We start from the raw sequence: 144179 nt of genomic DNA on the forward strand, positions 1-144179 counted from the left end.
GGGGAGAAAGAGAGGATAGGGGGAGAGGAGAGGGAGAAGGGGGAGAGAGAGGAGGAGGAGAGAGATTGTGTCAACGCAGGCTTTCAAGTTCACATTTCTCTCTGTATTTGATATCCTCCTTGTTGTCACAGCAATTTCCCCAGTTGTTCATCAGACTTAAATGTTTCTCTCATTTCCATTATGATAATCTTGCCCAATCCTCACCTGAGCACCTCACTGAACATGAGGAATACATTTAGTTTCCTCTCAAGTACAGTATGTTCAATAAAAAGAGGCAAAAGAAGAAACATTCTCCTGGTGCTATATATTATATTAAACACTGTACAATACGTTATATAAATGTTATTTTCTGAAAGATAACAAGACAACGTTCTAACACTGTGTAATGGTTGTAGACGACGTGTCTAGTTTGTTCGCTGTGAACACATATGCTTCAATTAAGCTTACAGCTGAAGTTATAATTAGGTTGGAAATACAGTAGAGCTCGTGTTAGATTTGAAACAGCCTTTTTAAAGCTTCACATCTGGTGCGACTAGCCAGTGATTCCAGGCCTCAGGTCCCTGCTAGCTAATTACTGCTAACACCTAACAGCTTATTACCCTGTATTATGATTCAACTGTATCTGGACTGGACCAGGAACCACTCCTGAAGCAGAGAGGCTGTGAGGTAGAGAGGATCATTGCTAGATTAGGATGACTACTTGCAGTTAAACACTTCAAATCCAGTAATGTATAGGGGGACATATTATAGTAGATTTGTAGTAGGTCATAAAGTGGAATAGTAGTGGAACAAAAGAGAATCATCCACATTGTGTCCCTATTTTGAAATAACTTTAGAAATTACAGAATGTGGCTTTAATGTGTTTTATATTATTTGATGCATCCAGTTGCTCTGCTGTTTGAATATTATGGTACAGTGGTATAGTTTATTACATAGTTCATGTCCTCTAACCTTCTCTTCCTGTATCTCTCTGTGTTTCCTCTGTAGGTGTGGTGCAGGAAGGTCCAGCTGCAATTCCCAGAGACAGAGCTGATAGAGTGGGGGGAGGGGGTCCATGAGGAGAAGTTCTCCCCCAGCGGAGCCGGAGCCAGTCCCAGAGTCTTCAACCCCCTGAGGCTGTTCGCTAGGGGGGTCCCTGGAGCCCCTGGGGCCGTCAGGGCCCCCAGCCTTAAACACAACCCCATCAGGGATATGACATACCTAGAGAACATGGAGGACTTCTGGGATTGGTTATCCAACCAGACAGATGTTCAGGCCAGCCAGGCCAGAACCAAGCGACGACCCATCGTCAAGACGGGCAAGTTCAAGAAGATGTTTGGTTGGGGAGACTTCCACTCCAACATCAAGACTGTCAAGCTCAACCTGCTGATCACCGGGAAGATCGTAGACCACGGTAACGGAACGTTCAGCGTCTACTTCCGCCATAACTCCACTGGCCTGGGGAACGTGTCGGTGAGTCTGGTGCCACCGTCTAAAGTGGTGGAGTTTGAGATGGCTCAGCAGTCCACACTGGAGACCAAAGACTCTAAAGCTTTCAACTGTCGTATCGAGTATGAGAAGACGGACCGAAACAAGAAGACGGCTCTGTGCAGCTTCGACTCCTCCAAGGTGTGTTACCAGGAACAGACACAGAGCCACGTCTCCTGGCTCTGCTCCAAGCCCTTTAAAGTAATCTGCATCTACATCGCCTTCTACAGCGTGGACTACAAACTGGTGCAGAAGGTCTGCCCGGACTACAACTACCATAGTGACACTCCCTACTCCTCCACTGGCTGAAGGTCTGCTCAGACTCCAACTACCATAGTAACACTCCCTACTCCTCTACTGGCTGAAGGTCTGCCCAGACTCCAACTACCATAGTGACACTCCCTACTCCTCTACTGGCTGAAGGTCTGCTCAGACTACAACTACCATAGTAACACTCCCTACTCCTCTACTGGCTGAAGGTCTGCCCAGACTCCAACTACCATAATGACACTCCCTACTCCTCCACTGGCTGAAGGTCTGCTCAGACTCCAACTACCATAGTAACACTCCCTACTCCTCCACTGGCTGAAGATCTGCTCAGACTCCAACTACCATAGTAACACTCCCTACTCCTCCACTGGCTGAAGGTCAGCCCAGACTCCAACTACCATAGTGACACTCCCTACTCCTCCACTGGCTGAAAGTCTGCCCAGACTCCAACTACCATAATGACACTCCCTACTCCTCTACTGGCTGAAGGTCTGCCCAGACTCCAACTACCATAGTAACACTCCCTACTCCTCTACTGGCTGAAGGTCTGCCCAGACTCCAACTACCATAGTAACACTCCCTACTCCTCTACTGGCTGAAGGTCTGCTCAGACTCCAACTACCATAGTAACACTCCCTACTCCTCCACTGGCTGAAGATCTGCTCAGACTCCAACTACCATAGTAACACTCCCTACTCCTCCACTGGCTGAAGGTCAGCCCAGACTCCAACTACCATAGTGACACTCCCTACTCCTCCACTGGCTGAAAGTCTGCCCAGACTCCAACTACCATAATGACACTCCCTACTCCTCTACTGGCTGAAGGTCTGCCCAGACTCCAACTACCATAGTAACACTCCCTACTCCTCTACTGGCTGAAGGTCTGCCTGGACTACAACTACCATAGTAACACTCCCTACTCCTCTACTGGCTGAAGGTCTGCCCAGACTCCAACTACCATAGTAACACTCCCTACTCCTCCACTGGCTGAAGGTCTGCCCAGACTCCAACTACCATAGTAACACTCCCTACTCCTCTACTGGCTGAAGGTCTGCTCGGACTACAACTACCATAGTGACACTCCCTACTCCTCCACTGGCTGAAGGTCTGTCCAGACTCCAACTACCATAATGACACTCCCTACTCCTCTACTGGCTGAAGGTCTCTCCAGACTACAACTACCATAGTAACACTCCCTACTCCTCTACTGGCTGAAGGTCAGCCCAGACTCCAACTACCATAGTAACACTCCCTACTCCTCTACTGGCTGAAGGTCTGCCCAGACTCCAACTACCATAGTAACACTCCCTACTCCTCTACTGGCTGAAGGTCTGCCCAGACTCCAACTACCATAGTAAAAATTCCTACTCCTCCACTGGCTGAAGGTCTGCCCAGACTCCAACTACCATAGTAGCACTCCCTACTCCTCTACTGGCTGAAAGTCTGCTCAGACTACAACTACCATAGTAACACTCCCTACTCCTCCACTGGCTGAAGGTCTGCCCAGACTCCAACTACCATAGTAACACTCCCTACTCCTCTACTGGCTGAAGGTCTGCCCAGACTCCAACTACCATAGTAACACTCCCTACTCCTCCACTGGCTGAAGGTCTGCCTGGACTACAACTACCATAGTAACACTCCCTACTCCTCTACTGGCTGAAGGTCTGCCCAGACTCCAACTACCATAGTAACACTCCCTACTCCTCCACTGGCTGAAGGTCTGCCCAGACTCCAACTACCATAGTAACACTCCCTACTCCTCTACTGGCTGAAGGTCTGTCCAGACTACAACTACCATAGTAACACTCCCTTGTCCTCTACTGGCTGAAGGTCTGCCTGGACTACAACTACCATAGTAACACTCCCTACTCCTCCACTGGCTGAAGGTCTGCCCAGACTCCAACTACCATAGTAACACTCCCTACTCCTCTACTGGCTGAAGGTCTGCCTGGACTACAACTACCATAGTAACACTCCCTACTCCTCCACTGGCTGAAGGTCTGCCCAGACTCCAACTACCATAGTAACACTCCCTACTCCTCTACTGGCTGAAGGTCTGTCCAGACTCCAACTACCATAGTAAAAATTCATACTCCTCCACTGGCTGAAGGTCTGCCCAGACTCCAACTACCATAGTAACACTCCCTACTCCTCTACTGGCTGAAGGTCTGCCCAGATTCCAACTACCATAGTAACACTCCCTACTCCTCTACTGGCTGAAAGTCTGCTCAGACTACAACTACCATAGTAACACTCCCTACTCCTCTACTGGCTGAAGGTCAGCCCAGACTCCAACTACCATAGTAACACTCCCTACTCCTCTACTGGCTGAAGGTCTGCCCAGACTCCAACTACCATAGTAACACTCCCTACTCCTCTACTGGCTGAAGGTCTGCCCAGACTCCAACTACCATAGTAACACTCCCTACTCCTCTACTGGCTGAAGGTCTGCTCGGACTACAACTACCATAGTGACACTCCCTACTCCTCCACTGGCTGAAGGTCTGTCCAGACTACAACTACCATAATGACACTCCCTACTCCTCCACTGGCTGAAGGTCTGTCCAGACTCCAACTACCATAATGACACTCCCTACTCCTCCACTGGCTGAAGGTCTCTCCAGACTACAACTACCATAGTAACACTCCCTACTCCTCTACTGGCTGAAGGTCTGCCTGGACTACAACTACCATAGTAACACTCCCTACTCCTCTACTGGCTGAAGGTCAGCCCAGACTCCAACTACCATAGTAACACTCCCTACTCCTCCACTGGCTGAAGGTCTGCCCGGACTACAACTACCATAGTGACACTCCCTACTCCTCCACTGGCTGAAGGTCTGCTCAGACTCCAACTACCATAGTAACACTCCCTACTCCTCTACTGGCTGAAGGTCTGCCCAGACTCCAACTACCATAGTGACACTCCCTACTCCTCTACTGGCTGAAGGTCTGCCCAGACTCCAACTACCATAGTAACACTCCCTACTCCTCTACTGGCTGAAGGTCAGCCCAGACTCCAACTACCATAGTAACACTCCCTACTCCTCCACTGGCTGAAGGTCTGCTCAGACTCCAACTACCATAGTAACACTCCCTACTCCTCTACTGGCTGAAGGTCTGCCCAGACTCCAACTACCATAGTGACACTCCCTACTCCTCTACTGGCTGAAGGTCTGCCCAGACTCCAACTACCATAGTAACACTCCCTACTCCTCTACTGGCTGAAGGTCAGCCCAGACTCCAACTACCATAGTGACACTCCCTACTCCTCTACTGGCTGAAGGTCTCTCCAGACTCCAACTACCATAGTAACACTCCCTACTCCTCTACTGGCTGAAAGTCTGCTCAGACTACAACTACCATAGTAACACTCCCTACTCCTCCACTGGCTGAAGGTCTGCCTGGACTCCAACTACCATAGTAACACTCCCTACTCCTCCACTGGCTGAAGGTCTGCCTGGACTACAACTACCATAGTGACACTCCCTACTCCTCTACTGGCTGAAGGTCTGCCCAGACTCCAACTACCATAGTAACACTCCCTACTCCTCTACTGGCTGAAGGTCTGCCCGGACTACAACTACCATAGTGACACTCCCTACTCCTCTACTGGCCGAAGGTCTGCCTGGACTACAACTACCATAGTAACACTCCCTACTCCTCTACTGGCTGAAGGTCTGCCTGGACTACAACTACCATAGTAACACTCCCTACTCCTCCACTGGCTGAAGTTCTGCCCGGACTCCAACTACCATAGTAACACTCCCTACTCCTCCACTGGCTGAAGGTCTCTCCGGACTACAACTACCATAGTAACACTCCCTACTCCTCTACTGGCTGAAGGTCTGCCCAGACTCCAACTACCATAGTAACACTCCCTACTCCTCTACTGGCTGAAGGTCTGCCCAGACTCCAACTACCATAGTAACACTCCCTACTCCTCCACTGGCTGAAGGTCTGCCCAGACTCCAACTACCATAGTAACACTCCCTACTCCTCTACTGGCTGAAAGTCTGCTCAGACTCCAACTACCATAGTAACACTCCCTACTCCTCTACTGGCTGAAGGTCTGCCTGGACTACAACTACCATAGTGACACTCACTACTCCTCTACTTGCTGAAGGTCTGCCCAGACTCCAACTACCATAGTAACACTCCCTACTCCTCTACTGGCTGAAGGTCTGTCCAGACTCCAACTACCATAGTGACACTCCCTACTCCTCTACTGGCTGAAGGTCTGCCCAGACTCCAACTACCATAGTAACACTCCCTACTCCTCTACTGGCTGAAGGTCTGTCCAGACTCCAACTACCATTGTAACACTCCCTACTCCTCCACTGGCTGAAGGTCTGCCCAGACTCCAACTACCATAGTGACACTCCCTACTCCTCTACTGGCTGAAGGTCTGCCTGGACTCCAACTACCATAGTGACACTCCCTACTCCTCCACTGGCTGAAGGTCTGCCCAGACTCCAACTACCATAGTAACACTCCCTACTCCTCCACTGGCTGAAAGTCTCCCTGGACTACAACTACCATAGTAACACTCCCTACTCCTCTACTGGCTGAAGGTCTGCCTGGACTCCAACTACCATAGTAACACTCCCTACTCCTCTACTGGCTGAAGGTCTGCCCAGACTCCAACTACCATAGTAACACTCCCTACTCCTCCACTGGCTGAAGGTCTGCTCAGACTCCAACTACCATAGTAACACTCCCTACTCCTCCACTGGCTGAAGGTCTGCCTGGACTACAACTACCATAGTGACACTCCCTACTCCTCCACTGGCTGAAGGTCTGCCTGGACTACAATTACCATAGTGACACTCCCTACTCCTCTACTGGCTGAAGGTCTGCCTGGACTACAACTACCATAGTGACACTCCCTACTCCTCTACTGGCTGAAGGTCTGCCCAGACTCCAACTACCATAGTGACACTCCCTACTCCTCTTATGGCTGAAGGTCTGCCTGGACTACAACTACCATAGTGACACTCCCTACTCCTCTACTGGCTGAAGGTCTGCTCAGACTCCAACTACCATAGTAACACTCCCTACTCCTCTACTGGCTGAAGGTCTGCTCAGACTACAACTACCATAGTAACACTCCCTACTCCTCCACTGGCTGAAGGTCTCTCCGGACTACAACTACCATAGTAACACTCCCTACTCCTCTACTGGCTGAAGGTCTGCCCAGACTCCAACTACCATAGTAACACTCCCTACTCCTCCACTGGCTGATCCAGTCTAAGCATGTACCTGGATCTCCCATAGAGTTAGTAGGATCACAATATCACTAGCCCTGGTTACAATATCACTAACCCTGGTTACAACATTACCAACCCTGGTTACAATATCACTAACCCTGGTTACAATATCACTAACCCTGGTTACAATATCACTAGCCCTGGTTACAATATCACTAACCCTGGTTACAATATCACCAACCCTGGTTACAACATTACCAACCCTGGTTACAATATCACTAACCCTGGTTACAATATCACTAACCCTGGTTACAACATCACTAGCCCTGGTTACAATATCACCAACCTTGGTTCAACCCTGGTTGACCATTCTGTTAGTATGACCACAATATGACCAACCCTTGTTCAATTCTGGTTCAACCCTGGTTCTGTTAGTATGACCACAATATGATCAAATCTTGTTCAACCTTGGTTCAACCCTGGTTCTGTTAATATGACCAACTCTTGTTCAACCTTGTGCAACTTGGTTCAACCCTGGTTCTGTTAGTATGACCACAATATGACCCAACTCTGGTTAAACTGCTCTGTTATGATGACCACAATATGACCCAACTCTGGTTAAACTGCTCTGTAATGATGACCCCTCTGTTCCTCCTGTAATGATGACCCCTCTGTTCCTCCTGTAATGATGACCCCTCTGTTCCTCCTGTAATGATGACCCCTCTGTTCCTCCTGTAATGATGACCCCTCTGTTCCTCCTGTAATGATGACCCCTCTGTTCCTCCTCCTCATCACATCCTTGTGTTCTCAGTAAATCCCAGCCAATTAGAGCAGTCCAGATGTGTGGTATTAGGATAGACTATAGGCTCTCACTACCCCATGACACCCTGCAGACCTGTACAACAATGTTAACATCAAATCACTTCCTAGGCTTGTTAAATATCAACATATTATATCATCTCCTAGGCATTTAAAAAAAGGGAATCTTGATTCTCTAAAGAGAATTTCAAGTTCAAGCAAACATTTGCTAGTTTTTTGTTCCTATTTCTTCCTTTAATACAACATGCTACAATTATACTGTTGTATCAATCCAGGACATGTGCCTGATAACAGTAGAAGGCACAGGACAGATACAGTGAGCTCCAAAAGTGTTGGGACAGTGATGTTGTTTTGGCTCTGTACTCCAGCACTTTGGATTTGAAATGATACAATGACTATGATGTTAAAGTACAGACTGTCAGCGTTAATTTGAGGGTATTTCCATCCATATTGCGGCAAATCCTTTAGAAATTACAGCACTTTTTGTACATAGTCCCCCCATTTTAGGCGACCAAAAGTATTGGGACAAATTCACTTTTATGTGTATTAAAGTAGTAAAAAGTTAAATATTTGGTACATCAACTTTGTGACTCTACACATTTGTTGGATGCATTTGCTGTTTGTTTTGGGTGTGTTTCAGATTATTTTGTGCCCAATAGTAATGAATGGTAAATAATGTATTGTGTCATTTTGGAGTCACTTTTATTTTAAATAAGAATAGAATATGTTTCTAAACACTTGACAATGATGAGTGAGAAAGTTACAGAGGCATAAATATCATAAATATCAGACCCCCCCAACATGCTAACCTCCCTGTTATTGTAATGGTGAGAAGTTAGCATGTCTTGGGGGTATGATATAAAAAGCTAACCTCCCTGTTATTGTAATGCTGAGAGGTTAGCATGTCTTGGGGGTATGATATAAAAAGCTAACCTCCCTGTTATTGTAATGCTGAGAGGTTAGCATATCACGGGGGTATGATATAAAAAGCTAACCTCCCTGTTATTGTAATGGTGAGAAGTTAGCATGTCTTGGGGGTATGATATAAAAAGCTAACCTCCCTGTTATTGTAATGCTGAGAGGTTAGCATATCACGGGGGTATGATATAAAAAGCTAACCTCCCTGTTATTGTAATGCTGAGAGGTTAGCATGTCTTGGGGATATGATATATGTGCGTCTGTAACTTTCTCACTCATCATTATTCACGATTCTATCAGGACTATCGTAATCATGGTAGCATCCACATTAATGTGTAAGTGTTTAGAAACATATTCTATTCTTCTTTACAATAAAAGTGACTCCAAAATAACACAATACATAATTTACCATTCATTTCTACAGTCTGCACTTTAACCTCACAGTCATTGTATCATTTCAAAACCAAAGTGCTGGAGTACAGAGCCAAAACAACAAAACATGTCACTGTCCCAATACTATCGGAGATCGCTGTAGATAAGAACATGAGTTAGAGGAGAGGTGTCTGATCACAATAGAAGGTACAGGACATAGAGATAGAGGAGAGGTGTCTGATTACAATAGAAGGTACAGGACAGAGAGATAACAACAGGAGTTAGAGGAGAGGTGCCTGATTACAATAGAAGGTACAGGACATAGAGATAACAACATGAGTTAGAGGAGAGGTGTCTGATTACAATAGAAGGTACAGGACAGAGAGATAACAACATGAGTTAGAGGAGAGGTGTCTGATTACAATAGAAGGTACAGGACAGAGAGATAACAACATGAGTTAGAGGAGAGGTGCCTGATTACAATAGAAGGTACAGGACAGAGAGATAACAGCAGGAGTTAGAGGAGAGGTGTCTGATTACAATAGAAGGTACAGGACAGAGAGATAACAACAGGAGTTAGAGGAGAGGTGTCTGATTACAATAGAAGGTACAGGACATAGAGATAACAACATGAGTTAGAGGAGAGGTGTCTGATTACAATAGAAGGTACAGGACATAGAGATAACAACATGAGTTAGAGGAGAGGTGCCTGATTACAATAGAAGGTACAGGACAGAGAGATAACAACATGAGTTAGAGGAGAGGTGCCTGATTACAATAGAAGGTACAGGACATAGAGATAACAACATGAGTTAGAGGAGAGGTGTCTGATCACAATAGAAGGTACAGGACATATAGATAACAGCAGGAGTTAGAGGAGAGGTGCCTGATTACAATAGAAGGTACAGGACAGAGAGATAACAACATGAGTTAGAGGAGAGGTGTCTGATCACAATAGAAGGTACAGGACATAGAGATAACAGCAGGAGTTAGAGGAGAGGGGTCTGATTACAATAGAAGGTACAGGACATAGAGATAACAGCAGGAGTTAGAGGAGAGGTGTCTGATTACAATAGAAGGTACAGGACATAGAGATAACAACATGAGTTAGAGGAGAGGGGTCTGATTACAATAGAAGGTACAGGACAGAGAGATAACAACATGAGTTAGAGGAGAGAGTCTGATTACAATAGAAGGTACAGGACATAGAGATAACAACAGGAGTTAGAGGAGAGGTGCCTGATTACAATAGAAGGTACAGGACAGAGAGATAACAACATGAGTTAGAGGAGAGGTGTCTGATTACAATAGAAGGTACAGGACATAGAGATAACAGCAGGAGTTAGAGGAGAGGTGTCTGATTACAATAGAAGGTACAGGACAGAGAGATAACAGCAGGAGTTAGAGGAGAGGTGTCTGATTACAATAGAAGGTACAGGACATAGAGATAACAACATGAGTTAGAGGAGAGGGGTCTGATTACAATAGAAGGTACAGGACAGAGAGATAACAACATGAGTTAGAGGAGAGAGTCTGATTACAATAGAAGGTACAGGACAGAGAGATAACAGCAGGAGTTAGAGGAGAGGTGTCTGATTACAATAGAAGGTACAGGACATAGAGATAACAACATGAGTTAGAGGAGAGGGGTCTGATTACAATAGAAGGTACAGGACAGAGAGATAACAACATGAGTTAGAGGAGAGAGTCTGATTACAATAGAAGGTACAGGACATAGAGATAACAACAGGAGTTAGAGGAGAGGTGCCTGATTACAATAGAAGGTACAGGACAGAGAGATAACAGCAGGAGTTAGAGGAGAGGTGTCTGATTACAATAGAAGGTACAGGACATAGAGATAACAACATGAGTTAGAGGAGAGGGGTCTGATTACAATAGAAGGTACAGGACAGAGAGATAACAACATGAGTTAGAGGAGAGAGTCTGATTACAATAGAAGGTACAGGACATAGAGATAACAACAGGAGTTAGAGGAGAGGTGCCTGATTACAATAGAAGGTACAGGACAGAGAGATAACAACATGAGTTAGAGGAGAGGTGTCTGATTACAATAGAAGGTACAGGACATAGAGATAACAGCAGGAGTTAGAGGAGAGGTGTCTGATTACAATAGAAGGTACAGGACATAGAGATAACAACATGAGTTAGAGGAGAGGGGTCTGATTACAATAGAAGGTACAGGACAGAGAGATAACAACATGAGTTAGAGGAGAGAGTCTGATTACAATAGAAGGTACAGGACATAGAGATAACAGCAGGAGTTAGAGGAGAGGTGTCTGATTACAATAGAAGGTACAGGACAGAGAGATAACAGCAGGAGTTAGAGGAGAGGTGTCTGATTACAATAGAAGGTACAGGACATATAGATAACAACAGGAGTTAGAGGAGAGAGTCTGATTACAATAGAAGGTACAGGACAGAGAGATAACAGCAGGAGTTAGAGGAGAGAGTCTGATCACAATAGAAGGTACAGGACAGAGAGATAACAACATGAGTTAGAGGAGAGGTGTCTGATTACAATAGAAGGTACAGGACATATAGATAACAGCAGGAGTTAGAGGAGAGGGGTCTGATTACAATAGAAGGTACAGGACATAGAGATAACAGCAGGAGTTAGAGGAGAGAGTCTGATTACAATAGAAGGTACAGGACATAGAGATAACAGCAGGAGTTAGAGGAGAGGTGCCTGATTACAATAGAAGGTACAGGACATAGAGATAGAGGAGAGGTGTCTGATTACAATAGAAGGTACAGGACAGAGAGATAACAACATGAGTTAGAGGAGAGAGTCTGATTACAATAGAAGGTACAGGACATAGAGATAACAACAGGAGTTAGAGGAGAGGTGTCTGATTACAATAGAAGGTACAGGACAGAGAGATAACAGCAGGAGTTAGAGGAGAGAGTCTGATTACAATAGAAGGTACAGGACATAGAGATAACAGCAGGAGTTAGAGGAGAGGTGTCTGATTACAATAGAAGGTACAGGACATAGAGATAACAGCAGGAGTTAGAGGAGAGAGTCTGATTACAATAGAAGGTACAGGACATAGAGATAACAACATGAGTTAGAGGAGAGAGTCTGATTACAATAGAAGGTACAGGACATAGAGATAGAGGAGAGGTGTCTGATTACAATAGAAGGTACAGGACAGAGAGATAACAACAGGAGTTAGAGGAGAGAGTCTGATTACAATAGAAGGTACAGGACAGAGAGATAACAACATGAGTTAGAGGAGAGGTGTCTGATTACAATAGAAGGTACAGGACAGAGAGATAGAGGAGAGGTGTCTGATTACAATAGAAGGTACAGGACAGAGAGATAACAACATGAGTTAGAGGAGAGGTGTCTGATTACAATAGAAGGTACAGGACAGAGAGATAACAACAGGAGTTAGAGGAGAGAGTCTGATTACAATAGAAGGTACAGGACAGAGAGATAACAACATGAGTTAGAGGAGAGGGGTCTGATTACAATAGAAGGTACAGGACATAGAGATAACAACATGAGTTAGAGGAGAGGTGTCTGATTACAATAGAAGGTACAGGACAGAGAGATAACAACAGGAGTTAGAGGAGAGAGTCTGATTACAATAGAAGGTACAGGACAGAGAGATAACAGCAGGAGTTAGAGGAGAGGTGTCTGATTACAATAGAAGGTACAGGACATAGAGATAACAGCAGGAGTTAGAGGAGAGGTGTCTGATTACAATAGAAGGTACAGGACAGAGAGATAACAACATGAGTTAGAGGAGAGGGGTCTGATTACAATAGAAGGTACAGGACAGAGAGATAACAACAGGAGTTAGAGGAGAGAGTCTGATTACAATAGAAGGTACAGGACAGAGAGATAACAACATGAGTTAGAGGAGAGGTGTCTGATCACAATAGAAGGTACAGGACATAGAGATAGAGGAGAGGTGTCTGATTACAATAGAAGGTACAGGACAGAGAGATAACAACATGAGTTAGAGGAGAGGTGTCTGATCACAATAGAAGGTACAGGACATAGAGATAACAACAGGAGTTAGAGGAGAGGTGTCTGATTACAATAGAAGGTACAGGACAGAGAGATAACAACATGAGTTAGAGGAGAGAGTCTGATTACAATAGAAGGTACAGGACATAGAGATAACAACAGGAGTTAGAGGAGAGGTGTCTGATTACAATAGAAGGTACAGGACAGAGAGATAACAACAGGAGTTAGAGGAGAGAGTCTGATTACAATAGAAGGTACAGGACATAGAGATAACAGCAGGAGTTAGAGGAGAGGTGTCTGATTACAATAGAAGGTACAGGACATAGAGATAACAACATGAGTTAGAGGAGAGGGGTCTGATTACAATAGAAGGTACAGGACAGAGAGATAACAACATGAGTTAGAGGAGAGGGGTCTGATTACAATAGAAGGTACAGGACAGAGAGATAACAGCAGGAGTTAGAGGAGAGGTGTCTGATTACAATAGAAGGTACAGGACATAGAGATAACAGCAGGAGTTAGAGGAGAGGTGTCTGATTACAATAGAAGGTACAGGACATAGAGATAACAGCAGGAGTTAGAGGAGAGGTGTCTGATTACAATAGAAGGTACAGGACATAGAGATAACAGCAGGAGTTAGAGGAGAGAGTCTGATTACAATAGAAGGTACAGGACAGAGAGATAACAACATGAGTTAGAGGAGAGGTGTCTGATTACAATAGAAGGTACAGGACATAGAGATAACAACATGAGTTAGAGGAGAGGTGTCTGATTACAATAGAAGGTACAGGACATAGAGATAACAACATGAGTTAGAGGAGAGGTGTCTGATTACAATAGAAGGTACAGGACATAGAGATAACAACATGAGTGTTTAGTGAAGATGGCAGGCTGTTAACATCACTTTGTCACGGTCCTGGCTCTTCCTGACTCCTCCTGCCACTCAGCCTGACTCTTCATGGCTTCCATTAACATTCATTAGAGGGGGGAATTGTCATTTACTATGTGACGGAGGAAACTAAAATGCTCAAAGTTACTATTCTCCTCTTCTGGAATGATAACATGCCAGTAATCATGGAGCAGAGATAAAGATATTACAGGAGCTGTGTGGGGGAATTCTGATGTTAAACTGCTGCTCTTCAGGACACACATGCACTTGAGAGTTAATTCTCCAAACACTGAAAATAATAGAAAAGACTCTCTCTCTCTCTCTCTCTCTCTCTACCCTCTCTCCCTCTCTCTCTCTCCTCTCTCTCTTTCTCTCCCCTCTCTCTGTCTCTCTCTCTGTCTCTCTCTCTCTGTCTCTCTCTCTCTCTCTCCCCTCTCTCCCTCTCTCTCTTTCTCTCTCCCCTCTCTCTCTTTCGCTCTCTCGCTCTCTTTCGCTCTCTCTCTCTTTCCTCTCTCTCTGCTCTCTCTCTCTCTCTCTCTCTCTCTCTCTCTCTCTCTCTAATATTTGGCCAACAATTCTTTTTTTTTTTTATTTATGGATGTTTAGAACATTTTGAAAGTTTAGAATGTTTAGGGGTCATTCCACCAATTGGGTTCCTTTTGAGTAGTGTAGTAGTAGTGTAGTAGTAGTGTAGTAGTAGTGTAGTAGTAGTGTAGTAGTGTAGTAGTAGTGTAGTAGTAGTGTAGTAGTAGTGTAGTGTTTGTTTCACCTAATTTTAACATTCTGTTAATAAAACAACATGTTTTCCCATCTCAAGAGGTTAAAGAAAAAAAATACTAAGCTAACAAATGGAATTGTTTTGATACCCCTTTAGGTATCAAAATAAAACCTTTACTACTATAGCCCACAGAAACCCATTGAATAACACATTCATAAATGGCAAAAAAGACAGTCCAAAATTAAATAATAAGGAATAATGTTTTGAAGTGTCTGTCTATATAAGACAGATCAGGACATATTTAACCCCTTACTTTTGTTGGCACAAAACTACCTCCATGCTTCCATTCGTTTGTATGAGTGACCTTCAGAGTCTCCCATTTCCATAGATGGGTCATAATAGTTTGTAGGCCAAACCGTTCGGACGCTACAGACGTTTTCATGACAAAACTAATTTTCGGGATGTCTCATGGTGTGACAAACACAGCTGTAGCTCAGCCACCTTCCACCGCAGATGGGGACGGTCAACATAGGCGGATGGGGTCGGTCAACATAGGCGGATGGGGACGGTCAACATAGGCGGATGGGGACGGTCAACATCGGCGGATGGGGACGGTCAACATAGGCGGATGGGGACGGTCAACATAGGCGGATGGGGACGGTCAACATAGGCGGATGGGGACGGTCAACATAGGCGGATGGGGACGGTCAACAAAGGCGGATGGGGACGGTCAACAAAGGCGGATGCGGTGGACTGAGATGCAGTCCATGCAAAAACCTGATATCTCTAGCTTAAATTGACAGATTTTGATGTGGATTTTTAAATTATGTTACTTAGATTGACGCACGGGTGTGTCAATAGACTCTTAAAATGTTTTACATTTTAGTCATTTAGCAGATGCTCTTATCCAGAGCGACTTACAGTTAGTGAGCTACACGGGACTAAGGATTAAAACAAGAGTTCAGTTCACGTAACAGGGTTGACCTTAAAATGAGGGACAGTTATTATCATTGTTTTCTTGAAATGAATCACATTAAATAAAAAAGAATCAGCTGAAATTACTTTGTCAAAGCAACATAACAACATAACTAGGGCTTTACAATGATGCAAAACATTTTGAGAAATGTTGGGGTTAGTGGGTTAAAATCTTCCTAGAAGTCACAGAAGGCGCACAGAGGGACATGTCAAAATGCGGAATTCTGGCACTTTAGCAAGCCTTTATTCATATAAAAAAAATAGGATTTATTGAATTTACACATGGTCTCCCACCGGGTACACACAGGTTGAATCAACGTTCTTTCCACATCATTTCAGTGAAATTACGTTCAACCAATGTGGGCTTTATTAAAAGGCACTTCATTTAATATAACAGGCCTTTAAAATTCAATATTTTGCACGATTTCTACTTAAAATTTCAATGGGCACTCATTTCGTGGAACGACCCATAGACTGGTTAGAATGGGTTGTTATCAATAAGGTGCAGAGTATTCGATTTGCCTGTTGGGTTGTAATATCATCATCTCTTGAAGAACACAGAACTACAGATGTCAGATTATTCCACATTTAGCTCTATCATCAGAGTAACTGCATGCGGTTCATGATCAGTAAACAACAACATGAGGGTAGCCTGACGATATCTCTCAATATTGCCCACCATTGATTGGATATTTGAGTGATATAAAATAAAAGTTAACTTTACTTGACAAGTATGAGTGGTTTAGGTTCATTTCTTATCCTTTGTGGGCTCTTCCTGTCAAGCAGCAGAAGGGCGCATTTTACCGATGTACTGTTAGCTGATAATATTTACAAGCTACCGGTAGAAACTTTGTACAGGCTAAACACAGTGGTAAGTAAACCTAATATACTTTTTTCTCCAACCAACGTGAAGTTAGACATGATAGCTTGGCTTCATTGATTGATGGACCATGTCAAATTGGCTAGCTAGCTAATATCAGATCACGTCAATATGGCTTGTTAACAAGCTAACTTTCAGGGGATAAACTTGAACTTGATTTGCTTGCCATCTATAGTGGTGATGACAGAAGTCCGACTGACAACTTTACCAGGACAAGGACCTGCTGATGTCAATCTAAATGAAATATGTTGTTTGCTTAATTAGCTAGCTACATGCCAAATGGATAGGCTACCCTCAAGTCTCTGAAATTACATGATCATTTGATGTTTACTGTTCATGAAAAGCGTGCAGTTATTTTCTGTATAACTCTGATAGAGCTAAATGTGGAATAATCAGAAATGTGTAGTTCTGACTTTTCTCTTCAAGGTGTTGATATTAAAACCAAATAGTTAACGTTTATTTAACAATCCCTTGAAAACGGCACGCAGTTGTCAATGGTTTTAGCGGAGCTGCCCCCCAGCAGCCAAATCAAATGATCTGCTCCGTATTGTGACGTTTTATTGATAACAACCTATGGGGACAAACATATGGAACAGATCATTAGGATTCTCAGGTTCCAAATATATGAAATGTCTCCAGTCATGTTGGCTCATACATATCCAGAGGCTGCTAGGGCCTCATGTAATGTATGTCAATCACTGGAGCCAAAGAGATGTTGGATGAGTTGGTAAGAAAGCTTTGTTTTATGTTTCTGATGTCCTTCTTAAAAACTGTAAAATTTTAATCTAATATTATACAAATGACAAAAACTGTAATATAATGAGCGAACTGAATCTAACTTAATGTTTTAGTTCTAATCCTTTGTTCAATATGTGTCTGTTTCAGCAAAGATAAAACTATATGGCTTAAAAATAAATGATGTCAATTTCTTTCTATTTTCCATAAATGTATTAATATAGATATGAATTGTTCCTTAGTATTGGTGTTTGCCAGTAATATCAAGTAGATGTAGCAACATTGCTATTTATCGCAGAGATTAAATTAGACTATTGTTTATTTTCTGCTAGCTTTATCTTGTTTCTAGTTATTGTTCTGTAAGATAGAAATAAGTGATCTGTTATGTGCATTGTGTAAGTAAAATGTTCATTTAAAACTATTTACTTTAATAGGGATTTGTTTTATTAAAATTAAATGTAAAAAATTGTTTGTAAAATCTATTTAGGTTTTTATGACATTAAACATGATTTGAACTTGGCACACAGAATGCGGTGGAATTGGTTCTGCTTACTATAAACTATGAAGATTTGTATAAATGGTATACAGTGCCTTACAAAAGTATTCATCCCCGTTGGCGTTTTTCCTATTTTGTTGCATTACAACCTGTAATTTCAATGGATTTTTATTTGGATTTAATGTAATGGACATACACAAAATAGTCCAAATTGGTGAAGTGAAATTAAACAAATAACTTGTTTAAAAAAATACTAAAAAATAAATAACAGAAAAGTGGTGCGTGCATATGTATTCACCCCCTTTGCTATGAAGCCCCTAAATAAGATCTGGTGCAACCAATTACCTTCAGAAGTCACATAATTAGTTAAATAAAGTCCACCTGTGTGCAATTTAACTGTCACATGATCTCAATATATATACACCTGTTCTGAAAGGCCCCAGAGTCTGCAACACCACTAAGCAAGGGGCACCACCAAGCAAGCGGCACCATGGAGAACAAGGAGCTCTCCAAACAGGTCAGGAACAAAGTTGTGGAGAAGGACAGATCAGGGTTGGGTTATAAAAAAATATCAGAAACTTTGAACATCCCACGGAGCACCATTAAATCCATTATTAAAAAATTGAAAGAATATGGCACCACAACAAACCTGCCAAGAGAGGGCCGCCCACCAAAACTCACAGACCAGTCAAGGAGGGCATTAATCAGAGAGGCAACAAAGAGACCAAAGATAACCCTGAAGGAGCTGCAAAGCTCCACAGCGGAGATTGGAGGATCTGTCCATAAGACCACTTTAGGCCGTACACTCCACAGAGCTGGGCTTTATGGAAGAGTGGCCAGAAAAAAGCCATTGCTTAAAGAAAATAATAAGCAAACACGTTTGGTGTTCGCCAAAAGGCATGTGGGAGACACCCCAAACATATGGAAGAAGGTACTCTGGTCAGATGAGACTACAATTGAGCTTTTTGGCCATCAAGGAAATCTCTATGTCTGGCGCAAACCCAACACCTCTCATCACCCCGAGAACACCATCCCCACAGTGAAGCATGGTGGTTGCAGCATCATGCTGTGGGGATGTTTTTCATCGGCAGGGACTGGGAAACTAGTCAGAATTGAAGGAATGATGGATGGCGCTAAATACAGGGAAATTCTTGAGGGAAACCTGTTTCAGTCTTCCAGAGATTTGAGACTGTGACGGAGGTTCACCTTCCAGCAGGACAATGATCCTAAGCATACTGCTAAAGCAACACTCGAGTGGTTTAAGGGGAAACATTTAAATGTCTTGGAATGGCCTAGTCAAAGCCCAGACCTCAATCCAATTGAGAACCTGTGGTATGACTTAAAGATTGCTGTACACCAGCGGAACCCATCCAACTTGAAGGAGCTGGAGCAGTTTTGCCTTGAAGAATGGGCAAAAATCCCAGTGGCTAGATGTGCCAAGCTTATAGAGACATACCCCAAGAGACTTGCAGCTGTAATTGCTGCAAAAGGTGGCTCTACAAAGTATTGACTTTGGGGGGGTGAATAGTTATGCATGCACAAGTTTTCCGTTTTTTTGTCTTATTTCTTGTTTGTTTCACAAGAACAAATATTTTGCTATTTTAATTCGAGGTTGTAAGGCAAGAAAATAGGAAAAATGACAAAGGGGGTGAATACTTTCGCAAGCCACTGTATATGTTTTTAAAGTATACATTTCTATGATGTATTTTATTTGCATATATTTGCATATTAGATATGTGTCCAGAAGAGAGGTGATAGCCTCCTACATTGTTTCTCCCCTGCAGGGAACCTCTCTATGCTACCATGTTCTGTTCTGTTCTACTCATCAGCAACACTCTCTACACTACCAAGATCTGTTCTGCAAATCAGGAACCCTCTCTACACTGCAATGTTCTGTTCTACCCATCAGGAACCCTCTCTACACTGCAATGTTCTGTTCTACCCATCAGGAACCCTCTCTACACTGCAATGTTCTGTTCTACCCATCAGGAACCCTCTATACACTGCAATGTTCTGTTCTACCCATCAGGAACCCTCTATACACTGCAATGTTCTGTTCTACCCATCAGGAACCCTCTCTACACTGCAATGTTATATTCTGACCACCAGGAACCCTCTCTACACTGCAATGTTATATTCTGACCACCAGGAACCCTCTCTACACTGCAATGTTATATTCTGACCACCAGGAACCCTCTCTACACTGCAATGTTATATTCTGACCACCAGGAACCCTCTCTACACTGCAATGTTATATTCTGACCACCAGGAACCCTCTCTACACTGCAATGTTATATTCTGACCACCAGGAACCCTCTCTACACTAGTACTGTAATGTAATCAGGTAAATAAAGTAAATGAATGTAATCAGTTAAATCGAGTAGCGTAATCAGGTTTTGAAAATGTTACGTTGTGTAATCAGGTGAATAAAGTTCTGTAATGTAATCAAATAAATAAAGTAATGTAATCGGGTAAATAAAGGGAATGAGTATAATCAGGTAAATGAAGTAGTGTAAACAGGTAAATAAAGTAAAGTAGTGTAATCAGGTAAATAAAGTAAAGTAATCAGGTAAATAAAGTTGTCTAATCGGGTAAATAATGTAAAGTAATCTACCCAGGTAAATACAGTGCTATGAAAAAGTATTTGCCCCCTTTCTAATTTTCTCTACTTTTGCATATTTGTGATACTGAATGTTATCAGATCTTCAACCAAAACCTAATATTAGATAAAGGGAACATAAATGGACAAATAACACAACAATTACATATTTATTTCATAAACAAAGTCATTCAACACCCAATTCCCCTTTGTGAAAAAGTAATTGCCCCCTTACACTCAATAACTGGTTGTGCCACCTTTAGCTGCAATGACTCCAACCAAATGCTTCCTGTAGTTGTTGATCAGTCTCTCACGTCGCTGTGGAGGAATTTTGGCCACTCTTCCATACAGAACTGCTTTAACTCAGTGACGTGTGGGTTTTCAAGCATGAACTGCTCGTTTCAAGTCCTTCCACAACATCTCAATTGGGATTAGGTCTGGACTTTGACTAGGCCATTCCAAAATTTCCAATTTGTTGCTTTTTAGCAATTTTCATGTAGACTTGATTGTGTGTTTTGGATCATTGTCTTGCTGCATGACCCAGCTGCGCTTCAGCTTCAGCTCACAGACGGATGGTCTGACATTCTCCTGTAGAATTGTCTGATACAGAGCAGAATTCATGGGGGCAATTACTTTTTCACACAGGGGAATTGGGTGTTGCATAACTTTGTTTATGAAATAAATGAAATAAATATGTAATTGTTGTGTTATTTGTCCACTTATGTTCCCTTTATCTAATATTAGGTTTTGGTTGAAGATCTGATAACATTCAGTATCACAAATATGCAAAAGTAGAGAAAATTAGAAAGGGGACAAATACTTTTTCATAGCACTGTATGTCAAGTAGTGTAATCAGGTAAATAAAGTAAAGTAGTGTGCTCGTAAATACATTTGTGTACTCAGTAAATAAAGTAAAGTAGTGCACTTTGGTAAATAAAGTAGTGACCACAGGTAAAGTTGTGTATTCAGGTAAATAAAATAAAGTAGTGTGATCAGGTAAATAAGTAAAGTAGTGTTGTCAGGTAAATAAAGTACCAACTGCTGTAAAACATATTTAATGGGTTAATGCAGGCAACAATCTTTTTTCAACATCGCAAACGAACACAGAAGGACTGAGTAATTCCATGTAAAAAGGATGCTGCTTTCAGTATTTCACAAAATTCTCCACATAGGCATTTCTGTCATACTATAAAATAACAGCAGCTATGTCACTTAACAGCCAACCAACATGTGACCCATCCATACAACACATCATGGCTGTATGACCAACATAATTTTTTCCATTGATGAATTGAATCAGTTTCAGGTCCTGACTGGTTAGAATGTGAAGCTGGCCTGACTCCTATAACATACTGTAATAATGCAGCCGATACAGCTCCATATCCAATACTGTTGGAGCTTGATTCATTTAAATCCTTTACAGATACTTTTAGATAATTGCACAAACAAAAGAAAATGGTTAATGACAAAATGTGAACCTGGACACTTCTTGTCAACAACACAGGACCATGCATTAGTCTTCCCAAAGTTGTTCTTTTGTTAACCACATCATATTGAGAATATATAAATATCTGCAAGTTGGTAGTAACATGGAAAGCTAAATCTCTGGAAGTTGAATCTATACAGTGCCTCAAAGTATTCAGACCCCTTGGTGGACATCCCCCTTGACTTATTCCACATTTTGTTGAGTTACAGCCTGACTTCAAAATAGATTAAATAGATTTCTCTCTCACCCATATACACACAATTACCCATAATGACAAAGTGAAGACATGTTTTTAGAAAATGTTGCATATTTATTGAAAATCAAATACAGAAATATCTAATTGACATAAGTATTTCCACTATTATGCCCCAAACGGAGCCCAGGTGTATCCTGTTTCCTTTGATCATCCTTGAGCCGTCACTACAACTTGATTGGAGTCCACCTGTGGCCAATTCAATTGTTTGGACATGATTTATAAGGTCCCACAGTTGACAGTACATGTCAGAGCAGAAACTATACCACGAAGTCCAAGGAGCTAGGATCCCTTATTGATGTCACTTGTTAAATCCACTTCAAATCAGTGTAGGTTAAGGGAAGGAGACAGGTTAAAGAAGGAGTTTTAAGCCTTGATACAATCGAAACATGGATTGTGTATGTGTGCCATTCAGAGGGTGAATGGGCAAGACAAAATATTTAAGTGCATTTGAACGGGGTATGGTAGTAGGTGCCAGGCACAACGGTTTGTGTCAAGAACTGCAACGCTGCTGGGTTTTTCATGCTCAACAGTTTCCCGTGTATATCAAGAATGGTCCACTACCCAATGGACATCCAGCCAACTTGACACAACTGTGGGAAGCTTTGGAGTCAACATGGGCCAGCATCACCACTGAATGCCTTCGACACCTTGTAGAGTCCATGCCCAACGAATTGAGTCTGTTCTGAGGGCAAAAGGGGAGCGCAAGTCAATATTAGGAAGGCGTTCCTAATGCTTGGTATACTCAGTGTATCTGGGGAAGGGAATAAAACAATTTCTAGTGTGTTGAAAGTTTCCAAGAGCCCAGTGGTCTCCATCATCGGGAAATAAATAAAAATATGGAACTACCCAGACTCTGCCTAGAGCTGGCCGTCCGACCAAACTGATCAACCGGGCAAGAAGGACCTTGGTCAGGGAGGTGACCAAGAACCCAATGACCACTCTGACAGAACTACAGAGTTCCTTAGCTGAGATGGGAGAACCTGCCAGAAGGACAAGTCTCTACAGCACCACCAATCTGGACTTTATGGGAGAGTGGCCAGAACAAAGCCACTCCTGAGAAAGGCACATGACAGCACATCTGGAGTTGGCAAAAAGGCACGTGAAAGACTCTGAGCATAAGGCAAAATATTCTGTGGTCCGATGAGACAAAATGTTTTACTCTTTGGCCTGAATGCAAAGCGCTATGTGTGATGAAAACCAGGCACAGCTCATCACCCGCCTTACACCATCCCTACCGTGAAGCATGGTGGTGGCAGCATCATTCACCCGTCTGTCCCTAGCGTGAAGCATGGTGGTGGCAGCATCATTCACTCGTCTGTCCCTACCGTGAAGCATGGTGGTGGCAGCATCATTCACCCGTCTGTCCCTAGCGTGAAGCATGGTGGTGGCAGCATCATTCACCCGTCTGTCCCTACCGTGAAGCATGGTGGTGGCAGCATCATTCACCCGTCTGTCCCTACCGTGAAGCATGGTGGTGGCAGCATCATTCACCCGTCTGTCCCTAGCGTGAAGCATGGAGGTGGCAGCATCATTCACCCGTCTGTCCCTACCGTGAAGCATGGTGGTGGCAGCATCATTCACCCGTCTGTCCCTAGCGTGAAGCATGGAGGTGGCAGCATCATGCTATGGAGATGCTTTTCAGTGGCAGGGACTGGGAAGGATAGAGGGAACAATGAATGGAGTCAAATACAGGCAAGTCCTTGATGAGAAACTGCTTCAGAGTGCAAACGACCTTACACTAGGGCGAAGATTTCCGTTCCAACAGGACAATGACCCCAAGCATACAGCCAAAGCAACGCTAGAATGGCTTCAGAACAAGAATGTGAAAGTCCGTCAGTGGCCCAGCCAAAGCCCAGACTTGAATCCCATAGAAAATCTGCGGAAAGACTCGAAGATTGCTGTTCACCACCGCTCCCCATCTAACTAGCTTTCTCAAGCTCTGTTACATTTTTACATTTTAGTCATTTAGCAGACGCTCTTATCCAGAGCGACTTACAGTTAGTGCATACATTTTTCATACTGGCCCCCCGTGGGAATCGAACCCACAACCCTGGCGTTGCAAGCACCATGCTCTACCAACTGAGCTACAGGAGGCCTGTTAAGAATAATGGGAGGAAATCCCCAAATCAAGATGTGCAAAGCTGATTCAGACATACTGAAGACGACTCAAAGCTGATTCAGACATACTGAAGACGACTCAAAGCTGATTCAGACATACTGAAGACGACTCAAAGCTGATTCAGACATACTGAAGACGACTCAAAGCTGATTCAGACATACTGAAGACGACTCAAAGCTGATTCAGACATACTGAAGACGACTCAAAGCTGATTCAGACATACTGAAGACGACTCAAAGCTGATTCAGACATACTGAAGACGACTCAAAGCTGATTCAGACATACTGAAGACGACTCAAAGCTGATTCAGACATACTGAAGACGACTCAAAGCTGATTCAGACATACTGAAGACGACTCAAAGCTGATTCAGACATACTGAAGACGACTCAAAGCTGATTCAGACATACTGAAGACGACTCAAAGCTGATTCAGACATACTGAAGACGACTCAAAGCTGATTCAGACATACTGAAGACGACTCAAAGCTGATACAGAAATACTCAAGACGACTCAAAGCTGATTCAGACATACTGAAGACGACTCAAAGCTGATTCAGACATACTGAAGACGACTCAAAGCTGATTCAGACATACTGAAGACGACTCAAAGCTGATTCAGACATACTGAAGACGACTCAAAGCTGATTCAGACATACTGAAGACGACTCAAAGCTGATTCAGACATACTGAAGACGACTCAAAGCTGATTCAGACATACTGAAGACGACTCAAAGCTGATACAGAAATACTCAAGACGACTCAAAGCTGATACAGAAATACTCAAGACGACTCAAAGCTGATTCAGACATACTGAAGACGACTCAAAGCTGATTCAGACATACTGAAGACGACTCAAAGCTGATTCAGACATACTGAAGACGACTCAAAGCTGATTCAGACATACATACCCAAAGGTGTGAATACTTATGTAAATTAGATATTTCTGTATATGATTTTCAATACATTTGCAAACATTTCAAAAAACATGTTTTCATTTTGTTATTATGGGGTATTGTGTGTAGATGGGTGAGAAAAACAATCTATTTAATCCATTTTGAATTCAGGCTGGAACAACAAAATGTGGAATAAGTCAAGGGGTATGAATACTGTCTGAAAGCACTGTAGGTTGGTCTTTGCATAAGTGATCGTCCAATGGGAGACTGTCTGGGGAAATTGCCTTTCCTATTTGTCCAATAGTTTGACTAGTTCAGGGGCAGAGAGTATCGACATGTTTGTCTTACATACAATAACAGCATCAACACAGGGTCTCGTAATGCCAGAAAATAGAACAGACTTGCTTTAAAACCGGTCTTCTGAAGATGGTTCAACTGTCATTTACATAGAAATGGTGCCATCAATATGGGGCATACTCATCTTTTAAAAAGTGTAAAGAATTGACCTTGCACTGAAAGTGTTCACGCTTTTTAATGTCTAGTCACAAAATGGGCTAAACATTACAAATATATAATATTTCCCATGAATCAAACCCTTAACACGTCCCTATAGAATTCCATATCAAAATGACTATGGGAACTAGTGCAATCTGGAGGCAGCCTGGTCTGGTGGTCTGTGGGACGGGGCAGCCTGGTCTGTGGGACGGGGCAGCCTGGTCTGTGGGACGGGGCAGCCTGGTCTGTGGGACGGGGCAGCCTGGTCTGTGGGACGGGTCAGGCACAGAGTCAAATAGAGAGAACACAGTCGATCAGCTCCAGAGCAATGGCAGATAGATTAAGGCCATTTGAAATGACAGAAAAATAGCAGACAAAACTTGAGGACCAAAACCAAACGTTACTTTCCGCCAGTTAGCCTCCCAGCCAGTTAGCCTCCCAGCCAGTTAGCCTCCCAGCTCTGTTCAGCCCTGCTCGGGTCTCCATGCTGCCTCAGCTCTCAGCTCCTAGTGTCTGTATCAGTGGGCTGTAGCAGTTAGGACTGTTTTAGGCGTTTCCTCGGCAGGCCGAAGGGTGGGCACTGTGCCGATGCCAGGGCTCTGAAGGCCTCAGCCACTAAGTGAGGGTGGGACTGGATCATTGACTTCCAGCCTGCCGTCTCCATTATGTCCGTGGCATAACTGCAACACAACCACACAGACAGGAAATTAACCCCCAAACATCTGAAACCAGAGACATTAAAAACCAATCTAGGGCTGTAATGACAGAATAAATACACTGAACAGAAATATCAACAGAGCATGTAAAGTGGTTCATGACCATGTTTCTTGAGCTGAAATAAAAGATCCCAGAAATGTTCCATATGCACAAATTTTACATTTACATTTTAGTCATTTAGCAGACGCTCTTATCCAGAGCGACTTACAGTTAGTGAGTGCATACATTATTATAAAAATAAAATAAAAAATCATACTGGCCCCCCGTGGGAAACGAACCCACAACCCTGACGTTGCAAACGCCATGCTCTATCAACTGAGCTACATCCCTGCCGGCCATTCCCTCCCCTACCCTGGACGACGCTGGGCCAATTGTGCGCCGCCCAATAGCGCGGCCGGCTGCGACAGAGCCTGGATACGAACCAGGATCTCTAGTGGCACAGCTAGCACTGCGATGCAGTGCCTTAGACCACTGCGCCACTCAGGAGCAAATGTGTTTCCATCCCTGTTAGTGAGCATTTCTCCTTTGCCAAGATAATCCATCCACCTGACAGGTGTGGCAAATCAAGAAGCTGATTAAACAGCATGATCATTACACAGGTGCACCTTGTGCTGGGGACAATAAAAGGCCACTCTAAAATGTGCAGTTTTGTCACACAACACAATACCACAGATGTCTCAAGTTTTGAGGGAGTGTGCAATTGGCATGTTGACTGCAGGAATGTCCACCAGAGCTGTTGCTAAATAATTGAATGTTCATTTCTCTACCATAAGCCACCTACAACGTTATTTTAGAGAATTTGGCAGTACGTCCAACCGGCCTCACAACCGTAGACCACGTGTAACCACGCCAGCCCAGGACCTCCACACCTGTTTTTTTCACCTGTGTGATCATGAGGCCTGCCACCCAGACAGCTGATGAAACTGTGGGTTTGCACAACCGAATAATTTCTACACGAACTGTCAGAAACCGTCTCAGGGAAGCTCATCTGGGTGCTCGTCGTCCTCACCAGGGTCTTGACCTGACTGCAGTTTGGCGTCGTAACCGACTTCAGTGGGAAAATGCTCACCTTCGATGGCCACTGGCATAATGGAGAAGTGTGCTCTTCATGGATGAATCCCTGTTTCAACTGTACCGGGCAGATGGCAGACAGCGTATATGGCGTCGTGTGAGTGAGCGGTTTGGTGATGTCAACGTTGTGAACATGGTGGTGGTGGGGTTATGGTATGGGCAGGCATAAGCTACGGACAACGAACACAATTGCATTTTATCGATGGCAATTTGAATGCATAGAGACATTGTGACGAGATCCTGAGGCCCATTGTCGTGCCATTCATCATCACCTCATGTTTCAGCATGATAACGCACAGCCCCATGTCGCAAGGATCTGTCCACAATTCCTGGAAGCGGAAAATGTCCCAGTTCTTCCATGGCCTGCATACTCACCAGACATGTCACCCATTGAGCATGTTTGGGATGCTCTGGATCGATGTGTACCACGGCGTGCTCCAGTTCCCGCCAATATCCAGCAACTTGGCACAGCCATTGAAGAGGAGTGGGACAACATTCCACAGGCCACAATCAACAGCCTGATCAACCCTATGCGAAGGAGATGTGTCGCACTGCATGAGGCAAATGGTGGCCACACCAGATACTGACTGGTTTTCTGATCCACACCCCTACCTTTAAAAAAAAAGATATCTGTGACCAACAGATGCATATCTGTATTCCCAGTCATGTGAAATCCATAGATTAGGGCCTAAATGAATTTATTTCAATTGACTAATTTCCTTATATGAACTGTAAACTCAGTAAAATCTTTGAAATTGTTGATGTTGCGTTTCTCTTTTTGTTCAGTATAAATACAGAGATATGAAGCAGTGTTTCAGACAGAGCTGCAGCAGTAGTGATGGTGGTGGGGACTCATCCTATTCATACTACTGAAGTCAGATGATCACCAGTAAAACAAGTCATCCTCCTCTATGATAAATACTGAGATGATTCAAGGAGTCCTTAACGAGACACTACATCACACAGAATAAAACCAATGCTTCATTTCCTATTGTAGAACAGTACCATACCCAGGTATATTAATATCATGGCTCAGAGATAGGGAGCCACTGAACAGCCCAATACTGGCCCTGCTGGCGCCCTCCTCCCTGGCTCTGTAGCTAAAACAATGATTTCTAATGCATCTCTTTGGGAGAGATAAGAGTTTGTTATTAATCTGGTGTCACATATCACCTAGTTACATACTTGCTATTCCAGTTTTTCCCATCTTTACTGCCCAGCTGTCGGAGGACGCTGCACCTATAGGAGACAACAGAGCAGCGCTGAGAGAAGGTAAACGCAGCTGGCAGGAGGAATTCATCACTGGGACTTTCTACAGATACTTACCTGTTGATAAAATCTATGGCTTGTGCTTTGAGCTGCTCGGCACTGTGTAAGTCTGCCAGGATGAGGGTATCAGCCACGTTCTCCACAGAGAGGCTGTTGCACAGAGCCTCTTCACACATCACTTTTAAACGCTCCAAGGCGTACTGAAACAGAGAGAGGAGAGGGTTAGGATTCATTAAGGTTGGGGTCAGGGGTTAGGGTTGGGCGATATTACGATAGGGTTAGGGGTTAGGGGTTAGGGTTGGGGTTAGGGGTTAGGGATAGGGATAGGGATAGGGTTAGGGTTAGGGTTAGGGTTAGGGTTAGGGTTAGGGATAGGGTTAGGGTTGGGGTTAGGGTTGGGCGATATTACGATAGGGTTAGGGTTAGGGTTAGGGTTAGGGTTAGGGTTGGGGTTAGGGTTGGGCGATATTACGATAGGGTTAGGGTTGGGGTTAGGGTTGGGCGATATTACGATAGGGTTAGGGTTGGGGTTAGGGTTGTGCGATATTACGATAGGGTTAGGGTTAGGGTTAGGGTTGGGGTTAGGGTTGGGCGATATTACGATAGGGTTAGGGTTGGGGTTAGGGTTGGGCGATATTACGATAGGGTTAGGGTTAGGGTTGGGGTTAGGGTTGGGCGATATTACGATAGGGTTAGGGTTAGGGTTAGGGATAGGGTTAGGGTTGGCCGATATTACGATAGGGTTAGGGTTAGGGTTGGGGTTAGGGTTGGGCGATATTACGATAGGGTTAGGGTTAGGGTTAGGGTTAGGGTTGGGCGATATTACGATAGGGTTAGGGTTAGGGTTAGGGTTAGGGTAGGTTAGGGTTAGGGTTAGGGTAGGTTAGGGTAGGTTAGGGTTAGGGTTAGGGTTAGATAGTGATTGACTGACACCGTCGATGGTTTAGCCTGTTAGAACTTGACTGGTGCCACGTAGTAAAGGGTTAGGGTTAGGGTTGGTTAGGGTTAGGGTTAGGGGTTAGGGTTGGGCGATGGTTTAGCCTGTTAGAACTTGACTGGTGCCACGTAGTAAAGCAGTGCAGCGCATGAGTGACATTCCCGAGAGGCTAACCCTAACCCTAACCCTAACCCTTCTATTTGCTAAAGCCTATTTCAATAAATATGTTATATAGAGAACGTAATAGAGGAATGTAGGAGAATAACACCATGTCCAGTCAGAACCTACTGTTTCTCTGGGTTAGGGTTAGGGACATTCCCGAGAGGCTAACCCTAACCCTAACCCTATCCTCCTACTGAGAGACAATAACCTATCCTCCTACTGAGAGAGATAATAACCTATCCTTCTACTGAGAGAGAGACAATAACCTATCCTCCTACTGAGACAGAGACAATAAGCTATCATCCTACTGAGACAGAGACAATAACCTATCCTCCTACTGAGACAGAGACAATAACCTATCCTCCTACTGAGACAGAGACAATAACCTATCCTCCTACTGAGAGAGAGACAATAACCTAAACCTCCTACTGAGAGAGAGACAATAACCTATCTTCCTACTGAGAGAGATAATAACCTATCCTCCTACTGAGAGAGAGACAATAACCTATCCTTCTTCTGAGAGAGAGAGACAATAACCTATCCTTCTACTGAGAGAGACAATAACCTATCATCCTACTGAGAGAGAGAGACAATAACCTATCCTCCTACTGAGAGAGACAATAACCTATCCTCCTACTGACAGAGAGACAATAACCTATCCTCCTACTGACAGAGATACAATAACCTATCCTCCTACTGAGACAGAGACAATAACCTATCCTCCTACTGAGAGAGAGACAATAACCTATTCTCCTACGGAGAGACAATAACTTATCCTGCTACTGAGAGAGGCAATAACCTATCCTCCTACTGAGACAGAGACAATAACCTATCCTCCTACTGACAGAGAGACAATAACCTATCCTGCTACTGAGAGAGAGACAATAACCTATCCTCCTACTGAGAGAGAGAGAGAGACAATAACCTATCCTGTTACTGAGAGAGAGAGACAATAACCTATCCTCCTACTGAGAGAGACAATAACCTATCCTCCTACTGAGAGAGACAATAACCTACCCTCCTACTGAGAGAGAGACAATAACCTATCCTCCTACTGAGACAGAGACAATAACCTATCATCCTACTGAGAGAGAGACAATATCCTATCCTCCTACTGAGAGAGACAATAACCTATCCTCCTACTGAGAGAGAGAAACTATCCTCCTACTGACAGAGACAATAACCTATCCTTCTACTGAGAGAGACAATAACCTATCCTCCTACTGACAGAGAGACAATAACCTATCCTCCTACTGAGAGAGACAATAACCTATCATCCTACTGAGAGAGACAATAACCTAGCCTCCTACTGACAGAGAGACAATAACCTATCCTCCTACTGAGAGAGACAATAACCTATCCTCCTACTGAGACAATAACCTATCCTCCTACTGAGAGAGACAATAACCTATCATCCTACTGAGAGAGAGAGAGACAACCTATCCTCCTACTGAGAGAGAGAGAATAACCTATCCTCCTACTGAGAGATAGACAATAACCTATCCTTCTACTGAGAGAGAGAGAATAACCTATCCTCCTACTGAGAGAGACAATAACCTATCCTCCTACTGAGAGAGAGACAATAACCTACCCTCCTACTGAGAGAGAGACAATAACCTATCCTCCTACTGAGACAGAGACAATAACCTATCATCCTACTGAGAGAGAGACAATATCCTATCCTCCTACTGAGAGAGACAATAACCTATCCTCCTACTGAGAGAGAGAAACTATCCTCCTACTGACAGAGACAATAACCTATCCTTCTACTGAGAGAGACAATAACCTATCCTCCTACTGACAGAGAGACAATAACCTATCCTCCTACTGAGAGAGACAATAACCTATCATCCTACTGAGAGAGACAATAACCTAGCCTCCTACTGACAGAGAGACAATAACCTATCCTCCTACTGAGAGAGACAATAACCTATCCTCCTACTGAGAGAGACATAACCTAGAGAGACAACCTATCCTCTACTGAGAGAGAGACTAACCTATCCTCCTACTGAGAGAGACAATAACCTATCCTCCTACTGAGAGATAGACAATAACCTATCCTACCTGAAGAGAGACAATAACCTATCCTCCTACTAGAGACTTACCTATCCCTACTGAGAGAGAGAAAACAACCTATCCTCCTACTGAGAGAGACAATAACCTATCCTCCTACTTAGAGAGAGACAATAACCTATCCTCCTACTGAGAGAGACAATAACCTATCCTCCAACTGAGAGAGAGACAATAACATATCCTCCTACTGAGATAGAGACAATAACCTATCCTCCTACTGAGAGAGAGACAATAACCTATCCTCCTACTGAGAGAGAGACAATAACCTATCCTCCTACTTAGAGAGAGACAATAACCTATCCTCCTACTGAGAGAGACAATAACCTATCATCCTACTGACAGAGAGACAATAACCTATCCTCCTACTGAGAGAGAGAGAGACAATAACCTATCCTCCTACTGAGAGAGAGAGACAATAACCTATCCTCCTACTGAGAGAGAGAGAGAGAGACTATAACCTATCCTCCTACTGAGAGAGAGAGACAATAACCTATCCTCCTACTGAGGCAGAGACAATAACCTATCCTACGGAGAGAGAGAGACAATAATAACCTATCCTCCTACGGAGAGAGACAATAACCTATCCTCCTACGGAGAGAGACAATAATAACCTATCCTCCTACGGAGAGAGAGAGACAATAACCTATCCTCCTACTGAGAGAGAGAGAATAACCTATCCTCCTACTGAGAGAGAGACAATAACCTATCCTCCTAATGAGAGAGAGACAATAACCTATCCTCCTACTGAGAGAGAGACAATAACCTATCCTCCTACTGAGAGAGAGAGACAATAACCTATCCTCCTACTGAGAGAGACAATAACCTATCCTCCTACTGAGAGAGAGATAGAATAACCTATCCTCCTACTGAGAGACAATATCCTATCCTCCTACTGAGAGAGACAATAACCTATCCTCCTACTGAGAGAGACAATAACCTATCCTCCTACTGAGAGAGAGAGACAATAACATATCCTCCTACTGAGAGAGACAATAACCTATCCTCCTACTGAGAGAGACAATAACCTATCATCCTACTGAGAGACAATAACCTATCCTTCTCCTGAGAGAGACAATAACCTATCCTCCTACTGAGAGAGAGATAGAATAACCTATCCTCCTACTGAGAGACAATATCCTATCCTCCTACTGAGAGAGACAATAACCTATCCTCCTACTGAGAGAGAGACAATAACCTATCCTCCTACTGAGAGACAATAACCTATCCTCCTACTGAGAGAGACAATAACCTATCATCCTACTGAGAGAGACAATAACCTATCCTTCTCCTGAGAGAGACAATAACCTATCCTCCTACTGAGAGAGAGATAGAATAACCTATCCTCCTACTGAGAGACAATATCCTATCCTCCTACTGAGAGAGACAATAACCTATCCTCCTACTGAGAGAGAGACAATAACCTATCCTCCTACTGAGAGAGAGAGACAATAACATATCCTCCTACTGAGAGAGACAATAACCTATCCTTATACTGAGAGAGAGACAATAACATATCCTTCTACTGAGAGAGAGACAATCACCTATCCTCCTACTGAGAGGGAGACACAATAACCTATCATTCTACTGAGAGAGACAATAACCTATCCTCCTACTGAGAGAGAGACAATAAACTATCCTGTTACTGAGAGAGAGAGACAATAACCTATCCTCCTACTGAGAGAGAGAGAGACAATAACATATCCTCCTACTGAGAGAGACAATAACCTATCCTCCTACTGAGAGAGACAATAACCTATCATCCTACTGAGAGACAATAACCTATCCTTCTCCTGAGAGAGACAATAACCTATCCTCCTACTGAGAGAGAGACAATAACCTAAACCTCCTACTGAGAGAGAGACAATAACCTATCTTCCTACTGAGAGAGATAATAACCTATCCTCCTACTGAGAGAGAGACAATAACCTATCCTTATTCTGAGAGAGAGAGACAATAACCTATCCTTCTACTGAGAGAGACAATAACCTATCATCCTACTGAGAGAGAGAGACAATAACCTATCCTCCTACTGAGAGAGACAATAACCTATCCTCCTACTGACAGAGAGACAACCTATCCTCCTACTGACAGAGATACAATAACCTATCCTCCTACTGAGACAGAGACAATAACCTATCCTCCTACTGAGAGAGACAATAACCTATCCTCCTACTGAGAGAGAGACAATAACCTATTCTCCTACGGAGAGACAATAACTTATCCTGCTACTGAGAGAGGCAATAACCTATCCTCCTACTGAGACAGAGACAATAACCTATCCTCCTACTGACAGAGAGACAATAACCTATCCTGCTACTGAGAGAGAGACAATAACCTATCCTCCTACTGAGAGAGAGAGAGAGACAATAACCTATCCTGTTACTGAGAGAGAGAGACAATAACCTATCCTCCTACTGAGAGAGACAATAACCTATCCTCCTACTGAGAGAGAGAGACAATAACCTACCCTCCTACTGAGAGAGAGACAATAACCTATCCTCCTACTGAGACAGAGACAATAACCTATCATCCTACTGAGAGAGAGACAATATCCTATCCTCCTACTGAGAGAGACAATAACCTATCCTCCTACTGAGAGAGAGAAACTATCCTCCTACTGACAGAGACAATAACCTATCCTTCTACTGAGAGAGACAATAACCTATCCTCCTACTGACAGAGAGACAATAACCTATCCTCCTACTGAGAGAGACAATAACCTATCCTCCTACTGAGAGAGACAATAACCTATCCTCCTACTGAGAGAGACAATAACCTATCATCCTACTGAGAGAGACAATAACCTAGCCTCCTACTGACAGAGAGACAATAACCTATCCTCCTACTGAGAGAGACAATAACCTATCCTCCTACTGAGACAATAACCTATCCTCCTACTGAGAGAGACAATAACCTATCATCCTACTGAGAGAGAGAGAGACAACCTATCCTCCTACTGAGAGAGAGAGAATAACCTATCCTCCTACTGAGAGATAGACAATAACCTATCCTTCTACTGAGAGAGAGAGAATAACCTATCCTCCTACTGAGAGAGACAATAACCTATCCTCCTACTGAGAGAGACAATAACCTATCCTCCTACTGAGAGAGAGAAAACAACCTATCCTCCTACTGAGAGAGAAAATAACCTATCCTCCTACTTAGAGAGAGACAATAACCTATCCTCCTACTGAGAGAGACAATAACCTATCCTCCAACTGAGAGAGAGACAATAACATATCCTCCTACTGAGATAGAGACAATAACCTATCCTCCTACTGAGAGAGAGACAATAACCTATCCTCCTACTGAGAGAGAGACAATAACCTATCCTCCTACTTAGAGAGAGACAATAACCTATCCTCCTACTGAGAGAGACAATAACCTATCATCCTACTGACAGAGAGACAATAACCTATCCTCCTACTGAGAGAGAGAGAGACAATAACCTATCCTCCTACTGAGAGAGAGAGACAATAACCTATCCTCCTACTGAGAGAGAGAGAGAGAGACTATAACCTATCCTCCTTCTGAGAGAGAGAGACAATAACCTATCCTCCTACTGAGGCAGAGACAATAACCTATCCTACGGAGAGAGAGAGACAATAATAACCTATCCTCCTACGGAGAGAGACAATAACCTATCCTCCTACGGAGAGAGAGAGACAATAATAACCTATCCTCCTACGGAGAGAGAGAGACAATAACCTATCCTCCTACTGAGAGAGAGAGAATAACCTATCCTCCTACTGAGAGAGAGACAATAACCTATCCTCCTAATGAGAGAGACAATAACCTATCCTCCTACTGAGAGAGAGACAATAACCTATCCTCCTACTGAGAGAGAGAGACAATAACCTATCCTCCTACTGAGAGAGACAATAACCTATCCTCCTACTGAGAGAGAGATAGAATAACCTATCCTCCTACTGAGAGACAATATCCTATCCTCCTACTGAGAGAGACAATAACCTATCCTCCTACTGAGAGAGAGACAATAACCTATCCTCCTACTGAGAGAGAGAGACAATAACATATCCTCCTACTGAGAGAGACAATAACCTATCCTCCTACTGAGAGAGACAATAACCTATCATCCTACTGAGAGACAATAACCTATCCTTCTCCTGAGAGAGACAATAACCTATCCTCCTACTGAGAGAGAGATAGAATAACCTATCCTCCTACTGAGAGACAATATCCTATCCTCCTACTGAGAGAGACAATAACCTATCCTCCTACTGAGAGAGAGACAATAACCTATCCTCCTACTGAGAGACAATAACCTATCCTCCTACTGAGAGAGACAATAACCTATCATCCTACTGAGAGAGACAATAACCTATCCTTCTCCTGAGAGAGACAATAACCTATCCTCCTACTGAGAGAGAGATAGAATAACCTATCCTCCTACTGAGAGACAATATCCTATCCTCCTACTGAGAGAGACAATAACCTATCCTCCTACTGAGAGAGAGACAATAACCTATCCTCCTACTGAGAGAGAGAGACAATAACATATCCTCCTACTGAGAGAGACAATAACCTATCCTTATACTGAGAGAGAGACAATAACATATCCTTCTACTGAGAGAGAGACAATCACCTATCCTCCTACTGAGAGGGAGACACAATAACCTATCATTCTACTGAGAGAGACAATAACCTATCCTCCTACTGAGAGAGAGACAATAAACTATCCTGTTACTGAGAGAGAGAGACAATAACCTATCCTCCTACTGAGAGAGAGAGAGACAATAACATATCCTCCTACTGAGAGAGACAATAACCTATCCTCCTACTGAGAGAGACAATAACCTATCATCCTACTGAGAGACAATAACCTATCCTTCTCCTGAGAGAGACAATAACCTATCCTCCTACTGAGAGAGAGATAGAATAACCTATCCTCCTACTGAGAGACAATATCCTATCCTCCTACTGAGAGAGACAATAACCTATCCTCCTACTGAGAGACAATAACCTATCCTCCTACTGAGAGAGACAATAACCTATCATCCTACTGAGAGAGACAATAACCTATCCTTCTCCTGAGAGAGACAATAACCTATCCTCCTACTGAGAGAGAGATAGAATAACCTATCCTCCTACTGAGAGACAATATCCTATCCTCCTACTGAGAGAGACAATAACCTATCCTCCTACTGAGAGAGAGAGACAATAACATATCCTCCTACTGAGAGAGACAATAACCTATCCTTATACTGAGAGAGAGACAATAACATATCCTTCTACTGAGAGAGAGACAATCACCTATCCTCCTACTGAGAGGGAGACACAATAACCTATCATTCTACTGAGAGAGAGACAATAAACTATCCTGTTACTGAGAGAGACAATAACCTATCCTCCTACTGAGAGAGAGAGACAATAACCTATCCTCCTACTGAGAGAGAGAGACAATAACCTATCATCCTACTGAGAGAGACAATAACCTATCCTCCTACTGACAGAGACAATAACTTATCCTCCTACTGAGAGAGACAATAACCTATCCTCCTACAGAGAGAGAGATACAACAACCTATCCTCCTACTGAGAGAGAGAGAGACAATAACATGTCCTCCTACTGAGAGAGAGACAATAACCAATCCTCCTACTGAGAGAGAGACAATAACCTATCCTCCTACTGAGAGAGAGATAGAATAACCTATCCTCCTACTGAGAGACAATAACCTATCCTCCTACTGAGAGAGACAATCACCTATCCTCCTACTGAGAGAGAGACAATAACATATCCTCCTACTGAGAGAGAGAGAGAGACAATAACATATCCTCCTACTGAGAGAGACAATAACCTATCCTTCTACTGAGAGAGAGACAATAACATATCCTTCTACTGAGAGAGAGACAATCACCTATCCTCCTACTGAGAGAGAGACACAATAACCTATCCTTTAACAGAGAGACAATAACCTATCCTCCTACTGAGACAGAGACAATAACCTATCCTCCTACTGAGAGAGAGAGATACAATAACCTATCCTCCTACTGAGAGAGAGAGACAATAACCTATCCTCTTACTGAGAGAGAGACAATAACCAATCCTCCTACTGAGAGAGATATAGAATAACCTATCCTCCTACTGAGAGACAATAACATATCCTCCTACTGAGAGAGACAACCTATCCTCCTACTGACAGAGACAATAACCTATCCTCCTACTGAGAGAGACAATAACCTATCCTTCTCCTGAGAGAGATAATAACCTATCCTCCTACTGAGAGAGACAATAACCTATCCTACTGAGAGAGAGACAATAACCTATCCTCCTACTGAGAGACAATAACCTATCCTCCTACTGAGAGAGACAATAACCTATCATCCTACTGAGAGAGACAATAACCTATCCTTCTCCTGAGAGAGACAATAACCTATCCTCCTACTGAGAGAGAGATAGAATAACCTATCCTCCTACTGAGAGACAATATCCTATCCTCCTACTGAGAGAGACAATAACCTATCCTCCTACTGAGAGAGAGACAATAACCTATCCTCCTACTGAGAGAGAGAGACAATAACATATCCTCCTACTGAGAGAGACAATAACCTATCCTTATACTGAGAGAGAGACAATAACATATCCTTCTACTGAGAGAGAGACAATCACCTATCCTCCTACTGAGAGGGAGACACAATAACCTATCATTATACTGAGAGAGAGACAATAAACTATCCTGTTACTGAGAGAGAGAGACAATAACCTATCCTCCTACTGAGAGAGAGAGACAATAACCTATCCTCCTACTGAGAGAGAGAGACAATAACCTATCATCCTACTGAGAGAGACAATAACCTATCCTCCTACTGACAGAGACAATAACTTATCCTCCTACTGAGAGAGACAATAACCTATCCTCCTACAGAGAGAGAGATACAACAACCTATCCTCCTACTGAGAGAGAGAGAGACAATAACATGTCCTCCTACTGAGAGAGAGACAATAACCAATCCTCCTACTGAGAGAGAGACAATAACCTATCCTCCTACTGAGAGAGAGATAGAATAACCTATCCTCCTACTGAGAGACAATAACCTATCCTCCTACTGAGAGAGACAATCACCTATCCTCCTACTGAGAGAGAGACAATAACATATCCTCCTACTGAGAGAGAGAGAGAGACAATAACATATCCTCCTACTGAGAGAGACAATAACCTATCCTTCTACTGAGAGAGAGACAATAACATATCCTTCTACTGAGAGAGAGACAATCACCTATCCTCCTACTGAGAGAGAGACACAATAACCTATCCTTTAACAGAGAGACAATAACCTATCCTCCTACTGAGACAGAGACAATAACCTATCCTCCTACTGAGAGAGAGAGATACAATAACCTATCCTCCTACTGAGAGAGAGAGACAATAACCTATCCTCTTACTGAGAGAGAGACAATAACCAATCCTCCTACTGAGAGAGATATAGAATAACCTATCCTCCTAGTGAGAGACAATAACATATCCTCCTACTGAGAGAGACAACCTATCCTCCTACTGACAGAGACAATAACCTATCCTCCTACTGAGAGAGACAATAACCTATCCTTCTCCTGAGAGAGATAATAACCTATCCTCCTACTGAGAGAGATACAATAACCTATCCTCCTACTGAGAGAGTGACAATAACCAATCCTCCTAATGAGAGAGACAATAACCTATCCTCCTACTGAGAGAGAGATATAATAACCTATCCTTCTACTGAGAGAGACAAAAACCTATCCTCCTACTGAGACAGAGACAATAACCTATCCTCCTACTGAGAGCGAGACAATAACCTATCCTCCTACTGAGAGAGAGATAATAACCTATCATCCTACTGATAGAGGTAATAACCCATCCTTCTACTGAGAGAGAGACAATCACCTATCCTCCTACTGAGAGAGAGACACAATAACCTATCATTCTACTGAGAGAGACAATAACCTATCCTCCTACTGAGAGAGACAATAACCTATCCTACTGAGAGAGAGACAATAACCTATCCTCCTACTGAGAGAGAGACAATAACCTATCCTCCTACTGAGAGAGAGACAATAACCTATCCTTCTCCTGAGAGAGACAATAACCTATCCTCCTACTGAGAGAGACAATAACCTATCCTACTGAGAGAGAGACAATAACCTATCCTCCTACTGAGAGAGAGACAATAACCTATCCTCCTACTGAGAGAGAGACAATAACCTATCCTCCTACTGAGAGAGAGACAATAACCTATCCTCCTACTGAGAGAGAGACAATAACCTATCCTCCTACTGATAGAGGTAATAAACTATCCTCCTACTGAAAGAGAGACAATAACCTATCCTCCTATTGAGACAGACAATAACCAATCCTCCTACTGAGAGAGATACAATAACCTATCCTCCTACTGAGAGAGTGACAATAACCAATCCTCCTAATGAGAGAGACAATAACCTATCCTCCTACTGAGAGAGAGATATAATAACCTATCCTTCTACTGAGAGAGACAAAAACCTATCCTCCTACTGAGACAGAGACAATAACCTATCCTCCTACTGAGAGAGAGAGATACAATAACCTATCCTCCTACTGAGAGAGAGACAATAACCTATCCTCCTACTGAGAGAGAGACAATAACCAATCCTCCTACTGAGAGAGAGACAATAAACTATCCTGTTACTGAGAGAGAGAGACAATAACCTATCCTCCTACTGAGAGAGAGAGACAATAACCTATCCTCCTACTGAGAGAGAGAGACAATAACCTATCATCCTACTGAGAGAGACAATAACCTATCCTCCTACTGACAGAGACAATAACTTATCCTCCTACTGAGAGAGACAATAACCTATCCTTCTCCTGAGAGAGACAATAACCTATCCTCCTACTGAGAGAGACAATAACCTATCCTACTGAGAGAGAGACAATAACCTATCCTCCTACTGAGAGAGAGACAATAACCTATCCTCCTACTGAGAGAGAGACAATAACCTATCATCCTACTGATAGAGGTAATAACCCATCCTCCTACTGAAAGAGAGAGACAATAACCTATCCTTCTCCTGAGAGAGACAATAACCTATCCTCCTACTGAGAGAGACAATAACCTATCCTACTGAGAGAGAGACAATAACCTATCCTCCTACTGAGAGAGAGACAATAACCTATCCTCCTACTGAGAGAGAGAGACAATAACCTATCATCCTACTGATAGAGAGGTAATAACCTATCCTCCTACTGAAAGAGAGACAATAACCTATCCTCCTATTGAGACAGACAATAACCAATCCTCCTACTGAGAGAGAGACAATAACCTATCCTCCTACTGAGAGAGAGATATAATAACCTATCCTCCCACTGAGAGAGAGAGACAATAACCTATCTGTCTACTGAGAGAGACAATAACCTATCCTTCTCCTGAGAGACAACCTATCATCCTACTGAGAGAGTGACAATAACCAATCCTCCTAATGAGAGAGATACAATAACCTATCCTCCTACTGAGAGAGAGAGACAATAACCTATCCTCCTACTGAGAGAGAGACAATAACCAATCCTCCTACTGAGAGAGAGACAATAACCTATCCTCCTACTGAGAGAGAGATAGAATAACCTATCCTCCTACTGAGAGACAATAACCTATCCTCCTACTGAGAGAGACAATAACCTATCCTCCTACTGAGAGAGACAATAACCTATCCTACTGAGAGAGACAATAACCTATCCTTCTCCTGAGAGACAATAACCTATCCTCCTACTGAGAGAGAGAGAGACAATAACATATCCTCCTACAGAGAGAGACAATAACCAATCATCCTACTGAGAGAGAGACAATAACATATCCTCCTACTGAGAGAGACAATAACCTATCCTTCTACTGAGAGAGAGACAATAACATATCCTTCTACTGAGAGAGAGACAATCACCTATCCTCCTACTGAGAGAGAGACACAATAATCTATCCTTCTACTGAGAGAGACAACCTATCCTCCTACTGAGACAGAGACAATAACCTATCCTCCTACTGAGAGAGAGACAATAACCTATCCTCCTACTGAGAGAGAGACAATAACCAATCCTCCTACTGAGAGAGAGACAATAACCTATCCTACTACTGAGAGAGAGATAGAATAACCTATCCTCCTACTGAGAGACAATAACCTATCCTCCTACTGAGAGAGACAATAACCTATCCTCCTACTGACAGAGACAATAACCTATCCTCCTACTGAGAGAGACAATAACCTATCCTTCTCCTGAGAGAGACAATAACCTATCCTCCTACTGAGAGAGACAATAACCTATCCTACTGAGAGAGAGACAATAACCTATCCTCCTACTGAGAGAGAGACAATAACCTATCCTCCTACTGAGAGAGAGACAATAACCTATCATCCTACTGATAGAGGTAATAACCTATCCTCCTACTGAAAGAGAGAGACAATAACCTATCCTTCTCCTGAGAGAGACAATAACCTATCCTTCTCCTGAGAGAGACAATAACCTATCCTCCTACTGAGAGAGACAATAACCTATCCTACTGAGAGAGAGACAATAACCTATCCTCCAACTGAGAGAGAGACAATAACATATCCTCCTACTGAGAGAGAGACAATAACCTATCCTCCTACTGAGAGAGAGACAATAACATATCCTCCTACTGAGAGAGACAATAACCTATCATCCTACTGACAGAGAGACAATAACCTATCCTCCTACTGAGAGAGAGAGAGAGACAATAACCTATCCTCCTACTGAGAGAGAGAGACAATAACCTATCCTCCTACTGAGAGAGAGAGAGAGCGACTATAACCTATCCTCCTACTGAGAGAGAGAGACTATAACCTATCCTCCTACTGAGAGAGAGAGACAATAACCTATCCTCCTACTGAGGCAGAGACAATAACCTATCCTCCTACAGAGAGAGAGAGACAATAACCTATCCTCCTACGGAGAGAGACAATAACCTATCCTCCTACTGAGAGAGACAATAACCTATCCTCCTACTGACAGAGAGACAATAACCTATCCTCCTACTGACAGAGAGACAATAACCTATCCTCCTACTGAGAGAGAGAGACAATAACCTATCCTCCTACTGAGAGAGAGAGAATAACCTATCCTCCTACTGAGAAAGAGACAATAACCTATCCTCCTAATGAGAGAGAGAGCCAATAACCTATCCTCCTACTGAGAGAGAGACAATAACCTATCCTCCTACTGAGAGAGAGAGACAATAACCTATCCTCCTACTGAGAGAGACAATAACCTATCCTCCTACAGAGAGAGATACAATAACCTATCCTCCTACTGAGAGACAATATCCTATCCTCCTACTGAGAGAGACAATAACCTATCCTCCTACTGAGAGAGAGACAATAACCTATCCTCCTACTGAGAGAGAGAGACAATAACATATCCTCCTACTGAGAGAGACAATAACCTATCCTCCTACTGAGAGAGAGAATAACCTATCATCCTACTGAGAGACAATAACCTATCCTTCTCCTGAGAGAGACAATAACCTATCCTCCTACTGAGAGAGAGATAGAATAACCTATCCTCCTACTGAGAGACAATATCCTATCCTCCTACTGAGAGAGACAATAACCTATCCTCCTACTGAGAGAGAGACAATAACCTATCCTCCTACTGAAAGAGACAATAACCTATCCTCCTACTGAGAGAGACAATAACCTATCATCCTACTGAGAGAGACAATAACCTATCCTTCTCCTGAGAGAGACAATAACCTATCCTCCTACTGAGAGAGAGATAGAATAACCTATCCTCCTACTGAGAGACAATATCCTATCCTCCTACTGAGAGAGACAATAACCTATCCTCCTACTGAGAGAGAGACAATAACCTATCCTCCTACTGAGAGAGAGAGACAATAACATATCCTCCTACTGAGACAATAACCTATCCTTATACTGAAAGAGAGACAATAACATATCCTTCTACTGAGAGAGAGACAATCACCTATCCTCCTACTGAGAGAGAGACACAATAACCTATCATTCTACTGAGAGAGACAATAACCTACCCTCCTACTGAGACAGAGACAATAACCTATCCTCCTACTGAGAGAGAGATAGAATAACATATCCTCCTACTGAGAGACAATAACCTATCCTCCTACTGAGAGAGACAATCACCTATCCTCCTACTGAGAGAGAGACAATAACATATCCTCCTACTGAGAGAGAGAGACAATAACATATCCTCCTACTGAGAGAGACAATAACCTATCCTTCTACTGAGAGAGAGACAATAACATATCCTTCTACTGAGAGAGAGACAATCACCTATCCTCCTACTGAGAGAGAGACACAATAACCTATCCTTCTACAGAGAGACAATAACCTATCCTCCTACTGAGACAGAGACAATAACCTATCCTCCTACTGAGAGAGAAATACAATAACCTATCCTCCTACTGAGAGAGAGAGACAATAACCTATCCTCTTACTGAGAGAGAGACAATAACCAATCCTCCTACTGAGAGAGAGATAGAATAACCTATCCTCCTACTGAGAGACAATAACATATCCTCCAACTGAGAGAGACAACCTATCCTCCTACTGACAGAGACAATAACCTATCCTCCTACTGAGAGAGACAATAACCTATCCTTCTCCTGAGAGAGACAATAACCTATCCTACTGAGAGAGAGACAATAACCTATCCTCCTACTGAGAGCGAGACAATAACCTATCCTCCTACTGAGAGAGAGATAATAACCTATCATCCTACTGATAGAGGAAATAACCCATCCTCCTACTGAAAGAGAGAGACAATAACCTATCCTCCTACTGAGAGAGACAATAACCTATCCTCCTACTGAGAGAGACAATAACCTATCCTACTGAGAGAGAGACAATAACCTATCCTCCTACTGAGAGAGAGACAATAACCTATCCTCCTACTGAGAGAGAGACAATAACCTATCCTTCTCCTGAGAGAGACAATAACCTATCCTCCTACTGAGAGAGACAATAACCTATCCTACTGAGAGAGAGACAATAACCTATCCTCCTACTGAGAGAGAGACAATAACCTATCCTCCTACTGAGAGAGAGACAATAACCTATCCTCCTACTGAGAGAGAGACAATAACCTATCCTCCTACTGATAGAGAGGTAATAAACTATCCTCCTACTGAAAGAGAGACAATAACCTATCCTCCTATTGAGACAGACAATACCAATCCTCCTACTGAGAGAGATACAATAACCTATCCTCCTACTGAGAGAGAGATATAATAACCTATCCTCCTACTGAGAGAGAGAGACAATAACCTATCCGTCTACTGAGAGAGACAATAACCTATCCTTCTCCTGAGAGACAATAACCTATCATCCTACTGAGAGAGTGACAATAACCAATCCTCCTAATGAGAGAGAGACAATAACCTATCCTCCTATTGAGAGAGAGATATAATAACCTATCCTTCTACTGAGAGAGACAATAACCTATCCTCCTACTGAGACAGAGACAATAACCTATCCTCCTACTGAGAGAGAGAGATACAATAACCTATCCTCCTACTGAGAGAGAGAGACAATAACCTATCCTCCTACTGAGAGAGAGAGACAATAACCAATCCTCCTACTGAGAGAGAGACAATAACCTATCCTCCTACTGAGAGAGAGATAGAATAACCTATCCTCCTACTGAGAGAGAGACAATAACCTATCCTTCTCCTGAGAGACAATAACCTATCATCCTACTGAGAGAGTGACAATAACCAATCCTCCTAATGAGATAGAGACAATAACCTCCTACTGAGAGAGAGAGACGATAACCTATCCGTCTACTGAGAGAGACAATAACCTATCCTTCTCCTGAGAGACAATAACCTATCATCCTACTGAGAGAGTGACAATAACCAATCCTCCTAATGAGAGAGATACAATAACCTATCCTCCTACTGAGAGAGAGAGAGACAATAACCTATCCTCCTACTGAGAGAGAGACAATAACCAATCCTCCTACTGAGAGAGAGACAATAACCTATCCTCCTACTGAGAGAGAGATAGAATAACCTATCCTCCTACTGAGACAATAACCTATCCTCCAACTGAGAGAGACAATAACCTATCCTCCTACTGAGAGAGACAATAACCTATCCTTCTACTGAGAGAGAGACACAATAACCTATCCTTCTACAGAGAGACAATAACCTATCCTCCTACTGAGACAGAGACAATAACCTATCCTCCTACTGAGAGAGACAATAACCTATCCTCCTACTGAGAGAGAGACAACAACCTATCCTCCTACTGAGAGAGAGAGACAATAACCTATCCTCCTACTGAGAGAGAGAGACAATAACCTATCCTCCTACTGACAGAGAGACAATAACCTATCCTCCTACTGAGAGAGACAATAATCTATCCTCCTACTGAGGGAGAGAGAGAGACAATAATCTATCCTCCTACTGAGGGAGAGAGAGACAATAATCGATCCTCCTACTGAGAGACAATAACCTATCCTCCTACTGAGAGAGAGAGAGAGAGAGAATAACCTATCCTACTGAGAGAGAGATACAATAACCTATCCTCCTACTGAGAGAGAGAGACAACCTATCCTCCTACTGAGAAAAAAAGAGAGACAATAACCTATCCTCCTACTGAGAGAGAGACAATAACCTATCCTCCTACTGAGAGAGAGACAATAACCTATCCTTCTACTGAGAGAGAGAGGCAATAACATATCCTCATATTGAGAGAGAGAGGCAATAACATATCCTCCTACTGAGAGACAGTAACCTATCCTCCTACTGAGAGAGACAATAACATATCCTCTACTGAGAGAGACAATAACCTATCCTCCTACTGAGAGAGACAATAACCTATCCTCCTACTGAGAGAGACAGACAATAACCTATCCTCCTACTGCGACAGAGACAATAACCTATCCTCCTACTGAGAGAGAGACAATAATCTATCCTCCTACTGAGAGAGAGACAATAACCTATCATCCTACTGAGAAAGAGAGAGACAATAACATATCCTCCTACTGAGAGAGAGACAACCTATCCTCATACTGAGACAACCTATCCTCGTACTGAGAGAGATAACCTATTCTCCTACTGAGAGGGAGACAACCTATCCTCCTACTGAGACAACCTATTCTCCTACTGAGAGAGACAACCTATCCTTCTACTGAGACAGAGACAATAACCTACCCTCTTACTGAGAGAGAATAACCTATCCTTCTACTGAGAGAGACACTAACTATCCTCCTACTGAGAGAGAGCGACAATAACATATCCTCCTACTGACAGAGAGACAATAACCTATCCTCCTACTGAGACAATAACCTATCCTCCTACTGAGAGAGACAATAACCTATCCTCCTACTGACAGAGACAATAACCTATCCTCCTACTGACAGAGAGACAATAACCTATCCTCCTACTGAGAAAGAGACAATAACCTATCCTCCTACTGAGAGAGAGAGAGACAATAACCTATCCTCCTACTGAGACAGAGACAATAACCTATCCTCCTACGGAGAGAGAGACAATAATAACCTATCCTCCTACGGAGAGAGAGAGAAAATAACCTATCCTCCTACGGAGAGAGAGAGAAAATAACCTATCCTCCTACTGAGAGAGACAATAACCTATCCTCCTATTGAGAGAGAGAGACAATAACATATCCTCCTACTGAGAGACAATAACCTATCCATCTACTGAGAGAGAGACAATAACCTATCCTCCTACTGACAGAGAGACAATAACCTATCCTCCTACTGAGAGAGAGAGAGACAATAACCTATCCTCCTACTGAGAGAGACAATAACCTATCCTCCTACTGAGAGAGACAACAACCTAACCTCCTACTGAGAGAGAGAGACAATAACCTATCCTCCTACTGAGAGAGACAGACAACCTATCCTCCTCCTGAGAGAGAGAGAGACAATAACCTATCCTCCTACTGAGACAGAGACAATAACCTATCCTCCTACTGAGACAGAGACAATAACCTATCCTCCTACTGAGACAGAGAGACAATAACCTATGCTCCTACTGAGAGAGAGACAATAACCTATGCTCCTACTGAGAGAGAGACAATAACCTATCCTCCTACTGAGAGAGAGACAATAACCTATCCTCCTACTGAGACAGAGACAATAACCTATCCTCCTACTGAGACAGAGAGACAATAACCTATGCTCCTACTGAGAGAGAGGCAATAACATATCCTCCTACTGAGAGAGACAGTAACCTATCCTCCTACTGAGAGAGACAATAACATATCCTCTACTGAGAGAGACAATAACCTATCCTCCTACTGAGAGAGACAATAACCTATCCTCCTACTGAGAGAGACAGACAATAACCTATCCTCCTATTGCGACAGAGACAATAACCTATCCTCCTACTGAGACAGAGAGACAATAACCTATCCTCCTACTGAGAGAGAGACAATAATCTATCCTCCTGCTGAGAGAGAGACAATAACCTATCATCCTACTGAGAAAGAGAGAAACAATAACATATCCTCCTACTGAGACAACCTATTCTCCTACTGAGAGAGACAACCTATCCTTCTACTGAGACCGAGACAATAACCTACCCTCTTACTGAGAGAGAATAACCTATCCTTCTACTGAGAGAGACACTAACTATCCTCCTACTGAGAGAGAGCGACAATAACATATCCTCCTACTGACAGAGAGACAATAACCTATTCTCCTACTGAGACAATAACCTATCCTCCTACTGAGAGAGAGACAATAACCTATCCTCCTACTGACAGAGACAATAACCTATCCTCCTACTGAGAGAGAGAGAGAATATCCTATCATCCTACTGAGAGAGAGAGAGACAATAACCTATCCTCCTACTGAGACAGAGACAATAACCTATCCTCCTACGGAGAGAGAGACAATAATAACCTATCGTCCTACGGAGAGAGAGAGACAATAACCTATCCTCCTACTGAGAGAGACAATAACCTATGCTCCTACTGAGAGAGAGACAATAACCTATCCTCCTACTGAGATAGAGACAATAACCTATCCTCCTACTGAGAGATAGAATAACCTATCCTCCTACTGAGAGAGAGAGAGAGACAATAACCTATCCTCCTACTGAGATAGACAATAACCTATCCTTCTCCTGAGAGACAATAACCTATCATCCTACTGAGAGAGAGAGACAATAACCTATCCTTCTCCTTAGAGACAATAACCTATCCTCCTACTGAGAGAGAGACAATAACCTATCATCCTACTGAGAGAGACAATAACCTATCCTCCTACTGAGAGACAATAACCTAACCTCCTACTGAGAGAGAGACAATAACATATCCTCTACTGAGAGAGACAATAACCTATCCTCCTACTGAGAGAGACAGACAATAACCTATCCTCCTACTGAGAGAGACAGACAATAATCTATCCTCCTACTTAGAGAGAGACAATAACCTATCCTCCTACTGAGAGAGAGACAATAACCTATCATCCTACTGAGAAAGAGAGAGACAATAACATATCCTCCTACTGAGAGAGAGACAACCTATCCTCCTACTGAGACAACCTATCCTCCTACTGAGAGAGATAATAACCTATTCTCCTACTGAGAGGGAGACAACCTATCCTCCTACTGAGACAACCTATTCTCCTACTGAGAGAGACAACCTATCCTTCTACTGAGACAGAGACAATAACCTACCCTCTTACTGAGAGAGAATAACCTATCCTTCTACTGAGAGAGACACTAACTATCCTCCTACTGAGAGAGAGCGACAATAACATATCCTCCTACTGACAGAGAGACAATAACCTATCCTCCTACTGAGACAATAACCTATCCTCCTACTGAGAGAGAGACAATAACCTATCCTCCTACTGACAGAGACAATAACCTATCCTCCTACTGACAGAGAGACAATAACGTATCCTCCTACTGAGAGAGAGAGACAATAACCTATCCTCCTACTGAGAGAGAGAATAACCTATCATCCTACTGAGAGAGAGAGACAATAACATATCCTCCTACTGAGAGACAATAACCTATCCTCCTACTGAGAGAGAGAGACAATAACCTATCCTCCTACTGAGAGAGACAATAACCTATCCTCCTACTGAGAGAGACAATAACATATCCTCCTACTGAGAGAGAGACAATAACCTATCCATCTACTGAGAGAGAGACAATAACCTATCCTCCTACTGAGAGAGAGACAATAACCTATCCTCCTACTGAGAGAGAGACAATAACCTCTCCTCCTACTGAGAGAGAGACAATAACCTATCCTCCTACTGAGAGACAACAACCTAACCTCCTACTGAGAGAGAGACAATAACCTATCCTCCTACTGAGAGAGACAGACAACCTATCCTCCTACTGAGAGAGAGAGACAATAACCTATCCTCCTACTGAGACAGAGACAATAACCTATCCTCCTACTGAGAGAGAGACAATAACCTATGCTCCTACTGAGAGAGAGACAATAACCTATGCTCCTACTGAGAGAGAGACAATAACCTATGCTCCTACTGAGAGAGAGACAATAACCTATCCTCCTACTGAGAGAGAGACAATAACCTATCCTCCTACTGAGAGAGAGACAATAACCTATCCTCCTACTGAGAGAGACAATAACCTATCATTCTCCTGAGAGACAATAACCTATCCTGCTACTGAGAAAGAGACAATAACATATCCTTCTACTGAGAGAGAGACACAATAACCTATCCTTCTACTGAGAGAGACAATAACCTATCCTCCTACTTAGAGAGAGCGATACAATAACCTATCCTCCTACTGAGAGAGAGAGACAATAACCTATCCTCCTACTGAGAGAGAGAGACAATAACCTATCCTCCTATTGAGACAGACAATAACCAATCCTCCTACTGAGAGAGAGACAATAACCTATCATCCTACTGAGAGAGAGACAATAACCAAACCTCCTAATGAGAGAGAGACAATAACATATCCTCCTACTGAGAGAGAGATAGAATAACCTATCCTCCTACTGAGAGAGACAATAACCGATTCTCCTACTGACAGAGACAATAACCTATCCTCCTACTGAGAGAGACAGACAATAACCTATCCTCCTACTGAGAGAGACAGACAATAATCTATCCTCCTACTTAGAGAGAGACAATAACCTATCCTCTCCTGAGAGAGACAATAACCTATCCTCCTACTGAGAGAGACAATAACCTATCCTCCTACTGAAAGAGAGAGACAATAACCTATCCTCCTACTGAGAGAGACAATAACCAATCCTCATACTGAGAGAGAGACAATAACCTATCATCCTACTGAGAGAGAGACAATAACATATCCTCTACTGAGAGAGACAATAACCTATCCTCCTACTGAGAGAGACAGACAATAATCTATCCTCCTACTTAGAGAGAGACAATAACCTATCCTCTCCTGAGAGAGACAATAACCTATCCTCCTACTGAGAGAGACAATAACCTATCCTCATACTGAGAGAGAGACAATAACCTATCATCCTACTGAGAGAGACAATAACCTATCCTCCTACTGAGAGACAATAACCTAACCTCCTACTGAGAGAGAGACAATAACATATCCTCTACTGAGAGAGACAATAACCTATCCTCCTACTGAGAGAGACAGACAATAACCTATCCTCCTACTGAGAGAGACAGACAATAATCTATCCTCCTACTTAGAGAGAGACAATAACCTATCCTCCTACTGAGAGAGAGACAATAACCTATCATCCTACTGAGAAAGAGAGAGACAATAACATATCCTCCTACTGAGAGAGAGACAACCTATCCTCCTACTGAGACAACCTATCCTCCTACTGAGAGAGATAATAACCTATTCTCCTACTGAGAGGGAGACAACCTATCCTCCTACTGAGACAACCTATTCTCCTACTGAGAGAGACAACCTATCCTTCTACTGAGACAGAGACAATAACCTACCCTCTTACTGAGAGAGAATAACCTATCCTTCTACTGAGAGAGACACTAACTATCCTCCTACTGAGAGAGAGCGACAATAACATATCCTCCTACTGACAGAGAGACAATAACCTATCCTCCTACTGAGACAATAACCTATCCTCCTACTGAGAGAGAGACAATAACCTATCCTCCTACTGACAGAGACAATAACCTATCCTCCTACTGACAGAGAGACAATAACGTATCCTCCTACTGAGAGAGAGAGACAATAACCTATCCTCCTACTGAGAGAGAGAATAACCTATCATCCTACTGAGAGAGAGAGACAATAACATATCCTCCTACTGAGAGACAATAACCTATCCTCCTACTGAGAGAGAGAGACAATAACCTATCCTCCTACTGAGAGAGACAATAACATATCCTCCTACTGAGAGAGAGACAATAACCTATCCATCTACTGAGAGAGAGACAATAACCTATCCTCCTACTGAGAGAGAGACAATAACCTATCCTCCTACTGAGAGAGAGACAATAACCTCTCCTCCTACTGAGAGAGAGACAATAACCTATCCTCCTACTGAGAGACAACAACCTAACCTCCTACTGAGAGAGAGACAATAACCTATCCTCCTACTGAGAGAGACAGACAACCTATCCTCCTACTGAGAGAGAGAGACAATAACCTATCCTCCTACTGAGACAGAGACAATAACCTATCCTCCTACTGAGAGAGAGACAATAACCTATGCTCCTACTGAGAGAGAGACAATAACCTATGCTCCTACTGAGAGAGAGACAATAACCTATCCTCCTACTGAGAGAGAGACAATAACCTATCCTCCTACTGAGAGAGAGACAATAACCTATCCTCCTACTGAGAGAGACAATAACCTATCATTCTCCTGAGAGACAATAACCTATCCTGCTACTGAGAAAGAGACAATAACATATCCTTCTACTGAGAGAGAGACACAATAACCTATCCTTCTACTGAGAGAGACAATAACCTATCCTCCTACTTAGAGAGAGCGATACAATAACCTATCCTCCTACTGAGAGAGAGAGACAATAACCTATCCTCCTACTGAGAGAGAGAGACAATAACCTATCCTCCTATTGAGACAGACAATAACCAATCCTCCTACTGAGAGAGAGACAATAACCTATCCTCCTACTGAGAGAGAGATAGAATAACCTATCCTCCTACTGAGAGAGAGAGACAATAACCTATCCTCCTACTGAGATAGACAATAACCTATCCTTCTCCTGAGAGACAATAACCTATCATCCTACTGAGAGAGAGACAATAACCAAACCTCCTAATGAGAGAGAGACAATAACATATCCTCCTACTGAGAGAGAGATAGAATAACCTATCCTCCTACTGAGAGAGACAATAACCGATTCTCCTACTGACAGAGACAATAACCTATCCTCCTACTGAGAGAGACAGACAATAACCTATCCTCCTACTGAGAGAGACAGACAATAATCTATCCTCCTACTTAGAGAGAGACAATAACCTATCCTCTCCTGAGAGAGACAATAACCTATCCTCCTACTGAGAGAGACAATAACCTATCCTCCTACTGAAAGAGAGAGACAATAACCTATCCTCCTACTGAGAGAGACAATAACCAATCCTCATACTGAGAGAGAGACAATAACCTATCATCCTACTGAGAGAGAGAGATAGAATAACCTATCATCCTACTGAGAGAGACAATAACCTATCCTTCTCCTGAGAGGGACAATAACCTATCCTCCTACTGAGAGAGAGACAATAACCTATCCTCCTACTGAGAGAGAGACAATAACCTATCCTCCTACTGAGACAATAACCTATCCTCCTACTGAGAAAGAAAGACAATAACCTATCCTTCTACTGAGAGAGAGACAATAATCTATCCTCCTACTGAGAGAGAGACAATAATCTATCCTCCTACTGAGAGAGACAACCTATCCTCCTACTGAGAGAGAGAGAGACAATAACCTATCCTTCTCCTGAGAGACAATAACCTATCCTTTTCCTGAGAGACAATAACCTATCCTCCTACTGAGAGAGAGACAATAACCTATCCTCCTACTGAGAGAGAGACAATAATATATCCTCCTACTAAGAGAGAGACAATCTATCCTCCTACTGAGAGAGAAAACCTATCCTCCTACTGAGAGAGAGAGAGACAATAACCTATCCTTCTCCTGAGAGACAATAACCTATCCTCCTACTGAGAGAGAGACAATAACCTATCATCCTACTGAGAGAGAGACAATAACCTATCCTCCTACTGAGACAGAGACAATAACCTATCCTCCTACTGAGACAGAGACAATAACCTATCCTCCTACTGAGAAAGAAAGACAATAACCTATCCATCTACTGAGAGAGATACAATAATCTATCCTCCTACTGAGAGAGAGACAATAATCTATCCTCCTACTGAGAGAGAGACACTAATATATCCTCCTACTGAGAGAGAGACAATAATATATCCTCCTACTGAGAGAGAGACAATAACCTATCCTCCTACCGAGAGAGAGACAATAATATATCCTCCTACTGAGAGAGAGACAATAATCTATCCTCCTACTGAGAGAGACAACCTATCCTCCTACTGAGACAGAGACAATAACCTATCCTCCTACTGAGACAGAGAGACAATAACCTATCCTCCTACTGAGAGAGAGACAATAACCTATCCTCCTACTGAGAGAGAGACAATAACCTATCCTCCTACTGAGACAGAGAAACAATAACCTATCCTCCTACTGAGACAGAGAGACAATAACCTATCCTCCTACTGAGAGAGAGACAATAACCTATCATCCTACTGAGAGAGAGACAATAACCTATCATCCTACTGAGAGAGAGACAATAACCTCTCCTACTGAGAGAGAGAGACAATAACCTATCCTCCTACTGAGAGAGAGAGACAATAACCTATCCTACTGAGAGAGAGACAATAATCTATCCTCCTACTGAGAGAGAGACAATAACCTATCCTCCTACTGAGAGAGAGACAACCTATCATCATACTGAGAGAGAGAGACAATAACCTATCCTCCTATTGAGAGAGAGAGAGACAATAACCTATCCTCCTCCTGAGAGAGAGAGACAATAACCTATCCTCCTATTGAGAGAGAGAGACAATAACCTATCCTCCTCCTGAGAGAGAGAGACAATAACCTATCCTCCTACTGAGAGAGAGACAACCTATCATCATACTGAGAGAGAGAGAGACAATAACCTATCATCCTACAGAGAGAGACAATAACCCATCCTCCTATTGAGAGAGAGCGAGACAATAACCTATCTTGCTACTGGGCCCATCATTAAGCTTTAAGACCAGTTAAAGTTATCTACAGTAGCTTATTTCCCATATATTCTAATAGCCTAAGCAGGTGTTGTCCTAAAGTTGCTGCTTTTCAAAATAACAATAATGAAAGTGTGTGTCTTTATGCCCTAGATAGGATATTCTCAACCACAGCTTTATGAGAGGATGAGGCTCATGATTTATAATACCACGGTAAGACAGACAGTTTGACTGGCACTTTGCTCCATCCAGGCATGCGTCTCACACACACTCACACTCACACTCACACACTCACACACTCACACTCACACTCCATGATGAAGCTCCTCCACCAGAAACGAATATTAGAAAAGATTTCCAGCACTTAGCCTCTGTCCAGGCATTCAACAACCATATCTTTCATCATGATTCGTCCAGGCATTCAACAACCATATCTTTCATCATGATTCGTCCAGGCTTTCAACAACCATATCTTTCATCATGATTTGTCCAGGCTTTCAACAACCATATCTTTCATCATGATTCGTCCAGGCTTTCAACAACCATATCTTTCATCATGATTCGTCCAGGCTTTCAACAACCATATCTTTCATCATGATTCGTCCAGGCTTTCAACAACCATATCTTTCATCATGATTCGTCCAGGCTTTCAACAACCATATCTTTCATCATGATTCGTCCAGGCTTTCAACAACCATATCTTTCATCATGATTCGTCCAGTTGTATCATGTAATTTTGCGCTATAGCCCAACGGTTTTTTTTCTTTTGGGGGGGGGGGGGTTGGCCAATAGGGGGGAAACACCATCATATATCACGATGTTTTATGAGTTCATAATCTTTATAGGACAAAGGTTGACATCGTTGTTCTCCACAGAGAGAGCAGAGTTGTAGGGTTACAGTCTCCCCAACCATGCAGATTATTTAACATTTTTAAACAAATTGGATTATCATTTGAAATGACTCGTTAGCAGTATATCCACAGGCTACTGTAACATCTGGTGTTAGGGTTAGGGGCTAGGGGCTAGGGGCTAGGGTTAGGGGCTAGGGGCTAGGGGCTAGGGGCTAGGGGCTAGGGTTAGGGTTAGGGTTAGGGTTAGGGTTAGGGTTAGGGTTAGGGTTAGGGTTAGGGTTAGGGTTAGGGTTAGGGTTAGGGTTAGGGTTAGGGTTAGGGTTAGGGTTAGGGTTAGGGTTTAGGGGTTAGGTTTAGGGGTTAGGTTTAGGGTTAGGGTTAGGGTTAGGTTAGGGTTAGGGTTAGGTTAGGGTTAGGGTTAGGGCTAGGGTTAGGGTTAGGGTTAGGGCCAATAACGACTAGCTACATTACATGCTGGCAGTCTTACTTTGTCAGCAGCTGCCAGCAGGTTGTCGGCCATCTTCTCCAGGTTGGGAGCTTTCCCTGTGTAGATGAATCCCATCATCTCCTTAAACACATCTGGGTCCACATCACTGATGTCCACACGGTTCTGAGACAGGTCACATAGACACAGTATCATTGTGTTACTATGACTATGATAAATACAGTAGTAGCAGCGCAACACAATGCGTTCACATCAGGTCATTCTCAATAAAACTACACACCTTTTTACTCTCCTCCATCTCATGTTCAAACATGGCGCTAAAGACGGGAGATCTCGCTGTCAACCAAAGAAGTAAAAACAACATTAGTATGTCTATGTCGTGATTCAAGGCATTCTTTACCAAACTGCTGCCATGTCTAAAGCAGTGAAGGAATCTATCCATATCCTTCAGTCAGCACAGCTGGGACGGCTGAGGTAAGGGAGGGCAGGAGAGCCCCATATGAACCCAGGTGTTACTGCTGTTACTAGTGGAGTGGAGGGGAAGGAGGGGTGTCAGAGTTAGGGGGAGGGGTTACAACCCAGGGTTAGGGTTGTTGCTGGTAGTGAGGTGGTTGTTGCTGGTAGTGAGCTGGTTGTTGCTGGTAGAGAGCTGGTTGTTGCTGGTAGTGAGCTGGTTGTTGCTGGTAGAGAGCTGGTTGTTGCTGGTAGTGAGGTGGTTGTTGCTGGTATTGTTAGAGAGGTATTGTCTGGGTCTTACCTGCCAGGATGGATTTGTGTGCCTTGAACTCCTGCCCCCCCACATAGAGGGAACAGTCAGTGAAGCGAGAACACTCCCACAGGCTCCCCAGGTCGTCTGACAGCTGGCACTCTGGAACCTTCAGCATGTTCATGTTGGACTGGCCAGAGATGTTCACAGAGTCCTGAACCACGCTCACCTAGAATATAATGCATTATCAATACATTATTTACAATGCCTTCAGAAAGTATTTATACCCCTTGACTTATTCCACGTCTTGTTGTGTTCCAGACGGATTTCAAAATTGATTCAATATATTTTTTTCCATCAATCTACACACAATACTTCATAATGACAAAGTGAAAACATGTTTTCAGAAATGTTTGCAAATGTATTGAAAATTAAATCCCAAAATCTCTCATTTACATAAGTATTCACACCCCTGAGTCAATACATGTTAGAATCACCTTTGGCAGCGATTACAGCTGAGAGTTTTTCTGGGTAAGTCTCTAAGAGCTTTGCACACATCGATTGTACAATATTTGCACATTATTCTTTTAAAAATTATTCAAGCTCTGTCAAGATGGTTGTTGATCATTGCTAGACAGCCATTTTCAAGTCTTGTCATAGATTTTCAAGCAGATTTAAGTCTAAACTGTAACTAGGCCACTCAGGAACATTCAATGTTGTCTTGGTAAGCAACTCCAGCATATATTTGGCCTTGTGTTTTAGGTTATTGTCCTGCTGAAAGGTGAATTTGTCTACCAGTGTCTGTTGAAAGCAGACTGAACCAGGTTTTCCTCTGGGATTTTGCCTGTGCTTAGCTCTATTCTGTTTTTTTCTATCCTAAAAAACTCCCTAGTCCTTGCCGATGACAAGCGTACTCATAACATGTAAATAACAATGCAGCCACCACCATGCTTGAAAATACGGAGAGCGGTACTCAGGGATGCTTTGTGTTAGATTTGCCCCAAACATAAAGCTTTTTATTCAGGACATAAAGTTAATTTCTGTGCCAATTTCTTTGCAGTTTTACTTTAGTGCCTTGTTGCAAACAGGATGCATGTTTTTGAATATTTTAATTATGTACAGGCTTCCTTCTTTTCACTTTGTCAATTAGGTTAGTATTGTGGAGTAACTACAATGTTGTTGATCCATCCTCAGTTTTCTCCTATCACGGCCATTAAACTCTGAAACCGTTTTAAAGTCACCATTGGCCTCATGGTTTCCTTCCTCTCCGGCAACTGAGTTAGGAAGGATGCCTGTATCTTTGTAGTGACTGGGTGTATTGATAAACCATCCAAAGTGTAAATAATAACTTCACCATGCTCAAAGGGCTATTAAATGTCTGCTTTTTAAATGTTTACCCATCTACCAATCGGTGCCCTTCTTCGCGAGGCATTGGAAAACCTCCCTGGTCTTTGTGGTTGAATCTGTGTTTGAAATTCACTGCTCGACTGAGAGACCTTACAGATAATTCTGTTTGTGGCGTACAGAGATGAGGTAGTCATTCATAAATCATGTTAAACACTATTATTATACACAGAGTGAGTCCATGCAACTTATCATGTGACTTGTTAAGCACTTTTTACTCCTGAAGATATTGAAGCTTGCCATAACAAAGGGGTTGGATACTTATTGACTCAAGACATTTCAGCTTTTTATTGTTTATTCATTTGTAAACATTTCTAAAAACATTATGGGATGTGTGTGTAAACCAGTGTAATCCATTTTAAATGTAGGCTGTAACACAACAACATGTGGGAAAAGTCAAGGGGTGTGAATCCTTTCTGAAGGCCCTGTATACATTATCTATACTAAAACATGTATTCATGTGGGACTGGCCAGAGATGTTCTAACTATCCTGCACCACGCTCATCTACACTACAATATATTATATCTATACATCTATACCCATTTTGCTTGACAACGATAAATACTTTTCCATTAGGGGGAGGGCTATAGACTGACTTTTCCCATTAGGGGGAGGGCTATAGACTGACTTTTCCCATTAGGGGGAGGGCTATAGACTGACTTTTCCCATTAGGGGGAGGGCTATAGACTGACTTTTCCATTAGGGGGAGGGCTCTAGACTGACTTTTCCATTAGGGGGAGGGCTATAGACTGACTTTTCCCATTAGGGGGAGGGCTATAGACTGACTTTTCCATTAGGGGGAGGGCTATAGACTGACTTTTCCCATTAGGGGGAGGGCTCTAGACTGACTTTTCCATTAGCAGCAGGGCTCTAGACTGACTTTTCCATTAGCGGCAGGGCTCTAGACTGACTTTTCCATTAGCGACAGGGCTCTAGACTGACTTTTCCATTAGTGGGAGGGCTCTAGACTGACTTTTCCATTAGTGGCAGGGCTCTAGACTGACTTTTCCATTAGCGGCAGGGCTCTAGACTGACTTTTCCCATTAGCGGCAGGGCTCTAGACTGACTTTTCCATTAGCGACAGGGCTCTAGACTGACTTTTCCATTAGTGGGAGGGCTATAGACTGACTTTTCCATTAGGGGGAGGGCTCTAGACTGACTTTTCCATTAGTGGCAGGGCTATAGACTGACTTTTCCCATTAGTGGCAGGGCTATAGACTGACTTTTCCATTAGGGGGAGGGCTATAGACTGACTTTTCCCATTAGGGGGAGGGCTCTAGACTGACTTTTCCATTAGTGGCAGGGCTATAGACTGACTTTTCCCATTAGTGGCAGGGCTATAGACTGACTTTTCCATTAGGGGGAGGGCTATAGACTGACTTTTCCATTAGTGGCAGGGCTATAGACTGACTTTTCCCATTAGTGGCAGGGCTATAGACTGACTTTTCCATTAGGGGGAGGGCTCTAGACTGACTTTTCCATTAGTGGCAGGGCTATAGACTGACTTTTCCCATTAGTGGCAGGGCTATAGACTGACTTTTCCATTAGGGGGAGGGCTATAGACTGACTTTTCCATTAGGGGGAGGGCTATAGACTGACTTTTCCATTAGGGGGAGGGCTATAGACTGACTTTTCCATTAGGGGGAGGGCTATAGACTGACTTTTCCCATTAGTGGCAGGGCTATAGACTGACTTTTCCATTAGGGGGAGGGCTATAGACTGACTTTTCCATTAGGGGGAGGGCTATAGACTGACTTTTCCCATTAGTGGCAGGGCTATAGACTGACTTTTCCATTAGGGGGAGGGCTCTAGACTGACTTTTCCATTAGGGGGAGGGCTCTAGACTGACTTTTCCATTAGTGGCAGGGCTATAGACTGACTTTTCCATTAGGGGGAGGGCTATAGACTGACTTTTCCATTAGGGGGAGGGCTATAGACTGACTTTTCCATTAGGGGGAGGGCTATAGACTGACTTTTCCATTAGGGGGAGGGCTATAGACTGACTTTTCCATTAGGGGGAGGGCTATAGACTGACTTTTCCATTAGGGGGAGGGCTATAGACTGACTTTTCCATTAGGGGGAGGGCTATAGACTGACTTTTCCATTAGGGGGAGGGCTATAGACTGACTTTTCCATTAGGGGGAGGGCTATAGACTGACTTTTCCATTAGGGGGAGGGCTATAGACTGACTTTTCCATTAGGGGGAGGGCTATAGACTGACTTTTCCATTAGTGGCAGGGCTATAGACTGACTTTTCCCATTAGGGGGAGGGCTATAGACTGACTTTTCCCATTAGGGGGAGGGCTATAGACTGACTTTTCCATTAGGGGGAGGGCTATAGACCGACTTTTCCATTAGGGGGAGGGCTATAGACTGACTTTTCCATTAGGGGGAGGGCTATAGACTGACTTTTCCCATTAGTGGCAGGGCTATAGACTGACTTTTCCATTAGGGGGAGGGCTATAGACTGACTTTTCCATTAGGGGGAGGGCTATAGACTGACTTTTCCCATTAGTGGCAGGGCTATAGACTGACTTTTCCCATTAGTGGCAGGGCTATAGACTGACTTTTCCATTAGGGGGAGGGCTATAGACTGACTTTTCCATTAGGGGGAGGGCTATAGACTGACTTTTCCATTAGGGGGAGGGCTATATACTGACTTTTCCCATTAGGGGGAGGGCTATAGACTGACTTTTCCATTAGGGGGAGGGCTATAGACTGACTTTTCCCATTAGTGACAGGGCTCTAGACTGACTTTTCCATTAGGGGGAGGGCTATAGACTGACTTTTCCATTAGGGGGAGGGCTATAGACTGACTTTTCCATTAGGGGGAGGGATATAGACTGACTTTTCCCATTAGTGGCAGGGCTATAGACTGACTTTTCCATTAGGGGGAGGGCTATAGACTGACTTTTCCATTAGGGGGAGGGCTATAGACTGACTTTTCCCATTAGTGGCAGGGCTATAGACTGACTTTTCCATTAGGGGGAGGGCTCTAGACTGACTTTTCCATTAGGGGGAGGGCTCTAGACTGACTTTTCCATTAGTGGCAGGGCTATAGACTGACTTTTCCATTAGTGGCAGGGCTATAGACTGACTTTTCCCATTAGTGGCAGGGCTATAGACTGACTTTTCCATTAGGGGGAGGGCTCTAGACTGACTTTTCCCATTAGGGGGAGGGCTATAGACTGACTTTTCCCATTAGTGGCAGGGCTATAGACTGACTTTTCCATTAGGGGGAGGGCTATAGACTGACTTTTCCATTAGGGGGAGGGCTATAGACTGACTTTTCCATTAGGGGGAGGGCTATAGACTGACTTTTCCATTAGGGGGAGGGCTATAGACTGACTTTTCTCATTAGTGGCAGGGCTATAGACTGACTTTTCCATTAGGGGGAGGGCTATAGACTGACTTTTCCATTAGGGGGAGGGCTATAGACTGACTTTTCCCATTAGGGGGAGGGCTATAGACTGACTTTTCCATTAGGGGGAGGGCTATAGACTGACTTTTCCATTAGGGGGAGGGCTATAGACTGACTTTTCCATTAGGGGGAGGGCTATAGACTGACTTTTCCATTAGGGGGAGGGCTATAGACTGACTTTTCCATTAGGGGGAGGGCTATAGACTGACTTTTCCATTAGGGGGAGGGCTATAGACTGACTTTTCCCATTAGTGGCAGGGCTATAGACTGACTTTACCCATTAGTGGCAGGGCTATAGACTGACTTTTCCATTAGGGGGAGGGCTATAGACTGACTTTTCCATTAGGGGGAGGGCTATAGACTGACTTTTCCATTAGGGGGAGGGCTATAGACTGACTTTTCCCATTAGGGGGAGGGCTATAGACTGACTTTTCCATTAGGGGGAGGGCTATAGACTGACTTTTCCATTAGGGGGAGGGCTATAGACTGACTTTTCCATTAGGGGGAGGGCTATAGACTGACTTTTCCCATTAGTGGCAGGGCTATAGACTGACTTTTCCATTAGGGGGAGGGCTATAGACTGACTTTTCCATTAGGGGGAGGGCTATAGACTGACTTTTCCCATTAGTGGCAGGGCTATAGACTGACTTTTCCCATTAGTGGCAGGGCTATAGACTGACTTTTCCATTAGGGGGAGGGCTATAGACTGACTTTTCCATTAGGGGGAGGGCTATAGACTGACTTTTCCATTAGGGGGAGGGCTATAGACTGACTTTTCCATTAGGGGGAGGGCTATAGACTGACTTTTCCCATTAGTGACAGGGCTCTAGACTGACTTTTCCATTAGGGGGAGGGCTATAGACTGACTTTTCCATTAGTGGCAGGGCTATAGACTGACTTTTCCATTAGGGGGAGGGCTATAGACTGACTTTTCCATTAGGGGGAGGGCTATAGACTGACTTTTCCATTAGGGGGAGGGCTATAGACTGACTTTTCCCATTAGGGGGAGGGCTATAGACTGACTTTTCCATTAGGGGGAGGGCTATAGACTGACTTTTCCCATTAGCGGCAGGGCTATAGACTGACTTTTCCATTAGTGACAGGGCTCTAGACTGACTTTTCCATTAGGGGGAGGGCTATAGACTGACTTTTCCATTAGTGGCAGGGCTCTAGACTGACTTTTCCATTAGGGGGAGGGCTATAGACTGACTTTTCCATTAGTGGGAGGGCTATAGACTGACTTTTCCGTTAGTGGGAGGGCTATAGACTGACTTTTCCATTAGTGGGAGGGCTATAGACTGACTTTTCCATTAGGGGGAGGGCTCTAGACTGACTTTTCCGTTAGCGGCAGGGCTCTAGACTGACTTTTCCGTTAGCGGCAGGGCTATAGACTGACTTTTCCCATTAGGGGCAGGGCTATAGACTGACTTTTCCATTAGCGGCAGGGCTCTAGACTGACTTTTCCATTAGTGGCAGGGCTATAGACTGACTTTTCCATTAGTGGCAGGGCTATAGACTGACTTTTCCATTAGGGGGAGGGCTATAGACTGACTTTTCCATTAGTGGCAGGGCTCTAGACTGACTTTTCCATTAGTGGCAGGGCTCTAGACTGACTTTTCCATTAGCGGCAGGGCTATAGACTGACTTTTCCATTAGGGGGAGGGCTATAGACTGACTTTTCCATTAGTGGGAGGGCTATAGACTGACTTTTCCATTAGGGGGAGGGCTATAGACTGACTTTTCCATTAGGGGGAGGGCTATAGACTGACTTTTCCATTAGTGGGAGGGCTATAGACTGACTTTTCCATTAGGGGGAGGGCTATAGACTGACTTTTCCATTAGTGGGAGGGCTATAGACTGACTTTTACATTAGCGGCAGGGCTCTAGCCTGACATCCATTAGCGGTAGGGCTCTAGACTGACTTTTCCATTAGGGGGAGGGCTATAGACTGACTTTTCCATTAGTGGCAGGGCTCTAGACTGACTTTTCCATTAGCGGCAGGGCTATAGACTGACTTTTCCATTAGGGGGAGGGCTATAGACTGACTTTTCCATTAGGGGGAGGGCTATAGACTGACTTTTCCATTAGGGGGAGGGCTATAGACTGACTTTTCCATTAGGGGGAGGGCTATAGACTGACTTTTCCATTAGTGGCAGGGCTATAGACTGACTTTTCCCATTAGTGGGAGGGCTATAGACTGACTTTTCCATTAGTGGGAGGGCTATAGACTGACTTTTACATTAGCGGCAGGGCTCTAGACTGACATCCATTAGCGGCAGGGCTCTAGACTGACTTTTCCGTTAGCGGCAGGGCTATAGACTGACTTTTCCATTAGCGGCAGGGCTCTAGACTGACTTTTCCGTTAGCGGCAGGGCTCTAGACTGACTTTTCCATTAGTGGCAGGGCTCTAGACTGACATCCATTAGCGGCAGGGCTCTAGACTGACTTTTCCATTAGTGGCAGGGCTCTAGACTGACATCCATTAGCGGCAGGGCTCTAGACTGACTTTTCCATTAGTGGCAGGGCTCTAGACTGACATCCATTAGCGGCAGGGCTCTAGACTGACTTTTCCATTAGTGGCAGGGCTCTAGACTGACATCCATTAGCGGCAGGGCTATAGACTGACTTTTCCGTTAGCGGCAGGGCTCTAGACTGACTTTTCCATTAGTGGCAGGGCTCTAGACTGACTTTTCCATTAGTGGCAGGGCTCTAGACTGACTTTTCCATTAGTGGCAGGGCTCTAGACTGACATCCATTAGCGGCAGGGCTATAGACTGACTTTTCCATTAGCGGCAGGGCTATAGACTGACATCCATTCCAGTGCCAAGTAAGACATGAAAGAAGTTTGCTATTTCATCTAACATGTTCAGGGAATGTATGATGGATATTTTGATGTGCAACATGCCAAAATAGGATCCAGAATAATCCGATCTATTTTGCCTCCAAGTTTTTGGTGCATATTGTCCTAGGCTATATGCTACATAATTCACCATCTGAGGAAGTGGGAACTCAAAACACATTAGCTAGATTGCTAACTCTAAATATTATATTGTTGCTACATACCCATGTAATTGATCTAAAAGTGAATTTAACATCCTACAAATGGCCCACCCATCTCAATGACATAGTTTGTAAAGTGGTGCTTTAGCCTCTATATAGACAGTTGAGAAATAACTCACACCTGTCCCTGTTTCACTGCTGGCTCTCACTCCCATCATACACCTGTCCCTGTTTCACTGCTGGCTCTCACTCCCATCATACACCTGTCCCTGTTTCACTGCTGGCTCTCACTCCCATCATACACCTGTCCCTGTTTCACTGCTGGCTCTCACTCCCATCAAGCACCTGTCCCTGTTTCACTGCTGGCTCTCACTCCCATCATACACCTGTCCCTGTTTCACTGCTGGCTCTCACTCCCATCATACACCTGTCCCTGTTTCACTGCTGGCTCTCACTCCCATCATACACCTGTCCCTGTTTCACTGCTGGCTCTCACTCCCATCATACACCTGTCCCTGTTACACTGCTGGCTCTCACTCCCATCATACACCTGTCCCTGTTTCACTGCTGGCTCTCACTCCCATCATACACCTGTCCCTGTTTCACTGCTGGCTCTCACTCCCATCATACACCTGTCCCTGTTTCACTGCTGGCTCTCACTCCCATCATACACCTGTCCCTGTTTCACTGCTGGCTCTCACTCCCATCATACACCTGTCCCTGTTTCACTGCTGGCTCTCACTCCCATCATACACCTGTCCCTGTTTCACTGCTGGCTCTCACTCCCATCATACACCTGTCCCTGTTTCACTGCTGGCTCTCACTCCCATCATACACCTGTCCCTGTTTCACTGCTGGCTCTCACTCCCATCAAGCAGAGACTCTACTATTTTTTCATCAGTAACAGTAGTTGTTTTAAAAAATCTTTCCCGCAATTACATTTTGAAATGTTGCTCAACTGTCAGTATGCTAGCGCTTATCAGAATGTATCTCTCCATTTACTCCATATGCAAAGTGGGGCGAGGGAGTGAGAGCCAGCAGTGAAACAGGGACAGGTGTATGATGGGAGTGAGAGCCAGCAGTGAAACAGGGACAGGTGTATGATGGGAGTGAGAGCCAGCAGTGAAACAGGGACAGGTGTATGATGGGAGTGAGAGCCAGCAGTGAAACAGGGACAGGTGCTTGATGGGAGTGAGAGCCAGCAGTGAAACAGGGACAGGTGTATGATGGGAGTGAGAGCCAGCAGTGTAACAGGGACAGGTGTATGATGGGAGTGAGAGCCAGCAGTGAAACAGGGACAGGTGTATGATGGGAGTGAGAGCCAGCAGTGAAACAGGGACAGGTGTATGATGGGAGTGAGAGCCAGCAGTGAAACAGGGACAGGTGTATGATGGGAGTGAGAGCCAGCAGTGAAACAGGGACAGGTGTATGATGGGAGTGAGAGCCAGCAGTGAAACAGGGACAGGTGTATGATGGGAGTGAGAGCCAGCAGTGAAACAGGGACAGGTGTATGATGGGAGTGAGAGCCAGCAGTGAAACAGGGACAGGTGTATGATGGGAGTGAGAGCCAGCAGTGAAACAGGGACAGGTGTATGATGGGAGTGAGAGCCAGCAGTGAAACAGGGACAGGTGTATGATGGGAGTGAGAGCCAGCAGTGAAACAGGGACAGGTGTATGATGGGAGTGAGAGCCAGCAGTGAAACAGGGACAGGTGTATGATGGGAGTGAGAGCCAGCAGTGAAACAGGGACAGGTGCTTGATGGGAGTGAGAGCCAGCAGTGAAACAGGGACAGGTGTATGATGGGAGTGAGAGCCAGCAGTGAAACAGGGACAGGTGCTTGATGGGAGTGAGAGCCAGCAGTGAAACAGGGACAGGTGTATGATGGGAGTGAGAGCCAGCAGTGAAACAGGGACAGGTGCTTGATGGGAGTGAGAGCCAGCAGTGAAACAGGGACAGGTGTATGATGGGAGTGAGAGCCAGCAGTGAAACAGGGACAGGTGTATGATGGGAGTGAGAGCCAGCAGTGAAACAGGGACAGGTGTATGATGGGAGTGAGAGCCAGCAGTGAAACAGGGACAGGTGTATGATGGGAGTGAGAGCCAGCAGTGAAACAGGGACAGGTGTATGATGGGAGTGAGAGCCAGCAGTGAAACAGGGACAGGTGCTTGATGGGAGTGAGAGCCAGCAGTGAAACAGGGACAGGTGTATGATGGGAGTGAGAGCCAGCAGTGAAACAGGGACAGGTGTATGATGGGAGTGAGAGCCAGCAGTGAAACAGGGACAGGTGTATGATGGGAGTGAGAGCCAGCAGTGAAACAGGGACAGGTGTATGATGGGAGTGAGAGCCAGCAGTGAAACAGGGACAGGTGCTTGATGGGAGTGAGAGCCAGCAGTGAAACAGGGACAGGTGTATGATGGGAGTGAGAGCCAGCAGTGAAACAGGGACAGGTGTATGATGGGAGTGAGAGCCAGCAGTGAAACAGGGACAGGTGTATGATGGGAGTGAGAGCCAGCAGTGAAACAGGGACAGGTGTATGATGGGAGTGAGAGCCAGCAGTGAAACAGGGACAGGTGCTTGATGGGAGTGAGAGCCAGCAGTGAAACAGGGACAGGTGTATGATGGGAGTGAGAGCCAGCAGTGAAACAGGGACAGGGCAGATACTTTCATTGCAGGAAGCAGGTTAATGCACATTACTGTCATTGCAGGAAGCAGGTTAATGCACATTACTGTCACTGCAGGAAGCAGGTTAATGCACATTACTGTCATTGCAGGAAGCAGGTTAATGCACATTACTGTCATAGCAGGAAGCAGGTTAATGCACATTACTGTCATAGCAGGAAGCAGGTTAATGCACATTACTGTCATTGCAGGAAGCAGGTTAATGCACATTACTGTCATTGCAGGAAGCAGGTTAATGCACATTACTGTCATTGCAGGAAGCAGGTTAATGCACATTACTGTCATTGCAGGAAGCAGGTTAATGCACATTACTGTCATTGCAGGAAGCAGGTTAATGCACATTACTGTCATTGCAGGAAGCAGGTTAATGCACATTACTGTCATTGCAGGAAGCAGGTTAATGCACATTACTGTCATTGCAGGAAGCAGGTTAATGCACATTACTGTCATTGCAGGAAGCAGGTTAATGCACATTACTGTCATTGCAGGAAGCAGGTTAATGCACATTACTGTCATTGCAGGAAGCAGGTTAATGCACATTACTGTCATTGCAGGAAGCAGGTTAATGCACATTACTGTCATTGCAGGAAGCAGGTTAATGCACATTACTGTCATTGCAGGAAGCAGGTTAATGCACATTACTGTCATTGCAGGAAGCAGGTTAATGCACATTACTGTCACTGCAGGAAGCAGGTTAATGCACATTACTGTCATTGCAGGAAGCAGGTTAATGCACATTACTGTCATAGCAGGAAGCAGGTTAATGCACATTACTGTCACTGCAGGAAGCAGGTTAATGCACATTACTGTCATAGCAGGAAGCAGGTTAATGCACATTACTGTCATTGCAGGAAGCAGGTTAATGCACATTACTGTCATTGCAGGAAGCAGGTTAATGCACATTACTGTCATTGCAGGAAGCAGGTTAATGCACATTACTGTCATTGCAGGAAGCAGGTTAATGCACATTACTGTCACTGCAGGAAGCAGGTTAATGCACATTACTGTCACTGCAGGAAGCAGGTTAATGCACATTACTGTCACTGCAGGAAGCAGGTTAATGCACATTACTGTCATAGCAGGAAGCAGGTTAATGCACATTACTGTCATTGCAGGAAGCAGGTTAATGCACATTACTGTCATTGCAGGAAGCAGGTTAATGCACATTACTGTCATTGCAGGAAGCAGGTTAATGCACATTACTGTCATTGCAGGAAGCAGGTTAATGCACATTACTGTCACTGCAGGAAGCAGGTTAATGCACATTACTGTCACTGCAGGAAGCAGGTTAATGCACATTACTGTCATTGCAGGAAGCAGGTTAATGCACATTACTGTCATAGCAGGAAGCAGGTTAATGCACATTACTGTCACTGCAGGAAGCAGGTTAATGCACATTACTGTCATAGCAGGAAGCAGGTTAATGCACATTACTGTCATTGCAGGAAGCAGGTTAATGCACATTACTGTCATTGCAGGAAGCAGGTTAATGCACATTACTGTCATTGCAGGAAGCAGGTTAATGCACATTACTGTCACTGCAGGAAGCAGGTTAATGCACATTACTGTCACTGCAGGAAGCAGGTTAATGCACATTACTGTCATTGCAGGAAGCAGGTTAATGCACATTACTGTTGACCAAATAATGGTTTTAGAAGTAAAAATCTGCAGGAACGTTGTGTAGCCTAATCAAGGAAATGAGCAGCTTCGGTGAGAGGAGGGTCAGTGTCATTCAGTTGATCATCCCAGCTCTAATCTACACTAAAACATCATGTTGGACTGGCCACTGATGCTAACAGTCTTGCATCACGCTCAGCTACAATACATTCATCTATACTACAATACATGTACAATGTCGACAATACATTCCTGATTTGGAAAGAACTTTGTTTGAATAGTTTGTTTTAGTATGAAGAGTTCTTAATGACTAAACTAGTTAAATGTTCATATTGACGCAGTATCTCCTGGTCTTTGTTAGGCCATTAAAGCAGAAGGGAAAACACATTGGAATCCAAATTAAATAGCCAATTGTAACCGAACGAATTAATTAACTTCCTGAAACGCCTAATTAATGAGAGACGTTCCATCTCCAATTTGAATCTAATTTGTTTATAAAATTGCCAATTTCCTTGAAAATGTTAGACCTTGCTGCAAACCATGTCAGGCAAACTGCCACTTATTCCTAGCAGTATTCAGTTAACTGCAAATTCATTGGACACTTCATTTAACTTGTCCCTCCAAAGAGACGTTTCAGAAAACACTTTTATTGTTCTTGACACATTCTAATGTCAGTTCTATTCAATTATTGGTTTTACAACTCCAGTTAGGAACATAATGAATTTAGTGTTAGCAGGAGTGTTTCACTAAACTTGAGATTTTGATCTAACGTGACTGGTCATGACACCAGAGAGCCTGTTCACTACCCTACACTGTCCTGTGAGGTAGGGACCCTTCTCTAGATGGGTGTCAGGTAGGGACCCTTCTCTAGATAGGTGTCAGGTAGGGACCCTTCTCTAGATGGGTGTGAGGTAGGGACCCTTCTCTAGATGGGTGTCAGGTAGGGACCCTTCTCTAGATGGGTGTGAGGTAGGGACCCTTCTCTAGATGGGTGTCAGGTAGGGACCCTTCTCTAGATGGGTGTCAGGTAGGGACCCTTCTCTAGATGGGTGTCAGGTAGGGACCCTTCTCTAGATGGGTGTGAGGTAGGGACCCTTCTCTAGATGGGTGTGAGGTAGGGACCCTTCTCTAGATAGGTGTCAGGTAGGGACCCTTCTCTAGATGGGTGTGAGGTAGGGACCCTTCTCTAGATGGGTGTGAGGTAGGGACCCTTCTCTAGATGGGTGTCAGGTAGGGACCCTTCTCTAGATGGGTGTGAGGTAGGGACCCTTCTCTAGATGGGTGTGAGGTAGGGACCCTTCTCTAGATGGGTGTGAGGTAGGGACCCTTCTCTAGATGGGTGTGAGGTAGGGACCCTTCTCTAGATGGGTGTCAGGTAGGGACCCTTCTCTAGATGGGTGTGAGGTAGGGACCCTTCTCTAGATGGGTGTCAGGTAGGGACCCTTCTCTAGATGGGTGTCAGGTAGGGACCCTTCTCTAGATGGGTGTGAGGTAGGGACCCTTCTCTAGATGGGTGTGAGGTAGGGACCCTTCTCTAGATGGGTGTCAGGTAGGGACCCTTCTCTAGATGGGTGTGAGGTAGGGACCCTTCTCTAGATGGGTGTCAGGTAGGGACCCTTCTCTAGATGGGTGTGAGGTAGGGACCCTTCTCTAGATGGGTGTCAGGTAGGGACCCTTCTCTAGATGGGTGTGAGGTAGGGACCCTTCTCTAGATGGGTGTCAGGTAGGGACCCTTCTCTAGATAGGTGTCAGGTAGGGACCCTTCTCTAGATGGGTGTGAGGTAGGGACCCTTCTCTAGATGGGTGTCAGGTAGGGACCCTTCTCTAGATGGGTGTGAGGTAGGGACCCTTCTCTAGATGGGTGTCAGGTAGGGACCCTTCTCTAGATGGGTGTCAGGTAGGGACCCTTCTCTAGATGGGTGTCAGGTAGGGACCCTTCTCTAGATGGGTGTGAGGTAGGGACCCTTCTCTAGATGGGTGTGAGGTAGGGACCCTTCTCTAGATAGGTGTCAGGTAGGGACCCTTCTCTAGATGGGTGTGAGGTAGGGACCCTTCTCTAGATGGGTGTGAGGTAGGGACCCTTCTCTAGATGGGTGTCAGGTAGGGACCCTTCTCTAGATGGGTGTGAGGTAGGGACCCTTCTCTAGATGGGTGTGAGGTAGGGACCCTTCTCTAGATGGGTGTGAGGTAGGGACCCTTCTCTAGATGGGTGTGAGGTAGGGACCCTTCTCTAGATGGGTGTCAGGTAGGGACCCTTCTCTAGATGGGTGTGAGGTAGGGACCCTTCTCTAGATGGGTGTCAGGTAGGGACCCTTCTCTAGATGGGTGTCAGGTAGGGACCCTTCTCTAGATGGGTGTCAGGTAGGGACCCTTCTCTAGATGGGTGTGAGGTAGGGACCCTTCTCTAGATGGGTGTGAGGTAGGGACCCTTCTCTAGATGGGTGTCAGGTAGGGACCCTTCTCTAGATGGGTGTGAGGTAGGGACCCTTCTCTAGATGGGTGTCAGGTAGGGACCCTTCTCTAGATGGGTGTGAGGTAGGGACCCTTCTCTAGATGGGTGTCAGGTAGGGACCCTTCTCTAGATGGGTGTGAGGTAGGGACCCTTCTCTAGATGGGTGTCAGGTAGGGACCCTTCTCTAGATGGGTGTGAGGTAGGGACCCTTCTCTAGATGGGTGTGAGGTAGGGACCCTTCTCTAGATGGGTGTGAGGTAGGGACCCTTCTCTAGATGGGTGTGAGGTAGGGACCCTTCTCTAGATGGGTGTGAGGTAGGGACCCTTCTCTAGATGGGTGTGAGGTAGGGACCCTTCTCTAGATGGGTGTGAGGTAGGGACCCTTCTCTAGATGGGTGTGAGGTAGGGACCCTTCTCTAGATGGGTGTGAGGTAGGGACCCTTCTCTAGATGGGTGTGAGGTAGGGACCCTTCTCTAGATGGGTGTGAGGTAGGGACCCTTCTCTAGATGGGTGTGAGGTAGGGACCCTTCTCTAGATGGGTGTGAGGTAGGGACCCTTCTCTAGATGGGTGTCAGGTAGGGACCCTTCTCTAGATGGGTGTCAGGTAGGGACCCTTCTCTAGATGGGTGTGAGGTAGGGACCCTTCTCTAGATGGGTGTCAGGTAGGGACCCTTCTCTAGATGGGTGTCAGGTAGGGACCCTTCTCTAAATCTTCTCTAGTGTGCTGATTCAGATGGACTGGCAGCATTCTGCCCATCATCATAACTGGAATATGAGAAACTGTGTGTGTGAGAGTGGTAACAGTGATACTGTGTGTGTGTGTGTGTGTGTGTGAGTGGTAACAGTGATACTGTGTGTGTGTGTGTGTGTGTGTGTGTGAGTGGTAACATGGATACTGAGTCCATGTAGACGGTCTTACCTCACAGAACAGGGTTAGCTTGTCGTCAGGTAACAGCCATGTCTTACCTCCCAGAACAGGGTTAGCTTGTCGTCAGGTAACAGCCATGTCTTACCTCACAGAACAGGGTTAGCTTGTCGTCAGGTAACAGCCATGTCTTACCTCACAGAACAGGGTTAGCTTGTCGTCAGGTAACAGCCATGTCTTACCTCCCAGAACAGGGTTAGCTTGTCGTCAGGTAACAGCCATGTCTTACCTCCCAGAACAGGGTTAGCTTGTCGTCAGGTAACAGCCATGTCTTACCTCACAGAACAGGGTTAGCTTGTCGTCAGGTAACAGCCCGTTGGCTTCATCAAGCAGGAAATCTCTTCTAATAAACTTTTTGAAGCCCCAGTCCTTCCCCTGGACAAACCGATAGGCTCTTTGGCTTTCTGCAGGGAGGAGGCAGAATCCAAAACACACTTAGTTTGTGTCTATGAGGCTCTAACTAGGAGAATACAAGTAACTAGTATGTTTGTTGAATGATGATTTCCATAAAGTAAGTTGTGTTTGTTACTAACCCATAGCTTTAGTCTCTTCTCTTTTAGTGTTCAATAAGGAAAACTTGAACTTCGCTCTGACTTCACTTTTTGGACAACTAACAAGAAGTAAATACAACGACAGATAATCTTTGCTTTCATCATCCAGTCCTTTTGGGTTGACTCTCAGACACCTGGGCAGGAAACAGAGGAGGAACACAACAGAATATTAGTTCTGGTACAGCCATATCCAGTTGAGACTATATTACCACAGTAGTCATACTTATCCACACAGACAACAAGTCTCCTGACATAAAGCATTGACTCTATAATTAATTGATGACAGTATTAATACAGTAAATGTTGTGACTAATAAAGTTTACCATTTCATCTTGTCATTAGGTCCAGCGGAGAAGGTTGAACTCTTTAAAACCTCCCCCATCTCCTCTCTACAGAAACTGAAGTTGTTGATGGTCCACATGTAGGAGAACTTCACTACTTTTACCTGAAAGAAAAAGGCAACAATCACAACTGTTCTATCCATTTTAAAAGACAGCCTGTGCTGTTGACAAGCAAAAAGAAAACATCCATTACAGAAAGACAAAAACGCCAAAATTAAATATAAAGCCAAACAATCAATGGTGATAAGTAGACCTAGTGAACTAATCTAACCTAGATGTCTGCCATGGGCGGACAGGCAGGCAGGCAGACATCGGGCAGGCAGGCAGGCAGACAGACAGACATCGGGCAGGCAGGCAGACAGACAGACAGACCTCGGGCAGGCAGGCAGTCAGACAGACATCGGGCAGGCGGGCAGGCAGGCAGGCAGGCAGACAGACATCGGGCAGGCGGGCAGGCAGGCAGGCAGGCAGACAGACATCGGGCAGGCAGGCAGACAGACAGACATCGGGCAGGCAGGCAGGCAGACAGACATCGGGCAGGCAGACAGACATCGGGCAGGCAGGCAGACATCGGGCAGGCAGGCAGACAGACAGACATCTGGCAGGCAGGCAGGCAGACAGACATCTGGCAGGCAGGCAGGCAGACAGACATTGGGCAGGCAGGCAGACAGACAGACATTGGGCAGGCAGGCAGACAGACATTGGGCAGGCAGGCAGACAGACATTGGGCAGGCAGGCAGACAGACATCGGGCAGGCAGACAGACAGACAGACATTGGGCAGGCAGGCAGACAGACATTGGGCAGGCAGGCAGGCAGACAGACATCGGGCAGGCAGACAGACAGACAGACATTGGGCAGGCAGGCAGACAGACATTGGACAGGCAGGCAGACAGACATCGGGCAGGCAGGCAGACAGACAGACATTGGGCAGGCAGGCAGACAGACATTGGGCAGGCAGGCAGACAGACATCGGGCAGGCAGACAGACAGACAGACATTGGGCAGGCAGGCAGACATTGGGCAGGCAGGCAGACAGACAGACATTGGGCAGGCAGGCAGACAGACATTGGGCAGGCAGGCAGACAGACATTGGGAAGGCAGGCAGACATACATCGGGCAGGCAGCCAGGCCACCCTACCTGTGTGTAACACCAGCTCTCCGCCACAGGCCCTGTAGACATGTCCCCTGGTGGAGGAGGGGAAGGGACCCGTGACATGGCTTCCCCCTCAGCAGCAGCTTCACCACTTAACCTTTCCTACAGGGGAGCAGAGGAGCAGTTAAGACTAATACACAACCTTCTCAACCCCACATCAGACTGGGACTGAGCCATCAGCACGGCATTACCACATCAGACTGGGACTGAGCCATCAGCACGGCATTACCACATCAGACTGGGACTGAGCCATCAGCACTGCATTACCACATCAGACTGAGCCATCAGCACTGCATTACCACATCAGACTGAGCCATCAGCACTGCATTACCACATCAGACTGGGACTGAGCCATCAGCACTGCATTACCACATCAGACTGGGACTGAGCCATCAGCACTGCATTACCACATCAGACTGGGACTGAGCCATCAGCACTGCATTACCACATCAGACTGGGACTGAGCCATCAGCACTGCATTACCACATCAGACTGGGAATGAGCCATCAGCACGGCATTACCACATCAGACTGGGACTGAGCCATCAGCACTGCATTACCACATCAGACTGGGACTGAGGCATCAGCACTGCATTACCACATCAGACTGGGACTGAGGCATCAGTACTGCATTACCACATCAGACTGGGACTGAGCCATCAGCACTGCATTACCACATCAGACTGGGCCATCAGCACTGCATTACCACATCAGACTGGGACTGAGCCATCAGCACTGCATTACCACATCAGACTGGGACTGAGGCATCAGCACTACATTACCACATCAGACTGGGACTGAGCCATCAGCACTGCATTACCACATCAGACTGGGACTGAGGCATCAGCACTGCATTACCACATCAGACTGGGACTGAGGCATCAGCACGGCATTACCACATCAGCCTAAGACTGAGCCATCAGCACTGCATTACCCCATCAGACTGGGACTGAGCCATCAGCACTGCATTACCACATCAGACTGGGACTGAGCCATCAGCACTGCATTACCACATCAGACTGAGCCATCAACACTTCATTACCACATCAGACTGAGACTGAGCCATCAGCACTGCATTACCACATCAGACTGAGCCATCAGCACTGCATTACCACATCAGACTGAGCCATCAGCACCCCATTACCACATCAGACTGAGCCATCAGCACTGCATTACCACATCAGACTGAGGCATCAGCACTGCATTACCACATCAGACTGGGACTGAGCCATCAGCACTGCATTACCACATCAGACTGGGACTGAGCCATCAGCACTGCATTACCACATCAGACTGGGACTGAGCCATCAGCACTGCATTACCACATCAGACTGAGGCATCAGCCCTGCATTACCACATCAGACTGGGACTGAGCCATCAGCACTGCATTACCACATCAGAATGAGCCATCAGCACTGCATTACCACATCAGACTGAGCCATCAGCACTCCATTACCACATCAGACTGAGCCATCAGCACTGCATTACCACATCAGACTGAGGCATCAGCACTGCATTACCACATCAGACTGGGACTGAGCCATCAGCACTGCATTACCACAACAGACTGAGCCATCAGCACTCCATTACCACATCAGACTGAGCCATCAGCACTCCATTACCACATCAGACTGAGCCATCAGCACTGCATTACCACATCAGACTGAGCCATCAGCACTGCATTACCACATCAGACTGAGCCATCAGCACTGCATTACCACATCAGACTGGGACTGAGGCATCAGCACTGCATTACCACATCAGACTGGGACTGAGGCATCAGCACTGCATTACCACATCAGACTGGGACTGAGGCATCAGCACGGCATTACCACATCAGCCTAAGACTGAGCCATCAGCACTGCATTACCCCATCAGACTGGGACTGAGCCATCAGCACTGCATTACCACATCAGACTGGGACTGAGCCATCAGCACTGCATTACCACATCAGACTGAGCCATCAACACTTCATTACCACATCAGACTGAGACTGAGCCATCAGCACTGCATTACCACATCAGACTGAGCCATCAGCACTGCATTACCACATCAGACTGAGCCATCAGCACCCCATTACCACATCAGACTGAGCCATCAGCACTGCATTACCACATCAGACTGAGGCATCAGCACTGCATTACCACATCAGACTGGGACTGAGCCATCAGCACTGCATTACCACATCAGACTGGGACTGAGCCATCAGCACTGCATTACCACATCAGACTGGGACTGAGCCATCAGCACTGCATTACCACATCAGACTGAGGCATCAGCCCTGCATTACCACATCAGACTGGGACTGAGCCATCAGCACTGCATTACCACATCAGAATGAGCCATCAGCACTGCATTACCACATCAGACTGAGCCATCAGCACTCCATTACCACATCAGACTGAGCCATCAGCACTGCATTACCACATCAGACTGAGGCATCAGCACTGCATTACCACATCAGACTGGGACTGAGCCATCAGCACTGCATTACCACAACAGACTGAGCCATCAGCACTCCATTACCACATCAGACTGAGCCATCAGCACTCCATTACCACATCAGACTGAGCCATCAGCACTGCATTACCACATCAGACTGAGCCATCAGCACTCCATTACCACATCAGACTGGGACTGAGCCATCAGCACTGCATTACCACATCAGACTGAGCCATCAGCACTGCATTACCACATCAGACTGAGCCATCAGCACTCCATTACCACATCAGACTGAGCCATCAGCACTGCATTACCACATCAGACTGAGGCATCAGCACTGCATTACCACATCAGACTGGGACTGAGCCATCAGCACTGCATTACCACATCAGACTGAGCCATCAGCACTCCATTACCACATCAGACTGAGCCATCAGCACTCCATTACCACATCAGACTGAGCCATCAGCACTGCATTACCACATCAGACTGAGCCATCAGCACTCCATTACCACATCAGACTGGGACTGAGCCATCAGCACTGCATTACCACATCAGACTGAGCCATCAGCACTGCATTACCACATCAGACTGAGCCATCAGCACTGCATTACCACATCAGACTGAGCCATCAGCACTCCATTACCACATCAGACTGGGACTGAGCCATCAGCACCCCATTACCACATCAGACTGGGACTGAGCCATCAGCACCCCATTACCACATCAGACTGGGACTGAGCCATCAGCACTCCATTACCACATCAGACTGAGCCATCAGCACTGCATTACCACATCAGACTGAGCCATCAGCACTCCATTACCACATCAGACTGAGCCATCAGCACTGCATTACCACATCAGACTGAGCCATCAGCACTGCATTACCACATCAGACTGAGGCATCAGCACTGCATTACCATATCAGACTGAGCCATCAGCACTGCATTACCATATCAGACTGAGCCATCAGCACTGCATTACCATATCAGACTGAGCCATCAGCACTGCATTACCACATCAGACTGAGCCATCAGCACTGCATTACCACATCAGACTGAGGCATCAGCACTGCATTACCATATCAGACTGAGCCATCAGCACTGCATTACCATATCAGACTGAGCCATCAGCACTGCATTACCATATCAGACTGAGCCATCAGCACTGCATTACCACATCAGACTGAGCCATCAGCACTGCATTACCACATCAGACTGAGCCATCAGCACTGCATTACCACATCAGACTGAGCCATCAGCACCTTATTACCACATCAGACTGAGCCATCAGCACTCCATTACCACATCAGACTGAGCCATCAGCACTCCATTACCACATCAGACTGAGCCATCAGCACCTTATTACCACATCAGACTGAGGCATCAGCACCTTATTACCACATCAGACTGAGCCATCAGCACTCCATTACCACATCAGACTGAGCCATCAGCACTCCATTACCACATCAGACTGAGGCATCAGCACCTTATTACCACATCAGACTGAGCCATCAGCACTCCATTACCACATCAGACTGAGGCATCAGCACTGCATTACCACATCAGACTGAGCCATCAGCACTGCATTACCACATCAGACTGAGCCATCAGCACTCCATTACCACATCAGACTGAAGCATCAGCAGCTTATTACCACATCAGACTGAGCCATCAGCACCTTATTACCACATCAGACTGAGCCATCAGCACCTTATTACCACATCAGACTGAGCCATCAGCACTCCATTACCACATCAGACTGAGCCATCAGCACCTTATTACCACATCAGACTGAGCCATCAGCACCTTATTACCACATCAGACTGAGCCATCAGCACCTTATTACCACATCAGACTGAAGCATCAGCACCTTATTACCACATCAGACTGAGCCATCAGCACCTTATTACCACATCAGACTGAGCCATCAGCACCTTATTACCACATCAGACTGAGCCATCAGCACTGCATTACCACATCAGACTGAGGCATCAGCACCTTATTACCACATCAGACTGAGGCATCAGCACTCCATTACCACATCAGACTGAGCCATCAGCACCTTATTACCACATCAGACTGAGCCATCAGCACCTTATTACCACATCAGACTGAGGCATCAGCACCTTATTACCACATCAGACTGAGCCATCAGCACTCCATTACCACATCAGACTGAGCCATCAGCACTCCATTACCACATCAGACTGAAGCATCAGCACCTTATTACCACATCAGACTGAGCCATCAGCACCTTATTACCACATCAGACTGAGCCATCAGCACTCCATTACCACATCAGACTGAAGCATCAGCACCTTATTACCACATCAGACTGAGCCATCAGCACCTTATTACCACATCAGACTGAGCCATCAGCACCTTATTACCACATCAGACTGAGCCATCAGCACTGCATTACCACATCAGACTGAGGCATCAGCACCTTATTACCACATCAGACTGAGCCATCAGCACTCCATTACCACATCAGACTGAGCCATCAGCACTCCATTACCACATCAGACTGAGCCATCAGCACTCCATTACCACATCAGACTGAAGCATCAGCACCTTATTACCACATCAGACTGAAGCATCAGCACCTTATTACCACATCAGACTGAGCCATCAGCACCTTATTACCACATCAGACTGAGCCATCAGCACTCCATTACCACATCAGACTGAAGCATCAGCACCTTATTACCACATCAGACTGAGCCATCAGCACCTTATTACCACATCAGACTGAGCCATCAGCACCTTATTACCACATCAGACTGAGCCATCAGCACTGCATTACCACATCAGACTGAGGCATCAGCACCTTATTACCACATCAGACTGAGCCATCAGCACTCCATTACCACATCAGACTGAGCCATCAGCACTCCATTACCACATCAGACTGAAGCATCAGCACCTTATTACCACATCAGACTGAGCCATCAGCACCTTATTACCACATCAGACTGAGCCATCAGCACTCCATTACCACATCAGACTGAGCCATCAGCACCTTATTACCACATCAGACTGAGCCATCAGCACCTTATTACCACATCAGACTGAGCCATCAGCACCTTATTACCACATCAGACTGAGGCATCAGCACTCCATTACCACATCAGACTGAGCCATCAGCACCTTATTACCACATCAGACTGAGCCATCAGCACCTTATTACCACATCAGACTGAGCCATCAGCACTGCATTACCACATCAGACTGAGCCATCAGCACTCCATTACCACATCAGACTGAGCCATCAGCACCTTATTACCACATCAGACTGAGCCATCAGCACTGCATTACCACATCAGACTGAAGCATCAGCACCTTATTACCACATCAGACTGAGGCATCAGCACCTTATTACCACATCAGACTGAGCCATCAGCACTCCATTACCACATCAGACTGAGCCATCAGCACCTTATTACCACATCAGACTGAGCCATCAGCACCTTATTACCACATCAGACTGAGGCATCAGCACCTTATTACCACATCAGACTGAGCCACCAGCACCTTATTACCACATCAGACTGAGCCATCAGCACCTTATTACCACATCAGACTGAGCCATCAGCACCTTATTACCACATCAGACTGAGCCATCAGCACCTTATTACCACATCAGACTGAAGCATCAGCACTCCATTACCACATCAGACTGAGCCATCAGCACTCCATTACCACATCAGACTGAGCCATCAGCACCTTATTACCACATCAGACTGAGCCATCAGCACCTTATTACCACATCAGACTGAGCCATCAGCACCTTATTACCACATCAGACTGAGCCATCAGCACCTTATTACCACATCAGACTGAGCCATCAGCACCTTATTACCACATCAGACTGAGGCATCAGCACCTTATTACCACATCAGACTGAGCCACCAGCACCTTATTACCACATCAGACTGAGCCATCAGCACCTTATTACCACATCAGACTGAGCCATCAGCACTCCATTACCACATCAGACTGAGCCATCAGCACTGCATTACCACATCAGACTGAGCCATCAGCACTGCATTACCACATCAGACTGAAGCATCAGCACCTTATTACCACATCAGACTGAGCCATCAGCACCTTATTACCACATCAGACTGAGCCATCAGCACTCCATTACCACATCAGACTGAGCCATCAGCACTGCATTACCACATCAGACTGAAGCATCAGCACCTTATTACCACATCAGACTGGGACTGAGCCATCAGCACTGCATTACCACATCAGACTGAGCCATCAGCACTCCATTACCACATCAGACTGAGCCATCAGCACCTTATTACCACATCAGACTGAGCCATCAGCACTCCATTACCACATCAGACTGAGCCATCAGCACTGCATTACCACATCAGACTGAAGCATCAGCACCTTATTACCACATCAGACTGGGACTGAGCCATCAGCACTGCATTACCACATCAGACTGAGCCATCAACACTTCATTACCACATCAGACTGAGCCATCAGCACCTTATTACCACATCAGACTGAGCCATCAGCACTCCATTACCACATCAGACTGAAGCATCAGCACTCCATTACCACATCAGACTGAGCCATCAGCACCTTATTACCACATCAGACTGAGGCATCAGCACCTTATTACCACATCAGACTGAGCCATCAGCACCTTATTACCACATCAGACTGAGCCATCAGCACCTTATTACCACATCAGACTGAGCCATCAGCACCTTATTACCACATCAGACTGAGCCATCAGCACTGCATTACCACATCAGACTGAGCCATCAGCACTGCATTACCACATCAGACTGAGCCATCAGCACCTTATTACCACATCAGACTGAGCCATCAGCACTCCATTACCACATCAGACTGAGCCATCAGCACCTTATTACCACATCAGACTGAGCCATCAGCACCTTATTACCACATCAGACTGAGCCATCAGCACTCCATTACCACATCAGACTGAGCCATCAGCACCTTATTACCACATCAGACTGAGGCATCAGCACCTTATTACCACATCAGACTGAGCCATCAGCACTGCATTACCACATCAGACTGAGCCATCAGCACTCCATTACCACATCAGACTGAGCCATCAGCACCTTATTACCACATCAGACTGAGCCATCAGCACTCCATTACCACATCAGACTGAGCCATCAGCACTGCATTACCACATCAGACTGAAGCATCAGCACCTTATTACCACATCAGACTGGGACTGAGCCATCAGCACTGCATTACCACATCAGACTGAGCCATCAACACTTCATTACCACATCAGACTGAGCCATCAGCACCTTATTACCACATCAGACTGAGCCATCAGCACTCCATTACCACATCAGACTGAAGCATCAGCACTCCATTACCACATCAGACTGAGCCATCAGCACCTTATTACCACATCAGACTGAGCCATCAGCACCTTATTACCACATCAGACTGAGCCATCAGCACCTTATTACCACATCAGACTGGGACTGAGCCATCAGCACTGCATTACCACATCAGACTGAGCCATCAGCACCTTATTACCACATCAGACTGAGCCATCAGCACCTTATTACCACATCAGACTGAGGCATCAGCACCTTATTACCACATCAGACTGAGCCATCAGCACTGCATTACCACATCAGACTGAGCCATCAGCACTGCATTACCACATCAGACTGAGCCATCAGCACTCCATTACCACATCAGACTGAGCCATCAGCACTCCATTACCACATCAGACTGAGGCATCAGCACCTTATTACCACATCAGACTGAGCCATCAGCACCTTATTACCACATCAGACTGAGCCATCAGCACTCCATTACCACATCAGACTGAGCCATCAGCACTCCATTACCACATCAGACTGAGGCATCAGCACCTTATTACCACATCAGACTGAGCCATCAGCACCTTATTACCACATCAGACTGAGCCATCAGCACCTTATTACCACATCAGACTGAGCCATCAGCACTGCATTACCACATCAGACTGAGGCATCAGCACCTTATTACCACATCAGACTGAAGCATCAGCACCTTATTACCACATCAGACTGAAGCATCAGCACTCCATTACCACATCAGACTGAGCCATCAGCACCTTATTACCACATCAGACTGAGCCATCAGCACCTTATTACCACATCAGACTGAGCCATCAGCACTGCATTACCACATCAGACTGAAGCATCAGCACCTTATTACCACATCAGACTGAGCCATCAGCACTGCATTACCACATCAGACTGAGGCATCAGCACCTTATTACCACATCAGACTGAAGCATCAGCACCTTATTACCACATCAGACTGAAGCATCAGCACTCCATTACCACATCAGACTGAGCCATCAGCACCTTATTACCACATCAGACTGAGCCATCAGCACCTTATTACCACATCAGACTGAGCCATCAGCACCTTATTACCACATCAGACTGAGCCATCAGCACTCCATTACCACATCAGACTGAGGCATCAGCACCTTATTACCACATCAGACTGAGCCATCAGCACTCCATTACCACATCAGACTGAGCCATCAGCACTCCATTACCACATCAGACTGAGCCATCAGCACCTTATTACCACATCAGACTGAGGCATCAGCACCTTATTACCACATCAGACTGAAGCATCAGCACCTTATTACCACATCAGACTGAGCCATCAGCACCTTATTACCACATCAGACTGAGCCATCAGCACCTTATTACCACATCAGACTGAGCCATCAGCACTCCATTACCACATCAGACTGAGCCATCAGCACCTTATTACCACATCAGACTGAGGCATCAGCACCTTATTACCACATCAGACTGAAGCATCAGCACCTTATTACCACATCAGACTGAAGCATCAGCACTGCATTACCACATCAGACTGAGCCATCAGCACTCCATTACCACATCAGACTGAGCCATCAGCACCTTATTACCACATCAGACTGAAGCATCAGCACCTTATTACCACATCAGACTGAAGCATCAGCACCTTATTACCACATCAGACTGAAGCATCAGCACCTTATTACCACATCAGACTGAAGCATCAGCACTGCATTACCACATCAGACTGAGCCATCAGCACAACATTCTACTGAAACCAGGTTAGAGGTTAAGGAACGAGGGCTATAGAGGGGGAGGAGAGAGATTACAGACAGTTCTATTTAGCAACAAGTGATAGCCTAGCCACCAACAACAGGGAAACATTTCAATATTGATCTATTTTTGACTGTTTGTACAAGACAGTCCAGATTAGGGTTGTGGCAGTCATGACATTTTGTCAGCTGGTGATTGTCAAGCAAATAACTGCCAGTCTCACCGTAATTGACCGTTGATGAACATAAACACATTTAGCATCTCCGGCTCCCACACATACAAGCCTACAGACCACTGATTCATCCACACAGCCTACAGACCACTGAAACATCCACACAGCCTACAGACCACTGATTCATCCACACAGCCTACAGACCACTGAAACATCCACACAGCCTACAGACCACTGATTCATCCACACAGCCTACAGACCACTGAAACATCCACACAGCCTACAGACCACTGATTCATCCACACAGCCTACAGACCACTGAAACATCCACACAGCCTACAGACCACTGAAACATCCACACAGCCTACAGACCACTGAAACATCCACACAGCCTACAGACCACTGAAACATCCACACAGCCTACAGACCACTGAAACATCCACACAGCCTACAGACCACTGAAACATCCACACAGCCTACAGACCACTGATTCATCCACACAGCCTACAGACCACTGATTCATCCACACAGCCTACAGACCACTGAAACATCCACACAGCCTACAGACCACTGATTCATCCACACAGCCTACAGACCACTGATTCATCCACACAGCCTACAGACCACTGATTCATCCACACAGCCTACAGACCACTGAAACATCCACACAGCCTACAGACCACTGATACAGACCTTTGGAACCCTAACCTTAACTCTAACCCTAATAAATCCATGTAATGTAGCCTACACCATCAACCCTAACCCTAATAAATCCATGTAATGTAGCCTACACCATCAACCCTAACCCTAACCCTAATAAATCCATGTAATGTAGCCTACACCATCAACCCTAACCCTAACCCTAATAAATCCATGTAATGTAGCCTACACCATCAACCCTAACCCTAATAAATCCATGTAATGTAGCCTACACCATCAACCCTAACCCTAACCCTAATAAATCCATGTAATGTAGCCTACACCATCAACCCTAACCCTAATAAATCCATGTAATGTAGCCTACACAATCAACCCTAACCCTAATAAATCCATGTAATGTAGCCTACACCATCAACCCTAACCCTAATAAATCCATGTAATGTAGCCTACACAATCAACCCTAACCCTAATAAATCCATGTAATGTAGCCTACACCATCAACCCTAACCCTAACCCTAATAAATCCATGTAATGTAGCCTGCACATTCACAATAAATCCATTATTTATTATAAACAGGTCTAATGAAAGATGATATGAAGAAAATGTCGTCTATTTCAGAAGAACAGAATAGCATCCTCTGAGTTGTCCTTATGTTAGGTCCTGATCTGGCTATGCCATATCGCTGTGGGCTACACTAGTTCATTTAGCAGGCAAGATTTGCTTAGAATTCCATGGCATTATTTTATATTTTTGTATAGTATGAACAATAAAATTGAACATAGCTAAAAAAAAATAGAAAGGATATTTTTCCCCAACCGATTTCCGAGGGAGTGCGCACATGCGGCTATTCTGTGTTAAGCAGTTAACAAAGAAACAGGTCCTCCTATATGCTTAATTTTGAGTTATTTATGCAACTTTAGTTGTTCTATAAACATTGGGTTATATGTTTTGATTTCTAAAACAGTTTAAGGCTACATAACACGACTAATGATGATTTGAAAAAGGTATGGAGCTCTCTCGGCTGTACACACTTCATCAGTCTCTCATTCACTATTTGACAACCACTTGATAATATTCTCACCCATAAAATTATTATCAATTTAATCTGGTCTTTACATATAGCCTAATAATATGTGTGGATTATAATTTTTTTTATAGAACGGCCCCTAAAACATATTTATACAGTAACAGTCAAAAGTTTGGACACACCTACTCATTCAAGGGTTTTTCTTTATTTTAAGTATTTTCTACACTGTAAAATAGTGACGAAATCAAAACTATGAAATAACACATATGGAATCATGTAGTAACCAACAAAAGTGTTGGACAAATCAAAATATATGTTATATTTGAGATTCTTCAAAGTAGCCACCCTTTGCCTTGATGACAGCTTTGCACACTCTTGGCATTCTCTCAACCAGCTTCACCTGGAATGCTTTTCCAACAGTCTTGAAGGAGTTCCCACATATGCTGAGCACTTGTTGGCTGCTTTTCCTTCACTCTGCGGTCCAACTCATCCCAAACCATCTCAATTGGGTTGAGGTCGGGGGATTGTGGAGGCCAGGTCATCTGATGCAGCACTCCATCACTCTCCTTCTTGGTCAAATAGCCCTTCCACAGCCTGGAGGTGTGTTGGGTCATTGTCCTTTTGAAAAACAAATGATTGTCCCACGCTGAGCTGTAGTCAATGAACAGCATTCTCACGTAGGTGTTCCTTTTATCCATGAGGGAAAGGCGAGTGTGGAGTGGTATAAGTATTGGAGTGGGTCTAGGGTTTCTGTGATGATGGTGTTTATGTAAGCCATGACCAGCCTTTCAAAGCACTTCATGGCTACAGATGTGAATGCTACGGGTTGGTAGTAATTTAGGCAGGTTACCTTGGCGTTCTTGGGCACAGGGAATATAGTGGTCTGCTTGAAACATGTTGGTATTACAGACTCGGTCAGGGAGAGGTTGAAAATGTCAGTGAAGACACTTGCCAGTTGGTCAGCGCATGCTCTGAGTACACGTCCTGGTAATCCGTCAGGCCCTGCGGCCTTGTGAATGTTGACCTGTTTAAAGGTCTTATTCACATCGGCTATGGAGAGCGTGATCACACAGTGGTCCGGAACAGCTGGTGGTCTCATGCATGCTTCAGTGTTGCTTGCCTCGAAGCGCGCCTAGAAGTCAGTTAGCTTGTCTGGTAGGCTCGTGTCACTGGGCAGCTCGCTGCTGTGCTTCCCTTTGTAGTCCGTAATAGTTTGCAAGCCCTGCCACCTCCAGCGAGCATTAGAGCCTGTATAGTAGGATTCAATCTTAGTCCTGTATTGACGCTTTGATTGTTTGATGGTTCGTCTGAGGGCATTGCGGGATTTCTTATAAGCGTCCGGGTTAGTGTCCCGCTCCTTGAAAGCGGCAGCTCTACCCTTTAGCTCAGTGCGGATGTTGCCTGTAATCCATGGCTTCTAGTTGGGGTATGTACGTACGGTCACTGTGGGGACGACGTCATCGATGCACTTATTGATGAAGCCGGTGACTGATGTGGTGTACTCCTCAATGCCATCGGAAGAATCCTGGAACATATTCCAGTCTGTGCTAGCAAAAAAATCTTGTAGCTTAGCATCCACGTCATCTGACCACTTCCGTATTGAGCGAGTCACTTTTATTTTTATTTAACCTTTATTTAACCAGGTAAGCCAGTTGAGAACAAGTTCCCATTTACAACTGCGACCTGGCCAAGATAAAGCAAAGCAGTGCGATAAAAAAAAACAGAGTTACATATGGGGTAAACAAAACATAAAGTCAAAAATACAACAGAAAATATATATACAGTGGGTGCAAATGTAGCAAGTTATGGAGGTAAGGCAATAAATAGGCCATAGTGCAAAATAATTACAATTTAGTATTAACACTGGAATGATACAGTGGGGGAAAAAAGTATTTAGTCAGCCACCAACTGTGCAAGTTCTCCCACTTAAAAAGATGATTTTCATCATAGGTACATGTCAATTATGACAGACAAATTGAGGAAAACAAATCCAGAAAATCACATTGTAGGATTTTTTATGAATTTATTTGTAAATTATGGTGGAAAAGAAGTATTTGGTCACCTACAAACAAGCAAGATTTCTGGCTCTCACAGACCTGTAACTTCTTCTTTAAGAGGCTCCTCTGTCCTCCACTCGTTACCTTTATTAATGGCACCTGTTTGAACTTGTTATCAGTATAAAAGACACCTGTCCACAACCTCAAACAGTCACACTCCAAACTCCACTATGGCCAAGACCAAAGAGCTGTCAAAGGACACCAGAAACAAAATTGTAGACTTGCACCAGGCTGGGAAGACTGAATCTGCAATAGGTAAGCAGCTTGGTTTGAAGAAATCAACTGTGGGAGCAATTATTAGGAAATGGAAGACATACAAGACCACTGATAATCTCCCTCGATCTGGGGCTCCACGCAAGATCTCACCCTGTGGGGTCAAAATGATCACAAGAATGGTGAGCGAAAATCCCAGAACCACACAGGGGGACCTAGTGAATGACCTGCAGAGAGCTGACACCAAAGTAACAAAGCCTACCATCAGTAACACACTACGCCGCCAGGGACTCAAATCCTGCAGTGCCAGACGTGTCCCCCTGCTTAAGCCAGTACATGTCCAGGCCCGTCTGAAGTTTGCTAGAGTGCATTTGGATGATCCAGAAGAGGATTGGGAGAATGTCATATGGTCAGATGAAACCAAAATAGAACTTTTTGGTAAAAACTCAACTCGTCGTGTTTGGAGAACAAAGAATGCTGAGTTGCATCCAAAGAACACCATACCTACTGTGAAGCATGGGGGTGGAAACATCATGCTTTTGGGCTGTTTTTCTGCAAAGGGACCAGGACGACTGATCCGTGTAAAGGAAAGAATGGGGCCATGTATCGTGAGATTTTGAGTGAAAACCTCCTTCCATCAGCAAGGGCATTGAAGATGAAACGTGGCTGGGTCTATCAGCATGACAATGATCCCAAACACACCGCCCGGGCAACGAAGGAGTGGCTTCGTAAGAAGCATTTCAAGGTCCTGGAGTGGCCTAGCCAGTCTCCAGATCTCAACCCCATAGAAAATCTTTGGAGGGAGTTGAAAGTCCGTGTTGCCCAGCAACAGCCCCAAAACATCACTGCTCTAGAGGAGATCTGCTTGGAGGAATGGGCCAAAATACCAGCAACAGTGTGTGAAAACCTTGTGAAGACTTACAGAAAATGTTTGACCTGTGTCATTGCCAACAAAGGGTATACAGTGAGGGAAAAAAGTATTTGATCCCCTGCTGATTTTGTACGTTTGCCCACTGACAAATAAATGATCAGTCTATAATTTTAATGGTATGTTTATTTGAACAGTGAGAGACAGAATAACAACAAAAAAATCCAGAAAAACGCATGTCAAAAATGTTATAACTTGATTTGCATTTTAATGAGGGAAATAAGTATTTGACCCCCTCTCAATCAGAAAGATTTCTGGCTCCCAGGTGTCTTTTATACAAGTAACGAGCTGAGATTAGGAGCACACTCTTAAAGGGAGTGCTCCTAATCTCAGCTTGTTATCTGTATAAAAGACACCTGTCCACAGAAGCAATCAATCAATCAGATTCCAAACTCTCCACCATGGCCAAGGCCAAAGAGCTCTCCAACGATGTCAGGGACAAGATTGTAGACCTACACAAGGCTGGAATGGGCTACAAGACCATCGCCAAGCAGCTTGGTGAGAAGGTGACAACAGTTGGTGTGATTATTCGCAAATGGAAGAAACACAAAAGAACTGTCAATCTGTCTCGGCCTGGGGCTCCATGCAAGATCTCACCTCGTGGAGTTGCAATGATCATGAGAACGGTGAGGAATCAGCCCAGAACTACACGGGAGGATCTTGTCAATGATCTCAAGGCAGCTGGGACCATAGTCACCAAGAAAACAATTGGTAACACACTACGCCGTGAAGGACTGAAATCCTGCAGCGCACGCAAGGTCCCCCTGCTCAAGAAAGCAAATATACAGGCCCATCTGAAGTTTGCCAATGAACATCTGAATGATTCAGAGGAGAACTGGGTGAAAGTGTTGTGGTCAGATGAGACCAAAATCGAGCTCTTTGGCATCAACTCAACTCGCCGTGTTTGGAGGAGGAGGAATGCTGCCTATGACCCCAAGAACACCATCCCCACCGTCAAACATGGAGGTGGAAACATTATGCTTTGGGGGTTTTTTTCTGCTAAGGGGACAGGACAACTTCACCGCATCAAAGGGACGATGGACGGGGCCATGTACCGTCAAATCTTGGGTGAGAACCTCCTTCCCTCAGCCAGGGCATTGAAAATGGGTCGTGGATGGGTATTCCAGCATGACAATGACCCCAAACACACGGCCAAGGCAACAAAGGAGTGGCTCAAGAAGAAGCACATTAAGGTCCTGGAGTGGCCTAGCCAGTCTCCAGACCTTAATCCCATAGAAAATCTGTGGAGGGAGCTGAAGGTTTGAGTTGCCAAATGTCAGCCTCGAAACATTAATGACTTGGAGAAGATCTGCAAAGAGGAGTGGGACAAAATCCCTCCTGAGATGTGTGTAAACCTGGTGGCCAACTACAAGAAACGTCTGACCTCTGTGATTGCCAACAAGGGTTTTGCCACCAAGTACTAAGTCATGTTTCGCAGAGGGGTCAAATACTTATTTCCCTCATTAAAATGCAAATCAATTTATAACATTTTTGACATGCGTTTTTCTGGATTTTTTTGATGTTATTCTGTCTCTCGCTGTTCAAATAAACCTACCATTAAAATTATAGACTGATCATGTCTTTGTCAGTGGGCAAACGTACAAAATCAGCAGGGGATCAAATACTTTCTTCCCTCACTGTATAACAAAGTATTGAGAAACTTTTGTTATTGACCAAATACTTATTTTCCACCATAATTTGCAAATAAATTCATAAAAAATCCTACAATGTGATTTTCTGGATTTTTTTTTCTCATTTTGTCTGTCATAGTTGACGTGTACCGATGATGAAAATTACAGACCTAGGTATTTGTAGTTGTCCACATACTCTAGGTCAGACCCGTCGAGAGTAGTGATTCTAGTCGGGTGGGCGGGTGCCAGCAGCGTTCGATTGAAGAGCATGCATTTAGTTTTACTAGTGTTTAAGAGCAGTTGGAGGCTACGGAAGGAGTGTTGTATGGCATTGAAGCTCGTTTGGAGGTTTGTTAACACAGTGTCCAATGAAGGGCCAGATGTATACAAAATGGTGTCGTCTGCGTAGAGGTGGATCTGAGAGTCACCAGCAGCAAGAGCGACATCATTGATATACACAGAGAATAGAGTCGGCCCGAGAATTGAGCCCTGTGGCACACCCATAGAGACTGCCATAGGTCCAGACAACAGGGCCTCCGATTTGACACATTGAACTCTATCTGAGAAGTAGTTGGTGAACCAGGCGAGGCAGTCATTTGAGAAACCATGGCTATTTAGTCTGCCAATAAGAATGCGGTGGTTGACAGAGTCAAAAGCCTTGGCCAGGTCGATGAAGACGGCTGCACAGTACTGTCTATTATCGATCGCGGTTATAATATCGTTTAGGACCTTGAGCGTGGCTGAGGTGCACCCATGACCAGCTCGGAAACCGGATTGCATAGCGGAGAAGGTACGGTGGGATTCGAAATGGTCGGTGATCTGTTTGTTAACTTGGCTTTCAAATACTTTCGAAAGGCAGGGCAGGATGGATATAGGTCTGTAACAGTTTGGATCTAGAGTGTCACCCCCTTTGAAGAGGGGGATGACCGCGGCAGCTTTCCAATCTCTGGGGATCTCAGATGATACGAAAGAGAGGTTGAACAGGCTAGTAATAGGGGTTGCTACAATTTCGGCGGCTAATTTTAGAAAGAAAGGGTCCAGATTGTCTAGCCCAGATGATTTGTAGGGGTCCAGATTTTGCAGCTCTTTCAGAACATCAGCTGTCTGAATTTGTGTGAAGGAAGGCAAGTTGCAGCGGAGGGTGCAGAGCTGGTGGCCGGGGTAGCCAGGTGGAAAGCATTGCCAGCCGTAGCAAAATGCTTCTTGAAATTCTCGATTATTGTACATTTATCGGTGGTGATAGTGTTTCCTAGCCTCAGTGCAGTGGGCAGCTGGGAGAAGGTGCTCTTATTCTCCATGGACTTTACAGTGTCCCAAAACTTTTTGGAGTTAGTGCTACAGGATGCAAATTCCTGTTTGAAAAAGCTAGCCTTTGCTTTCCTAACTGATTGTGTATATTGGTTCCTAACTTCCCTGAAAGGTTGCATATCGCGGGGGCTGTTCGATGCTAATGCAGTACGGCACAGGATGTTTTTGTGCTGGTTATGGGCAGTCAAGTCTGGGGTGAACCAGGGGCTATATCTGTTCTTAGTTCTGAATTTTTTGAATGGGGCATGCTTATTTAAGATTGAGAGGAAAGCACTTTTAAAGAACAACCAGGCATCCTCTACTGACGGAATGAGATCTATATCCATCCAGGATACCTGGGCCAGGTCAATTAGAAAGGCCTGCTCGCTAAAATGTTTTATGGAGCATTTGACAGTGTTGAGGGGTGGTCGTTTGACCGCGGACCAATTACGGATGCAGGCAATAAGGCAGTGATCGATGAGATCCTGGTTGAAGACAGCGGAGGTGTATTTAGAGGGTAGGTTAGTCAGGATGATATACATTTACGTCATTTAGCAGACGCTCTTATCCAGAGCGACTTACAAATTGGTGCATTCACCCTATAGCCAGTGGGTTAACCACTTTACAATAAAACATTATTATTTTTTATTTTGGGGGGGGGGGGGGGGGGTAGAAGGATTACTTCATCCTATCCCAGGTATTCCTTAAAGAGGTGGGGTTTCAAATGTCTCCGGAAGGTGGTCAGTGACTCCGCTGTCCTGGCGTCGTGAGGGAGCTTGTTCCACCATTGGGGTGCCAGAGCAGCGAACAGTTTTGACTGGGCTGAGCGGGAACTATGCTTCCGCAGAGGTAGGGGAGCCAGCAGGCCAGAGGTGGATGAACGTAGTGCCCTCGTTTGGGTGTAGGGTCTGATCAGAGCCTGAAGGTAAGGAGGTGCCGTTCCCCTCACAGCTCCGTAGGCAAGCACCATGGTCTTGTAGTAGATGCGAGCCTCAACTGGAAGCCAGTTACTTTAAAGTATTTTGTGTAGATCATTGACAAAAAATTTACAATTAAATCCATTTTAATCCCACCTTGTAACAACAAAATGTGGAAAATGTCAAGGGGTGTGAATACTTTTACTGATGACTTCTGTAAGTGTTTTGCACAAAGGATTTTGGGGCATTGTTTACTATCCAGCATCAACCTCTTGTTGTTCTGTAGTATCTCATCATCAAAGACCACATAGATTTACTATAAACCAAAGAACCTCTCCTGTGTCTCTGCATTTGCATTGATGTCAGAGAGAATAGAAGGACAATAGAGTGCTGAGTCCGTTTGGCAGGCTAATAATGACCATCAGCGGGCAGTTCCAATAGAGTGCTGAGTCCGTTTGGTAGGCTAATAATGACCATCAGCGGGCAGTTCCAATAGAGTGCTGAGTCCGTTTGGTAGGCTAATAATGACCATCAGCGGGCAGTTCCAATAGAGTGCTGAGTCCGTTTGGTAGGCTAATAATGACCATCAGCGGGCAGTTCCAATAGAGTGCTGAGTCCGTTTGGTAGGCTAATAATGACCATCAGCGGGCAGTTCCAATAGAGTGCTGAGTCCGTTTGGTAGGCTAATAATGACCATCAGCAGGCAGTTCCAATAGAGTGCTGAGTCCGTTTGGTAGGCTAATAATGACCATCAGCGGGCAGTTCCAATAGAGTGCTGAGTCCGTTTGGTAGGCTAATAATGACCATCAGCGGGCAGTTCCAATAGAGTGCTGAGTCCGTTTGGTAGGCTAATAATGACCATCAGCGGGCAGTTCCAATAGAGTGCTGAGTCCGTTTGGTAGGCTAATAATGACCATCAGCGGGCAGTTCCAATAGAGCGCTGAGTCCGTTTGGTAGGCTAATAATGACCATCAGCAGGCAGTTCCAATAGAGTGCTGAGTCCGTTTGGTAGGCTAATAATGACCATCAGCGGGCAGTTCCAATAGAGTGCTGAGTCCGTTTGGTAGGCTAATAATGACCATCAGCAGGCAGTTCCAATAGAGTGCTGAGTCCGTTTGGTAGGCTAATAATGACCATCAGCGGGCAGTTCCAATAGAGTGCTGAGTCCGTTTGGTAGGCTAATAATGACCATCAGCGGGCAGTTCCAATAGAGTGCTGAGTCCGTTTGGTAGGCTAATAATGACCATCAGCGGGCAGTTCTGGAGAAGTTAACGGTCAAGTGGAGGTAATACGGTCACCGTAACAGCCCTAGTCCAGATAACATGTTACTGGATCACTATTACTGACTTATTGCACTAAGCTATATCCCAATTATATCTCCTTCCCCACAAAGTGTGCACTTGTTCACTTCCCTTCACTGATCTGAAATGAATGGGATCAGAAATATGGTGGAAACTCACTCTAGCCAATGCCTCCACCAATCAAATGGATCAGAAATATGGTGGAAACTCACTCTAGCCAATGCCTCCACCAATCAAATGGATCAGAAATATGGTGGAAACTCACTCTAGCCAATGCCTCCACCAATCAAATGGATCAGAAATATGGTGGAAACTCACTCTAGCCAATGCCTCCACCAATCAAATGGATCAGAAATATGGTGGAAACTCACTCTAGCCAATGCCTCCACCAATCAAATGCTTTTAGATGTGTCATGTAGTGAACGAGCGAACACTTCAATAGAAATACAATTATTATTACTGAGACTCTAGTCTGAGACGTGTCTCTAGTCTCAACAGTCTCCTCATCATCTAGTTGTGTTTCATGACCTGTCTCAACAGTCTCATCATTTAGTTGTGTTTCATGACCTGTCTCAACAGTCTCCTCATTATCTAGTTGTGTTTCATGACCTGTCTCAACAGTCTCATCATTTAGTTGTGTTTCATGACCTGTCTCAACAGTCTCCTCATTATCTAGTTGTGTTTCATGACCTGTCTCAACAGTCTCATCATTTAGTTGTGTTTCATGACCTGTATCAACAGTCTCATTATCTAGTTGTGTTTCATGACCTGTCTCAACAGTCTCATCTAGTTGTGTTTCATGACCTGTCTCAACAGTCTCATCTAGTTGTGTTTCATGACCTGTCTCAACAGTCTCATCTAGTTGTGTTTCATGACCTGTCTCAACAGTCTCATCATCATCTAGTTGTGTTTCATGACCTGTCTCAACAGTCTCATCATCATCTAGTTGTGTTTCATGACCTGTCTCAACAGTCTCGTCTAGTTGTGTTTCATGACCTGTCTCAACAGTCTCATCATCTAGTTGTGTTTCATGACCTGTCTCAACAGTCTCATCTAGTTGTGTTTCATGACCTGTCTCAACAGTCTCATCATCTAGTTGTGTTTCATGACCTGTCTCAACATCATCTAGTTGTGTTTCATGACCTGTCTCAACAGTCTCATCATCATCTAGTTGTGTTTCATGACCTGTCTCAACAGTCTCCTCATCATCTAGTTGTGTTTCATGACCTGTCTCAACAGTCTCCTCATCTAGTTGTGTTTCATGACCTGTCTCAACAGTCTCCTCATCTAGTTGTGTTTCATGACCTGTCTCAACAGTCTCCTCATCTAGTTGTGTTTCATGACCTGTCTCAACAGTCTCCTCATCATTTAGTTGTGTTTCATGACCTGTCTCAACAGTCTCCTCATCATTTAGTTGTGTTTCATGACCTGTCTCAACAGTCTCCTCATCATCTAGTTGTGTTTCATGACCTGTCTCAACAGTCTCATCATCATCTAGTTGTGTTTCATGACCTGTCTCAACAGTCTCATCATCTAGTTGTGTTTCATGACCTGTCTCAACAGTCTCATCATCGTCTAGTTGTGTTTCATGACCTGTCTCAACAGTCTCCTCATCATCTAGTTGTGTTTCATGACCTGTCTCAACAGTCTCCTCATCATTTAGTTGTGTTTCATGACCTGTCTCAACAGTCTCCTCATCATCTAGTTGTGTTTCATGACCTGTCTCAACAGTCTCCTCATCTAGTTGTGTTTCATGACCTGTCTCAACAGTCTCATCATCGTCTAGTTGTGTTTCATGACCTGTCTCAACAGTCTCATCATCATCTAGTTGTGTTTCATGACCTGTCTCAACAGTCTCATCATCTAGTTGTGTTTCATGACCTGTCTCATCATTATCTAGTTGTTTCATGTCTCGACAGGCCTGCCGCCAGTTCATTGTCTCGACAGGCCTGCCGCCAGTTCATTGTCTCGACAGGCCTGCCGCCAGTTCATTGTCTCGACAGGCCTGCTACCAGTTCATTGTCTCAACAGGCTACCAGCCTAGACAGGTCTGGAAGACAACACTGATGCATTCACTGAGCTGCCCTGTCCAACCCTGTTCAACACTGACCCTGTTCAACCCTGTCCAACCCCAACCCTGTCCAACCCCAACCCTGTTCAACCCCAACCCTAACCCTGTTCAACTTCTGCTTGCCACTTATTTGCCCGGACATACTATTCTAATGAATTACCCTTCTAATTTAGACTGGTCAGGACAGAATCCAAACACACCCATCATCCCTAACCCTTCTAATTTAGACTGGTCAGGACAGAATCCAAAGACACCCATCATCCCTAACCCTTCTAATTTAGACTGGTCAGGACAGAATCCAAACACACCCATCATCCCTAACCCTTCTAATTTAGACTGGCGAGGACATAATCCAAATCCACCCGACTATGAATAACTTGATATGCATTGTAACATATCCACTACATTACTATCATGACATTAAATTGGTAAGAAATCAGACCTGTGGAACTTGTACTGTACTCACCAGCAGACGTTGAAAGGAATGCTTATATTTCATGCTATTGATGGGAATCCCATGTACCCACCTCTCAGGACGGGTGATCAAATTAATGGTTAGAGATCAGAGTTCCCTAGGACCTAGGTTATCACTGACTGCTTCATGGTGCTGTCTGGAGATCCCACTCTGAGGAAAGAACAACCAACATTCAGACAATTGTTGGAACCAATCAAAATTCAGATGGATGTAAACCCCTTTGTCATCTGGGCCTGAACAGAAGTGACTTTCAAAAAGTAGCAGTTGCCTGACATGCCTGCAGACCAACCAACACCCTGATAATAGCCAACAGAAATCATGTCAGAATAAGATAATTATATTCCATGTATGTTATCATATATCTTAGAAGCATGTATGACTTATTGTCAAATGACAGCTGTAGTCTGATGTTTTGGAGCAAGCTAGCTACTGGATGTTAGCTCTCAATTAATGTTTACCTGGAAACCCACATACATCATAATTATAGCTAAGAGCTTTATGAATGTCAGTTGGTGAAAAGTGAGAACCATTTTGCTTTATAATTGCCACATCTTCCAAACAAAACTAGCTAGCCAATCATCCCGGGTAAGCTAGTTGAGCATAGCTAGCCAGCTAAGGACCGGTCTCTTATCATTATGATATGTCAGCTAGCAATATAGCCGGCTAGTTTATCCTTGTGTTTTAGGACAAAAGTATTTGCTGTCCGCCTACGATTAATTTGATAATATGCGGCCAGAAGATGTTACCTTTATTTGGCCCAGACTCGGTGCTGAGGTTGTTTGTGTTGGCTAGCTAACGTTAGCTGTTTTGAAGCTAACGTTAAACCAGCAAGATTCAAAATAGCTAGCTAGACTGCCCTCCATTACTAGTTTGAACCAGGTTGATACGGGCTGTTAGCTAGCTAGACTGCCCTCCATTACTAGTTAGAACCAGGCACTATTAAGTGTTGATACGGGCTGTTAGCTATCTAGCTTGCTAAATGTTTGGTAAACTGGCGAAGCTATATCATGACTAGGTATTGTACCATAGCTTCACGCTAGCTAACCTCTAAATAGTTGATTCCTCGGCGAGATAGCTATCAAAACTCCAACTAAATAACTGGTTGACTAACGTTAACAATAACATGGTGGCAGAACTAATGACTAACTGGAAAGTATAGTTAGCTATCTAGTTAACGTTGGTTTACATGGTTGTTCTGTTTGAGCAGGCCTGGCTAGCTAACGGTAGCTTAAAATCACTGTTGCTAGTTAATTGGTCAATATCAAGCTTCGAAACAAAGGCTCTTCAGCATAATCTTCTTGAAAAACACTGCTGTTACCAACTAACATCGGACACTAGTTGGATACAGATGCTAAAATACAAACACACATGTAGTTCAGTTACCAATCATTACAAGGCTTGTTCGATAATATTGTTTTAGAAATACATCGGCGTCCAACGAAATGCTTATTCTGATGGAAAAGACTAGCTAACGTTAGCTAGCTATTGGAAAATATGATGTTTTGACTACGAACCTTTCATTTCCATGCTTCCACTAAATGCAACGAATCATATCTCAGCCGTTCATTTCACCATCAGTTATTTTGCTAAACAATGTAAAACTGCGTTTGAAACATTCTAGCTACGTAAGATGTATAGCTATATGTTTTTCCAAGTCTACCATGCTAGGCTAGTTGTAGTTAGCGGCTAGCTTCTCCCTGCAGACAACGCGGTTGCTGGAACATTTTTACTTCCTGGTCTCATCAGCAGATGATTTATGTGGTATTTTCTATCCTGCACAGCGCTCATGCCGCTTTCAAAACAACTGGGAACTCGGAAAAATACGAGGTCAAATCATTACGTCAGTGATCTTCAGGTCGGAAAGTCGGAGCCCTAGAAAGAGGCCCGAGTTCCCGAGTTGGAATTACGAGTTGGATGACAGACCGTTCAAATCGATCTTTCCTAGTTGGAGCTCGTTTTTTTTTCCGAGTTCCCATTTGTTTTGAACGCATTGAAGTCGGAAGTCGGAGATTTCAGAGTTCCCAGTTGTTTTGAACACGGCATGACTCAGCCGTTGAAAAAGTACTCAATTGGCATACTTGAGTAAAGGTAAAGATACCTTAATAGAAAATGACTAAAGTACATTTTAGTCATTTAGCAGACGCTCTTATCCAGAGCGACTTACAGTTAGTGAATGCATACATGTATATATATATATATATATATTTTTTTTTTATACTGGCCCCCGTGGGAAACGAACCCACATCCCTGCCGGCCAAACCCTCCCCTACCTTGGACGACGCTGGACCAATTGTGCGCCGCCCATGGGTCTCCCGGTCGCGGCCGGCTGCAACAGAACCGGGACTCGAACCAGGATCTCTAGTGGCACAGCTAGCCTTAGGCCACTCGGGAGTAAAGTAAAAGTAAAAGTCACCCAGTAAACTACTACTTGAGTAAAAGTCTAAAAGTGTTTTGTTTTAAATATACTTAAGTATCAAAAGTGGGCTCCTAACCAACTGTGCTATTTTGTTTGTAACTTATTTTTTAACTTATTGTGTACATAATGTTGCTGCTACCGTCTCTTATGACTGAAAATAACTTTTGGACATCAGAACAGCGATTACTCACCTCGACCTGGACGAACATTTTTCCGATTTGAAGAATATACTGCTTTCTTGGGAACGGGCCCAAATCCCGTCATTAGATTGAAGAAAAGACGGAGAAAAAGGGGTCGGAGGTCGGGCTGCCTTCTGAGAATTCGTAGGCGAGTGAGTAAACGTCCACCACCGTCCGTTCTATTGGCCAACGTGCAATCACTGGAAAACAAAATGAATGATCTAAGATCAAGAATATCCTACCAACTGGACATTAAAAACTGTAACATCTAACGTTTCACCGAGTCGTGGCTGAACGACGACACAGATAATACAGAGCTGGCAGGATTTTCCATGCATCGGCTGGACAGAGAAGTAAGACGAGGGGCGGGGGTGTGTGTCTATTTGTCAATAACAGTTGGTGCGCGATGTCTACTATTAAAGAAGTCTCAAGGTATTGCTCGCCTGGGGTAGAGTACCTTATGATAAACTGTAGACCACACTCTAATCTACCAAGAGAGTTCTCATCTATATTATTCATAGCTGTCTATTTACCACCACAAACCGATGCTAGCGCTAAGACCACACTCAATGAGCTGTATAAGGCCATAAGCAGACAGGAAAATGCTCATCCAGAAGCAGCGCTCCTAGTGGCCGGGGACTTTAATGCAGGCAAATTTAAATCCGTTTGACCTACCAGCATGTGCAACCAGAGGAAAAAAAACTCTAGACCACCTTTACTCCACACACAGAGACACATAGAAAGCTCTCCCTCGCCCTCCATTTGGCAAATCTGACCATAATTATATCCTCCTGATTCCTGCTTATAAGCTAAAACTAAAGCAGGAAGTACTAGTGACTCGCTCAATACGGAAGTGGTCAGATGACGCGGATGCTACGCTACAGGACTGTTTTGCTAGCACAGACTGGAATATGTTCTGGGATTCATCGAATGGCATTGAGGAGTACACCACCTCAGTCATCGGCTTCATCAATAAGTGCATCGACGACGTCATCCACACAGTGGCTGTACGTACATATCCCAACCAGAAGCCATGGATTACAGGCAACAGCCGCATCACGCTAAAGGCTAGATCTGCCGCTTTCAAGGAGCGGGACACTAATCCGGACAGTTATAAGAAACCCTGCTACGCCCTCAGATGAACCATCAAACAGGCAAAGAGTCAATACAGGACTAAGATTGAATCGTACTACACCGGCTCTGACGCTCGTCGGATGTGGCAGGGCTTGAAAACTATTACGGACTACAAAAGGAAACCCAGCCGCGAGTTGCCCAGTGACACGAGCCTACCAGATGAGCTAAATGCCTTTTAGGCTCGCTTCGAGGCAAGCGACACTGAAGTATGCATGAGAGCACCGGCTGTTCCGGACGACTGTGTGATAACGCTCTCGTTAGCCGATGTGAGCAAGACCTTTAAACAGGTCAACATTCACAAGGCCGCAGGGCCAGACGGATTACCAGGACGTGTACTCCAAGCATGTGCTGACCAACTGGCAAGTGTCTTCACCGACATTTTCAACCTCTCCCTGACCGAGTCTGTAATACCTACATGTTTCAAGCAGACCATCATAGTCCCTGTGCCCAAGGAAGCGAAGGTAACCTGCCTAATGATTACCGCCCCGTAGCACTCACGTCTATAGCCATTAAGTGATTTGAAAGGCTGGTCATGGCTCACATCAACACCATCAACACCATCATCCCAGAAACCCTAGACCCACTCTAATTCGCATACCGCCCCAACAGAGCCACAGATGACGCAATCTCAATTGCACTCCACACTGCCCTTTCCCACTTGGACAAAAGGAACACCTATGTGAGAATGCTGTTCATTGACTACAGCTCAGCGTTCAACACCATATTGCCCACAAAGCTCATCACTAAGCTAAGGACCCTGGGACTAAACACCTCCCTCTGCAACTGGATCCTGGACTTTCTGATGGGCTGCCTCCAGGTGTTAAGGGTAGGCAACAACACGTCTGCGTGCTTTGTCCCCACCTGTACTCCCTGGTCACTGACGGGCCGCCCCCAGGTGTTAAGGGTAGGCAACAACACGTCTGCGTGCTCAGTCCCCACCTGTACTCCCTGTTCACTGACGGGCTGCCTCCAGGTGTTAAGGGTAGGCAACAACACGTCTGCGTGCTTTGTCCCCACCTGTACTCCCTGTTCACTTACGGGCTGCCTCCAGGTGGTAAGGGTAGGCAACAACACGTCTGCGTGCTTAGTCCCCACCTGTACTCCCTGTTCACTAAGACTGCATAGCCAAACACGACTCCAACACCATCATTAAGTTTGCTGACGACACAACAGTGGTAGGCCTGATCACCGACAACGATTAGACAGCCTATAGGGAGGTCAGAGACCTGGCCATGTGGTGCCAGGATAACAACCTCTCCCTCAATGTGACCAAGACAAAGGAGCTGATCGTGGACTACAGGAAAAGGAGGGCCGAACAGGCACCCATTAACATCGACGGGGCTGTAGTGGAGCGGGTCGAGAGTTTCAAGTTCCTTGGTGTCCACATCACCAACAAACTATCATGGTCCAAACACACCAAGACAGTCGTGAAGAGGGCACGACAACACCTTTTCCCCCACAGGAGACTGAAAAGATTGGGCATGGTTCCCCAGAACCTCAAAAGTTATACAGCTGCACCATCGAGAGCATCCTGAATGGTTGCATCACCGCCTGGTATGGCAACTGCTTGGCATCTGACCATAAGGTGCTACAGAGGGTAGAGTGTACGGCCCAGTACATCACTGGGGCCAAGCTTCCTGCCATCCAGGACCTATATACCAGGCGGTATCAGAGGAAAGCCCAAAAAATTGTCAAAGACTCCAGTCACCCTAGTCATAGACTGTTCTCTCTGCTACCGCACGGCAAGCGGTACCGGAGCGCCAAGTCTAGGACCAAAAGGCTCCTTAACAGCTTCTACCCCCAAGCCATAAGACTGCTGAACAATTAATCAAATGGCCACCCAGACTATTTACATTGACCCCCCCCCCCCCCCCCCCCATTTGTTTTTACACTGCTGCTACCCGCTGTTTATTATCGACGTATAGTCACTTTACCCCTATGTAACAGTGTTGCTTCCGACCCTCTCCTCGCCCCTACCTGGGCTTGAACCAGGGACCCTCTGCACACATCGACAACAGTCACCCTCGAAGCACCATTACCCGTCGCTCCACAAAAGCAGCGGCCCTTGCAGAGCAAGGGAAACAACTACTTCAAGGTCTCAGAGCGAGTGACGTCACCGATTGAAATGCTACTAGTGCGCACCGCTAACTAGCTAGCCATTTCACACCGGTTACACCTACCTACATGTACAAATTACCTCAACTAATCTCTACCCTCGCACATTGGCTCGGTACCAGTACCCCCTGTATATAGCCTCGTTATTGTTATTTTATTGTGTTACTTTTTATTTTATTTTAATTATTTTCTTAACTCTCCTGTTGTATTCGGCGCATGTGACAAATATTTGTTTTGATTTGATTTAACTGTGCTTTGTTTGATTGGAATCCCTAACTGTGCTTTATTTGATTGGAATCACTAACTGTGCTTTGTTTGATTGGAATCACTAACTGTACTTTGTTTGAACGCAGCCCACCTTTCTTCTCTCTCCCTCTGACATCACTCGCCTGGTGAACACAAAGCAGCTTTGGGTAATGGCGCTTTCAAGACAACTGGAAACTCAGAATTAATGAGGTTAAATCATGATGTCATGTTGGAAAGTCGGAGCTCTAGAAAAATGCCATAGTTCTCGAGTTGGAATTCCGAGTTTGATGACCGTTCAAAACGATTTTTCCCAGTCGGAGCTTGTTTTTTTTGCGAGTTCCCAGTTTATTTGAACGCACTGAAATCGGAAGTCTGATTTTTCCGATTTCTGAGCTCCCAGTTGTTTTGAACGCGGCATAAGCTGCTCAGAAACAATACACTATAATGACACCCTGTAGGCCTGTGATAACTAGGCGTCCGCATGCTTCACATCCGAAACAGTTTGTGCATACAGTATATTATGACTACATTTTGTGAATTTTGGTCTTCGCCAAGGTTTTTTTTCAAGTGTTCCTGCACACAAAAACAATTATTGAGGCCGAAGTCGGTAGCCAAAGTTTATGCCCCTTAGTTGGTGATTGGTCAACATTAGGGTTAACCTAATGGAGCCTCAGAGTGGAGGTGTCATAATACCCATAAAACCTAGCGGTCAAACAGGGAAATGGTTCCAGTCGTTTAGAAACACTTAAAATAAGGGATGTGTTTCTTGTAGGCTTACCCTGGCGTGACGTTTTGATAACCGTGTAAATCTCTCTTGGACAAGGTAAGGTATCAATATATTAGCCAAAAATGAAATGCTAATTAGCTGCTAATGTGGCTATCATACAGAACTACAGAGAGGAAGAAGAAGAGGCCCAACTCGGCGGAAGATCTGTCTCCCTCCAGCAGGTGGTGTGTGTTTGTTATTTTGCTCTCCAAGCAAGGAGTTTTAGTGTGGAGGTCAATGAGAGATTGTTGAATTTGGTCAACAAAACATTTTATGGCTTATTTGCTACGTGAGGTTTATTTGATCGAATAGAAATTTCGTAAAGTTTAAGTTGTTACGAGTGTACTGATATAAGTAGGACACTTGAAATCCCGGCAACTTTTAGAAAAACACTTTATATTGGAATTGTCTCGTGATGGCTATGCATATTCATGGCTGAGGATAGTAGAATAGCGTCTCTCTCCATTGAATACAGGCGATTGACGTCAACAACCCTCATCGAATATTCAAAAAGGATTACAATAATGAGATGTATCCACCAATCCAAAGAAAGGATAGGTGGGAGCTAGACTCCCATTTTTAGGGTGGAGAAACATGTATCTTGTCAGTATATCCATGATCTTTGAGAACTGAAAATGCCTGTCTCAAGGTTCACGTCACTCATTAGGGCCATGATGATCTGGATGAGACTGCCGAACCGAGGCAAAGGTAAGAATCTCTGGATTAACTATCAAATGTTAGCTAAATGTAAGTATTTAATAAAATGGCTAAAGTTGTTTAAATTGACAATTCTGTGAACTGTCTTGGGCAAGTTTTAAATAGAAAACACCTGTCATCTAGCTAGCTAGCTAGCTCATGGTTAGATAGTTAGCAACATTAGTCTGGCTAGATGGCTACATTAGCCGTCTATTTGTCTAGCCATTTAAATGCATGAGAAATTCATAAACGAGTTTAGCTTTCTTTGGCTTTTATAAACCAACAGTCTAGCTTGCTAGTTAACTTAGATGGTGAAGCTAGGGCTAGGCGTTCTTGATCATGTTTGTTTGTGTCTGTGGGTGAAGGGTGAAAAGCCTATTTCAAGTACTACTTGACTTGTAGCTACCCTAGCTAGCTGTATTTTTTTTGTCTGGCTTTTTGAGGTTTCATAGATGGACTGATTAGCATCCTCTATTGAGTCAACAGTGTGCTTACTTTACTGCAGAGAAATAGTAATGGCGTCTTTTTGTAGGCACTAATATGACATTTACATAAGTATTCAGACCTTTTACTCAGTACTTTGTTGCAGCACATTTGGCAGCGATTACAGCCTCAAGTCTTCTTGGGTATGACGCTACAAGCTTGGCACACCTGTATTTGGGGAGTTTCTCTCATTCCTCTCTGCAGATCCTCTCAAGCTCTGTCAGGTTGGATGGGGAGCGTTGCTGCACAGCTATTTTCAGGACTCTCAAGAGATGTTCAATTGGGTTCAAGTCTGGCTGGGCCACTCAATGACATTCAGAGACTTGTCCCGAAGCCACTCCTGCGTTGTGTTTGGCTGTATGCTTAGAATTGTTGTCCTGTTGGAAGGTGAACCTTAGCCCCAGCCTGAGCGCTCTGGAGCAGGTTTTCATCAAGGATCTCTCTGTACTTTGCTCCGTTCATCTTTCCCTCGATCCTGACTTATCTCCCAGTCCCTGCCACTGAAAAACATCCCCACAGCATGATGCTGCCACCACCATGCTTCACCGTAGGGATGGTGCAAGGTTTCATCCAGACTCATGGTCTGAGACTCCTTTAGGTGGCTTTTGGCAAATTCCAAGCGGGCTGTCATGTGCCTTTTATTGAGTGGCTTCCTCTGGCCACTCTACCATAAAGGCCTGATTGGTGGAGGGCTGCAGAAATGGTTGTCCTTCTGGAAGTTTCTCCCATCTCCACAGAGGAACTCTAGAGCTCTGTCAGTGTAACCATCGGGTTCTTGGTTTCCTCCCTGACCAAGGCCCTTCTACCCCGATTGCTCAGTTTGGCCGGGCGGACAGTTCTAGGAAGAGTCTTGGTGGTTCCAAACTTCTTCCATTTAAGAATGATGGAGGCCACTGTGTTCTTGGGGACCTTCAATGCTGCAGAAATGTTTTGGTACCCTTCCCCAGATCTGTGCCTTGTCACAATCCTGTCTCGGAGCTCTACGGACAATTCCTTTACCTCATGGCTTGGTTTTTGTTCTGACATGCACTGTCAACTGTGGGACCTTATATAGACAGGTGTGTGCCTTTCCAAATCATGTCCAATCAATTGAATTTACCACACATGGACTCAAATCAACACGATTTTGTGAGAAGACCGATTTTCGGGATTTGTCATTGTCTTCTTCTTCTTCTTCTTCTTCTTCTTCTTTTTCTATGATATAATGGCGTTCCGCAAACCAACGTTAAAGGTGCATGCCGCCACCTACTGTGCTGGAGGGTCAATCACGGTTTACAACATTTCTAAGTCCTCCTCCCTAACTCAGTATTTTTGAGAAAATAAAGAAGAGCCCTACTAACTTCTAATAGACCCTCACCCATCCCCAAACCCCTCCCCCATCCCCAAACCCCTCACCCATCCCCAAACCCCTCCCCCATCCCCAAACCCCTCACCCATCCCCAAACCCCTCACCCATCCCAAAACCCCTCACCCATCCCCCAAACCCTCCCCCATCCCCAAAATCCCCCCCCCCCCCCCCCATTTTTTAAAATTGTGGAATAATAGTGAAGACATCAAAACTATGAAATAACACATATGGAATCGTGTAGTAACCAAAAAATTGTTAAACAAATCAAAATATATTTTATATTTGAGATTCTTCAAATAGCCACCCTTTGCCTTGATGACAGCTTTGCACACTCTTGGCATTCTCTCAACCAGCTTCACCTGGAATGCTTTTCCAACAGTCTTGAAGGAGTTCCCACATATGCTGAGCACTTGTTGGCTGCTTTTCCTTCACTCTGCGGTCCGACTCATCCCAAATCATCTCAATTAGGTTGAGGTCGGGGGATTGTGGAGGCCAGGTCATCTGATGCAGCACTCCATCTCTCTCCTTCTTGGTCAAATAGCCCTTACACAGCCTGGAAGTGTGTTGGGTCATTGTCCTGTTGAAAAACAAATGATAGTCACACTATGCCCAAAACAGATGGGATGGCATATCGCTGCAGAATGCTGTGGTAGCCATGCTTGTTAAGTGTGCCTTGAATTATAAATAAATCACAGACAATGTCACCAGCAAATCACCCACACACCATAACACCTCCTCCTCCATGCTTTACGGTGGGAACTACACATGTGGAGATCGTCCGTTCACCCACACTGCATCTCACAAAGATACGGCTGTTGGAACCAAAATTATCACATTTGGACTCCAGACCAAAGGACACATTTCCACCGGTCTAATGTCCATTGCTTGTATTTCTTGGCCCAAGCAGGTCTCTTCTTATTATTGGTGTCCTTTAGTAGTGGTTTCTTCGCAGCAATTCGACTATGAAGGCCTGATTCACACAGTCTCCTCTGAACAGTTGATGTTGAGATGTGTCTGTGACTTGAACTCTGTGAAGCATTTATTTGGGCTGCAATATCTGAGGCTGGTAACTCTAATTAACTTATCCTCTGCAGCAGAGGTAACTCTGGGTCTTCCATTCCTGTGGTGGTCCTCATGAGAGCCAGTTTCATAGTAGCGCTTGATGGTTTTTGCGACTGCACTTGAAGAAACTTTCAAAGTTCTTGAAATGTTCCGTATTGACTGACCTTCATGTCTTAAAGTTATGATGGACTGTCATTTCTCTTTGCTTATTTGAACTGTTCTTGCCATAATATGGACTTGGTATTTTACCAAATAGGGCTATCTTCTGTATACCCCTACCTTATCACAACACAACTGATTGGCTCAAATGCATTAAGAAGGAAATAAATTCCACAAATGAACTTTTAAGAAGGCACACCTGTTAATTGAAATGCATTCCAGGTGACTACCTCATGAAGCTGGTTGAGAGAATGCCAAGAGTGTGCAAAGCTGTCATCAAGGCAAAGGGTGGCTATTTGACCCTGCTGGTCATCTATGAACGTTTGAACATCTTGGAGAAAAATCTGGCCTTAATGGCCATGTACTGTTATAATCTCCACCCGACACAGCCAGAAGGGGACTGGCCACCCCTCAGAGCCTGGTTCCTCTCTAGGTTTCTTCCTAGGTTTCTGCCTTTCTAGGGAGTTTTTCTTAGCCACCATGCTTCTACATATGCATTGCTTGCTGTTTGGGGTTTTAGGCTGGGTTTCTGTATAGCACTTTGTGACATCTGCTGATGTAAAAATGGCTTTATAAATAAAAGTTGATTGATTGATTTGAAAATCTCAAATCTCAAATATATTCTGATTTGTTTAACACTTTTTTGGTTAATACATGATTCTATATGTGTTATTTCATAGTTTTGATGTCTTCACTATTATTCTACAATGTAAAGAAAAATGTAAAAATAAAGAAAAACCTTGATTGAGTAGGTGTGTCCAAACTTTTGACTGGTAGTGTATATATCGTTTCAAAGCTCTTTTGGCTAACTGGTCTACAATTTCATTCCCTTCCACACCTGAATGTGCTGGAACCCAGCAGAATCTCACTACTACACCAGTCTCTCAATTCTCCATAATAACATTAATACCTCCAATAGGTCACTCCTATTATATTTACCAGATGATAAACTATTCAATACAGACAGAGAATTGAGAATACTATAATTCTACCAGGTTGTACGTCCTCCACCAACCGTTATCACCAACAGTCCAACTGAGTATTACTAGTATAGTACCATAGTGTAACACTCTGGCTCTATGGACGTTTATATTGAGCCAGGGTTGTTCATTTTCTTGTGTTTGGGTGTATTTCATTTGGTGGTGTTGGGGATGGGTGAGTTTCATTTTGTTTGTGTCATGTGGTGATTGGTCGATGACTCCCAATCAGAGGTAACGAGTGTCAGCTGTCGGCTCGTTATCTCTGATTGGGAGCCATATATATTCTGTGTGTTTTCTCCTTTGTGTTGTGGGTTATTGTTTCTTTGTTGCTGTTAGTAGTATTCAGTATTAGAACTTCACGGATCGTCATTTGTTGTTTTCTTCGTGGTTGCTTTAAGTTAATAAAGTCATCATGTTCACTCGCAACGCTGCGCATTGGTCTCCTCCTTCAGACGATCATGACAGAATAACCCACCACAAGAGGACCAAGCGGCGTAACAAGCGGCAACAGGACCTACCTACGCAGGATTTATGGACGCCTCCTAAGGATTTTTGGACTTGGGAGGAGATTCGGGCTGGAAAGGGTCCTTGGGCACAACCGGAGGAATATCACCGCCCTCGTGAAGAGCTGGAGGCAGCTGCAGCCGAGAGGAGGTGGTATGAGGAGGAATATCACCGCCCTCGTGAAGAGCTGGAGGCAGCTGCAGCCGAGAGGAGGTGGTATGAAGAGGAAGCGCGGAGTCGAGGCTGGAAGCCCGTGGTTACTCCCCAAAAATTTTTTGGGGGGGGGCACATGGCTTGGGCGCCTGGGCAGCAGGAGGCTGCCACAGGTAGAGCTGGAGAGAAGGCTATCGGATTACGGGAGCCATTGGCGAGTAGAGGGAGGGAAGTTGTTGTGGCACGGCATGAGAGACTGAAGTGTGTTCCCAGTCTGGTCCGGTCCGTTCTTGATCCCCAGTTAAGGCCAGTGGTGGGTGTTCCCGGTACGGACCGGTCTGTTCCTACTCCACGCACCAGGTCCACGATGTGCGTCGCCAGCCGGCCAGAGTCTGCCGTCTGCCCTAGGGCGTCTGAACTGCCCGTCTGCCAAGCGCTGCATAAGCCGCCCGTCTGTACTGAGCCTGCAAAGCCGTCCGTCTGCCATGAGCCTTCAGAGCCGTCCGCCAGACAGAATCATACACCTGCTATGGAATCAGCAGGAGCCGACGCAGCCCATACTAGACTGGAAGCTCGGGTTCGGGACCAGAAAGAGCAACTCCTGCAGATGGGAGCCGCCCTGCTGGAGGTGATGACTGCAATCCGAGGCTGGGGTCCGCCTCCACCGCCAGCCTCCCAGCCAGCACCATCAGCCAGCCATGAGCAGCCAGATCCGTCAGCCAGCCATGAGCAGCTAGACCCGTCAGCCAGCCATGAGCAGCCAGATCCGTCAGCCAGCCATGAGCAGCCAGACCCGTCAGCCAGCCATGAGCAGCCAGACCCGTCAGCCAGCCATGAGCAGCCAGATCCGTCAGCCAGCCATGAGCAGCCAGACCCGTCAGCCAGCCATGAGCAGCCAGGTCCGTCAGCCAGCCATGAGCAGCCAGGTCCGTCAGTCAGCCATGAGCAGCCAGATCCGTCAGCCAGCCATGAGCAGCCAGACCCGTCAGCCAGCCATGAGCAGCCAGATCCGTCAGCCAGCCATGAGCAGCCAGATCCGTCAGCCAGCCATGAGCAGCCAGACCCGTCAGCCAGCCATGAGCAGCCAGATCCGTCAGTCAGCCATGAGCAGCCAGATCCGTCAGCCAGCCATGAGCAGCCAGATCCGTCAGCCAGCCATGAGCAGCCAGATCCGTCAGCCAGCCATGAGCAGCCAGATCCGTCAGCCAGCCATGAGCAGCCAGATCCGTCAGCCAGCCATGAGCAGCCAGACCCGTCAGCCAGCCAGGATCCGCCAGAGCCGTCCAGCCTGGATCCGCCAGAGCCGTCCCGCCAGGATCCGCCAGAGACGTCCCGCCAGGATCCGCCAGAGCCGTCCCGCCAGGATCCGCCAGAGCCAGCCAGCCAGGATCCGCCATCTAGTCAGGTGCTGCCCCTTAGCCCGGTGCTGCCCTTTAGCCCGGTGCTGCCCCTTAGTCCGGTGCTGCCCCTGAGTCCGGTGCCGCCCCTTAGTCCGGTACTGCCCCTTAGTCCGGTGCTGCCCCTTAGTCCGGTACTGCCCCTTAGCCCGGTGCTGCCCCTTAGTCCTGTACTGCCCTTTAGTCCGGTGCTGCCCCTTGTCCCGGTGCTGCCCCTTATCCCGGTGCTGCCCCTTATCCCGGTGCTGCCCCTTATCCCGGTGCTGCCCCTTATCCCGGTGCTGCCCCTTAGGCCGATGCTGCCCCTTAGTCCGGGGTTGCCCCTTAGTCCAGGTGGGGTTAGGTGGAGGGTGGTCATTGGGAGGAGGCTACCGAAGCAGGTTGTGACTGTGGTGGGGTGGGGATCACGACCGGGGCCAGAGCCGCCACCATGGACAGACGCCCACCCAGACCCTCCCCTAGTCCTGATGTTGGTGCGCCCGGAGTTCGCACCTTTAGGGGGGGGTACTGTAACACTCTGGCTCTATGGACGTTTATATTGAGCCAGGGTTGTTCATTTTCTTGTGTTTGGGTGTATTTCATTTGGTGGTGTTGGGGATGGGTGAGTTTCATTTTGTTTGTGTCATGTGGTGATTGGTCGATGACTCCCAATCAGAGGTAACGAGTGTCAGCTGTCGGCTCGTTATCTCTGATTGGGAGCCATATATATTCTGTGTGTTTTCTCCTTTGTGTTGTGGGTTATTGTTTCTTTGTTGCTGTTAGTAGTATTCAGTATTAGAACTTCACGGATCGTCATTTGTTGTTTTCTTCGTGGTTGCTTTAAGTTAATAAAGTCATCATGTTCACTCGCAACGCTGCGCATTGGTCTCCTCCTTCAGACGATCATGACACATAGTATACTGACAGTTCATCTGTTAGTCTTCTACATATCTGCACATCAAATTCAGGAACGTAAACGCTTGCTCCAGGGTCCATGGATCCATCTGTGAATAGAGGTAAAAAAGCATAAAAACGTATACCAATATAATTGTCAACTAGTTTCCCTGTATCACTGACTTCTGACCAATCTTTCCTTTTCTCTACCAAGGTTAGATCAACAACAGGGTCTGGGAGTAACCATGGAGGAACATCCCCTATCACCACAGAAGGGCCAACCTCCAGCTCCCTCAACCCACTCTCATCAGCAAGCTTTCCAACTGTCCAACCAAAACCACTGCCTTGTCTCCTAGTATATTCCCAACAGTCATCTAGAACAGTAGCAGTGGGATGCTAAATTGTAAAGTGGTTATCCCACTGGCTATAGGGTGAATGCACCAATTTGTGAGTCGCTCTGGATAAGAGCGTCTGCTAAATGACGTAAATGTGCCCTTGAGCAAGGCACTTAACCCTAATTGCTCCTGTAAGTCGCTCTGGATAAGAGCGTCTGCTAAATGACTAAAATGTAAATGTAAATGTAATGCTCAACCTCACAGCTTTTCAACTTAATAATAGTCCCCTGTAGCTCAGTTGGTAGAGCATGGCGCTTGCAACGCCAGGGTTGTGGGTTCGTTTCCCACGGGGGGCCAGTATGAAAATGTATGCACTCACTAACTGTAAGTCGCTCTGGATAAGAGCGTCTGCTAAATTACTAAAATGTAAAATGTAAGCTAATGACAATTTTTTGCGCCGTATATTGAAAGGCATCTCACCTGCCTCCACTAGTAAGGCACATAGAGATGTTGATTTAAATGCACCAATACATCCTTAAAGCTTTATTCTGGATTCTGTCCAGCTTCTGAAGCCGTCTTCCCCGCTGTTCCATAAACTATACATCCGTAATCAATTGTCGTCCTGATCAGAGCTCTATAAATATCCATCAACAATTGTCTGTCAGCAACCGATTCATAACCAGAGACCGAGTGCATAAGATTCACCACCTTACACTTTGTTTCAACATTTATGACATGATCTTTCTATGTATATCGCTCATTGAACCATAGACCCAAATATTTGTACTTAGAAACCCTCCCCATAGACTGTCCATACAGAAACAACTGGATATTATCAGCAACTTTCTTCTTCGAGAAGAACATACAGCAGGACTTCGCTACTGACAATTTAAACCCCAGTCAATCGACCATCTTTCAACATCCACTATAGCTTGTTGAATAGATTTGATCACATGAGAGACATTCCTTCCCCTCTTCCAAACAGCTCCATCATCAGCATACAGGGAAGCCCCAATACCCCTACCTTCATTCGAAAACACATCGTTAATCATAATGTTGAACAAAATAGGACTGATAGCACTGCCTTGAGGAATACCATTGTCAACTCCATAGGCATCAGATAAAATGGATCCTATTTTAACTTGAAAGGAGCGATTTAAATAAGAAGGTCAAAACCCAGTTATATAACCTCCCACAAATACCAAGTCTTTCCATCTTAATCAGTAGGCCTTCTCTCTACATAGTGTCATAAGCCTTTTCAATGTAAAAGCCATTACTTCTTTCATGACCAGAGTTTTTACAACTTCATTGCTCACCAATACTAATGCATCCAAAGTAGATCTACCTTTACGGAATCCACTGACATTGACTCAATAAACCTCTATGTTCCAGGAAATATGACAATCTATTGACTATCATCTTTTCCATCAGTTTACACACGTTAGAGGTCAGTACTATTGGTCTATTACTATCAGCACATGAAGGGTCCTTACCAGGCTTTACAAAAGGTAATATTACTGCAGGTTTCCAACCAGAAGGTATAACCCCCTCACTCCAAATATTATTAAATAATCCCAGGAGAACATGTATGACCTCATCAGGTAGATGCTTAAACATTACATAGCATAACTGATCATGACCTGGGTCTGATAGCCACAGCCTATTAAGGCTGAGCGCATCTCATGTATGGTAAAATTAGCATCCAAAGAAGAGTCAACAGTATGCCTTTTCTTATACACATTAACATGAGCATTTAAAATCTCACACCTGCATTGCTTATACACTTTATTCAAAGTAACCCCACTATGTACCCTAGAAAATTATTCCAGTCATCTTCTTCAACGTAGACCACACATCCCCCAGCTCAGTACCCTGCCTATTGTAGAGCAGAACTGTCTCCATGCATTTCTCTTAACAGACTTAATGACCCTCCGTACTAAAGCTCTCTTCCTTTGGAAATCAACTATTCTCAGGAGTCATATTCCTACACAACACTCTGTAAGCTTTATTTATTTCTCGAATAGCCACAGTGCACTCTTCAGTCCACCAAGGAACCACCTTCCTTTTCTCACCCACTTCCCTCACTGGTACATACAGTGTATAAATATACAGTATATAAATATACAGTGTATAAATATACAGTATATAAATATACAGTGTATACATCCGCAGCACTTAAAATCAGAGGTCAGAGGCAGCACATACATCAACCAGCCTCTCTAAAGACAACTGTCCAACAGACTTTAAGCAATGATCACCAAACTTTTGAATGGTACCCTATCTGGAATAGTAACATCAAAGTTCATGGTACACGAAATCGGGAAATGATCACTTCCAACAGTAGAATCATTCATTACATTACATTCACACATACAGTGGGGGAAAAAAGTATTTAGTCAGCCACCCATTGTGCAAGTTCTCCCACTTAAAAAGATGAGAGAGGCCTGTAATTTTCATCATAGGTACACGTCAACTATGACAGACAAATTGAGAAAAATAAATCCAGAAAATCACATTGTAGGATTTTTTATGAATTTATTTGCAAATTATGGTGGAAAATAAGTATTTGGTCACCTACAAACAAGCAAGATTTCTGGCTCTCACAGACCTGTAACTTCTTTTTTAAGAGGCTCCTCTGTCCTCCACTCGTTACCTGTATTAATGGCACCTGTTTGAACTTGTTATCAGTATAAAAGACACCTGTCCACAACCTCAAACAGTCACACTCCGAACTCCACTATGGCCAAGACCAAAGAGCTGTCAAAGGACACCAGAAACAAAATTGTAGACCTGCACCAGGCTGGGAAGACTGAATCTGCAATAGGTAAGCAGCTTGGTTTGAAGAAATCAACTGTGGGAGCAATTATTAGGAAATGGAAGACATACAAGACCACTGATAATCTCCCTCGATCTGGGGCTCCACGCAAGATCTCACCCCGTGGGGTCAAAATGATCACAAAAATCCCAGAACCACACGGGGGGACCTAGTGAATGACCTGCAGAGAGCTGGGACCAAAGTAACAAAGCCTACCATCAGTAACACACTACGCCACCATGGACTCAAATCCTGCAGTGCCAGACGTGTCCCCCTGCTTAAGCCAGTACATGTCCAGGCCTGTCTGAAGTTTGCTATAGTGCATTTGGATGATCCAGAAGAGGATTGGGAGAATGTCATATGGTCAGATGAAACCAAAATAGAACTTTTTGGTAAAAACTCAACTCGTCGTGTTTGGAGGACAAAGAATGCTGAGTTGCATCCAAAGAACACCATACCTACTGTGAAGCATGGGGGTGGAAACATCATGCTTTGGGGCTGTTTTTCTGCAAAGGGACCAGGACGACTGATCCGTGTAAAGGAAAGAATGAATGGGGGCATGTATCGTGAGATTTTGAGTGAAAACCTCCTTCCATCAGCAAGGGCATTGAAGATGAAACGTGGCTGGGTCTTTCAGCATGACAATGATCCCAAACACACCGCCCGGGCAACGAAGGAGTGGCTTCGTAAGAAGCATTTCAAGGTCCTGGAGTGGCCTAGCCAGTCTCCAGATCTCAACCCCATAGAAAATCTTTGTAGGGAGTTGAAAGTCCGTGTTGCCCAGCGACAGGCCCAAAACATCACTTCTCTAGAGGAGATCTGCATGGAGGAATGGGCCAAAATACCAGCAACAGTGTGTGAAAACCTTGTGAAGACTTACAGAAAACATTTGACCTGTGTCATTGCCAACAAAGGGTATATAACAAAGTATTGAGAAACTTTTGTTATTGACCAAATACTTATATTCCACCATAATTTGCAAATAAATTCATTAAAAATCCTACAATGTGATTTTCTGGATTTATTTGTCTCATTTTGTCTGTCATAGTTGACGTGTACCTATGATGAAAATTACAGGCCTCTCTCTCATCTTTTTAAGTGGGAGAACTTGCACAATTGGTGGCTGACTAAATACTTTTTTTCCCCACTGTATATATATATATATATATATATATATATTATTATTTTTATACTGGCCCCCCGTGGGAAGTTGACGACATGGTGTAACTTAATATTACTACCTGCAATCACACATTCATATTCAGATGAGACAGTTATATTACGATACACAAGACCTTCCCTTATGAACGTAGCACCACCACCACCCTGTTCAATTGATCTATCAGATCTGATTGAACAATAACCAGGAATAATAAATTCCAGATGTGGTCTAAGCCATGTTTCTTGAACACATATCACATTAGGTTTGATCTCTAAATCTATTACACATTTCTTAAACTCCTGACCATTAGCAAGAAGGCTTCTGTCATTCCACTGAAGGATGACACAACCCATAACTCTAATTATCATCACACTGAGACATTCCATCATTACTATTATTAGGAGTCAACATATCAACAACCATGGCGACAGTAACATATGTTACTCCTAAAAACTCTGTTGCTGCTTCCACACTGATCTTCAACTTGGCAGTTCTTCTTTCCAGAAACGCAGTCAGGTTGATAACCTTTCCAATGAAGGCTATGAAGTCAATCTGATTACTATTAAGGTGTCCTTTGACACGACACATTTGTGAGAGCAAGATTTCTGAACAGGTCTCGTGTTCGTGTCTGGACCAACATAATCAACATTTCCTACAGTAGGTCCACTTACTCCAGGAGTAACCCTATTATCGCCATCATTCTGCCTAATAGTTCCACCAATCTGCATAAGAGACATTATGAGTGATTTGATATCTTTGTCTCTAGCCTCTTTCTGCACCTGGTATCCACCTGGTATCCACCTGGTATTCTCCTGGTATACCTGTAGCTGTGTTCCCCCCCACAATTACAACAGTTAACCTGGACATTGTTCCCACATTCCCCATAACCACATTCCCCAGTGACTCGGTTAATAAAAAAGTGGTCAGATGACGCAGATGCTAAGCTACAGGACTGTTTTGCTAGCACAGACTGGAACATGTTCTGGGATTCTTCAGACAGCATTGAGGAGTACACCACATCAGTCACTGGCTTCATCAATAAGTGCATCGATGATGTCGTCCCCACAGTGACCGTACGTACATACCCCAACCAGAAGCCATGGATTACAGGAAACATCCGCACTGAGCTAAAGGGTAGAGCTGCCGCTTTCAAGGAACGGGACTCTAACCCGGACGCTTATAAGAAATCCCGCTATGACCTCCGACGAACCATCAAACAGGCAAAGAGTCAATACAGGACTAAGATTGAATCGTACTACACTGGCTCTGACGCTCGTCGGATGTGGCAGGGCTTGAAAACTATTACAGACTACAAAGGGAAGCACAGCCGCGAGCTGCCCAGTGACACAAGCCTACCAGACGAGCTAAACCACCTCTATGCTCGCTTCGAGGCAAGCAACACTGAAGCATGCATGAGAGCACCAGCTGTTCCGGATGACTATGTGATCACGCTCTCCGTAGCCGATGTGAGTAAGACTTTTAAGCAGGTCAACATTCACAAGGCCGCAGGGCCGGACGGATTACCAGGACGTGTACTCCGAGCATGTGCTGACCAACTGGCAAGTGTCTTCACTGACATTTTCAACATGTCCCTGACTGAGTCTGTAATACCAACATGTTTCAAGCAGACCACCATAGTCCCCGTGCCCAAGGACTCTAAGATAACCTGCCTAAATGACTACCGACCCGTAGCACTGACGTCTGTAGCCATGAAGTGCTTTGAAAGGCTGGTCATGGCTCACATCAACAGCATTATCCCAGAAACCCTAGACCCACTCCAATTTGCATACCGCCCCAACAGATCCACAGATGATGCAATCTCTATTGCACTCCACACTGCCCTTTCCCACCTGGACAAGAGGAACACCTACGTGAGAATGCTATTCATTGACTACAGCTCAGCATTCAACACCATAGTGCCCTCTAAGCTCATCACTAAGCTAAGGATCCTGGGACTAAACACCTCCCTCTGCAACTGGATCCTGGACTTCCTGACGGGCCGCCCCCAGGTGGTAAGGGTAGGTAACAACACATCTGCCACACTGATCCTCAACACGGGGGCCCCTCAGGGGTGCGTGCTCAGTCCCCTCCTGTACTCTCTGTTCACCCATGACTGCATGGCCAGGCACGACTCCAACACCATCATTAAGTTTGCCGACGACACAACAGTGGTAGGCCTGATCACCGACAACGATGAGACAGCCTATAGGGAGGAGGTCAGAGATCTGGCCGTGTGGTGCCAGGACAACAACCTCTCCCTCAACGTGACCAAGACAAAGGAGATGATTGTGGACTACAGGAAAAAAAAGAGGACTGAGCACGCCCCCATTCTCATCGACGGGGCTGTAGTGGAACAGGTTGTCCACATCACCAACGAACTATCATGGTCCAAACACACCAAGACAGTCGTGAAGAGGGCACGACAAAGCCTATTCCCCCTCAGGAGACTGAAAAGATTTGGCATGGGTCCTCAGATCCTCAAAAAATTATACAGCTGCACCATCGAGAGCATCCTGACTGGTTGCATCACCGCCTGGTATGGCAACTGCTTGGCCTCCGACCGCAAGGCAATACAGAGGGTAGTGCGTACGGCCCAGTACATCACTGGGGCAAAGCTTCCTGCCATCCAGGACCTCTATACCAGGCGGTGTCAGAGGAAGGCCCTCAAAATTGTCAAAGACTCCAGCCACCCTAGTCATAGACTGTTCTCTCTGCTACCTCACGGCAAGCGGTACCGGAGTGCCAAGTCTAGGTCCAAAAGACTTCTCAACAGCTTCTACCCCCAAGCCATAAGACTCCTGAACAGCTAATCATGGCTACCCTGACTATTTGCACTGCCCCCCCACCCCATCCTTTTTACGCTGCTGCTACTCTGTTAATTATTTATGCATAGTCACTTTAACTCTACCCACATGTACATATTACCTCAACTACCTCAACTAGCCGGTGCCGCCGCACATTGACTCTGCAACGGTACCCCCCTGTATATATAGCCTCCCTACTGTCACTTTATTTTACTTCTGCTCTTTTTTTTCTCAACACTTTTTTTGTTTTGTTTTTATTTTTACTTTTTTCTTGTTTAAAATAAATGCACTGTTGGTTAAGGGCTGTAAGTAAGCATTTCACTGTAATGTCTGCACCTGTTGTATTCGGCGCATGTGACCAATAAAATTTGATTTGCTTTGATTTGACTTGGCACATATTTTCTTTCCTTTGCACAGAGCCACTACATGTCCCATTCTCTGGCATTTAAAACACCTTAATGGAGGTGGGACAAACTCTCTAACAGTGAAAGCCAGGAATCCCATCTGTACAACCTTCTCAGACAGTAATAATACTGACAGGCTTCCACTTCTCTGCCCCTCTTTCCTACTGAACAGCCGTTTGGCTTCAACCACCCCCCTCTACGTGTTCTTTTAAATCATCTATGGACATAGATAGTGGACCCTAACCCTAACCCTAACCCTAACCCTAACCCTAACCCTAACCCTCAGCATAGCTGAAGTTCCAGGGACATGACCTGTGATTTTCTTCCCCATGAGAGTTTTCATTTTCTGAATCTTCCCTTGCGGAAGGAACATGGTCAGCTTCAGAATATTACCAGTATACCAATGAACGGGCTAATGTGATTTCTCCTATCTCTTTCTTAACGGCATCGGTTAATCGAATAGGGTGTATTTGAGACCACATGGTCTCACCAAACACTATTACATCTTTCCTGTGGTCCTCTGTAGCTCAATTGGTAGAGCATGGTGCTTGTAACGCCAGGGTAGTGGGTTCGATCCCCGGGACCACCCATACGTAAAAATGTATGCACACATGACTGTAAGTCGCTTTGGATAAAGGCGTCTGCTAAATGGCATATTATTATTATTATTATATATTATTGAATTCTAAATAAATCATCGGTTAATGGAATAGGGTGTATATGAGACCACATGGTCTCACCAAACACCATTACATCTTTCCACCCCGACACTTCATTACTTTAGTTTTTCACTACCTTCATCCTCTTAACGTTCTCAACACTGGAAGTGCCACTGCTGTCAGCAGCTTATAGCAGGACCATTCTGATTCCTTTTCCTTTTCACTACAGATCATCCAGGTCCATGACATCATCATCCCCACCATCAGAACTATCATCCATGTTGACCATAGACCAGCACAGCTGTTGCTAAAACCGCCACAATATAGAACCATGGATTCTATTTCGTTTCCTTGTTTGAAGTCGAACCTCGCGCGTCAAGCTTACGCCTCCTCAGAAAACCACACCTGAGGTTTCTCTCTCTTCTCGTTCATGGTCTGACAAACACCGCTCTAGCTCTGTCACCTTTCACCGCTGTAGCTCTGTCACCTTTCACCGCTCTAGCTCTGTCACCTTTCACCGCTCTAGCTCTGTCACCTTTCACCGCTCTAGCTCTGTCACCTTTCACCGCTCTAGCTCTGTCACCTTTCACCGCTGTAGCTCTGTCACCTTTCACCGCTCTAGCTCTGTCACCTTTCACCGCTCTAGCTCTGTCACCTTTCACCGCTCTAGCTCTGTCACCTTTCACCGCTGTAGCTCTGTCACCTTTCACCGCTCTAGCTCTGTCACCTTTCACCGCTCTAGCTCTGTCACCTTTCACCGCTCTAGCTCTGTCACCTTTCACCGCTCTAGCTCTGTCACCTTTCCCCACAGATGCGGAAGTGCGTCATCGGCGAATGCGGTGTATTGAGACTCATCCAATGCAAAAAAAACAGATAACTCTAGTTTAAACGGACAGATTTTTATGGGGATTTATTTTTTATTATGCTAATTCGATTTCCGTGGGGTGCGGACATTGACTCTAGGGGTTGAACTAATAAAACCAAATGAATGTTGTTCTCTAGGTCTCGTAATATTGACCCTGAGGACCTGCGTATTTGTACATTGAAGGGGCCCAAATTGAGCAAGTTCCCCATTTATAAGTACTTGGGTATTTGGATTGACGATAAGCTCTCTTTTAAAATACACATTGAAAAACTGACCAAAAACCTGAGAATTAAGACTGGTTTCTTTTATAGAAATAAATCCTTCCAAATTTTGGAAAGTAGAAGGAAGATTGTTCAAGCAACATTTTTCCCAGTACTTGATTATGGTGATACATGCATGGAGCAGCCGCTGTTTTAAAACCTTTAGACTCGGTCTATCACTCAAAGGTCTATCACTCAAAGGTCTATCACTCAAAGGTCTATCACTCAAAGGTCTATCACTCAAAGGTCTATCACTCAAAGGTCTATCACTCAAAGGTCTATCACCCAGCACTGCGTTTTATCACTGGGGATAATCTTCGTAGACATCATGTCATTTGGTATAGTTCTGTTGGCTGGGAGTCTCTGACTAACAGAAGGGCCCAGCATTGGCTACTTTTTGTATATAAAGCGGTTCTTCAGAGACTCCCCACTACCTCAGCTCACGCATTAATTGGAGATCCAGCAATTTTCAGACCCGCTCTCTGGACTGACTGGCTCTGTAGGTCCCGCGGGTCTCCACTAACCTGGGAAAAAATGCTTTTAGTTTTTATGCCTCGAGCTCGTGGAGTTCAGGCCACCGTGAAGCTGGACTCGCTGATCTCCATTGGAGACATTTTGAGGGAGATAATAAGTGATAGTTTGTTTTGATTAATCTTCTTGTATTTATTGTATTGTGTTGATGTTGTTATTTTGCTTTATGTTATATTGAATTGATTGTTTCATGTTCACAGGGCTCCCTTGAGAATGAGGCCCTGTTCTCAGTGGTGACCCCCCCTGTTTAAAAAAGAATGAGGCCCTGTTCTTTTTATTTTATTTTACCTTTATTTAACCAGGTAAGCCAGTATTTCACCTTTATGTAACCAGGTAAGCCAGTATTTCACCTTTATTTAACCAGGTAAGCCAGTATTTCACCTTTATTTAACCAGGTAAGCCAGTATTTCACCTTTATTTAACCAGGTAAGCCAGTATTTCACCTTTATTTAACCAGGTAAGCCAGTATTTCACCTTTATTTAACCAGGTAAGCCAGTATTTCACCTTTATTTAACCAGGTAAGCCAGTATTTCACCTTTATTTAACCAGGTAAGCCAGTATTTCACCTTTATTTAACCAGGTAAGCCAGTATTTCACCTTTATTTAACCAGGTAAGCCAGTATTTCACCTTTATTTAACCAGGTAAGCCAGTATTTCACCTTTATTTAACCAGGTAAGCCAGTTGAGAACAAGTTCTCATTTACAACTGCAACCTGGCCAAGATAAAGCAAAGCAGTGCGATAAAAACAACAACACAGAGTTACATATGGGGTAAACAAAACATAAAGTCAAAAATACAACAGAAAAGATATATACAGTGTGTGCAAATGTAGCAAGTTATGGAGGTAAGGCAATAAATAGGCCAGAGTGCAAAATAATTACAATTTAGTATTAACACTGGAGTGATAGATGTGCAGAAGAAGATGTGCAAATAGAGATACTGGGGTGCAAATTAGCAAAATAAATAACAATATGGGGATGAGGTAGTTGGGTGGGCTAATTACAGATGGGCTGTGTACAGGTGCAGTGATCGGTAAGGTGCTCTGACAACTGATGCTTAAAGTTAGTGAGGGAGATAAATGTCTCCAGCTTCAGAGATTTTTGCAGTTCGTTCCAGTCATTGGCAGCAGAGAACTGGAAGGAATGGCGGCCAAAGGAGGTGTTGGCTTTGGGGATGACCAGTGAGATATACCTGCTGGAGCGCATACTACGGGTGGGTGTTGCTATGGTGACCAATGAGCTAAGTTAAGGCAGGGATTTGCCTAGCAGTGATTTATAGATGGCCTGGAGCCAGTGGGTTTGGCGACTAATATGTAGTGATTGCCAGCCAACGAGAGCGTACAGGTCACAATGGTGGGTAGTATATGGGGCTTTGGTGACAAAACGGATGGCACTGTGATAGACTACATCCAATTTGCTGAGTAGAGTGTTGGAGGCTATTTTGTAAATGACATTGCCGAAGTCAAGGATCGGTAGGATAGTCAGTTTTACGAGGGCATGTTTGGCAGCATGAGTGAAGGAGGCTTTGTTGCAAAATAGGAAGCCGATTCTAGATTTAACTTTGGATTGGAGATGCTTAATGTGAGTCTGGAAGGAGAGTTTACGGTCTAACCAGACACCTTGTCACGCCCTGGCTCTGGGGACTCTTAAATGTTGAGCCAGGTGTGTAGTTTCTATGTTATGTTTTTCTATGTTTAGCTTCTAGATGGGTTAGATATATGTTGGCCAGGGTGGTTCCCAATCAGAGGCAGCTGTAGCTCGTTGTCTCTGATTGGGGACCATACTTAGGCAGCTTGTTGGCACCAGTTAGTTGTGGGATCTTGTTCTGTATAGGTTTGTAGTGTGTACCTTTAGACTTCACGTATCGTTTGTTTGTTGTTTTGTCGTGTGTTCAGTACTTTAATAAAATTTACACTTATCACGCTGCGCCTTGGTTCGACGAGTCTTTAAACGATCTTGACACACCTAGGTATTTGTAGTTGTCCACATATTCTAAGTCAGACCTACCGAGAGTAGTGATTATAGTCGGGCAGGCAGGTGCAAGCAGTGTTCGATTGAAGATCATGCATTTAGTTTTACTAGCGTTTAGGAGCAGTTGGAGGCTATGGAAGGAGTGTTGTATGGCATTGAAGCTCGTTTGGAGGTTTGTTAGCACAGTGTCCAATGAAGGGCCAGATGTATACAAAATGGTGTCATCTGCGTAGAGGTGGATCTGAGAGTCACCAGCAGCAAGAGCGACATCATTGATATACACAGAGAATAGAGTCAGCCCGAGAATTGAACCCTGTGGCACCCCCATAGAGACTGCCAGAGGTCCAGACAACAGGCCCTCCAATTTGACACATTGAACTCTATCTGAGAAGTAGTTGGTGAATCAGGCGAGGCAGTCATTTGAGAAACCAAGGCTATTTAGTCTGCCAATAAGAATGCGGTGATTGACAGAGTCGAAAGCCTTGGCCAGGTCGATGAAGACGGCTGCACAGTACTGTCTTTTATCGATCACGGTTATAATATCGTTTAGGACCTTTAGCGTGGCTGAGGTGCACCCATGACCAGCTCGGAAACCAGATTACATAGCGGAGAAGGTACGGTGGGATTCGAAATGGACGGTGATCTGTTTGTTAACTTGGCTTTCAAATACTTTCGAAAGGCAGCGCAGGATGGATATAGGTCTGTAACAGTTTGGATCTAGAGTATCACCCCCTTTGAAGAGGGGGATGACCGCGGCAGCTTTCCAATCTCTGGGGATCTCAGATGATACGAAAGATAGGTTGAACAGGCTAGTAATAGGGGTTGCTACAATTTCGGCGGCTAATTTTAGAAAGAAAGGGTCCAGATTGTCTAGTCCAGCTGATTTGTAGTGGTCCAGACTTTGCAGCTATTTCAGAACATCAGCTATCTGAATTTGGGTGAAGGAGAAGCAGGGGGGGGGGGGGGGGGGGGCAAGTTGCAGCGGGGGAGGGCAGAGCTGGTGGCCGGGGTAGGGGTAGCCAGGTGGAAAGCATGGCCAGCCGTAGCAAAATGCTTATTGAAATTCTCGATTATCGTAGATGTATCGGTGGTGACAGTGTTTCCTAGCCTCAGTGCAGTGGGCAGCTGGGAGGAGGTGCTCTTATTCTCCATGGACTTTACAGTGTCCCAAAACTTTTTGGAGTTAGTGCTACAGGATGCAAATTTCTGTTTGAAAAAGCTAGCCTTTGCTTTCCTAACTGATTGTGTATATTGGTTCCTGACTTCCCTGAAAAGTTGCATATCGCGGGGGCTGTTCGATGCTAATGCAGTACGCCAGAGGATGTTTTTGTGCTGGTCAAGGGCAGTCAAGTCTGGGGTGAACCAGGGGCTATATCTGTTCTTAGTTCGGAATTTTTTGAATGGGGCATTTAAGATGGAGAGGAAAGCACTTTTAAAGAACAACCAGGCATCCTCTACTGATGGATTGAGGTCAATATCCATCCAGGATACCCGGGCCAGGTCAATTAGAAAGGCCTGCTCGCTGAAGTGTTTTAGGGAGCGTTTGACAGTGATGAGGGGTGGTCGTTTGACCGCGGACCCATTACGGACGCAGGCAATGAGGCAGTGATCGCTGAGATCCTGGTTGAAGACAGTGAGGTGTATTTAGAGGGTAAATTAGTCAGGATGATATCTATGAGGGTGCCCATGTTTATGGATTTAGGGTTGTACCTGGTAGGTTCCTTGATAATTTGTGTGAGATTGAGGGCATCTAGTTTAGATTGTAGGACGGCCGGGGTGTTAAGCATATCCCAGTTTAGGTCACCAAGCAGTACGAACTCTGAGGATAGATGGGGGGCAATCAATTCACATATGGTGTCCAGGGCACAGCTGGGGGCTGAGGGGGATCTGTAGCAAGCGGCAACAGTGATAGACTTATTTCTGGAGAGGTGGATTTTTAGAAGTAGAAGCTCAAGCTGCTTGGGCACAGACCTGGATAGTATGATAGAGCTCTGCAGGCTCTCTCTACAGTAGATTGCAACTCTGCCCCCTTTGGCAGCTCTATCTAGACAGAAAATGTTGTAGTTGGGGATAGACATTTCAGGGTTTTTGGTGGTCTTCCTAAGCCAGGATTCAGACACTGCTAGAACATCAGGGTTGGCGGAGTGTGCTAACGCAGTGAGTAACTCAAACTTAGGGAGGAGGCTTCGGATGTTAACGTGCAAGAAACCAAGGCTTTTACGGTTACAGAAGTCAACAAATGATAGCACCTTGGGAGCAGGAGTGATACTGGGGGCTACAGGGCCTGGGTTAACCTCTACATCAGCAGAGGAACAGAGGAGGACTAGAATAAGGATACAGCTAAAGGCTTTAAGAACTGGTCTTCTAGTGCGTTGGGTACAGAGAATAAACGGGGCAGATTTCCGGGCATTATGTACAGACAAGGATATGGAAGGATATGAGTACAGTGGAGGTAACCTAAGCGTTGGGTAACAATGAAAGAGACAGCATCACTGGAGGCACCGATTCAGCCGGTCTCTGCGTGTATTCGGGGTGGAACAAAGGAACTATTTGAGGCAGTTTGAGAGGGACTTGGGGTTCTACAGTGAAATTGTATAATAAGAACTAATCAAAACAGCAATAGGCAAGGCATATTGACATGGGAGAGAGGCATAAAGCAATCACAGGTGTTATTAGAGAGAGCTAAGACAACAACTGGTAATGGCGATAAAGTTTGGGCTGAGGCTAAACAGATAAACAGGATATGGTACCGTGTAAAGGAACAGTCCAGCAGGCATCAGCTGTGCAACTGAGTGATCATAAGGTCCAGTGAACAGCAATAGGTGAGACCGGGAGCAGTTCGAATGGCTGCTACAGCACAGGCGAGCAGGAAGCACGGCTGTTGCTTGCGTGTGCTAGCGGGCCAGGGCTAGCAGATGGATCTTCGTGGTCATTGCAACGGGAAGCCAGTTGAAACCACATCAGACGATTACGTCGGCAGACCAGTCGTGATGGATCGGCGGGGCTCCGTGTCAACACTAGGAGGTCCCGTCCGGTTGACAGAGAGGTAGATAGCCGGGAGATGGGCCTGGCTCGAGGCTAGTTCAAGGCTAACTGGTGCTTGCTTCGAGGGCGGTGGTGATTAGCCAACAACATCCATTCGGTTGCAGCTAGCTAGTTGCGATGATTCGGTGTTAAGGTCCAGTGATTCAGTGATTCCGGCAGAAATTCGATATGTTCTTGGTCGATAGCGCGATGTGCAGACTGTGCAGACTGGCCGATAATAGTCCAGGCTAGAGCTGGCTGGTAGGTAGTGCAGGCCACGGACAATGGTGAAAACCGCTAACGGTGGCTAATAGCAAGTAGCTAGTTAGCTAGTTAGCTGGCTAGCTGGCTAGTTTCAACTAGAGGTTCTGGATAAAAAGGTAAAATAAATAATAGAATCTGTTCCACATTGGGTGAGGCGGGTTGCAGGAAAGTATATTCAGTTGAAGGATGAAAAGTGTGATAGAGAAATATATACGAAAGAGGCAAAAAAACAAAAAACAGGCTATTTACACGGACACACTACAGAGTACACGACCGCACTGCTACGACATCTTGTTCTCAATGGTGACCCCCCCCGTTTAAAAAAGAATGAGGCCCTGTTCTCAATGCTGACCCCCCCCCCCGTTGTTATTCGTAACTGTCAGATGAGAAAGTGAATGCACTGCAGCTTCAGTTAGCCTAGCTAGCTAACATTAGCTTCTTTGATGCAGTCAAGACAGGTACTACATAATCATATTGGATGATAAATAACCTAGCTATGGCAGCTATTAGTCGACTATAGCGCGAGTCGGCTTGGTTGTTGCTCTTGTGTCACTCGCTCACAGAGTGGCACCTCTCTCCCTCCTCTCGCGTTTTATCAGCTCTGTTTAATAAAGTAGCTTCAAAAATGACCTTTCTCCTGCTTCCCTCACTCAGATCGGACTGGGTCTGGATCTGACTGGGTCTGGATCGGACTGGGTCTGGATCGGACTGGGTCTGGATCTGACTGGGTCTGGATCGGACTGGGTCTGGATCTGACTAGGTCTGGATCGGACTGGGTCTGGATCGGACTGGGTCTGGATCTGACTAGGTCTATACGGAACTGGTCTAGTTGTCCTCGCGTTCGGAAAGGGTCTCTATATTAAAACAATTAATTTATGCATATCCGATCCGGGTGGGAAAGCCCCAGGTCAATTTCGGAACGGGTCCAACTTCAACCCGTGAAGACCTCTAATTCATGGTAGTCTGGAGAACATGCTTGTATGATAAGTTATGGTCCAAGGGTTCTTACAGTAAACTAGTATAGAAGACATTACTGTAACTTCCTATTATATCTTTTTAATGTAGTATCACAGGTAATTTTACTGGGGATTGGTTAGATGATAAACATGTCGTCATTGTGAGATCTGTTCTGTTTCTGGGAACTCACAGGGTGAGGGGATAAGCCTATATCTATGTATATATCTATCTATATAAGCCTATATCTATCTATATACATATCTATAGGGCCTATATCTATCTATATACACATATATATAGGGCCTATATCTATCTATATATATATCTATAGGGCCTATATCTATGTATATCTATATATCTATAGGGCCTATATCTATGTATATCTATATATCTATAGGGCCTATATCTATGTATATATATATATCTATAGGGCCTATATCTATGTATATATATCTATATCTATAGGGCCTATATCTATCAATATATATATATCTATAGGGCCTATATCTATCAATATATATATATATCTATAGGGCCTATATCTATCAATATATATATATCTATAGGGCCTATATCTATCAATATATATATATCTATAGGGCCTATATCTATCAATATATATATATATCTATAGGGCCTATATCTACATGAAACATAGTGCTACAACAGACATGGCTTTTCAGTTTCAAGTTTTAATGTCACATGCATAAGGGTTAGGGTTAGGGTTAGGGTTAGGGTTAGGGTCATAAGTACAGGGAAGTTCCAAACCCATGCATAAGTACAGGGAAATGCCTTTATTGCAAGTTCCAAACCCAACAATGCAGTAATCAATATCAATGTAGCACTAAAAATAGCAAGGTAGAACAAAAACACATGAGATATAAAAATAAGAAATAAGAAGAACACGAGAACTAAGAAGCTACATACAGGTTCAATACCATATTAACAATGTGCAGGGATACTGGAGTGATGGATGTAGATATGTATAGGGGTCAGGTGACTATATACAGGATCAGTTCCAATACCATATTAACGATGTGCAGGGATACTGGAGTGATGGAGGTAGATATGTATAGGGGTAAGGGGACAGGGATACTGGAGTGATGGAGGTAGATATGCATAGGGGTAAGGTGACAGGGATACTGGAGTGATGGAGGTAGATATGTATTGGGGTAAGGGGACAGGGATACTGGAGTGATGGAGGTAGATATGTATAGGGGTAAGGGGACAGGGATACTGGAGTGATGGAGGTAGATATGTATAGGGGGAAGGGGACAGGGATACTGGAGTGATGGAGGTAGATATGTATAGGGGTAAGGGGACTATATACAGGGTCAGTTCCAGTACCATATTAACAATGTGCAGGGATACTGGAGTGATGGAGGTAGATATGTATAGGGGTCAGGTGACTATATACAGGGTCAGTTCAATACCATATTAACAATGTGCAGGGATACTGGAGTGATGGAGGTAGATATGTATAGGGGTAAGGTGACAGGGATACTGGAGTGATGGAGGTAGATATGTATAGGGGTAATCATGTCCACTTTAATAAATGGAACACTAGTCACTTTAATAATGCCACTTTAATAATGTTTACATATCTTGCATTATCCATCTCGTATGTATATACTGTATTCTATACTATCTTAATAATGTTTACATATCTTGCATTACCCATCTCATATGTATATACTGTATTCTATACTATCTTAATAATGTTTACATATTTTGCATTACCCATCTCATATGTATATACTGTATTCCATACTATCTATTGCATCTTAGCCTATGCTGCTCTGATAATGACATTGCTCATCCATATATTTATATATTCTTATTCCATTCCTTTACTTAGATTTGTGTGTATTAGGTTTTTGTTGTGTATCTGTTAGATATTACTTGCTAGATATTGCTGCACTGTCGGAACTAGAAGCACAAGCATTTCACTACACTTGCAATAACATCTGCTAACCATGTGTATGTGACCAATACATTTTATTTTATTTGATATACAGGGTCAGTTCCAAAACCATATTAACAATGTGCAGGGATACTGGAGTGATAGAGGTAGATATGTATAGGGGTAAGGTGACTATATACAGGGTCAGTTCCAAAACCATATTAACAATGTGCAGGGATACTGGAGTGATGGAGGTAGATATGTATAGGGGTAAGGGGACAGGGATACTGGAGGGATGGAGGTAGATATGTATAGGGGTAAGGTGACTATATACAGGGTCAGTTCAATAACATATTAACAATGTGATAGAGGTAGATATGTATAGGGGTAGGTTGACTAGGCATCAGGATATATGATAAACAGCAGCAAATATGATGATTGTATGTGAGTGTGTGTAGAGTCAGTATAAATGTACAGTAGTGTGTAGTGTTGTAGTATCAGAAGTGTGTAGTGTGTAGGACCCTGTGAATGTGTATAGAGAATACAAATACAAAGGTCAACTCAGTCCGTGTAGACATTTTGTAAACTATTTAGCAGTCTTATGGCTTGGGGATAGAAGCTGTTCAGGAGCCTGTTGGTGTCAGATTTGATGCACCGGTACCATTTGCCGTGCGGAAGCAAAAAGAACAGTCTATGGCTTGGCTGGCTGGAGTCTCTATTGACCTTCCTTTCACACCACCTGATATAGAAGTCCTGGATGGCAAGGAGCTCGCCCCCAGTGATGTACAGGGCTGGATGGCAAGGAGTTCGCCCCCAGTGATGTACAGGGCTGGATGGCAAGGAGCTCGCCCCCAGTGATGTACAGGGCTGGCTGGCAAGGAGCTCGCCCCCAGTGATGTACAGGGCTGGATGGCAAGGAGCTCGCCCCCAGTGATGTACAGGGCTGGATGGCAAGGAGCTCGCCCCCAGTGATGTACAGGGCTGGCTGGCAAGGAGCTCGCCCCCAGTGATGTACAGGGCTGGATGGCAAGGAGCTCGCCCCCAGTGATGTACAGGGCTGGATGGCAAGGAGCTCGCCCCCAGTGATGTACAGGGCTGGATGGCAAGGAGCTCGCCCCCAGTGATGTACAGGGCTGGATGGCAAGGAGCTCGCCCCCAGTGATGTACAGGGCTGGCTGCACCACACTCAGTAGCGCCATGCGATCCAGGGCGGTGCTGTTGCCATAACCAGCGGTGATGCAGCCAGTCAAGATGCTCTCAATGGTACAGCTATATACCTTTTTGAGGGTTTGAGGGCCCGTGCCAAACCTTTTCAACCTCCTGAGGGGGAAGAGGCGCTGTCACGCCTTCTTCACGACTGTGCATGTGTGTGTTTGGACAATTTTAAGTCCTTAGTGATTTGGACACCGAGGAACTTGAAGCTCTCGACACGCTCCACTGCAATCCCGTCGATCAGTGTAGTCCACGATCAGCGTCTTACTGGCGTTGAGGGAAAGGTTGCTGACCTCCACCCTGTAGGCTGTCTCATCGTTGCCGGTGATCAGGCCTACCACCGTCATGTCTTCAGCAAACTTGATGATGGTCTTGGAGTCATAAGTAGCCACGCAGTCGTGGGTGAACAGGAAGTACAGGAGGGTACTAAGCACACACCCCTGAGGGTACAATGGTGTTGAACGCTGATCTGTAGTCAATGAACAGCATTCTCACATAGGTATTCCCCTTATCTAGGTGGGTGAATGCAGTGTGCAGTGCAATTGAGATTGGCCATCTATGGATCTGTTGGTGCAGTATGCAAATCGGAGTGGGTCTAGGGTGTCTGGGATGGTGGAGTTAATGTGTGCCATAACCAGCCTCTCAAAGCACTTAATGATTCCAGAAGTGATGTTACAGGGTGCTACAGGGTGCTACAGGGTGCTACAGGGTGTTACAGGGTGCTACAGGGTGCTACAGGGTGGTACAGGGTGCTACATGGTGCTACAGGGTGCTACAGGGTGCTACAGGGTGTTACAGGGTGTTACAGGGTGCTACAGGGTGCTACAGGGTGCTACAGGGTGCTACAGGGTGCTACATGGTGCTACAGGGTGCTACAGGGTGGTACAGGGTGCTACAGGGTGCTACAGGGTGCTACAGGGTGCTACATGGTGCTACAGGGTGCTACAGGGTGCTACAGGGTGCTACAGGGTGCTACAGGGTGTTACAGGGTGCTACAGGGTGCTACATGGTGCTACAGGGTGCTACAGGGTGCTACAGGGTGCTACAGGGTGCTACAGGGTGCTACAGGGTGCTACAGGGTGCTACAGGGTGTTACAGGGTGCTACAGGGTGCTACAGGGTGCTACAGGGTGGTAATCATGGTGGCATGAAGCCTTAGAGTTCTTTGGACTAGGAAAGATGGTGGTCATCTTAAAATATGGGGATTACAAACTGGGACAAGGAGAGGTTGAAAATGACCGTGAATATGCCTGCCAGCTGTTCTGCGCATGCTCTGAGAACGCGCCCCGGAATACCATCGGGCCCTGCGGCCTTGCAGGTGTTGACCTGATTAAAGACTTTACTCAAATCGGCCTTCGAGTGCGACATCACCCAATCCTCTGGGTTGGTGGCGGCCCTCACACAAGGCACAATGTTATTGTCGAAGTGTGCATAAAATGCCTTGAGTTCGTCTGGAAGAGAGGCATCGTTGGGTAGATCACAGCTGGGTCTTCGTTGGGTAGATCCCAGCTGGGTCTTCGTTGGGTAGATTACAGCTGGGTCTTCGTTGGGTAGATCACAGCTGGGTCTTCGTTGGGTAGATCACAGCTGGGTCTTCGTTCGGTAGATCACAGCTGGGTCTTCGTTGGGTAGATCACAGCTGGGTCTTCGTTGGGTAGATCACAGCTGGGTCTTCGTTGGGTAGATCACAGCTTGGTCTTCCTTTTTTAATCCATTGTGGACTGTAGCCCTGCCACATGCAGCGGGCATCGGAGTCTGTATGACTCCACCTTATTCCTATATTGTCCTTTGATTGTTTGATGGCTCTGCGGCGGTTGTAGCGGGACTTGTTGTCTTCAGGGTTGTCTGCGATATCCCTGTGTGAGGTAGCCCTGTCCTTTAGTTTAGTGCTAACCTCTGTGTTAATCCAGGGCTTTTGATTGGGGAAGTAGTGAACCTTCACTGTGGGGACAATGTCGCCCGATGCATTTCCTAATGGAGGTGGTTACCTTGTCGATGTTGTTGGTGGAGTCTCGAAACACATTCCAATCAGCGCTAGCTAAACAGTCCTGTAGCATAATCTCTGATTCTGGTGACCATTTCTCAATGGAGCGAGTCACGGGTACTTCCAGTTTGAGCTTCTGCTTGTAAACAGGAAGCAGGAGTATGGAGTCCTGATCTGATTTGCCAAATGGCGGACGAGGGAGGGCCTAGAATGCTTGCTTGTGGGTAGAGTAACAGTGGTCTTTATTGCCCCTAGTGGTGAAGGAGACGTGTTGATGGAAATTGGGCGTCACGTGTCTTAATGACGTGGAATTAAAATAGCTGGCAACCAGAAAAGCAGCCTAGATGTACGTTCTCCTGATTGTTTATAGCCTCGTAGAGTTCGGTAAATGCCAGCTTGTTATTTTACTTATTCTGAGGTGGAATATATAAAACAGTCACGATAACAGCTGAAAACTCCCTCGGGAGGTAGAAGGATCGGCATTTGACCATCAGGTTATCCAAGACGGGTGACCAATGGGTCGACACTTCCACCGCTCTCGAGTCAGCACACCAGTTGTTGTTGATGAAGAGGCAAACCCCTCCCCCCCGATTTTCCTGACTCCACTGTTCTGTCCGTATGATGAATGCCGAATCCATCGCGTTGGATAGCCAGGGGGGGTATTTTGTTCGAGAGCCATGTTTCAGAAAAGCAGAGAATATTGCAGTTTCGAGAGTCCGTTGGTAACAAATCCGCGATCGGAGGTCATCCATCTTATTTTCAAATCAAATCAAATTTTATTGGTCACATACACGTGTTTAGCAGAAGTTATTGCGGGTGTAGCGAAATGCTTGTGCTTCTAGCTCCGACAGTGCAGCAATATCTGACAAGTAATATCTAACAATTTCACAACATATACCCAATATACCCAAATCTAAGTAAGGAATGAATTAAGAATATATACATACGCTACCAGTCAAAAGTTTGGACACACCTACTCATTCAAGGCCAAGGGTTTTTCTTTATTTTGTACTATTTTCTACATTGTAGAATAATAGTGAAGACATCAAAACTATGAAATAACACATATGGAATCATGTAGTAACCAAAAAAGTGTTAAACAAATCAAAATATGTTTTATATTTGAGATTCTTCAAAGTAGCCACCCTTTGCCTTGATGACAGCTTTGCACACTATTGGCATTCTCTCAACCAGCTTCATGAGGTAGTCACCTGGAATGCATTTCAATTAACAGGTGTGCCTTCTTAAAAGTTAATTTGTGGAATTTCTTTCCTTCTTAATGCGTTTGAGCCAATCAGTTGTGTTGTGACAAGGTAGGGGGTATTCAGAAGATAGCCTATTTGGTAAAAGACCAAGTCCATATTATGGCAAGAACAGCTCAAATAAGCAAAGAGAAACGACAGTCCATCATTACTTTAAGACATGAAGGACAGTCAATACGGAACATTTCAAGAACTTTGAAAAGTTTCTTCAAGTGCAGTCGCAAAAACCATCAAGCGCTATGATGAAACTGGCTCTCATGAGTTCAAGACACATCTCAACATCAACTGTTAAGAGGGGACTGTGTGAATCAGGCCGTCATGGTTGAATTGCTGCAAAGAAACCACTACTAAAGGACACCAATAATAAGAAGAGACCTGCTTGGGCCAAGAAACACGAGCAATGGACATTGGACCGGTGGAAATTTGTCCTTTGGTCTGGAGTCCAAATTTGAGATTTTCGGTTCCAACCGCCGTGTCTTTGTGGGACGCGGTGTGGGTGAACGGATGATATCCGCATGTGAAGTTCCCACCGTAAAGCATGGAGGAGGAGGTGTTATGGTGTGGGGGTGCTTTGCTGGTGACACTGTCTGTGATTTATTTAGAATTCAATAATATCTAATAATATGCCATTTAGCAGACACTTTTATCCACAGCGACTTACAGTCATGTGTGCATACATTTTTACGTATGGGTGGTCCCGGGGATCGAACCCACTACCCTGGCATTACAAGCGCCATGCTCTACCAATTGAGCTACAGAGGACCATGAATTCAAGGCACACTTAACCCGCATGGCTTCCACAGCATTCTGCAGCAATATGCCATCCCATATGGTTTGGGCTTAGTGGGACTATCATTTGTTTTTCAACAGGACAATGACCCAACACACCTCCAGGCTGTGCATGAGCTATTTGACCAAGAAGGAGAGTGATGGAGTGCTGCATCAGATGACCTGGCCTCCACAATCACCTGACTTCAACCCTATTGAGATGGTTTGGGATGAGTCGGACCGCAGGGTGAAGGAAAAGCAGCCAACAAGTGCTCAGCATATGTGGGAACTCCTTCAAGACTGTTCCAGGTGAAGCTGGTTGAGAGAATGCCAAGAGTGTGCAAAGCTGTCATCAAGGCAAAGGGTGGCTACTTGAAGAATCTCAAATATACAATATATCTTGATTTGTTTAACACTTTTTTGGTTACTACATGATTTCACAGTTTTGATGTCTTCACTATTATTCTATAATGTAAAAAATAGTAAAAATAAAGAAAAACCCTTGAATGAGTAGGTGTGTCCAAACCTTTGACTGTTACTGTATATGGACGAGCGATGTCAGAGCGGCATGGACTAAGATGCAGTAGAATAGTATAGAATGCAGTATATACATATGAGATGAGTAATGCAAGACATGTAAACATTATTAAAGTGACTAGTGTTCCATTTCTTAAAGTGGCCAGTGATTTCAATAGGCAGCAGCAGCCTCTAATGTGCTAGTGATGGCTGTTTAACAGTCTGATGGCCTTGAGATAGAAGCTGTTTTTCAGTCTCTCGGTCCCAGCTTTGATGCACCTGTACTGACCTCGCCTTCTGGATGATAGCGGGGTGAACAGGCCATGGCTCGGGTGGTTGATGTCCTTGATGATCTTTTTTTTTGGCCTTCCTTTGACATCGGGTGCTGTAGGTGTCCTGGAGGGCGGATAGTTTGTCCCCGGTAATGCATTGTGCAGACCGCACCACCCTCTGGAGAGCCCTGCGGTTGTGGACAGTGCAGTTGCCGTACCAGGCGGTGATACAGCCCAACAGGATGCTCTCAATTGTGCATCTGTAAAGGTTTTTGAGGGTTTTAGGTGACAGGCCTAATTTCTTCAGCCTCCTGAGGTTGAAGAGACGCTGTTGCACCTTCTTCACCACACTGTCTGTGTGGGTGGACCATTTCAGTTTGTCAGTGATATATACACCGAGGAACTTAAAACGTTCCACCTTCTCCACTGCTGTCCCATTTGGGGTTACTCCCTCTGCTGTTTCCTGAAGTCCACGATCATCTCCTTAATTTAAACACTTATCAAGAGAACATCCCTGGTCATCTCTACTGCCTCTGATCTAGTGGACTCACTAAAACACTAAAACACATGCATTGTTTGTAAATGATGTCTGAGTGTTGGAGCATGCCCCTGGCTATCTGTAAATGATGTCTGAGTGTTGGAGCGTGCCCCTGGCTATCTGTAAATGATGTCTGAGTGTTGGAGTGTGCCCCTGGCTATCTGTAAATGATGTCTGAGTGTTGGAGCGTGCCCCTGGCTATCTGTAAATGATGTCTGAGTGTTGGAGTGTGCCCCTGGCTATCTGTAAATGATGTCTGAGTGTTGGAGCGTGCCCCTGGCTATCTGTAAATGATGTCTGAGTGTTGGAGCGTGCCCCTGGATATCTGTAAATGATGTCTGAGTGTTGGAGTGTGCCCCTGGCTATCTGTAAATGATGTCTGAGTGTTGGAGCGTGCCCCTGGCTATCTGTAAATGATGTCTGAGTGTTGGAGCGTGCCCCTGGCTATCTGTAAATGATGTCTGAGTGTTGGAGCGTGCCCCTGGCTATCTGTAAATGATGTCTGAGTGTTGGAGTGTGCCCCTGGCTATCTGTAAATGATGTCTGAGTGTTGGAGCGTGCCCCTGGCTATCTGTAAATGATGTCTGAGTGTTGGAGTGTGCCCCTGGCTATCTGTAAATGATGTCTGAGTGTTGGAGCGTGCCCCTGGCTATCCGTAAATAAAATAAAAACAAGGAAATGGTGCCGTCTGGTTTGCTTAATATAAGGAATTTGAAATGATTTATACTTTTACTTTTGATACTTAAGTATATTTTAAACCAAATACTTTTAAACTTTTACTCAAGTAGGATTTTACTGGGTCATTTTCACTTTTACTTGAGTCTTTTTCTATGAAGGTATCTTTACTTTTACCACTGCTCTCTTGCCTCTATAACACCGGTGGGAATTACAGAGCCCAGGGCAGAGGAGTCGAAGTTGAAGCCAGAGTTGAGGTAAGTAACTGCCGATCTGATATTCAAAAGTTATTGTCAGTTGTAAGAAATGATAGTGAAAATAAAGTAAAAATAAACAACAAAAGAATCACAAAATAGCAAAGTTGGGTTGGAGCTCACAAAACGGCAGCCATACAGTATGCCGTTATTAGCTGAGGTGATATCATACAGTATATTACTCCTGTCTAGCAGCCAATGGGTTGAGCGATGCAGAGTGATAAAGACAGAACTCATGACTAGAGAGAATGAGGTATTGTGACCAGCTGACCCCTGAGTGACCTTATCAGGACACTGACAGATGAGCTGACAGAGACTATGGAGATGCATTTCTTACAAACCACCATCTGACAATGTCATAATGTCTTGGGAACCAGACCTCATAACATCTCACAAAGGGACTGAGGAAATAATTTACTGTCTCCCATTTAATTTAATTTGATGAAATCTTTCTGCTAATAAAATATATATGTTAATGCATGAGAGAGAGAGAGAGAGAGAGAGAGAGAGAGAGAGAGAGAGAGAGAGAGTCCAGTGACAATGTAGTCTAGACACCATCTTGGTACTTTAAAATGGTCCATCTGGTTTCTGATACCTAACCCTAACCCTAACCCTAACCCCTAACCCTAACCCTAACCCTAACCCTAACCCCTAACCCTAACCCTAACAGTTTCTGATACTACACTCAGAAAGCATCATAAACCAGAAAAGCAAAGTCTTCTCTCTTGGCATTATGTAGCTATGTTGTCGTTGTGATATTTCTTGCCAGGGCGGCAGGTAGCTTAGTGGTTAAGAGCGTAGTGCCAGTAACCGAAAGGTCGCTGGTTCTAATCCCCGAGCCGACTAGGTGAAAAATATGTCGATGTGCCCTTGAGCAAGGCACTTAACCGTAATTGCTCCTGTAAGTCGCTCTGGATAAGAGCGTCTGCTAAATGACTAAAATGTAAATGTAATTATGAAGTTTGAAGTTGCATATTTGGACTCATTAACTTTGCATCTCCTTGAGTCCCTCTCAGTGTAATCATGCTGGTTTACACGGTAATCACACAGGAACCGCTCTGAGGGGAGGAGGGCCTTGAGTCCCTCTCAGTGTAATCATGCTGGTTTACACGGTAATCACACGGGAACCGCTCTGAGGGGAGGAGGGCCTTGAGTCCCTCTCAGTGTAATCATGCTGGTTTACATGGTAATCACACAGGAACCGCTCTCAGTGTAATCATGCTGGTTTACATGGTAATCACACAGGAACCGCTCTGAGGGGAGGAGGGCCTTGAGTCCCTCTCAGTGTAATCATGCTGGTTTACACGGTAATCACACGGGAACCGCTCTGAGGGGAGGAGGGCCTTGAGTCCCTCTCAGTGTAATCATGCTGGTTTACACGGTAATCACACAGGAACCGCTCTCAGTGTAATCATGCTGGTTTACATGGTAATCACACAGGAACCGCTCTGAGGGGAGGAGGGCCTTGAGTCCCTCTCAGTGTAATCATGCTGGTTTACACGGTAATCACACGGGAACCGCTCTGAGGGGAGGAGGGCCTTGAGTCCCTCTCAGTGTAATCATGCTGGTTTACATGGTAATCACACAGGAACCGCTCTCAGTGTAATCATGCTGGTTTACATGGTAATCACACAGGAACCGCTCTGAGGGGAGGAGGGCCTTGAGTCCCTCTCAGTGTAATCATGCTGGTTTACATGGTAATCACACAGGAACCGCTCTGAGGGGAGGAGGGCCTTGAGTCCCTCTCAGTGTAATCATGCTGGTTTACACGGTAATCACACGGGAACCGCTCTGAGGGGAGGAGGGCCTTGAGTCCCTCTCAGTGTAATCATGCTGGTTTACATGGTAATCACACAGGAACCGCTCTCAGTGTAATCATGCTGGTTTACATGGTAATCACACAGGAACCGCTCTGAGGGGAGGAGGGCCTTGAGTCCCTCTCAGTGTAATCATGCTGGTTTACACGGTAATCACACGGGAACCGCTCTGAGGGGAGGAGGGCCTTGAGTCCCTCTCAGTGTAATCATGCTGGTTTACACGGTAATCACACGGGAACCGCTCTGAGGGGAGGAGGGCCTTGAGTCCCTCTCAGTGTAATCATGCTGGTTTACATGGTAATCACACGGGAACCGCTCTGAGGGGAGGAGGGCCTTGAGTCCCTCTCAGTGTAATCATGCTGGTTTACATGGTAATCACACAGGAACCGCTCTGAGGGGAGGAGGGCATTGAGTCCCTCTCAGTGTAATCATGCTGGTTTACATGGTAATCACACAGGAACCGCTCTCAGTGTAATCATGCTGGTTTACATGGTAATCACACAGGAACCGCTCTCAGTGTAATCATGCTGGTTTACATGGTAATCACACAGGAACCGCTCTGAGGGGAGGAGGGTCGATGTGACTGTGTTACATCCTCTGCTATAGTAATCATTCAGAGTCAATTCAGTGTAAAGTAAAGTGGAAATTAGTGACTTTGCTTATTGGAAAGAACATTTCAACCTCCATGACTTCTAAAGTGTAATTTACCTCGACTGAAATGAATCCGAGTAGGACTCTAAAACGGGGTGGGGTCAGTTAAGGTGATACTGAAGAGAGAAAATATGCTGTTTGTCATCTCCATGCAAAGGACCCATGAGCACCAGCATGTCAAATGAAAGTGAAGAGTCTATTTTTTAAAATAGAAATTAAGGCATATATACATTTTTTCAAGCATTTTCCATCCTAAAAAAGCCTTAAAAGGTATTAGAAATACTTCAAAACGACCCCTGCCAACTAATTTCAACACCTATATTTAGTTTAGAATATTTTTTTCTGCCTGGAAGTTTAAAGCATTAAACACACAGAGAATCTAAGAAACATTGTCTTGTGGCTTGAAATTCCGTTACCAAAAATCCACATATCTAAGATGTTTTCTCTCCTGAGTGGTGCAGTGGTCTAAGGCACTGCATCGCAGTGCTAGCTGTGCCACTAGAGATCCTGGTTCAAATCCAGGCTCTGTCATAGCCGGCCGCGACCGGGAGACCCATGGGGCGGCGCACAATTGGCCCAGCGTCGTTCAGGGTAGGGGAGGGAATGGCCGGCAGGGATGTAGCTCAGTTGGTAGAGCATGGCATTTGCAACGCCAGGGTTGTGGGTTCGATTCCAGTATAAAAAATAAAAATGTATGCACTCACTAACTGTAAGTCGCTCTGGATAAGAGCGTCTGCTAAATGACTAAAATGTAATGTAAATGTAATGTTTTCTAATTTCTCTCTCTTCTGAGAAGGGAGGATAATGAAAGTTCACAGAAGTAACAAGTAAAGGCAGACCTATAAGTTAGTTAGTGTTTTTACTGATATCAATTTTGTTTATGAAAATCGGTAAACTGAATTTCTGCAATTGAATTGGCTACAATGGGAAATCATAGTAGTCACAAACCACAGTTGGGTCACCTGCTACTGTCCTCCCTTCCACTGGTATGTTCAGCTGATAACTTTCATTTATCTTTCTGTCGTCTGGTGGTCAAAGCAAGAGTGAAGTGTCTGGACAACCTCTCCCTCTCTCTCTCCAATTAATGTCACCCCTCTCTCTCTCACTCTCTTCTCTCTCTAGTTAATGTCACCCCTCTCTCGCTCACTCTCTTCTCTCTCTCTCCAATTAATGTCACCCCTCTCTCTCTCACTCTCTTCTCTCTCTCTCCAATTAATGTCACCCCTCTCTCTCTCTCTCTTCTCTCTCTCTCCAATTAATGTCACCCCTCTCTCTCTCTCTCTCTTCTCTCTCTCTAGTTAATGTCTCCCTCTCTCTCTCTTCTCTCTCTCTCTCCAGTTAATGTCACCCCTCTCTCTCTCACTCTCTTCTCTCTCTCTCTCTAGTTAATGTCACCCCTCTCTCGCTCACTCTCTTCTCTCTCTCTCCAATTAATGTCACCCCTCTCTCTCTCACTCTCTTCTCTCTCTCTCCAATTAATGTCACCTCTCTCTCTCTCTCTCTCTTCTCTCTCTCTCCAATTAATGTCACCCCTCTCTCTCTCTCTCTCTCTCTTCTCTCTCTCCAATTAATGCCACCCCTCTCTCTCTCTCTCTTCTCTCTCTCTAGTTAATGTCTCCCTCTCTCTCTCTCTCCAGTTAATGTCACCCCTCTCTCTCTCACTCTCTTCTCTCTCTCTCTCTAGTTAATGTCACCCCTCTCTCGCTCACTCTCTTCTCTCTCTCTCCAATTAATGTCACCCCTCTCTCTCTCACTCTCTTCTCTCTCTCTCCAATTAATGTCACCCCTCTCTCTCTCACTCTCTTCTCTCTCTCTCCAATTAATGTCACCCCTCTCTCTCTCTCTTCTCTCTCTCTCTCTAGTTAATGTCACCCCTCTCTCTCTCTCTCTTCTCTCTCTCTCTAGTTAATGTCTCCCTCTCTCTCTCTTCTCTCTCTCTCCAGTTAATGTCACCCCTCTCTCTCTCACTCTCTTCTCTCTCTCTCCAGTTAATGTCACCTCTCCCTCTCTCTCTTCTCTCTCTCTCCAGTTAATGTCACCTCTCCCTCTCTCTCTCTCTCTCTTCTTCTCTCTCTCCAGTTAATGTCACCTCTCCCGGCTCTTACTGACACCTACCCATGAGCCCCCTCTCTTTCCATTTACTGTAACCAGCATCCTCACCCACTGAGCACCGACCGACATCGGACGTCCATGGACAGTGAAAAGTAATTGAATTTGGTCTTGATTTCAACGTCCAGACGTCGTTTTCTGGTCCGGTTTAGCCTTGATTTCAATATCCACAGACGTCTGGACCAGCCTTCATTTAGCCCAAACATGATTGGCTCAGATTTGGTTCTTTTTACCCCTTTTTTCTCCCCACTTGGTAGTTACAGTCTTGTCCCATCGCTGCAACTCCCGTACAGACTCAGGAGAGGCGAAAGTCGAGAGCCATGCGTCCTTCCGAAACACGACCCGCCAAGCCGCATTGCTTCTTGACACACTGCTCGCTTAACCCGGAAGCCAGCCGCACCAATGTGTTGGAGGAAACACTGTACAGCTGGCGACCTGAAGTCAGCATACATGCGCCCGGCGCACCACAAGGAGTCACTAGAGCGCGATGGGACAAGGACACCCAGCCAAACCCTCCCCTAACCCGGACGACGCTGGGCCAATTGTTCACCGCCCTATGGGACTCCCAATTACGTCCGGATGGGATACAGCCTGGAATCGAACCAGGGTCTTTAGTGACGCCTCAAGCACTGCGCCACTCAGGAGCATATACCTACTATCATATAGCATATACCTACTATCATATAGCATATACCTACTATCATATAGCATATACCTACTATCATATAGCATATACCTACTATCATATAGCATATACCTACTATCATATAGCATATACCTACTATCATATAGCATATACCTACTATCATATAGCATATACCTACTATCATATAGCATATACCTACCATCATATAGCATGTACCTACTATCATATAGGATATACCTACTATCATATACCTACTATCATATAGCATATACCTACTATCATATAGCATGTACCTACTATCATATAGCATATACCTACTATCATATAGCATATACCTACTATCATATAGCATATACCTACTATCATATAGCATATACCTACCATCATATAGCATATACCTACTATCATATAGCATATACCTACTATCATATAGGATATACCTACTATCATATAGCATATAACTACCAGGGACGGCCTGTTCAATAGGGCGATATGGGCGACGCACTGCCAAACGGGAAAAGGAAGGGATTTTTTTTCTAATCAATTATATCACGGCAACAGTAGTTATCAGTGTTGTAATCTGATCTGACTGCCACTAAATGTCAAATCAGGCTAAAGTCGTGCTTCAAATGGCCCCGCCCGTTTTTGGGCGATTTCAGTCAGGTTGAAAATCGCCCAGAAGTCTCTCATAGCCTGTCATGTAAAATCTATTTTTTTCAAATTTCAAAGCTTTCAATACATTCTCTATGGGTATCTGTGGGCTTGCACTTACGCGCTTTCGTCATACGTGACGTAACCATGAACGTAACTAAGCAAATAGCGGCTAGCAGCGTCTCTTTGCGACCTGCAGTGTGGCGTTATTTTATGTTTTTAATTTGTACACTTAGTGGCGTTATTTTATGTTTTTAATTTGTACACTTAGTTTACAAACATTCTGCCAACCATGGATTTCGAGTGGTGGGTTTTGGACTGATCTTGTTGATCGTGTACATACCCGCTACGAACGGACTAAATAATGAAAACGTTGCTGGCAGCGGAATCCAATACAGCTGGGAGACTTGGCTGGATGACAGAGTCCCGGACAGAGAAGTGGAGCCGGCCGGCTTCACCCTGGTCGGAGCGGACCTCGATCTGACAGTCACAGGGAAAATCGATCCTGGTAAGAGAGCGACTCTGTACCCCCGAGCCCCGACATTGAACTGCTTTCTGTGTCACTGTGACCTTACTATCTGCCCCGTGAGTTCCCCCAATTGTTTGTTACCGTTGTGTACTGTTGATAATCACAAGTTTACTGGAGAACTGAGACCAAGTAGAGACTTTGGACAGGGTGGATATGGTATAATAAAGGCAGTTTATTCAGAGGTAAAGATATCTGGAATCGCGTGCACGGACTCGTTCGTCAAACTCTTAGGGAGCTATCTGAAGAGAGCCCCGAAAACATTGTGTGCTGACATTTTATACAATAAATGATGTAGGTTGAATCTAGTAGTTCTGATCTTCTGATTGGTCCTGATGAGTTGGGCGAGGTCCCCTCCACTGTTGCATTGGCTCTGAGTCGGGTTCTCTGTCTTCAAATGTTCAGCCTAAAGAGAGGGGATTTTTGTGTGTGTGTGTGTGTGTGTTTAACAGTGATGATGTGTGTGTGTGTGTGTGTGTTTAACAGTGATGATGTGTGTGTGTGTGTGTGTTATCAGTGATGATGTGTGTGTGTGTGTGTGTGTGTGTGTCCTCAGAGCAAGAACTCGTGAGTTGGAAGAACTGAGAGACCTATGGCGTGGGTGTTGTCCTTGGCCACCTGCTGACAAGGCTGACAAGATAGGACTCTTTTGTCCATTGTTATAGGATAGGAACAGCATTGATTGAAAACAAACGCCCAACACAAAATGGGTCATGCACAAGATTTTAGTCAGACCAAGCTATAACATTATATATTTACTACGACAGTACATTCAACCAAAAGCTAATATAACAAAGGCATCAGAGATTATTTATAATCTGTCACAGAAACTGGAATCCATCTCCCCAGATCAGTCAATAAATGCTTCTGGTATTGACTTATATGCTGCCCCTGTCTTCATGTTGTTGCTGGACATATCTTTTTTAA

The 144179-nt window shown here is 44.9% G+C and overlaps 2 protein-coding genes across 3 annotated transcripts in view; one reads left to right on the plus strand and one right to left on the minus strand.

Moving 5' to 3' along the window:
• The window catches only part of LOC311143888 (neurexophilin-2-like), a gene marked incomplete at both ends in the record, with an annotated part of 5072 nt that extends 3296 nt beyond the window's left edge, over positions 1 to 1776 (plus strand). The window contains one exon of the mRNA XM_084179758.1: positions 988 to 1776. Within this exon, the coding sequence (XP_084035884.1) occupies positions 988 to 1776 (789 nt within the window). The remainder of the gene's footprint in view (positions 1 to 987) is intronic.
• Positions 1777 to 25619: 23843 nt separating this feature from the next.
• On the minus strand, positions 25620 to 98647 carry LOC311143764 (speckle-type POZ protein-like A). 2 transcript variants are annotated; one of them, XM_084179643.1, is made up of 12 exons: positions 98421 to 98647; positions 96959 to 97056; positions 74588 to 74704; positions 73432 to 73553; positions 73091 to 73242; positions 72834 to 72961; positions 57107 to 57284; positions 56630 to 56685; positions 56392 to 56514; positions 28716 to 28858; positions 28575 to 28628; positions 25620 to 26281 (listed from the first exon to the last, which is right to left on the minus strand). In XM_084179643.1, the coding sequence occupies exons 3-12, from the start codon at positions 74663 to 74665 to the stop codon at positions 26137 to 26139; spliced, it is 1179 nt and encodes a 392-aa protein (XP_084035769.1). In that variant the 5' UTR covers positions 74666 to 74704; positions 96959 to 97056; positions 98421 to 98647; the 3' UTR covers positions 25620 to 26136. The 2 variants fall into 2 exon arrangements, with proteins under 2 accessions (XP_084035769.1, XP_084035768.1); XM_084179642.1 differs by having other exon boundaries at positions 96898 to 97056.
• Positions 98648 to 144179: the final 45532 nt, after the last annotated feature.

This window comes from Coregonus lavaretus (genome assembly GCF_964263955.1).
Source record: "Coregonus lavaretus genome assembly, chromosome: 16".
Lineage (NCBI taxonomy): Eukaryota > Metazoa > Chordata > Actinopteri > Salmoniformes > Salmonidae > Coregonus > Coregonus lavaretus.

Excerpts from the sequence above, each read along its gene's own strand:
- LOC311143764 (XM_084179642.1), bottom strand. The coding sequence starts at position 96,930 with ATGAAATATAAGCATTCCTTTCAACGTCTGCTG. Across the intron at positions 73,243-73,431 it reads CCTAATGACAAGATGAAATG|GTGTCTGAGAGTCAACCCAA; the intron begins GTAAACTTTATT and ends TTTCCTGCCCAG. Across the intron at positions 57,285-72,833 it reads AGCTAACCCTGTTCTGTGAG|GTGAGCGTGGTTCAGGACTC; the intron begins GTAAGACATGGC and ends ATTATATTCTAG.